The sequence below is a fragment of the Microchirus variegatus genome (assembly GCF_963457635.1).
Source record: "Microchirus variegatus genome assembly, chromosome: 9".
In the NCBI taxonomy this organism is placed as follows: Eukaryota; Metazoa; Chordata; class Actinopteri; order Pleuronectiformes; family Soleidae; genus Microchirus; species Microchirus variegatus.
Genome location: NC_139810.1, coordinates 17333760 through 17477938, shown reverse-complemented (window position 1 = coordinate 17477938; position 144179 = coordinate 17333760). Strand labels below are relative to the sequence as shown.

The 144179-nt window shown below is 39.3% G+C and overlaps 7 protein-coding genes across 7 annotated transcripts in view; 4 read left to right on the top strand and 3 right to left on the bottom strand.

Annotated features, from left to right (window-relative positions):
* LOC310931488 (serine/threonine-protein kinase Sgk2-like) overlaps positions 1-7514 on the top strand; it is a gene marked incomplete at both ends in the record, with an annotated part of 7716 nt that extends 202 nt beyond the window's left edge. Inside the window, 11 exon segments of the mRNA XM_083894655.1 lie at positions 1340-1398; positions 1924-1981; positions 2632-2715; positions 4192-4323; positions 5666-5778; positions 5870-5906; positions 5988-6074; positions 6229-6324; positions 6555-6710; positions 6867-6956; positions 7359-7514. Coding sequence (XP_083750781.1) covers positions 1340-1398; positions 1924-1981; positions 2632-2715; positions 4192-4323; positions 5666-5778; positions 5870-5906; positions 5988-6074; positions 6229-6324; positions 6555-6710; positions 6867-6956; positions 7359-7514 — 1068 coding nt within the window.
* Positions 7515-10757: 3243 nt separating this feature from the next.
* On the top strand, positions 10758-19565 carry mybl2a (v-myb avian myeloblastosis viral oncogene homolog-like 2a). Its single transcript, XM_083895449.1, has 12 exons — positions 10758-10808; positions 13440-13542; positions 13754-13825; positions 14347-14439; positions 14538-14758; positions 14857-14977; positions 15729-15782; positions 15915-16159; positions 16465-17158; positions 17559-17798; positions 18121-18321; positions 18494-19565. The coding sequence occupies exons 1-12, from the start codon at positions 10798-10800 to the stop codon at positions 19094-19096; spliced, it is 2658 nt and encodes an 885-aa protein (XP_083751575.1). The 5' UTR covers positions 10758-10797; the 3' UTR covers positions 19097-19565.
* Positions 19566-21292: 1727 nt separating this feature from the next.
* nsun5 (NOP2/Sun RNA methyltransferase 5) lies at positions 21293-26505 on the top strand (the record flags this gene model as incomplete). Its single annotated transcript, XM_083895448.1, has 7 exons — positions 21293-22446; positions 22750-22957; positions 23487-23651; positions 24910-25104; positions 25503-25590; positions 25769-25874; positions 26453-26505. Exons 1-7 carry the CDS (start codon positions 21522-21524, stop codon positions 26503-26505), a joined length of 1740 nt encoding a protein of 579 aa, XP_083751574.1. The 5' UTR covers positions 21293-21521.
* Positions 26506-32101: 5596 nt separating this feature from the next.
* LOC310932011 (transketolase-like) lies at positions 32102-44214 on the bottom strand (the record flags this gene model as incomplete). Its single annotated transcript, XM_083895269.1, has 15 exons — positions 32102-32235; positions 32658-32841; positions 33953-34075; positions 34177-34270; positions 34654-34737; positions 34850-34980; positions 35750-35906; positions 36544-36708; positions 36826-37022; positions 37903-38021; positions 38519-38710; positions 41576-41673; positions 42174-42287; positions 42915-43032; positions 44108-44214. The coding sequence occupies 15 exons, from the start codon at positions 44212-44214 to the stop codon at positions 32148-32150; spliced, it is 1971 nt and encodes a 656-aa protein (XP_083751395.1). The 3' UTR covers positions 32102-32147.
* A 4186-nt stretch (positions 44215-48400) lies between these two features.
* On the bottom strand, positions 48401-54787 carry dcp1a (decapping mRNA 1A). Its single transcript, XM_083895447.1, has 9 exons — positions 54617-54787; positions 54249-54289; positions 53754-53881; positions 51418-51484; positions 50867-51005; positions 50466-50558; positions 49639-50223; positions 49131-49364; positions 48401-48528 (listed from the first exon to the last, which is right to left on the bottom strand). Exons 1-9 carry the CDS (start codon positions 54746-54748, stop codon positions 48448-48450), a joined length of 1500 nt encoding a protein of 499 aa, XP_083751573.1. The 5' UTR covers positions 54749-54787; the 3' UTR covers positions 48401-48447.
* A 3300-nt stretch (positions 54788-58087) lies between these two features.
* On the top strand, positions 58088-121309 carry cacna1db (calcium channel, voltage-dependent, L type, alpha 1D subunit, b; the record flags this gene model as incomplete). Its single annotated transcript, XM_083895043.1, is given in 48 exon segments — positions 58088-58115; positions 59764-60232; positions 61105-61210; positions 80134-80273; positions 80796-80938; positions 82353-82505; positions 83498-83694; positions 85123-85226; positions 85495-85664; positions 89582-89656; positions 92355-92442; positions 92617-92643; positions 93058-93218; positions 93340-93565; positions 93827-94034; positions 94595-94715; positions 94917-95031; positions 95033-95058; positions 95696-95840; positions 96368-96497; positions 97818-97877; positions 99655-99761; positions 100224-100311; positions 100423-100530; positions 100696-100748; positions 100847-100993; positions 101907-102108; positions 102214-102372; positions 102673-102783; positions 104152-104235; positions 106503-106631; positions 107928-107993; positions 108138-108229; positions 108986-109145; positions 109392-109519; positions 111002-111098; positions 111210-111312; positions 112540-112641; positions 115874-116010; positions 116297-116413; positions 116824-117290; positions 117903-117929; positions 118361-118501; positions 118660-118817; positions 119155-119267; positions 119372-119506; positions 120719-120904; positions 121004-121309. Coding segments are annotated over 48 exon segments (6615 nt in total).
* Positions 121310-123902: 2593 nt separating this feature from the next.
* Positions 123903-132977, bottom strand: chdh (choline dehydrogenase). The gene is made up of 10 exons (XM_083895653.1): positions 132956-132977; positions 130159-130597; positions 129698-129928; positions 129244-129410; positions 128964-129115; positions 128650-128779; positions 128389-128523; positions 127488-127630; positions 126580-126682; positions 123903-125915 (listed from the first exon to the last, which is right to left on the bottom strand). The coding sequence occupies exons 2-10, from the start codon at positions 130566-130568 to the stop codon at positions 125497-125499; spliced, it is 1890 nt and encodes a 629-aa protein (XP_083751779.1). The 5' UTR covers positions 130569-130597; positions 132956-132977; the 3' UTR covers positions 123903-125496.
* Positions 132978-144179: the final 11202 nt, after the last annotated feature.

The following is a 144179-nucleotide window of genomic DNA, read 5'->3' as shown; positions in this document are numbered from 1 at the left end:
CAAACTTCTGAATTTCTGAAGTGGCTTAAAGTTGCAGTGCGTGACTTTTGTTGATGCTATTATTGTGCCTCTGTTTGGTCTTTGTGAGCACAAACAGTTACATTATTTATATGCCGTGTCCTTCATTTTAAACCGGGCTCTGTCAACCAATATTATCAGCACTTATGAATCAAAACTGAATTTTGAGCCGTAGAATTCACCTGAAAACTTTTAATGGCCTCTTATTTGTGTTTTCATTCATGCTCCAGCCTGTTTGCAGTCGTCTCACTTTACGAGCACTATGTGGCTGTTGCCACAGTCTGTCTTGAAATAAGACAAATCACTTCCTGTGCAGTGCAGTGCAGGGCAGTGCAGGGCAGCAGTGTCTTTGGGTGGCAAATGTTGTGGAAATTCTCTGCTGCTGGTGCAGAATGAAATAGAGAACTTCTGCCAAACAACAAGGTTTTATTTTCTTTGCAAGGAAAAGGTCAATCTTCACAGGAGTGATCCTAGCTGGAGAAAGTCCCAGAGCATAGTGAGCCCTCCACATTTATACCTGAGCAACTCCTCTTTAGCATTCCTCCAACAGACAAGGAGTCTGCCTTTCCAGGCTGTGTTTTCACACCTCTTTGTCTACTGTAGGTATCGGGGAGCTGACTCCCTGCAGATGTTGTAGGAAGGTGCAGGTTCAGTCTAGACATCCTAATTACACAATATGCAATACACAATACACAAAAGGACCTGGTATTCTGCGTTAGGGAAAGGCTCTAGCTCTGAGACACAGCAATTGAATTCGCCATTGCACACATGAAATCATATACATTTGAAAATGGTTCGAATGTAGCAGACATTTTTCTATATTTAAGTGACGCACTACACCTTCAAAATACTACACATTAAACAGATAATCTTGAGGTTTTGTACTGACACAGTGACCGTGCAGTGCACTGCAATGTTTGAATTTGAGCGCAGTCTGTCTCCACAGAAATACGTATTTGTTTAATATGCTCAGGTTTTTCTTTTCTTTCGTGAACTATATTTTGTTAGAGCCTTGTCACAACAGTGCCGTCATTTTTAAATAGAGTTAGACACATTTCAATTCAAAATCCTCCATATTTAAACATCTGAAAGTTTTTACACATTTACTGAGGAAAACATCTCCGTCTGCACATCTGTCTGACATCTGTCAGTTTTATTCTGAACGTGGACTTAATCACGTTCGGTGAAGCTACTGTTCAATGGTTCACCAGAAGAAGAAGAAAAAAGTTACAGCCACTATTAAGTGTTTCTGCTTCTGTATACGTGGTGTAGTTTTCCCTATGTTTTGTTGAATTGTGTCTGTTTTCTTTCTGTTCTTCAGCAGCGGTCACCATCCTCTCCTCTCGATGATGTCAACCTGGGACCTTCAGCAAACCCACAGTCAGTAACTCTGCTCTCACTGACCAGCATGTGTACCTCTCTATCTATATATATACTGTATGTAGAGCTGCAACTAATGATTATTTTCGTAATCGATTAATCTGTCGATTATTTCCTCGATTAATCGTTTGGTCCATAAAATATCAGAAAATGTAAAAAAAAAAGTGTTTGTCAAACCTGGAAATGATGACGTTCTTGAAAATGATTCAGTTTGAATGATTTTTTTATGTTATGTGGAGCAAAGAAATGAAAAATATACTCACATTTAAGAAGCTCAAACAATCATAAATCTTGTTTTAATAATGAAAAAAAGCTTCAAATCAATGAATCTATTAATTGTTTCTATATATGTGTATACATATTGTGTATTTTATGCATCAATACACAGGTTCTTAAGGAGCCTTTTTGGAGAGAATTGGCTGTTCTTTTTGCTGGTGATTTCACCGCCTTTGTAACCTGTTACGAACGCGTTATTGTTTAATCTTGTATGAAGCATTTAATAGCTCACTCTTTGTTTTGTTCCAGTGCCAGCCCCAATGACTTTGACTTCTTGGCTGTCATTGGCAAAGGGACCTTTGGAAAGGTAACACTGGAACAATTACTTATTTATATTCGTCTGTCTGTCTGTTCTGTTTTTCTCTGTCACCAATTTCCTTATTATCTCTCCTTTAGTTCATATATTCTCCTGCAGAGATTCAGGTTGTGGAGGATCATATAGATTAGGAGTTTCTCTCTGTGAATCCAGTGAGCAGCAGCCGTTTTATTGAACTGGCCTAAAACAGAAGAGAGACACACTCACCCACAGAAAATAGTGAGGTGCTGCTTATTCTGCTGCAGAGATAATCTACCTGCTTACTACTGTCTAATCAAAATGTGATGCTCGCTTCATGAATTATTAACTGCGCAGTACACTGACTTTACATCACACACCGTTAGTGGAACTCCAGAAATCATAAACAGAGTATTTCACAAGAATGATTTCTTTTCTTTCAACATATAAATAAGTATAATCCTGCGTCGGGAGGACGTTGTTGGTCCTTTTTTCCTCATTGTATCAAACCCTTCTCAGATTTCTCAGTATCATCTGTTTCCACAGATCACGTACTATCTGTGGTGTGTGTGCTGATCTTGCACACAGGATTGATGCAATGTCCCAACAGCAAATGTGCGGCGATGGTGGTGGTGCAGACTGTTTACCAAACAAGCCACTAAACAAACAAAACCTTCATGCAGGTCCTGCTCGCCAAGCATAAAGCTGACAACAAATTCTACGCCGTCAAAGTGCTGCAGAAGAAAGTCATCCTGAAGAAAAAAGAGGTGGGCTCTGTCATCCTGTGTCGAAGCTCTTTCAGAGCAACGTTTACCCTCTGAATTAATCATTTTATCTTCTTCAAAGTTAAAGCTGGAGTGTGTAACTTTTAATACAAACAAATGAGTTCCACTCCACTCAATTCTCTGTTTTTCTCAATATAGCAGTGCTCTGTGGAGACACTGAGTGTTTTGTTTTACTTCATGAGTGACTGAGGGACGGCAGGAGTATAACAGCTATGCTAAAAGTGAGAGGGCAGTGCAGTGTTAGGTTATTATTATTATTAATATTAATATTAATATGAACAATTACATTTCTATTATGTACAAAATGTCTGCCAATGTGCGCTAAGCGGCCCCTCCGACCACCACTATCATTCATACACACATATGTAGAGACATAGATTCATTCATTGCATGTTTTTTCAAACTGTGGGAGGAAACCGGAGAACCTGGAGAAAACCCACGCACACATAGGGAACATGCAAACTCCTTGCAGAAAGCTCCTTGTTCCAACCGGGGCTCAAAGTTGTCCCAACCGGGGCTTGAACCAGGGTAACTCAGGTCTTCTAGGTTAAAGAATTAACCCTGGTTCTCTGAAACATGAGTGAAGTAGTGAGTAATCAAAACAAATGTGGAAAGATAATAGTTGGAATATGGACTTAGTGGCGCCCTTGCCCACCACGGACACACACCAAATGACACGTTTGATCTTTGCCGTGATAAAGGAGTGTTTTGATTTTCAGTAACTCCTATTTCTGACTTTGAGATCAAGCAAAAAAAGTGACACAAATCGATTCTACAAACAACAAGACAAATAGATAGAAAACTGGAACTACACAGTGATCTGATGTACCAGGATAAAGTAGGTGAAGGTGGAAAGTATCTCGACTTGTGCCAAGAGGAAAATGTTTGTGTTATTAGTAAACAGCGTTTTGACCCAGCAACACAATCTGAATCTTATCTAATCTGCAGCGCGTTCTGTACAAAGGACATATTTTACGACTCCTCTGCATCATCAATCAAACACATTTGCTTTCCTTTTGTGTGGATTATTTCTGCTCCTGCTCTTTGTAAAGTGTTGTGTGGTTTACAGAACAGTACTGGCTTCATTCCTCAGTTTAGTCTTTCTAAAACCCAAATTAAAGCATCAGTTGTTTTTTTTAAACCCTCTCCTTGTCAGGCTGTGACCTTCTTTGGTCATGCATGATGCTTTTTGTAGATCTGCACCATAAACATTACAGGTATAGTGTTATATTTAAAATGATATATTGAGTATTATTACACACTAAAAGAAAAAACAATCTCTTAAAGTTTTATTATTTTGTGTGAAAGGGACAGGACAGAGAGTGCAAACTGACATAGGCCATGAGTCACGAAATACAGAATGATAATTCCTGCATATTTTCTCTCTCTCTCTTGTGGAGATGAGCTTGTCATACTGCACTCTAAGGTTTAACTGTATTTCTCTTGCTTGGTCTTTAGCAAAAGAACATTATGGCAGAGAGAAATGTGCTTCTGAAGAGTCTGAAACACCCGTTTCTGGTGCGACTTCACTACTCCTTCCAGACTTCAGAGAAACTCTACTTTGTCCTGGACTATGTCAATGGGGGAGAGGTATGTGCCTTAAACTGTATGAAAAATAATAATTAACCCTTTAAGGTACACACCAAAAAAAAAGCAAAGGTAAAATTATTTATTTGCATTTTTTATTATTTTATTTTTATTTACCTATGATAACAATAACAAAAATCAATATATATATATTTATATATTTTTCTTTTAATTAGACCCTACAATATTTCAGATACAGGCCTCTACCAAAAGATTGAGACATCTGTTCATAATAAACCTTGTTTGCATAATTCATAAACTACAACAAGACACATTAAGTGTTTGTGAGTTCAGCTTGATGCATTTTTCAATGAGATATAGTGACTTAAAGTGTGGTCGACCAAATGGTTGAGTAGTACCTTAAAGGGTTAAAAGAAAACATCAATATTAATAAATGGATAACTTTAAAAAAAAATAAAGATTTACGTGAATTCTGAAATTATGATGGTAGGAATAATTTATTTATCTCTTTAATGTAAGCTTTATTTTAGTAAACATTACACATAACATTGTGATTGAAATCTCTCTTACAAGTAAGACATGGTGAAGACGGACAGTTATACTGTTTACACTAATTGCAATGATTAAAAAATGATTACGTTATTTGTTGAATAAAAAGACCTGTCTAATGGCTTTTTGGTGTATTTTTCTCAGCTACAACACACTGCTCTGTAACAGTGTAGTAATACATTATTAACGTAGATTATTTGATTACATTTTTCTTTTACCTTACTTAGACCAGTAGTTCTCAAACTTTTTTATACCAAGTAACACCTGAGCAAATATTGAGCTTTCACAGTAACACCATTATCACCAAAGTAAAAATACTACTAAAAAAACTATTTCTATAACCATTTACAACAACAGGTGATAAAAGCATTACAGACACACATCATTAAAAACACAACAGTTAATATTTCAGTTAAATAGGCCGAGCTCAGTCAGCTACAGAATTCTCACAGGAGGCAGATTCATTCCCAATAAGATAATTTGCTCTCTCATCCTCCTCCTCACTGGTATAGTGAAATTATATTAAGATGGAGTGAGAGATAAGTTGACTCTAATTATTCTTATTTATTATTCTTATTATTTTATTTCTTTCATTTTTTGAGCACTCCTGTCAAACTTCCTCAGCTCCACTCCGATCACATACGATGGTTTATACAGTAGAACTGATTTTCCTCCAAGTACCACCAGAGGATGCTCGCCTTCCACTGGTGATACATGTACCACAGTTTGAGAACCATGGCCTTACTTATATGTGTGTGTTGTTGCTCACTAACTAAGTATGATTTATTTTCCTCCCTGTATCCTGCCGTGTCCATCCCTCTCTCTCTCTGTGCAGTTGTTCTTCCACCTGCAGAAAGAGAGATGTTTCTCTGAACCCAGGGCGAGGTTCTACACCGCAGAGGTGGCGAGCGCTATCGGCTACCTTCACTCTCTCAACATTGTTTACAGGTGTGACTCTGAGACACAGTCAAACATGAGGTGATTTTGCTCGTGATCCATTTTTGACACTAACGACCTGTTTATTCGCGTTCCCCCGCAGAGATCTGAAGCCAGAGAATATTCTTCTTGACTCTCAGGTAAGTCAATGCTGTGCATTTGCTTTGACAATGTAAACTCAGACTCAAAGTATTTGTCACTATTGTGAAATTGTTTTTCAGGGCCATGTGGTACTAACAGATTTTGGGCTGTGTAAAGAAGGTGTAGAGCCGGAGGGAACCACCTCGACTTTCTGTGGGACTCCAGAGGTGAGTCATAAATATGTCAGAACCATATAAAACTATATTTGTCTTGTCTTCAAACTTCATATTAATGAATCTTCACTAGTCCACTTAGTTTTGTCTGTATTCTCACTTCTTCTATTGCTTTTTTCTGTCCTTCTCTCTCTCTGTGTGTCTGCAGTACTTGGCTCCAGAGGTTCTTCGTAAGGAACCATATGACAGGACAGTGGACTGGTGGTGTTTGGGAGCAGTGCTCTATGAGATGATCTACAGTCTGGTGTGTGTGTGTGTGTGCATGATTTAGGAAAAATGCAACAAAAAATTAAACATTGACATGGTCAACAAATGGCTGTTGATGTAGAGTGTTGGTACAGGTGTATCAATGTATCACAATGCCTTTGTATGAAAATGAATGGTTCTCTCTTCGGCTCCGTGATATGCAGGTGATAAAAACATAACCTGTATGAAGGTGTGATCCTTTTTGCTTTCTCTCATGTCTCGCTGCAGCCTCCATTCTATAGCCGTGATGTAGGTGAAATGTATGATGGGATCCTCCACAAACCACTGTTGGTGCCTCCAGGAAAGTCTGCTGCCGTCAGCTCTCTGCTAGTGGGGCTTCTGCAGAAGGACCAGCACAGACGCCTCGGGGCCATCGCTGACTTTGTGAGTGTGATCACTTTTGAATTTCACTCTCACTTACTAAGGAAGTTGAATGCTACCTTGAACAAGCCTCACCTTGATAAGTGCTTTCTCTTTCTTCATATTTTACAAAGCATGTGACTTTTCATATTTTTTTTCTTTTTTAAATATAATTTATAGTTAGAAATAAAGAACCACATCTTCTTCTCTCCAATCAACTGGGACGACCTTTACAATAAGAGAATCACTCCTCCCTACAACCCTAATGTGGTGAGTTTTGTCTTTGTGAACTGCTTCATATGTCATGTTCATATTCATTTCTACAAGGTGTGTGTGTGTGACAGTCAGTTTCCTTCTCAAAAACCCAGCTCTGCAATCATTTACCATAACTGGAAAACACATTTTCCAACAACCCTCATCTCCTGTACTCTAGATCTTCATGACTTTACATTTTATCACTACCACAGTGAGTGGCTGACCGAGAGCCTTTCTGTGTGGAGTTTGCATGTTCTCCCCGTGTGCGTATGAGTTTTCTCCCACAGTCTAAGGTTAATTGGACACTCTAAATTGACCATAGGTGTGAATGTGAGAGTGAGTGGTTGTCATCCTGCTGTAAAAGATGAAAGACACGTCAGAAAAGACGTCACCCCATTCCTTTTTCTCATCTTTCAGCGAGGCCCGGCTGACATTCAGCATATTGATCCAGAGTTCACCACAGAAATGGTTCCTAACTCCGTGAGTCAGACCCCGGAGCTCAGCGCCAGCGCCAGCTGCACAAACGCCTTCAACGGTTTCTCCTACGTCTCCAGCGACGACAGCTTTCTGTGAGACGCATTTCTTAGGACTTTTCATCTCGTGGAAACGGCGGTAAACCATTGCAGATGCCATGTATCTATATCTCTTCAGGGTTTAGCAAAAGGAAGCAAGCTTTTATGAAACAAAACGTCTGCACATCAAATACAGACAGATAAATAATTACAGGAAAACATAGATGAATGGTCTTAATACACTGCCAGAATAACCTCACAGTATTGGCGAGATTTATTTTTGGTGACGATGGTTTCTGTTTAAAATCAGTCATATCTGTTTGATTGGGTTGAGATCTAGTGATTATCAAGGCCACATTACATGAGTCAAATCTTGTTCATACTCTCGTGTCCATTCAGTGGCTCGTGCTCTGTGGATCAGGGCAGTGCCGCTCGTATTTCCATTTTTCCCTTTAATTTATCACTTGTCTGTTTTTGCCCAGATGTTTCCCTGCAGAGGATGGTTGGGATCTTGCTAAATATGAAGCACTCTTGAGCCTCTTTACAGTCACATGTAAAGGAATGAAGAACATGTAATGGTGTGGTATAAATATTGTCTAAACCTCTGTGTAAAAAGGGGAGAAAACACAACTCTGCCTTTGTGTGTTCATCTAGACTTGCTGTGATCTGATCAGTTCCAATGTGAACACAAATGTGGGTGTGGCAGTGCTATTTCAGCGGAATCATTTCAAGTTTATCACATGAGTATCACATTAAATACCTACTGTGTGTATACATATGTTTCATTTCAATGGTTGTTCAAAGAAACAAAGGTGGTGAAAAAAACAGATACAATTACTTTACTCTTGCCACAGGGAAAATAACACTGAGTAAGTCAACTACACTGCATTGTGTACATTATGTGGTTCACTATGCAATTTTAGTTCTGTTTTAAACTGCTTTGAAACTGAGAAATATCCTCACGTGAGTTTGTCTGAACATTATTATCATAGCCTTTAGACAGCAGGCAGTGGTGTTAGTTTTATTTGTCTATCTGCATTAGTATAAAAATGAAAATACTGTATTTAACATCTGTAAATATACAGAAGCAGCTTTACAATAGGATTGTCGCTCTGGTGCACGGACACTTTGTGCTTTTTTTGTTTCCTTTTCTTTTTGTTAATCCTGCCCAGTACCCAGTGTTTATTTAATCTGGATATGTGGGCCCGTGTACACGTTTTGTATCCTCTTTTTTTTGCCGGTGTAAACCATGAAGTGCCTTAGAAATGAAGCTGGTGATGGATGGAGTTTGATATTGGCAATGTTGAAAATGTACATTTGATCTTTTGTAGTTTTTATTATATCTCATATATAATCTTGTTTTTGCATCCGATTTCAAAGAAGCACAAATTCCTATTTCTATTTGCCACCTCAAAACCATATCTTAGTTATGTTCAAAGTTTCATTCGTTCAAAATGATGTACGTAAATGCCAATTTGATTTTTGCCTTCTGAAACTTTAAGCATGTATGCAAAGTCATCGTTCTCTGACTGACAAAACAACCTGTAAACAGAGGCACTGATGTCACGCGGCATCTGTGTAATCTGTGTGTGTGTGTGTACGTGTGTGTGTGCGCGCGTGTAGATGATAAACGTGTTAATAAATCTAACAGTTGTCAAAACATCCATGTGTATTTCTGAAAGAAACATTACACATGATGTGTGTATAATAGAAACAATGTTTTCATCATTCCAGACAGGATAGAGAATATAAACTGGAGTTCTGATCAAATTGTGATTTTAAAAAACAACCTTTAGTTCAATTAAAGATGTTTCTGAAGTGAAGAAAAACCTGTCTGACAACCTTGGTGTGATGACACTACTTGAACTCAGTCGACTCAAAGGCTCCTCATCGCACCCTCAACAACGCTGTATTCGAACCATGACATAATGATGGTTTGTGTTTGTGTGTGGTTGTGTTTTAACCAAGGTTCATTAACCTGTGGTCATCTGTGAAACTGTGCCAACATGTAGTTCAGTGGGATTACTGAAGCCATAAAACCCTGAGCAAATAATGGTGTTTATTTAGTGTCATGTACAGGAAACCACAGTTCGACACAAATTAAAACCACACATCTCTTTTCCTTTGTGGGAAAGAATTTCTTTGTTCAATATTTCCTTGAGAAAACTGAACTGGCTTAATGGTGTTTAAGTTCAGCAAGATTACAGAAAATGTCACATTTCACAAAACAATGTTGCATTATTGTATGATGTCATGTCACTGAGTGTGTTGTGATGCTAAGGGCCGTTTGTGTCATTTTAATGTTTTTTTTATTTTGATATATTTTATCAAGTGCCTAAAGTTGTTCATTAAAATGGCTTATGAACCTTGTCACTCTGCATATATGACCAAATAAATTGGAATCACTAATAGATCTAAAGCCTATTAATTATGTGAATTGCTGTCTACCAACTTCTCAACATTCCATGTTCAGGTTATTTTTTAATACACTTATTTAACCAGGTGAGATTTTTTCCACTACATAATTAAAATACAATAATAAATGAAATGAATTAAATAATTAATAATAATTATTAATCCTAACCTAATATGATACTTGAAAAACAGATGTAGAACTGCCCCACCTAGTGGTAAAAAAGAGAAATTAAATTACTTGCTACTGTGCAGACACCAGGGCGATATGAAAAAAATAGTTTGATAAGTTGTACATATATAGTTTTCCCTGAATTTGTTTTACTGTTTCTGAAGAAGTTTCATGAACATTCCAGTTGTTATCTCTGGTCATCCTTGTGCAATATTCACCGTACTTCTTCAAATGCAACTTCAAGTTAGCAATTCAGTTTAGCTTTAAGCTAAAGCAGAAGCCGTACGTTCCAACACGATATTTAAAATCCCATAAAAGCTGAATTGCTGTTGTCCGTGCACGATAGTCCATTAATATTTGATCCATATATGTTATATATGGATCGAAAGATAGAAATATATAATTTCTATATTTAAGGGGTTATTTGTGATCATTTTAGTCAGTGAAGTCCTGGCGAAAGGGTTCACATCGACAACTTAGCCGTTAGCAGCAACTAGCCGTTAGTGGCTCATGCACGGTCCGAGTTTCTTTCCGGGGACTCGAGGAGGAGGTCGGTGTGTGTGTGTGATTGCCGCCCGTTCTTTAACAGACTTCAGGACCGGGTAAAAATATCTGCTCACACACTCGACATCACAGGTGCCCTGTGTGTATTCAAGCAGCATACCTTTCATTCAGCGTGTGTTGTTGAATTTCACTTATACGAGTGTTTTTACGCAGGTACATTTTCCCTGAGACGGAGGCTGGAAAAACAAGAGGAGTGATGTCACGTGGGTAAGTGAGAGAAACAAACTCGCTTGAGGTTATGTCTGGGATTTTTTTCTGTCGTCTGTCGAATAAATGTGGTGACGGAGTGTTGTTGTCGTATAACTCCAGTGCTGTGAATTACATATTTGTTACAGCTGTAAATACAGTGTTCGTTTCGCCCTGGGAGTTCGTTGTTCTGTTGTGTCATGCGAGTGAGCAGGGAAAGTAAATCTGAACATGGTTGTTTGTTTTCCAGAAGCATTTTCTCAGTCTGCAGTATAGTTGGGCATTTGCGTGTTCCCCCCTGTGTCTTCTTCATATGTTGTCGTCTCAAACGTGGAAATCATTACGAACTAATATTTACTAACACCTAGTTTTCGCTGACTGTAAGCGAATGTGCGTTCTTGTGCCACTAGAAGGCGCTACACTTTTTCTATGGTCTTTCAGCGCTATGGTCGTTCAGCCCTTCCGGTACATACTATTGACTCCTGAAGCATGTTGACGCGCTGCTAGCTATCACGAAGTTACACGAGTGTGCGTGTAAGTCATGGGTGTATTGGATATATTATCTATGGTGTAAGTCGTGTAATTTGTCTGTAACTTTAGTGAGCGTGACATCCGGTCAGGTGACGAGTGAGGAAGCGTCAGGACCGGGAAACATGTTTACGAAGTCAGACGGAACATGAAAAACGACGACTACATGCCTGGACTACTCTCGTTGGTGTTAAACCGTATGAGACACACTTACACATCGCGAAGAGTATCTAAATGAAAAGCTAAGTCGCTGTGTGCTCAAGCAACAATAAGTGCACGAAGTTCATATTTAGCCGAGCACCGTTCACAACGTTACCATGGCGCTAAATTTACCAGCGATAACTCCTTTTGCTGTTTTGAGCGACTCCACTGGTGTTGGCGTTCGCTGGAAAAAGTGGTTAAATAGTTTTAAACTCTATTTAGCCGCGACTGGAGTCAGCGATGACACTCAAAGAAGAGCTTTATTCTTACACCTGGCTGGGGCTGAGGTCCAGGATATTTTCGTCACGCTGGACGGCACCGAGGATGAAGCCGACTACGGTGGAGCGGTAACCAAGTTAAACGAATATTTCACAACTCAGAAAAACATCCCCTACGAGAGACATATGTTCAGACGAGCTGAACAAGCCCAAGGCGAATCTATGGACAGTTTTGTGAGCAGATTAAAGGAGCTAGCAGTTACATGTGAATTCGGGGACAACGAGGATGATTTCATTCGTGATCACGTGATTGACAAGTGCACGTCAGACTCTCTGCGTCGACGGCTGTTAGGTGAGAAGGACTTAAAACTCACAGAACTTCAAGAAATTGCAAGAGCAATGGAGACTGCAGATCATCAAGCTGCAGAGATGGAAAAAAACACAACCAACGCAGTGGAGAAAAGGCGAGTATAAGAACATGGAAAGACAGTAAAATTAAGATTCCCTGCTACTGAAGAAAAGTTCCGGTGTGGTCATTAATGTCATGTGAGTTCTGCTTTGTGGCAAGAGAATGCGATAAAAACACTTTGGCTAAAATGTGTAAAACGAAAAATACACAAAGTTAGATCCATGATCACAACCGCACATTAAGAAGCCAGTGACAGCGACACATATGCTGATACAGATGCTGAATTTGAATTCCAAATCACAGAAAGTGCTGAAAGTAAGAATTTTTTTTAAATTTGGCTCTAAGATGCCACTGCAGGTAAAAGGGATTTTCACAGCTAAAATCAAAGCAAGAGAAATCAGAAACTGTCAATGCAAAAATCTAAGTAATTAAAGGAGCACAGGTCATATTGCACAGGTCAACACAGTCCAAAACGCAGATGTTGTTCAGCCCACCACGTGTCACATGCCCAGGGCTGTGGCATTATAAGACATTGATGTTTGGAATCTGATCTGAGCCTGAAATTTATCAGCACATCATTGGACAAGTCTTACAATGCATTCCTGGTGCGCAACAACACCATGAGAGACTACACAACACAGTTTGTTTTCCGATGCATGGTCCCGTTGCTGTTTAACCACCAGATTCAAACTGAACTCCCTGAACTGTCAGTAGACCATCAGGTTTTGCCGACTGGACAGGATGCTGCTGTTCGCTTAACAAATGCTCCAGGGAAGGAGAAAGGGTGTGTGCATGCAGACAAACTCAAAAGCGCAAAAAACAGTAAGGTGAGGCAGGCAGACAAAGTCCTGCTTAGGCAGAACAAACTGAACAAACTTTCACCACCATTTGAACGAGACCCCTACACTGTAGTGAACTGAAAACGACTTCTGGAGAAGGATGGAAAGAAGATAATGCGTCGTGTCCTTTGTGAAGTCTTGGGTTCCTGGAGAGAGTATGAATTATAGTTGTATTTATCTGTGACATCATTCTGACTAGTCAAAACTACAGTTTCAGATATCTGCAATCCAATTTTTTTTTCCTTTGGTGTTGACTTTAATGTGTTTTTTTTGGATCTCTCTTAAATGTAATATACAACTATTATATTGTGAATAATCTGCAGTGTCTACAAGAGACTATGAGATGTGACATTTGATCTTTCTTTAGTGTGTCTTTTCATGCTTTGCAAATTCTGTATTATGAAATCCAGAAATGCACGTTTTAATGCATTTGATTTTTCTCTCAATGTGTTTGCAGCATGGAAGAGGAGAGTGATGGTAATCTGTGCATAGACACTGACTCAGACACAGCAGAGAAGATGGATGATACCAGGGGTAAAGCTGTGTGGACACCAGAAGAGGTGATGAAAAGAGATGTTATCTGGAGGCTAATATATTTTCAAATAGTTTACAACATTGTTGCTGGTGATGATGGTGTTATGCTGCATGTGGGAGGGAGCACTGTAATCCTAAAGTGATTTACTGCTGTTGCAAAGACTTCATGATCACCTATACATGGGAGGTGGTCATAAAGCTTAATTTATGTCTGAACTGATGTCTTCTTTTGTTTAGGATGAAAATCTCAAAATACTGATCAGCAACTTGGGGAAAGAAGATTGGAAAACGATTGCCTGTTTTTTTCCTGTAAGTAACACAACCAAACAAGACAGAAAACGTAATACTGTTGAATTATCTGAATGCCAATCAAAATGACTATGTGCTTAATTCATTTAAATATAATTTAACATCCTTTACATTTCAAACTTTTCACAAAATGCTGAGATTTTCAGCTTCACACAACTCTTGCTGTGTTTCTCAGAAAAGTGGTTTTTAGATCTGGTGTCAGTCACATTCCCCCAATTGATATTACATTTATAAATAAAGGCGCACTAAAGTCATAAGTCATAAGTTAGTAATACTCAAAGAACCTGGTTGTTTAGCGGTTTTTGTGATGCCCCTCAGTCAGGTCTAATGATATTGTATGGCAGCCTGTTTTCAGATGAAGGTTGCGGCTTACAAATGATGATGCATTGTTTCAGTTCACGAAGGTCAAACAAAGGCCAAAAACAGTGACACAGCAGCAGCAAAAGTCACCAAAAGCTTTGCACTGCAGTTTTAAAATTTTAAATATGTAACAAACATTACATTTTGTGATACTGTGACAGGGGCGGACAGGAATTGAGTGCATGAACCGCTGGAAAAAACACCTGGATCCTGAGTTAGTGAATGGCAATTGGACCAAAGAGGAAGATGAAAAGGTGGGGAAATGACACGGAGAGCCTTGCACTAAACACAGTTTAGTCTTTATTGTCCTTTCTCACTTAGACCTATTTTTTTTTGTATTTGTTTTGAACAGATAAAAGAGCTGGTGGCCAAGTATGGCACCAAACAATGGGCTCTTATTTCCAAGCACTTGAAAGGGCGGCTGGGGAGAAAATGTCGTGAGCGCTGGTACAACCACCTTGACCCACAGGTCAGTAAGAAACACTGGACAAATGAAGAAGACCTCATCATCTTCAAAGCCCATTCCATTCTGGGTAACCGCTGGGCAGAGATTGCCAGGCTGCTTCCTGGAAGGTAGGTCAAGATAGTGGTGAGGGAAACTAGAGTCATGAAAAGTAGTCCGATGATTACCCTGATATTTATAATGTACTTTTTTGGAATTCCCCTTGAAGGACAGACTACTCTGTGAAGAATCGCTGGAACTGCTCCCTCAAACAAAAAGCAGAATTGGGCTTGTTCAGAAGTGAGGCTGACAGCATTACCCTTGATATTCAGCAGTTTGTCAAAGGAGAGGTATGGAACTCGATTGAACTCTGCATATTCCACTGTTTTTACAGAGTTCTATCATTATTGTTGATCATTTGAATGACTTACTGCGAAGTAACTGATAACTGATTTTTCTTGGTAACAAAAACTCCCTGACATAGCACTTTATTTGGAACACCTGTTCACACTACGTCCACATTTGAGGGAGAGCAGGTATCAGATTTGAGGAAGATGCGTGTAAAAATTTAAAAGAAGGTGATAATGCAACTGCAACAGAACAACATTCAGCTTTGATGCAGATGGTATAAAAATGCAGGAAAACCTGGTATGATAAAATCTAGATTTGTCTTGAGGCTGCAGATGTAGGATCAAAGTTTTCTGGCTCGAGCAAAGAATCTTTGACCCAACCTGCCTATGGCCAACAGGCTGGTGGTGGTATGGTGTGGACAGCGTGTTCTTGACACAGTTTTGGCCCCTTTATAGAAGTTAATCATTAGATTTGTGGTTTTGTTTGACATGATTGACATTTTTTTATCTTCTACTGGCCAATTCCAACATGATACGCCCCATATCACCAAACAAAGGTGTTCAACTATGAAATAACTGTCGTATTTGGATGGTGTTCTTAATTAAGTGTTTGTTCAGTGTTTGACATTGCTGAATATCACAAGTGCTACTATTTTACTCATATCAGTTTGGGCTGCGGGAGGGACTGAAGATTGAATTATGATTATTACAGCAATTCTGGATTTATGTTGTATGTTCTGTTCTGTTACAGGTGGACTTCAAATGTGATGTTGTATTAGAAACGGCACCAATAACTCCTGAAGTGGCAAGTGATTTGTTTTTCCCACTTGTAAAGAGGTGGATTTGAATGCATGGCTTTCATGTTTTTATTATTTCCTCTACAATTTTCTCAGCTCAGAAGAATCATTTTACTCTCCTACTTATTTCTTTGCTGCAGGTCAGGCTAGACAAAGAGAAGAAACAGGAGTGTCAGAAATCCAAACAGAAGACCAATGTTCCACCTCCCCAGGCTTTAGCATCAGGGAGAGAGTTCTCTCCGAGTCCCTCCTTGCCTCGCAGTTCAATTTCCAGTCCCAGTCCAAGTCCCAGTTCCAGTTCAGGCACCCTGCCAGTAGCAGTGGACCAGAAAAAATTTGTTAATGCAGCACTGAGGATGATTGCAGAAGACATGCTACCACTCAGGTGATTAGAAGTGCTGGTTTTGTTATTGTGTTCTCGTGTGGTGGTAACCAAAAATTGCCAAAATACCCACGTGTTAATGCATGACAAGACAGGCCAGTTACCTGTATTGCTGTGGTCACACATACGTTGTCTACATCGTTTTGCGTCATATTTTTTGTGCTATTGATGTGTGCATTCGCCTCTCACAAATTCCCATCCTGTCCGTTTTGACTGCAGCAAGTCAAGATAAAACTGCAATCACATGTCCCATAAGCACCAACATCCCATGTAACAAATTTACAATTGTGTTTCTTTGTTTCCCACAGTTTCGTTGAAGGTGCAGGCTTCAGATCTTTCATGAGCATCATTAGCCCCGAATACGAAAAGCTCTCCCAGTGTTCTGTGGGCCTGCAGCTTTATGATGAAGTGGAGAGAACAATCAAGCCCCAGCTCATTCGTGACCTTAAAGCCAGTACCAAAATTAATGGGAATGCCATTCATGTCACCTTTGATCTCTGGGCTGGGGATGAATCGCAACCAGAGGAAGAGGCCATCATTGTCGTGCAGCTCCATTTTGTCAGTGAATCCTGGCAGATCCGCCGCCCCATTGTGGCTTTCAGACACCTAAGCCGCAAAGACCTCTGCAACGCTGTTGCCAGTGAGCTTGATGGTGTGCTGCTTAGCTACGGCATATTTCCTGACAGCATCGGCTACATCCTCACCAATCAGGCCAAGGAAACTCTCACTGAAAACAAGTTGTTCTGTGACTATAAGATCATGTGCTCGTCCAGCAGGGGAGAACCAGATGGAGATGATATAGTAGCATTTTTGTCTGACCTGATGCCAGAAACAGAGTCCCCCTTTTCAAAGCTGCAGTGTGGGACCAAGACCACATGCATAGCCAAAACACTACAGCTAGTGATCAAGGAGGCACTGAAGAACTCCAGGGTAGTGGAGAACCTGCTCTCACAGGTCCACAATGTCATATCTTTCTTTAGGAGCAACGCCTACTGGAGTGAGGTAAGAGAATCAGACAAATACATTTAAATGTGTCATGAAGTCTGCATTATTTTGTCACAGATTCATAGATTTTGCATCCAAAGAAGAGGCAGAAAACAATTGTTGATTGTTAAAATAGTTTTCAACCCTCCCGTAACAGATTAACATAGCATGTGTACAAGCACATAGGGGAGAAAACACTTGAAAAGCCTTATATGCTTAAGTCTCATTGAGGGTGTTATGTGTTTTGGATACATTATGGTTTCATGATTTTTGAGACTTTATTCTTATGTCTCATATTATATTGCATATTTCTGTATTTTGGCTAGTGCATTTGTTTTTATTGCACCATGGACTAAAAAAGGGTCAGAAATCTTGAATTGTTTTAACGTGACTCTTTTGTGTCATTTCATCTGATTAGGTTTTGCTGTCGGAGTTCAACGTCTCTCTGAACCCTTCCAGTCACTGTCGTTGGAACTCCATGATGCTGTCTTTACGGCGTATGGTGCAGGAGTCTGCCTGGAGTTCCATCGTGACACTCCTTGCTCAGGCTCGCATAGAGGCCAGTGACACAGCCAGCGCCCCACCGCTGGTCATCGTCAAGAGGGAACAAGTGATTGACATCCTCGGTCTCCTTGAGCCGTTCGAGGAGGCCTTGCAGGTAAAATAAGTTCATGAGAATAGAAAGTATTGATGTCAGAATTTTGTTGTTTTGAAGACATAAAAGGCTCATCCCAAGAATGAATGAACAACTCTTGGTTTTAGGTGAATATTCAATAACTAAAAATACAATTGCATTGAAATACAAAATATAATTGTATTATTTTCTATTTCTGCTGAAGTTTCAGGGTACAGTGATATATTTTCATATATGAAACCCTTGACAATGTTTCTCTCTTATGTACATACAGCATTTGTAGTATGGGTTTATTCTCTTGAAGAATGTGTCTGAACCTTTTCGGTTTCTGCTTGTTTTAACCCAGATTTTGCAAGGAAATGGTGTGACCATCTCTTTCATCATACCTTCTCTTATTGGCCTTGACAAGACCCTGGAGAGCTGTGTCACTAATTACACCCACTTCAACAAGTCTCTGCGCACAGGCCTCCATACACACTTCCAGTCTCTAATTCAACAGAAGGACATGATACTAGCTGCTTTGCTGGAACCCAGGATCAAATTGCAGGTACTGAAAAGGACAGAACTTTGGCCTTTGAATCCTGATTTAATATTTTGCATCTTGACAGCTGAAAAAATCTAAAAAAATTATATTTTTTGTATAGAGCTATGTGTGTATAGATATTTGGTGTTGTTAACTGCAGTGACCAATTTCTCATCGGGTCTTCCACATTTTACAGCCCTTTTCTGATGCCAAACTGGAGGACAATACTGGTTTCCTAACCCCCCCATCCAAATATGAAGCTCGCACCATCATGGAAGCCAAATTAGAGAGCACGACTGCATCGGTGTCGTTACCTGTGGATGCAGCCAAAACCCAGACGGACAAGGAATTACAAAATGAGCAAGGTGCCAAAGAGGAGAATCAAGCCAACACACTAATGGAGACATCTGGTACCAGTTCAGATGAAAGTGACTGTGATAGAAACAGTGGAAATAACCTCAAACGCAAGTCCATCTTTAACTTCCTACAACCACCTGCAAAAAACATGAAGAAGTCAGAGTTTGATGTGTACCTATCTGAACCACTGTCGGAGAGCATGTCCAGTGTGCTCTACTGGAAATCTGCTGCTCAGTTTCCCCTGCTACAGAGCATCGCCAGAAAGCTGCTGGCAGCACCAGCTACTGCGGGAGGCTTCGAGAGGCTCTGTCCAATGGCTGCATGTATCGTAAAAGCCAAGAGAAACCGCCTACCAGCTCACACCACAGAGAGGCTGCTTCTGTACAAAAACTCCATGAAGACAAAGGCTGTTAAAAAGCACAATGGAGTCACCAAACATTGATGGATAAAGTTACAGTTTTGCCTCTCCTTTCAATTACATGCTTTTGCTGCTGGTTCACAGGCAGAATAACGTGAATAGGGATTGATGTGTTGAATCTCAATTTTTGAGTCCAACCGTTAAAAATGCTTCAATCAACCGTATTGTTTTGATCTGCAATGATACACAACAGAGCACATCAGCTGGTTTCTCTTAATGCACACATTGGGATGACAGTTGGTTTCCTTTTTGGCTGACGGGTAAGATTGCGCACGCTAAGTTTTTTTTTTTTTATATATATATTTTGTATTCACTCATTGCAATTTATGTGGAGTGCTATAAGGCAAGTGCAGATGGACTGTGTTGGGTCATACAGTAAAGTTAATTAGAATGTACTTTTTGTGTAATAGTTTGTTTTATTGGTGTGTTACAGTTTGTTCCACTGTCATTTTCATCTGAGGTTCATTAATGAATGTGTTTCTCTCATGAGCCCTGATGCTGTTTTTCAAATGTGTCGCTCTGATTGTGAAGGTCATTAAGGTTAAAATTGCGTGACTGGTTTTTACCCAGATTGATTGAGTGAACATGTTATCTCACTACTTTGTCCATGTGGAAATAAACAGATAATGTTCTTGTGTTAAAAAACATTTTTTTCAACTGTGTCTTGTATCAATATTTGATTTTATCTTTTCATGTATGAGTCGATATCTGTTTTGTATAGGCATCATCAGAGTATCACTAGGGTTGTGACTCTGTGAAGGGTGGAGATAAATACAGTTTATTTGGGTTGAATTCATCCTGCGCATGTGAAGATTCAAATATAAACATTACACTGAAATGCACTGAATTGTTAAGGAGGTGACAGTCAGTGTTGTAATTCAAACTTTTATAAAATAAACATTTTTTTGTTTTAAATCGCTGTGTTTAAACATATTACACACAAACAAAATTAAAAAGTTTGTCTCAAGTTGTATAAAGGACAGAAAAATAATTTTGTCAAAAGTCTATACACCTACTTGAACTGAACATACTGTCATTTTATTTTAAGATTTAAAAATACTAAATACCTTTTTAAAAAAAATCATGTTCAATTGAGACAAGGAATGCAACATGACAAATTAAATTTTGAATAAAATAAAAAATGTAATACTTTTAGGGACTTTTGTCCTTTATATATTCTCACAGATTTTCCCCCTCCAAGGTATGACAGACAGTGGTATTTATTTCGAGGAGAATTTACATACAGGAAACCATAAAATAAATAACAAACTATAAAATGAAAAATAATCTTGTTATTAAAGGCATTAAAGCATGGCTTCTAATCAAAGGTTGCTGTTATGGTGATGACATTAATAATGTATACATTGGAATTTATGTACTTTTTTCCATGAGACCAAACAATACATTCCTCGTAAAAACAATTTAAGAACAATTTCACAAAAGGACAAGACCAAAATAAATGCACAACAGATTCAGGACATTTAAAGTAGAATGTACAGATTATATCAATGTCTATTTTACATTTTTTTAAAATACATTTTCATTCCTTTCTGTACAGCAAAATTTAAATAAAAGTCTTTTAAGTTTACAAATGTTATAAAGGTTTTGATCGCTTTTTTTATATATATGTATATATATATATTTGTCACAAATTGAAGAGATGATTGAATTAATTTTTTTCCTCAAAACTTTAGATTTGTGGATACAAAATTTGGTTAGCATAATTAATACATAAATGAAATAGATTAGTGAATTAACCAAACACTACATCTTTCCATAACATCGAGAACTGGGGGTAAATGTAATCGCAAAAGTTTACTCCAGAGTCTTTTTGTAAACTGGCAGGACCAAAATAAATGTACATGTGTTTCTCGAGCTTCTCCACTAAAGGTACATTAATTACATTAAGCTTTCATTAATGTCTATTTAAGCAGATAATCATTAGTTGGATGGAATCTGTGCAACATTTGAAAAGGACTTTGTTAGTCAAGAGAAACTTGTGAGGCAGTAACCAATCACACATTTTCAATAAATGCAGACCAGTATGATAAGGAGGAAGTGTACTTATAATGTAAATTGTAGAAAAAGCTGCCTTATTTTATTCTTTAATTGCCATGAGAAGGCTTAAAATCTCTGTACAGCCCTCGTCAGTGATTGGCTGGACGCTCCTACGTAGAATTTTGTGCGACGGCTTTCTTTCCCGGAAGTGACGACGGACGTATCCTCTACCATGTGCGTGTTACCAAAATCACCACGGTTGGAGCAGCGAATACAAAACTTTAAAAGACAATAAAATAAAAGCCACCGCTTGTTCTCTGTGTTGCGTTAACACTAAGAATAGAGGATGGAATCAGCGTGACTCAGGCAAGTGTTCAATTACAAACACCAGTAAGCGGAGAAAGTATCGTGTCAGTCCGGTCTCTGAGCTAGCTAAACGTTTGTTGTTGTCATGGCTCTGTACGTGAAAGCCGCAGAAATATTGGAGAAAGCTGAGAGGAAACAGGGCGCTTTGAAAACTCTGGTTTACGACAGTAAATTTGGCAACATTAAGCAGCTGTTCGCGCTGGTCTGTGAGACGCAGAAGTTTTCCTCCGTCCTGAAGGAGCTCATCGAGTCCACCAACCTGCTCAAGCAGACCAAGCTGAGTATGCATCAGGCCAAGGTGCTGGTGTACGACCTGCTGATTGGCCAGGGGCTGAAGTGCGGTGGCTCCTGGAAGGTCAGGATGATGAAACACCGCTCCAGGCTGCAGGCTGCACTGGCCCGAATGAAGGTGAAGCATAATGTCAGTAAGAATGAAGATCTCCTTCCAGCAGGCGTTCAGCGATCCGCCGGGGACCGTCTGCCCAGATATGTGCGGGTGAACACCATCCAGAACACCGTGGATGATGTTGTGGACTACTTCAAGAGGGACGGCTTGGTCTACCAGGGTCAGGCCTCCAGGCTGGAGGACTTCACATTGAGGGAGAAAGAATTTGTGAGGGACATGCACCTGCCGGAGCTGCTGGTCTTCTCTCCTAAGATTGCCTTCCATGACCACTTCCTCTACAAGGCTGGCCACATCATTCTGCAGGATAAAGCCAGCTGCCTCCCTGCCTTTCTCCTCAACCCCCAACCTGGCAGCCATGTCATCGATGCCTGTGCTGCCCCCGGCAACAAAACCAGCCACCTGGCAGCCATCATGAAGAACAAGGGCAAACTCTTTGCCTTCGACTTGGACCCCAAGCGCCTGGCGACCATGTCTACTCTCCTGCTGCGAGCTGGGCTCACTTGTCAGCAGCTTGCCAACCAGGACTTCCTGAAGGTGGATCCTGACGACGCGCGATATAAAGATGTTGAGTATATCCTGCTGGATCCCTCCTGCAGTGGATCAGGTGCAGTAACTAGTTTATATCATTGTCTATATTGAGTCATATCATGTCCAGAATGGTTTTGAGTCTGGCCAGCTTTGTAAGCTGTTATGGCACCTGTAATGACTGAGGTCTAAGAAGCTGATAAGTAAACTGATCAGAAACATGTCACAAACTCTTTTTTTTCATATTGTGTTTGTTAGAAATACAATGTACTGTTTTACTGGTTCAGATGTTTTTTTTTTATTGTTGGAAAGGATTTGTGTGTCTATAGACAAAAGACATAAAATTGAAGAATCATTTCCTTCAACTGTTTGTGGGATCCAGGAATGGTGTGCCTCCGGGACAACATCTCCGCTGACCAGGAGAAGGATCAGGCTCGCCTTGCGTCCTTGGCGGCCTTCCAACTGCGATGCCTGAACCACGGCCTCAGGTTTCCTCGCTTGAAGCGCCTGGTCTACTCCACCTGCTCTATCCACAGTCAGGAGAACGAGGAAGTCATAACAGCCTGTCTGCAGCAGAACCCCAGCTTCAGGTAGCAGTCGTCCACTTAAGTTACCATAAAAATGTGAATTTACTCTGTTCGCTTTTTCGAGCATTGTCCTCTTGGCATCCCTCATTCAGAATGAAGTTCCAGTTACAGAGAGTATTTCAGTGTTTTACATAAAGCTTTAATGACCTCTCTACATGGTCAAGAAGAGTAAATATCGCAGGAACTCTCTTGTACTGTTTGGCTCTGTACAGATGCACAGTGTTTTAACCTTTGGGTGGAATTTTGGCCTAGTATGTCGGTTGTTTTCTTTTACTGATGCAGTGTATCTTAATATTTGTAAGATGAATACACTTGGTTGGTATAATTGTCTAAAAAAAAAATAAGAGGTTTAGACTTCAGAGACCTTAGAAGTGTTTTTATTATTAAAAATTGAAATGTCTGCTGGCTATCTGTCAGTCACTGGAAGTCTGGTCAATGCTTGGGTTATGTAACAATGTGTATCATCTATTACACCCCGAGGTATATAATTATATAATTATTTACTTAAAAGATTTTACATTTTTTTCCCTAGGTTGGTTCCTGTTTTGGCTGAGTGGCCAGAACGAGGCCTGGACCCGCTCACTCAGTGTCTGAGAGCCAGCACCACCAAGACACGCACACATGGATTTTTTGTGGCTCTTCTGGAGAAATGCAATAAGTCCAAGAATATGCAACAGGGACAAGCTGTACAGATAAGGTAATGTGTTCCGTAACAGTATTTGATTCATTCATTGAATCTGCCATTTAATTTACACGCATATATCTTGAGTTATTGTTTATTTTTTTTACCTCCGCCAAGGAGGTTATGTTTTCGCCGGAGTTTGTTTGTCTGTTAGCAACATAACTCACGGACGGATTCGGATAACATTTTCAGGAAATGTCTGCAATGGGACCAGGAACAAATGATTAAGTGATCTGTAGATGCTATCACTGGTTTACAGCACTCGCTGCCTGACCCAGGCGTGCCGGCAGGGTGTATTTTGTAGGCGCTGATCGGCCTTGGGCGGAGGTATGCGTAGGCCTGTCACGATAACAAATTTTGCTGGATAATAAATTGTCTCAGAAATTATTGCGATAAGCGATAATATTGTTGTTCTGAGATAATGTTCATCTAATACAATGATAATGGTATAATAAGGCAGGTACACCTTTTCAAAGAGAAATAAACTTTTATTTTTAAAGAATATTTAACACTAGAACACAATAAATTAACAAACAACCAAAAGCAATAAATAAAATGGACTCTGTCTCTGTTAACAGAAAATGAACTGGAATAAAACTGCCAGGACCTTTGTAAACAAAGTTATGAAACAGATGCCTCAATAGGCCATATGCAAAAATCTTTTTAGAAATAATTTCTCAGAGAGAGACTTTATGGCAGATTCCGAGCAAGAAATACCAACATGTTGACTTTGTGTGGCTTAAGACAGGATTCTCTTTAGAGAACCTGAGGCGAGTGTGGTGCCAACTTCAGCGTCGAATGTGGTGCCAACTTCAGCGTCGTACCAGTGTGAGCAGCTCAGAAAACACTTTTGCGTTTTCAACCCTTTAGACGGGAACGCGACAGCGGAGCGTTTTTAAGATTTCCACTCTGGAGGGTGGGTTCATTTTTTTGCATTTTTAAGCCCCAGAAACGCCGTCGCCATCTAAATGAAAGGCACATCTGATAAAATATTTTGTTGGTTTCACCCGGGAGCGTTGCCGTGTAAAGCCAGCAGAGAGGGAGAGAGAGAGATGGGGAAAACAAAAAAGCATGCAAATGGCATTTATCGTGGCCAGAAAAATGATCGAGCTAATTTTAATTATCCTGCGATTAATTGATTTATTGAATATCGCGACAGGCCTAGGTATGCGCTCTCCAGGTTTGGGTTATGTTTTCAGCGGGTTGTGGTATTTAACACAATCATCAGAATCTGTAAGAATAAGGCTGTTTTTCTTGTTTTGTTCCGTAACAGTGTACCTGAGGAGACAGCCAAAGATCCAAGTGCCTGCAAGGAGACGACTGAAACCGTAGAGACTGAGGAAGAAGAGGAAGAACCGATATCCACAGCAGACCAGGACCAGGTGTGTTGCACACACACTGACAGTGCACCAGGGAAGAGGAAGAGGAAGAGAAAGAAGAAGAAGAAGACTAAAGAAGCAACAGCCGAGTGATGATCAGAAAATTTTACATGATATTGTCTTGTAGGAATTTTTTGTGAGCAATGTAACTAAAAAGTAAATATGATATTTTAATGAATCCCATCTCTGTGCCTCTTTATTGTTCGATACTCTAGAAACCCTGTGCTGTGGTTTTTCAGAATGAGTGTTGTTTTAAGACAAACACACAGAACCTTCATTGTTGAAACATTTGCTGCTTGAACACATTTAAATGTAATAAGAATGCTTTTTTTATTGTGATGTGGTTGCATTGGTTTGTTTGTTCTGCAGGTGTGTTGCAGATGTTTCAAACACAAATATACAATGCAAATTACTTCTGATTCATTTTATATGAATACGAACACTGATATTTTCCGTGTAATTATCACGGTTGATTGTTCTTGTGCAGCTCTGTTCAAACTCTCAAACTGCCCTTCTGCAGTTTCTCTCTATTCTGTGGAAGTCAGGTGTCCCCTGTACAGAATGACTGTCCTCCAGTGTGGAGATAGCATGTAGCAGGTGTTCAGGGTGAAGGAAGTGACGGATGATTTCAGAGCAGGTAAACATGAACCTCGAGATGTATAGAAATCTAGACAAGTGAACATGTTGTACTCATTGTAAGGTCCAAAGACGGCTATACATTCTATTTACATCTGTTTTCTTTTGTTTCTGCAGTTCAGAATACGGGACACTGATTCTGTTCTCTCCACATTTGATATCGTCCTGCAGAGGAGGGATTTGGACACTACAGCCAAGTATGCTGTCATGCACCCACTCATAGGTAGAGACCTCAATGAGGAAGTATTAGCCGTCTGTAGACACTAGACACAGTGAAGATGTGGCGATGCTTGCCTGTCATTGCTGCCTTAAACACAAGAGGGAGCTGCTGCGCTTTTGCAGCAAGTGCTCATTCACAAGAAAGCATGAGAAAATTCTCCTTTATATCACATGGTTTACATAAGAAAATGTTGCAGTGCCTGAATTTTGCTTGAAAATACCTTGGACATTAGTTCAAGGATCCCTTTTGGCAATAAAACAAAAAAAAAGGCATTGGCTTTTTTCCTCCCCTCTGTTTATCAGTAATGAAATAGGAATGTGCTGTGTTTTAATACACTTCTATATTTAATAGTACACATCAATTATTGCTAGTTGAGTCCTGTCCAGTGTCCACATATTGGTTTTGCTGAGGCTTGCAGATACTCGTCACACATCAAGAACAAGCTTTGACATAAGCTGTAGTTGTAGATTTTGCGCACACGCACGCACACACACACACACCCTCCCTCTGTGTGGCTCAGATGTGAGTTTTTGAGGCTGATTTGTTGTGACAGTCTAATGCAGCGCTTGCTCCTCCTTTAGGGAGCATCAAGATGCTGCAGGATGGCCAGATGAACAGAGAAAATATGGAGTGAAACCAAGATGAAAGACCACAATATGATTTCAGTTTAGAAAAAAGGTTTTCTGAAGGCATTATGTTGATCTTTAGGATCTTTTATTATTGATTGTGTTCAGAGGTTGAAGATGGTGACTTGGAATGTCAGAAAGATGTTATATCGACAATGGCCTCACCCAGTCACGTCGAGTATCGTGAAGAGGGAGAGCTCTTCTCACATCAACCAGGTTTTTTTTTCTGTCTCACGTTTATTTCACACGACTTCTAGACTGGCTCACTGCCATGATAAAATTACAAAACTGTTCAAAAGCTTTTGTTCAATGTCATTTGTCAGAGATTGGTCACAGTAGTTCATAATGTTGTATAATATAGATATTTATAATGTGAAATTGTAATATCTAACCATTTGTCTGATCTATAGATGATTCCACCTCTGCAGTGTGATTGAAGGTGGTTTGGACTTAAGGACTTTAACAGTAGGATTGGTTTTATCTTTATTTGTCTTTATAAAGAAGCAGGGCATCAAATCACCAAACAAAACAAAAGCTGCATTGAGAATGTGATTTTCTAGACTTCAGCTCTGTGATTTTGTAGACTCCTTACCTGTTCCTTGTTTCCGGTTGTCTTTTTTTTGGTATGATATTTCAGAGCCAAGGTCGTTTCAAAACCAATTCATCTGCTGAGGACGGCCGTGAGATGAAGTTTAAAGCCTCAGAAACAAGTAAGATGACTTCTGTTTGAATTTGCCATTTATATGCAGCATACATTGGAGTTTGTTTATTTATTACAAGTAATTATAATAAATCTGAAAGATGCCATAATGTAATATAAAATAGAATAGTGGTTCACTGTGTGATACAGGTGATCTGTATTTTTACTCCAAGAGGACATTAAGGTCCTCACTCTTCCTAACTGTGTCCTCTTGTTTCCTCAGGTGAGTTTGACGTCGCAGTTCTTGACCGAGTGGCTTGAGGAGATTCCCGACATCAGCAACCAGCAAACATGTCGCTCTTCATGTTGTGGTGAGTACATGATTTAACTAGTCTCCTGATTGTGTAAGCAGCATACGTTTCCTTTTAATGGCAACAAAATGTAAAATGGTGGGTTTCTACGTAAGATGGAGTCGGTTGACATGACGACACATCCTCTCTCCTCCGCCCTGCCCCTCTTACCTTCTACATCATTCTCCTGTGTTCCATCACTGACCTCTTTCAGCAGGCGGCCTGCTCTTGCAGCATTATCTGAGGAAGGCGGAGCCTAACCTAAAACACAATCCACACTTTGGGTAGCAGAACCATTTTTCAGGACAACTTTGTCACCTGAGATACCGTTGCCAAGAGACGAATGTTCTCCCTAACCTGTATAGCAACACGTTACATGACATGACACGACAGCCCTGTAGTGGACTGGGATCGTTGTGGGTTCTCGGTTAGGCATCGCAGGGGAGGGGCAGCATGTCACACATTGAGCTGAGGCTGGAGGAGGAAGATCTCTCTGCCACTGGTGCAGTTACTCTTTGCTCCAGGGACCTCATGGCTCTCATGTGGGACTGCAGGGACGAGTGCAGAGACTAAAGGGGGAGGAGGGTGGGAGAGTGAGTGGATGTGACAGACGAGGTGAAGAAGAGGAGAAATAAATAAGTCACATAGTGGAAAAGACTCAAATGCAACTACTGATGAAAATAGTCTTCTCTTTTATATTTTTATTGTTGCCACTTCTGAATTTTTCACCTTTTTGAATATTGTTTGCAGTTAAACAGACTGAATACTTCATTACTTCACTGCTTTTTCTTATTTGGTTGAAATTCAACATTGCTGTGGGCCTAATTGACATATTTTGTTGTTCAGATGCACTAAATCCTTTATATGATGTAACTGTACGTTGATATTCCTTTGTGTCTGGAACACTGGCCATGAGGTAGACCGTTAATGCGTATGTGCATGCATCAGCTCAGTGAAGTGGAAGGAGAGCGAAGCGAAGCCTGTAGCGTTGTTTGAACCTCTACATATTACGAGACAATGACACAGTGTGTAAACACAAAGATGATACGTAAACGCTTCCTTCAGTGTATAAACCCCTGAAGTGTGCTGCGAATGAGAAAGTCTGGATTATGGGTTTTTCCATCTGTGGGTGTATTATTATTATTTCCGTATTGTTTTACACTAATAATTTGTTATGTAAAAGCTGTGTGGAATTAATTCAGTTATGTGTGTGTGTGCTGGGGGCCATATTTTCATTCAGATTAACACATTTTATTACACGTGATGTGACAGGAGCTGCGTGAGCCGCTCCGCATGTGTTGATAATGTGCTTTGTGAGTGTGTGTGTGTGGTGTGTACATTAGTGGAGAATAATCCATACGACAGATTGACAGATACACACACACACACAGATGCTCTAACGCCCAGCATGTCCACACTCTCAGCAACTACAGTAGTGTGCAAACTGTGTGGTACTGAATGTGCACTCACACAATCTGTCAGTCCATTTTCCTTTCTTTCTGATCCTCACACATGCACAGCTGACACACACACGCACACACACCCCCCCCCCCCCCCCACACACACACACTGTCCTCCTCAAAGACTGAACCAACTCAAGCTGCGCTATAGGAGCAGGGTCAGGGGTCAGCCCAGATATCGCATCCAATCATCTGTGTTCCTCTCACCAGCTGGAGCTCAGACAGTGTAGTAGTGTACGCAAGACATCACGGTCAGGTAGAGAGAGACAAAGAGGATTTTACTGCTGTTGTGCACTTGGCTGTTCTCATTTAACGCTTCACGCTCATCTCAAAATGTGTACAGTACAACTTGTGCCGAGTGTGCCTGTGTTTATATTCAATACATGTGGATTCACTGTCCATACTGAACCGCTGTGGTTACAATCTTCATCCAAACGATCAGCAGCTTTTTCCTTAATCTTATCCCAGATTTCTGAGATCAATAAAACGATTGCAGAACTTAAACTGTTTGTTTGCCTATCAATAAACTCAAAGTTAAGAGTTTTATAACGCCAACAAACAAACAAAAAAATCTAAAATCACTTTGTAAAGGTTCAGTGTGTAACATTTAGGATGTTCATTGGCAGGAATTTAATATACTACCATACGTATATCTGTATGTATAATCACTTTGAGATAAAAAATTATTTATGGTTTTGTTGCCTTATAATAAGCCTTGTATATGCACTTTAGAAAAGGGCCTTGTTTTACGAAGGCTGCCGTCTTACACTGCCATTCCCATTCTCACCATTAGATGTCACTAATTCTTACACACACATTAAAGTATCCGAGCAGCAACTACTGCATTGGCAATAAGAAAATAATGGATAATTAAAGGTACAATATGTAGTATTTATGGGTTTATATAACCCAAACCCGCTTCGTCTGCTACGGCCGCGGTAGCTCGCCCTCTCCCTCGCCTCACGAACCTCATCTGCTGACACGGAGAAAGACGACGAGGACGACATTTGACCAGCTGCGGATACCGTAGCGCTCAGGGAAGGGAGGGGGTGAGCAGAGCAGCAGGTCTTTGTTGTAAATTTCAGCCTCTCCTCTAGATGGCACTATAAATTACTTATTTCCCCTTTAAGTACAGTTGTTTCTATATGTGCTTTACATCAAACCGTTTGCTGTGTTGATGGGGCCTTTGTAGAGCAGCCATGTTGACAGGAGTAAACAATCGGATAATCAGTTATGGCTGAGTTCCATTTAGCTTCTCCAGGTTCAGGGTGCATGATTGTTCTCTGTCCCACTGTCCTGACTTACTTGAACTGAACGATGCCATCATTAATGTGATCAGTAACATGTGTACTTGTCCAACATTTTTTTTTTTTTTTTTTTAATTATGGTACTGCCAAGTCATACATTATAGTTTGCCGTTCAGCCCTTCATATGAACTTACAAATTCATTTAATTGACCTGATTTTAAAGGTTAAAACTTTAATGTAGTTTAATGCAGTTCACCTCACACATTGTGGCATCTCATGTGCGCATGCACACATACACATGCTGCAGTCTGTGTAAATTTTTCAATGGGCTTTTTAATTATTAACATGCATTAAATATGCAGACCGCATCATGGCAGATGCAGGCTCATATACACCATCAGACCAACACACAGACTGCACAAAGTACTGAACTCTCTCTCTCTATGTATATACACACACAACTATATATTATTACATTATAGAATATTATATAATATAAGAGTAAAGACCAGCTCCTCTGACAGGTCAGCTCTCTGGTAAGAAAAGTTGCAGTACAATTAAAAATATTATTCTAATTTCAAGTATCTCCATACTCTGCATTAAAAAAAAAAAAAAATTGTTCCATAACAAAAACATTTTGGGTCATCAGGAAGAAATGAGATGAGACCCTTTAACTCATTGGCTGCCAGTCTTTCAGTGCATAGAGCCCCGTACTGCCAAGCCTTTTACAGCATTTTGACTGATTTTCCAAAACCCACAGAACAGTGTGTTCTACGACTCTATGTAAACATGAAAGCACTTGGCCCTTTGAAAAAAGCAATTGACGCCATTGGCAGTTTAAGGTTGTATTTAAATTGACGTCTATATACATCATTGGCAGCCAATGAGTTTTTAATAGTGATAACCTCATATTTCTGCAAACACACACACTGAAAAGTGATTTACTCTGTCATTCTTATGTTCAGTCATCTGTGAATAATGGCATGTAGCCTGGTTTCGGTCAGGTTGGTTTTGCCTGCTAACCTTTGAACATTAGTGTTCTGTGCTAAGACGACGTTTTTAAAACAAGTTAAACTCATCTTTATTTTGATGCGTCTCTTGATTCTTGAACAGGTTAAAATATTGATGTTGGTACTTCATGAAAATTATCACTTTGTAATTAATTTGGCAGACTGCGTCAATTTAACGGTTTCATTGTGATCTTAAGCAACAGTAATGTGTTTAATTGGCATTCAGTCCTGGGTTAAATAAATGCAGTACAAGCAGATTTATGTCAGCATTGGCTGTTATTAGCATTATTGGAAACACCAGACTCTGTAGAAACACACTATTTTCTTCTCCATCTGCTTCATTTTTGGCAGTTTGTGTGCGCGTCATTTCCAGTGCAATGCTACGACATGCATTCATCTTCTGGCTGTTAACCCTTTAAGGTACACACCAAGAAAAAAGCAAAGGAAAAATGATTTCTTTGCATTTTTTATTTTATTTACTTATGATAACAATAACGAAAATCAATTTATATATATATATATATTTTTTTTTTAATTAGACCCTACAATATTTCAGATACAGGCCTCTACCAGTTGAGACGTGACTGGTCGACCAAATGGTTGAGTAGTACCTTAAAGGGTTAACCTGCATATAACCTTAATTTGTACTACAGCGGCCATTATTTTATTGAAATTCTGGATCAAGAGGCTCTTAATTGTTTAAGCAATAATTCACACATGCGCTTATGTTGTCCACGGTGTGGCAGAGATAGAACAGTGTTTCCTTTGGTTGACTTACAGTATGTACTCCAAATCATTGTTTCCAAGGATGTGAGCGAATAGGATTGCGATGTATAACGGAGAAGATGAAAGATGTCTGACACAGGAAATGTGAAGAAATCATCTCTTTATTGGTGTGCATCACTTCCATCCATCTAAGTCGGGGTCAAAAAGGTAACAACAGTCAGTGCTCAAACAGTTTCTTCACACCTTCAGGGTGGGGTTCACAAAGTCGTACTGGGCGCAGATGTTTGTGACACGGCGCTGACGACCTGAGAGGGTTTCCACAGAAAATAGAAGATTTCACTTTACTCCGAAACCACGTTCACTGCTTTTACTCAAACACTACAGCAGTACCAGATCATTCTCTAGGAAGTAGGAGAGGGGTTAGAGTGGATATGTGTTTGTGTGAAGGGGGCGGAGCGGTGTTTACTGGACTCACAAACTGGTGGGGCAAAATCTGAGGTGGGGATGTTAAATCACATAGACGACATTTAAAGAGAAAAAAAAAAAGGAAAAATCTTTTTTTTTTTTTTTTTTTTTTTTTCAAATAAAGGCTTCAGATTGTTGTAGAGGAGGAGAGCGTGAGTGGGCCGCTGGTGCTTCTCCTCCTGTGTATGTTTGGTGCCTCCATGATAATCGCACGTTAACCACAGAGTCCTTTACCATGCTGTTGCAGCTGCAGCGTTCTTACTTAGCGTTGGTGGAGCTACTGAGCATCTTACGGGCCGCCTGAGCGATGGCATCGCGGTCGATTCCAAAGATCCGCATCAGCTCTTGGGGCTTACCACTGCGCGGCACCTGGGAAACTGCCAGGCGGTGGACAAAGAAGCCCGTTTCGTTTACGACCGCTGAGCACACCGCCTCACCCAGACCACCTGGGAAATCACGAGATGGAGCAGTTACAATTGTTGCCGAAGCTTCGCCCAGCAGAATTTATCCTAAAAATCACATTCAAATCAGTCATTTCTGTCCACTAGTCTTCAATGTTTCTTTTCGTCCATCCTGCTGTCAATTGAAATCATTCATGTCACTGCAGAGGAGGACGGCCCTCTCACTTTTATCTCATGTTCACTTCCACAAAAGTTGAAAAATCCTGTTTAAAAAATAACGGAATGCATATTTTAATGTCGAGATATTTATCTGATACTCCCCATTCCTTTTTCTGTCTGTGTGACATTGATGCCATCTTCCTTTTTTTTTTTTGGCTTGGATCTATTATGTCACGCATGGACTTAATCTAATGGACTGGAGGATGACGGAGACGACATTAGATGAACCCAGAAGGAGATGAGAGAAACGGGTGAGACGCAGTAGATTTTGGACACTTATTTTTGTTATGCATGCACTGTATGTAGGTCAATGAGAGCCCAAAGGCCACCACTGAAATAAAGAAGCCCTGACAGGCTCTCCCAGCTCCTCTACTACCACCCACCTTCCCCCTTTCACCCCTCCATATACTTTTTTTTTTTTAAACCTATTTCATCCTTTCTGTATCTTCCCTAGAGGTGGGCATGATGTAATCATCTAAATAATATCGTGATATGCAAATGATCATTCCAGAGTATTTAAATGACTTAGTAAAAACTGATGAAACACGCACTGAAAACTCTCCTCCTTTGTTAAAGCAGTGAGCAGGATTCAGTGTCACATGACCTCTCATTTGCACCCTCCCTGCCACACAGGTTAGCCGAGAAAACCTGGAGACACCAGCCCCTGCAACTAAGTCTTCGAATAATTGCATTATTTGCTCTTGCTTTGCTGCACAATTGACCTTACAGCAGAGCATGTGAATGTTCAATGTTTCTACACTGCAGTTCAGTAATAAATGATAAGTCGTTTGAACTTGGAGTTACTTGAATGAAAATAAGTTGTTGTTTTTCCTGAAACATTGTGTTAAGTGCTATAATCTGAAAAAAAAACTGAAAGGATATCGGCTAATTATCATTTTCAATTTTCAATTATCAATGTTGTCGTCTGACTCGTCACCTTCATAGTAATGGTCCTCCACTGTGATGATGCGTCCTCTGGTTGCCCTGGCGTTTTCAATGATGGTCTTAGAATCCAGGGGTTTGATGGTGAACGGGTCAATCACACGGATGTTGATTCTGTCTGAGGGGAAGAGAGAGAGAGAGACGGGTGGAACATGTCATTTTGCTTGTTTTGTATTTAGTTTTAAAATCATTTTCCATTCTCACTGTGTTTCTCCGTACCCTTTTTCAGCAGCTCAGCAGCAGCCAGAGCCTCGTGAAGGGTCACTCCTGCTCCAATCACAGTCACATGATCATCGTTGGTTTTATACACAACCTGAGTGCAAAGACACACGAGACATACTGTGTTCATCAGGGAACTGTGCACATCAGATTGTTGTTTTGTAAGACTCTTATTCGGAATTTGGTAACATTTTTTAATAAGTACACACTATTAGCATTAATAAATACTGAATTCATCATGTATAATGCATGAATACTCATTCGTATGTAGTTTATAAACAGTTATAAATGTCTGCACACACCTCTGTCTGTGTGTGTGTCCAGCAGTCGCTCTGTATATGCTAACACTTCAGCACATGAGTAAAACATTTATAATTGTGTTTACAAACTACAAACTAATGAGTATTCATGCATGATGAATTCAATATGTATTAATGCTTAACTAATGCTGATGGTGTGTACTTATTGAACACAAACCTTGGCCTGTCCCACATGGAAATCTTCGTTGCAGTTGTAGATGACATTGTTCTCTGGGCGACTTGTTCGGATGAAACACAAACCCTAAAACAAATCGGATATAATTGACATTTATTTTTTTGTGTTAACACAAACTTATGATTTGATACTTTGCCTTCCTTTCCCCCTTTAAAATACTATAGGTGACTACAAGAACCTTTGTGTTGGCAGCAAGCTCCACAGCCTTCTCAGTGGAGACCCCGTCGCTCGGGTAGAAGACAGTTGCAGTGGGAATGGCTCTGAACAAGGCTAGATCCTCCAGACCCATCTGAGAGGGCCCATCTTCACCTACATGCACACACACACACACACAGCAGCAGCAAATATACAGGTCAGTGACGGTGAGACTCGTATGTCAACTATAGGCTGCAGCACAAATTAAAGATTGGCATGCAATCGGTAAAGGTGCAATGCAATATACCTGAGGAAGTGGAGGAGGAGGATGGAAGGGAGGAGGAAGAGGAGGAGGATAAGGAGGAAGAAGTGAAAGGAATCAGGCCGCTCTGTCGTCACCGTCATGACACACAGAGATGGAGGGAGGGAAGGGCAGAGGGAGGACAGGAGGAGTGCTGATACCAGGAGAGGGAGGTGAACAAAAATGAACAGAGGAGGTCAGAAGATGAGGGGAAAAAAGTTTAGGATTCAGTGAAATTGAAGAGGCAGAGTGATCTCCCACAGACAGCTTTCATTGCAGATGTATTCTCCATGTTTTGGAGGATTTTTCTACCAAGCATTTCTCCGGGATAATATATAATTATAATTTTGACTTGTTTTTCAGTCGTTCACTGGACAGTCACAGTAAAAGCAGGAGTCATAATGATTCTTTTGAATCAGGTCACAACATGCTCACCAAATGTTGACTATCATACTTTGATATCAGTATATAAGTATGTATATATATGTATATGTATAAATGAATATATACATGTGTGTATGTATATATATATATATATATATATATACATGTATATATATGTGTATATACTGTATATGTATGTATGTGTAAAAGTATTTTTATATCATGAAACCTATGATTGGTAGAGAGGTGGGCACTGACCAATGGAGACGCCGCAGTGGGAGCCGCAGAGGTTGATGTTGCTCTCAGAGATGGAGGCCATGCGGAGCTGGTCGTAGGCTCGAGTGAAGAATGTGGCGAAGGTGCTGGCGAACACCACGTTGCGGTCGCGCACGGCACAACCTACTGCGACGCTCACCTGCGCGAGAGAGAAAAAAAAGAGATTGAAAATAATGAAGAAAGATGGTTTAAAACACGGCATTTAAAGCAAGATGAGATTAAGTTTTTAGTTAAACTGGCAAAACAGTTAAGGCAGGAAACTGGAGGCTAAAGAAGAAAACACCGGTAAGTATGGATGTAGAATATTATACATACATACAATACATATTGAACAATACATTGATTTTGACCTCGACTACTTTTGCTCGTAGCGCCACCATGAGGTTGACATTTTTTTGTTTTTAGTGAAAGGTCTCTACACCTGCTTCTTAAAACATTTCCTTCAGCCTCTGCTGTACTTAGTATTTGCACATGTAAACATGTCAGTCTGGTAATGTAAACATCAAACCTGCTTTGCCTCTACCAACACGCTGAAGCACAGTCATTAGTGTGCCTTTAACCTGCCGTTCTTGTTCAAATATCCACAAATAAAATGTGTTTTATATTATATCCATAAAACCATTTCTAATCGTCGACACCTTTTCTTTTAAGAAAGTTCACATACGGAGTAATAACTGTTACTGCACTAACCATTACTATTAAGATTTATAAATGTACATTTTCTCAGTCTGGGCTCTGGTCCAGAACATCTGCATCTAACTGCATCTGTTTCTTACCATGTTCTGCTCTGCAATGTAACACTCCACATAGCGGTTGGGGTGCTCATTCTTAAAGAGCTCGGCGAAGGTGGAGTTCTTGGTGTCTCCATCCAGAGCCACCACATGCTCATTGTACCGACCCAGCTTGGCCAGAGCCATGCCGTAAGCCTTCCTCGTAGCAATCTGTGTTTACCGGGACAAACGACACAACACAACAAATAACTACCACTGAGTATTTGCTACTTTATTGAGTACTGTATGACCTCTTTTTTTGTGGTTGTCGACCATCACCGATCGCACCTTGTCTCCAGGTTTGTAGCTGGGTGCGCTTGGCATGCGGATGTTGCGGAGGCTGACAGGAGATGTGTCCTCATTCGGCGGAGCAGGATAGAGGCGTTTATTGCAGCTGATGATGCGGCCCTGCAGCTCTTTGATCAAACTCTCAGCCATGTCTTTGGGCAGGGGTTTACCATGCCAGCCCATCTTATCCTCAGCCACTGAGAAACACAAACACACACACAGAGCGAGAGAGTTAATTGTCGCGAGTTTCATGTCTTCTTGTACCCTCTTAGAAATAAGGGTCTCCAAAAGTGTCCTTCTACAAGGGCTGGAACCATTTGCTTCTGAAAAACCCTTTCCCCGAAGAAAGGTTTTTTCAAGGGTTCTTGGTAACACTTAAGGTTCCCGTAAGAACCATTTTGATCCAGAGAACCCTTTAAAACCCCTTTCTGAATAAAGGGTTTTAAAAGGGTTTTTGGTGGACCCTTTATAAAAAGGTTCAACCTGGAGCCAAAAAGGATTCTCCTATGAGGACAAGCTGAAGAACCATATATGGTTCTACTTAGCACTTTTATTTCTAAGAGTGTAGAACATGATGTCACTTGTGTGTGTGTGTGTGTGTGTGTGTGTGTGTGTGTGTGTGTGTCACTTGCATAACAGTATTCCACTTCAGTGGGTCACTACAGGCTGCTTTAGAGGTCAAAGGTTAAAATCACAAGACACTAGGCTTATGACAACGACCATCGTGGAGGACCGAAGCTTTCTTATAAAAACAAAGACATATTCCCGTCTTAAACATACACACTTTGTCATGTTTCTTTGTGCCTGAGCAGCATGTGGTCATGCACACTCCTCGTTATTCTTATCACAACTCCTGCACAATGGACTGTCACTGCGAGTGTGTTCTACACATTCTGAGGGATTAGGAAGCTTCAGCAGCTAAATCACTAAGCGCTGCCAGGATTACAGGGAGTTTGTGCCTCTCTGCACCAAGGATGTGTCCCTACGGTCATCACAAAAACTATTATTTCATTATTTAGAAACCGTTTTTCACATCAGGTTAAAAACCAGCAATCACTATGTCACTCATTATTGTACCTGGTATGCCTTTCCCCTTGATAGTCTTGGCGATGATGGCTAGTGGCTGATGGCGATGCTGACTCAGCACCTTACACAGCTCCTCCACACTGTGTCCGTCCACAATGACAGCATGCCAGCTGGGAAAACACGAGAGGTAAACATTTAAATGCAGTCTGACTGATGAGATGCTCAAAATGATGTCTAGCTTGCTATAACATAAAGTCATAAAGAGTGTTTTTTTGTTGAGGTGCATGAACTGCATGTTGCGGTAATGTTCACATAATAATTGTGTATCTTCCGTAATAAGTTTATGTAGAAATTACAATGTTTTGTACATTTCTTTTGGCAACTTAAGTATTTTTTTTATTATTATTTAAGTTTCTGAAAGCAAGTATGGACAGATTTAAAAAAAATAGTACAGCACATTTTTTAGTGAATGCAATAATGGCAAGTAAATAGCCAAGTAGTGAATAAATCATCATAGTTTCTTGGATCAATAACATTTTTGATATTTATTTTAATGAATAACACATGATTTATTTTAAATTTGTGATGATTATTTGTCCTACTCAGCTTACAGTTTAAGGACAAACCACCAATCCTCCTGTGCATACACCCCCTAACGCTGACTCACCCAAAGGCCTCACAGCGTCGCTGGTACTTCTCCACGTGGTGCTGCAGTGGAGTTGGGTCACTTTGACCCAGGCGGTTGATGTCCAAGATGGCCACTAGGTTGTCAAGCTGGTAGTAGGAGGCAAAAGCCATGGCCTCCCACACTGAGCCCTCGGACATCTCTCCATCACCCAGCAGGCAAAACACACGGTAGCTACAGAGAGAGAGAGAGAGAGAGAGAGAGAGGTCTCATGTTTTGAAATACATCTGAGACTAAAACAGCCAAAAGTCAAAAATCATCAGCTCCATTTTCCTTACACATTTTCTCCTACTGCAATTCCTCCTATAGAGGTGGACGTGACAGCTGACCCCCACACCCACACCCACACCCACACCCACACACAAACACAAACACACACACACACACACACACACACACACACACACACACACACACACACACACACACACACACACACACACACACACACACACACACACACACACCCTTCACCTCCCTGCTGCACTCAGATCATCCTTGCTATATGCTCACATGGCCTAATGACTCCTGACAGCTTTCTAGTCAAATAGACACATTCTCATTAAAGCTGGAAGATAGGGCGAGACACTCCGCATTACACCACGCATTCCAACCCTGCGTGCAAAGAAAGAAGCACAGGTCGGAGAAAGAAAAGAGAGGAGGAGATGAGAGGAATTCGGTAGCGATGTAGAGAGGGAGAGAGAAAAGAGGTATTGAAGTGAACATAACAGAAGGTCCAACAGCTTCATCTTTAGGAAATTTTAAACTGCAGGGTCAGGACAATAAAGCTCCTCTGACCTCATGTACCGTAATCGATGAATCGTTTGGTCCATAAAATGTCAGAAAATGTTTAAAAAACGTTGATCAGCGTTTGTCAAACCTGGAAGTTACGATGTTCTCGAATGTCTTGTTTTGTCCACAAACCAAAATGAGTCAGTTTGAATGATTTCTTTGTTATGTGGAGCAAAGAAACCAAGACATTTAAGACGCTAAAACAATCAGAAATATTGTTTTAATCGTGAAAAAAGCTCCAAACCGATTAATTGATTATCAAAATAGTTGACGATTCATTTAGTAATCGATCAATAATCGATTACTTGTTTCAGCTCTAATGCTGATTGTCACCACCTTTGGCTTTATGATTTGTAATAATTCATATTTGTTCAAGTTCAAAATATAACAAAAGCAACTGTTGTCAAGATGTCAAGAAAGGAGTCAGAACTGACAGAGGCTCGATTTGAACTATCCCCTAGCTAACTATTGTGTTTACAAGCAGACAATAATGGCAGGGGGATATCCCATGATGCACTGCGTTCGTCTTCTTTATCTGTATGCACCAATAACACTCATAACTCATTAATACATGTTACTAACTCGGCTCCTCTGACATACTTCTGTGTTTTCTGGTTTCCCTTTGTTTATTGGGTGCACACACACGCTTTCTGATGGGAGTAATGATATCTTGTGTGTCTGTCTGTCTTCTTTCGTCTTTCCTTAAAAGCTTCATCAAGACGGCACATCGACACACTCACTGCCTTCCCCCCATTGGTGTCACCAACACTTCCACTCAAAACACTCATATTATCCCTTGGGTGTGGTGCAAAGCTCGACAGAGCATGAGGAGAAACCCTGCCTCTTTTTATCCAATCGGCTCATATTTAGAACAGCAGAATATCGAACTAGAGTCACACAAGCATGAAACAATGAGTGGTATTGAGTTTCATCTTACTGCTGTGGATAAGTGCATTTGACAGGTTCATTCGTGTATCACTGCTTTAATAACGTCAAGAGGTTTGTCTGCTAGTGTATGATTTCTTCTTACAATGACAAAATTGAAGTTTGCAGGTGTTTGAGTTTGCTGCCGTTCAGCAGTTCATGGTTAATGAAAGCAGCAGCGATGTCGTCCCCCAGGCGAGCGAGTCTGGAGCCGTTATGGAGCAGCAAATCTGAGGTGCTCCGATAATCGCAGTGGAAACGCACAAGCTTGTACAATCACACGCAACATCATGTCACGTATAGATGTGTATTCACTGAAATCCAAAATGGATTAAATTGTATTTTTCTTTTTAGGTAGAGAAAAATTGTATTTTTCTTTTTAGGTAGAGAAGACGAGGTGAGAGGGCGAGGCAGGGAGAAGAGGGAGGAACTGTGTTCTTGCATGTGTGATTATTAGAGCAGAAACAATCGAGTGCACACAGAATGCAGAGAGAGAGAGACGGCGCGCGCAAGAGAGAGAGAGATATCAAAGGCTGTCATCGCAGAATGCAAGTATGCCATTCTACAACCTCCTGTTTCACTGTGTCTGTTGCGTACAAACGTACAAATCTCCATACATGAACATTTCCTTCCTGTTCTGTCCATAATGACCAGTAGTCGACATTCACATTGGCTACTTTTGCATCAGATCCACCTTCTATGAGCAAGTGAGTGGAATGTATTGTGTTGCAGAACAGGCCACACCACTATCACTCTGTCTATAGTTGGACTAAAACCCATTTGGCTCTTTCTAGATCACACGACAACAAAGGAAACACATGAGGTCTGTTGACTAGTTGCTGAAAACTGATTTTTCTCTCTATCCCCAGGTTGAGAACCACCAACATTGCTGCTCTGTGTTTATAGTGTAAGTGGCCTTCACTAAGGATGTCCTGATCAGCTTTTTTTTGCCTTGAAATTGTCTATTTACTGTCAGACTCCAGTGTGGTTACATTCATGCAGATCTGAGGTCAGCGTCTGAGCAGCTGCTTAAATGTCATTCCAAACCAGGCCTGTCACTTACAGATTAACTAAAGGTCCAGGGTGAAATGTCACATGTCATTGTGGCCCATTGTTGTGAATATTATGCCATGCATACTTTCCTAATGTCTAGTTGTCTACCTTAATATGTGATGATGTGAGTTGGACCGCTGTGCTCCTGCATGCGTGTCTAAGCTGTGACTGTTCAGACTGAGAGAGTCTCTGCATGAGGTTGTTTTCTCTGCAAGGACAGTGTGTGTGTGCGTGCGTGCGTGCGTGTGTGTGTGTGTGTGTGTTTGTTACCTGGCCTTGTCAAAGTACTTCCCAGTGTAGGCCATTCCACATGCAGCTCCCAGCCCCTGACCCAGAGATCCAGTGGCCACATCCACAAACTGCTGCCTCTGTTAGTACAAAAACACACACACACACACACAAACATCTTATTCTACATCATGTAGAAGAAGATTGGCTTGTTAATTCAGTGGCTGGACTATTTATTTCATTAAAAAACCCCAGAACAGTTGGGAAAGCAGCAATAGTTGCTGTTAGAGTGTCATTAATGTTTGTTTGCGTTCATGTCTCTATAATGTACAGTTTTGGCACTAATCGGTTTAACAATCCAGTATTTTACGGAGGAAAGGCAAAAATGATGAGATTTATCTTGCAATCTTTTTGTCTCTATCTCCAGGTTGAGAACCACCAACATTGCTGCTCAGTGTTTATAGTGTAAGTATTATTAACACCAGGAATGAGACAATAGTCAACCCCAATGGAATTAAAGCGAGAATTCAAAAATCCTTTACTTTTTAATTTGATATAAATTCCCATTTAAATGTGAATATGGCTCCATGCAGTGACACACTGTCTATTTCCTTGGCTGCAGGTCTGAGCGTCACCTCACCGGCACAGGGTGTCCTTCCAGGATGGAGTCGATCTTGCGGAGGTTGAAAAGCTCATTCTCCTTCAGGTAGCCCGTCTCTGCCCACACGGCATACAACACAGGAGCTGCATGGCCCTAACAACACAGGTCAAAATAACCTCATCAATGGTGTTACAACATACGATACAGATCGTGCAATAATTAGAATAGTAATAAATTCTATTTTTTGGAACATTGTGTTCATACATTTTCCCTCCTCTGGTGCATCTGTCATGTTGACACGAGTTTCATGTGTTCAATTGAGTTCTTTAGGGGTTTTCACAAGTCAAAACTTTTAATAGCAATTATTGTGTGTGTTTGCACAGTGCATTAACATAACGATAATGAACCTTAGTTAGAAAATAAATTATGTCAATATGAAAACAAATGTTTCTGCTTTTGATAATATCTGAATGGAGATTCACACAAACAGGCATTAACCCACACACATCCCCCATCAGTGCACTGCTGCTTATCATAATATACGTCATATAAGTCATACAGTCAGGAGTGAAGCTAAGTGTGAAAATCTAATTTATCACATAATCCAGATAAATTGTAATAAACAAGAACTTTATTAGAATTCATTATTTGGACAATGGAAATAAACACTTTGATGTGCATATGCATTTGTATCCATACTACAACTAACAATTGATCAGTTGTTTTATTATATATTGAGTAAACATCAAATGAACAATATGTAGATTGCGCTCATTTTACCTTAGAGAGGACGAAGCGGTCATTGTTGGGGTTACGAGGGTCTTCAGGTCGGTACTTCATGGTATGAAAAAAGAGCACGGACATGATCTCTGCCACGCTGCAGCATGATGTGGGATGACTGTAAAAAATGTGGCGAGAAATAAAATCAGACGCATAATAATCACATGTTTAAGAACCGCCTCAATCTTCAGTTCAAGTCTGAAAGTGTGTTCTGTGAGTGATGATACCATTGTGAAGTTCTCCACTGTCTCTACATGACAGTGTCCTAAAGAGAAAGAAATGATATTCAGTGCTGTATAGAAAATGCCCATTTAAACATTTATTCAACAATAATGTGTGAAGGCTTTTGACTCCAGGTGTCATTTTGGACATGCCAAAGTGGCACCTGCACCTGTATTTTTGCCCACAAGCTCAAACTAGACTTTTATTTGTTCATGCAAGTCTAAAAAGACTGTTTTGCAGATGCTATGATCATATTTAACTCTTAAAAGTCTGTCACTGCAACAATTGATCAGATCTCAGATCACCTATTTATTTTTATTTTTCAACCAGTTATTTTCTTTAAAAAAAATATTGCAGTGTTTGCAAATTCGCGTTTTATTCTGAAATTGCACACCGGATATATGTTTGCCTGATTAACTCAGGTGTGAAAGCTTTACTGTCCCGGCTGATGCCCACTCCATCCCGGGTCCATTCTGCCGCTTCCACTCACCACGTCGCCCCGCAGCTGCGCGCACGAGCTCACGCACAGAGCCAGTCTCTCTGTCACAGAACAGACGCAGCCATCATGGCCGGACCTTATTTTAATCCCACTGCTCTAAAAAAAAAATAAAAAAAAATTAACGCACGCATCTAGATTAACCTTTGTGCCAAACGGGCTCTTCTTTCTGGAGCAGTGCGCGGATCGCGCCTGTTTTTACGCACAGAGAAACCAGAGACGATGTTTACGCTGTGGCACATTGTGCATGATAATAAACCCACTCGTCACTTTTGCACTGCTGCTTCTCTTGCAGCAAGTGCATCATGTCTTATGTAGTCTGCATTATCCAGCTTTCTAATCTGCGTTCACTCACTTAGCGCGCACGGGGGAAATATTAACATGCAAGTGTCCCCGGCACAGGGTCACTTTTGTTTTGTCCAACGACTTTACACGTGCAGTCGTGTGTGCACTCTCTCATCGCAACTCCTCTTACCCGCTGCCCGCCGCAGTTGTCGCCTTGATGGAGTTGATCCGGAGGCGGGTGGCGATGTTCCTGAGCGCCTGCACGGTCTGCTGGTCTGGTTTATGGTAGTCCTCCATCTGGCCGAAGAGCTCAAATCGGTGAAATAGAATTTAAAGAGTTAACTTCCCCGGGGTTTCTGTCACGAGAATGGAGGCGATGACTTGTAATAGCAGGGGTTAAAAAGAGAAGTGCTGTTGAACCTGAGAGAGACGCAGAGAGGAGGAGGAGGAGGAGGATGAGGAGGAGGAGAGGGGGCGTGTTTGAACGCAAAGCCTATGAATATGGCTAATCTAGGGCTACAAAGAGCAGAGAGTTCTACTCCTAACTGTCACGCAGGACAGCAGCCAATGGGAGAACAGCACCGGGCAGAGACCAAGGCCACGAGAGCGCGTCCGTGCACGTTCACGCACAGTCAGCTTCATGTGTCTACATAATATATTACATTACACACATGGGACATTTCAAACATAGATTAACAAGTAAGATAAACACAATAAGATTAATATTGATAATACATAACAGTATGCTGTAGATGAGTGTGAGTAGATACATTTATTACTATTAGACCACCACGTATCCAATGTAAGGCTAATGCCACAGCTGCCCTACAGTAACAGCATGTTTCTGTAATGCAGAAATACACCAGTATGTAGAAGCTCTTTTAAATGATAAATTATATTTGTATTGCTAAAATACAATTATTATTGCTACCCACGAATTTTCAAATTTACTCTTTTGCAAAAAACAACAAAAATAAAACAGTGAAACCCATTATTTCTTGATTAAGATATCAAATTTACAAGCCCAGTGAGCCGGAGTTATTTTCCAAATTAACAATTACATTTTTAGTTTTAAACACGTGTTTTGAAAGATTTCTAACATATTTATGTTTTTATGACAGATGGTCTAATACATTTGTGAAACACACACACACACACACACACACACACACACACACACTATATACAGTATATATATATAGGGTGCCATGCTCTCACCTTTCAGTAATGGATTTTTCTTGTTCTTGCTGTTGCACCGTGGAGTAACATGGATGTCAATTTTTTTTTGTCATATCTGCACCAGTGTGATGAAAAAAGGCGCACGCTTCTGTACTTTAAATCTGGTATTTAAATGTAAAAATGTATTCGAATTTTAATATGAAAAAAAAGACTTGTAAACCCTTCACAACAATCTATAATATGTTTGAAATGTCTGATAGTTGATTGAAATGTACAGTGTGTATAGAGTAACATGGCATCACAGATGGTCTGAAACATCACAAACAATAGTAATCTTACATCAAAGACCTTTCCCAAACGTGCCATCAAGTAATTTAAAAAAAACTTTTTAATGTTAATTTTTAGCAGACTAACTTATTTTTGTTGATCTTGAGACATCCATAGCCAGGTCATCTTTCCACTGGTTGAGATTAACTTTTTAGCAGCATGTGTCAAGAGGATGAAAAAGGGGACATGACACATTATCTTACGAGAAGGACATTCATGTAGTCACTTGGTCTTACACTTGTGTGGGCCTGGTACTGACTGATAACTGTTTAATGCTGGCAAGAGAACACATACAGCATACAGTATGTTGTGGGCTTCAACAGATTAACAGTGAGCAGCTAGTGACATCTGGTGGTCAAACAGAGAAACTGCAACAGTTTGGACAAACAAATGGAGAAAATTGTCCGGGAAATACTAAACCAATGGAGAAGAAAACCCATAAAGCAACAAAATAAACAAAGGCAGGCAACTGTATTTTCAAAACTTTAATATCACAAAATAATTATCATAAACCAAATCAACCACAGTGACGACAATATTCAGAAATTGATGTAATTTGCAGACACTTCTCCCAAACTTATACCTCTGGCCAATTAAGATAAATTATACCATGTAAAACAACCTTAAAATGTTAAACATTTGACCGTCATTAAAAACAATCTGTACATTTCGATTATTCTTCCGACGTGCGTTTATTCAACCAACACATGCCAGAAGTGTTGGCAAAGTTACCTCTGAAACTAAAATAACAACAGGTCAAAGACAAACAATCTGATTTCCTCTGTATTTGTGGACACATAATACATTTTAAATTTAAAACTGGCCAAACGACGACTCAAAGACAGATTGTGTTGAAAACACAGCTCTGATCTGAATTTAGAAAAAAAACAAAGACTGGCACATATAAACTGCAACTGAACACCAAATACATTCCAACAGCAGGATCAAATTTAACATGGAGGTGATGCTTAATGCGGAAATTCACTTCACCTAATTCAGAGGTTTCCAAATGCAAATGAGAAAAATTGAACTAAGGAGAAGAATAAACTTGACTCATAACATTGTTAACAAAACCATCATAAACATGAATCATATCTGGAATACTGCATGGTTTGGTAAGCTAGGATTTAAGTTTAAACGACCACGTACTGATGCGACTTAATATAACTGAACTATTTCATGAGCTTTTCAAAAGTGTTGTGAGCTTGTTAACTACAACACATCAAATGAAACGGAATCTTTGAAAGCTGATTTTCAGTTGTAGATCAGCTTTCTTTACTCAAACAGCACTCAGAGTTGCTCACATGGAGGAGACAGGTGGGCTTCCTCCTGCTCCGGCTGTGGTTTGCAGAAATGATGGTTTTGTGCTTGCAGTAGCATTTCACTGCAATAAAAAAGAAGCCATATCACCACAAATTACTTTTATTTAAGTCTTTGTGACTTAATTGTGGCTTGGGCGAAATAAACAGAAGTTGGAGTGGAGGTAGCATATGTTATTCATCATTAGTTTGGATTACTGGTATAAACTCAACCTGGTGGGAAACAGACTGAAGCTATAAAAACACCAGCCGCCCCCAAATTTAATTTTGTGATACTCAAATTGCAGAACTCAAATGTTTAGCGATATTTAGTGAGACATTCAATCCTAAGATATCCCCAAAATGCTGGTATCCTTTAAGACATTGCGATAGTGGTCTATTGCACATTCTTCCCCAACAACATCAAGTACTCAAATTCAGCTGGAAAAGACATTCAATCATTCACTGTCTACCACTTTATCCCACGCAGGAGCGCCGCGGGGTCGCTGGAGCCAATCACAACGGACACAGGGCGAAAGGCAGGGGGTTCACCCTGGACAGGTCGTCAGTCCATCGCAGGGGCCAACATACAGAGGTGAACAAACACTCACACTTGCATTCACAACTTCTGTCAATTTAAAGTGTCCAATTAACCCCTGCATGTTTTTGACTGTGCGAGGAAACTGTAGAGCCCAGAGTAAACCCATACGCAGACAGAGAGAACATGCAAACTCCATGCAGAGTTGTGTGACCAACTCAAAACGAGATGAACAACACAAATGAGAAGAAAACCTCTGAAGGAAAAGGAAGGATAGGGAACTGTGTAGGAACGTAAAATGTAGATAGTGTGTGTGTTCATCTGTGCCTTTATCAACATGTCACAGTCTGTAAAGTTGTAATAAAACAAATAAAACGTGGAGAGGACTAGGCTGCAAGTGCTGCTTTAAACATACTGTATGGTAGGTCTATCTTCTCTCAACAACGGCTGAAAGAAAAAAGGAGATGATGCCAAAAAAGCCACAGAAACTCTTAAAGGCTGAACAGTGTCTCTGTGGTGAAACAAAAAACATGGTAATAAGTTCAGTCAGTGACAGATAAGATCTTTTTAAAGTCACTAAACAGACTTTTTGTCTGCGAGGACTCTCAAAAAACAATTGTGAGGTTCCAACACAGAAGTCTTTGCCTCAATATGTAGTCAGAGCTTAGGTGTGTATATTATACGCTCGCACTGCGAGAGTATGGTGCGAAGATGGGAGTTGAGTGAGAAAAGCAGCGACTGTAGTAGTGATCAGCAAATTCATTATAAGTGAGGTCACTGAAGCTTCACTGTGGTCCCCTCTTAAACCAGCAACAGCTGACCTTTACCAGTATGTGGCTGAACGTTCATCACGTTTTCCAAAATAAAAAAAAAATTAAAAAACTCAAGGCCACAGTGGGGAGTTTTATTTAATTCCTCACTTCCACAGCAGCTCTGGACAAAAATGTGATCCAAGTTGACGCGAGTAGCCAAAAAAACATGCCAGCGTTCAGGTAAAACCCAAAAAAAGGTCTGAGTGAGAAACAGAGGAGTGAAGAGCGGAGTTCCTGCTGTAATAACAGACTGATGGTGAAGAGTCGCAGAGTCAAAAACCTTTTCACTGCACTTCTTTAACTCTCATTAACTTCTGGTCATCTCACAGGTCGTTAAGGGGCTGCAGCGCTGAAAGTGGTGACGGTTGAAGTCGGACTATAGCTTCATGCTGCTGAAGTCCTTGGACAGAGTTTGCAGGTAAGCATCATGAATGGCACTAAGGAAGTCTGGGTCATTCTAGACAAGAGAGAAAGCAAGAAGGAGAATGAACAACTGCAATTCAAACCTTCGTTTACCAATTATAGCATGTTCCTGTATTACATTCTCAAAATGGTCATTAGAAGAACTATACAGGACATTTTATACAGTTCAATATTAACAAATAAGGTGAACGTTAATGTTGGCTGAGTTGCAATAGAAATAACATACATATTGCGTAAAGGGTGTCTCGTCTAATTTAAACTGACCATCATCGACTGATCGACAACCAAGAGCATTTTACTCTCAACACTCAACCACAGCTACTTTCCAAAGTGAAGCTGTGTTTAACAGCAAGCCTTTGATCCTCACCAGCATTCCAGAACTGATTATGCCTGATTTTTACCTGCAGAGTTTCACTAATCTCTTGATACACCCTGACTGACTAGATTGTTTAGTTATAATCAAGCTACAAAACAATTCTGCTTCAATTACTTTCCTATGTAGGCTGTAGACATCTTACAAAATCTTTAAAATTGAATTCCCTAAAACCGGTTCTGTTTTACAGTGCAACAACTGGTTTTTCAGAAATATTGTTTTTGACAAGATATGCTGCTTTAAACAATGACAATTTGCCTTACCATTATGAGGTGGATCAGTGTCTCCTGTAGCTGTGTTTTGCTGCATGGGGCTGGTGGAGGCTCGACACCCCCTACAACAGTAGAGGAGGGCTCAGGTGGAGCTGGAAGGACCACTGATGATGCTGCAGTTGCTGCTGTTGTTGTCTTAGTACTTGACTGCTGAAAGGCGCTGGGAGAAAGAAGCACTGATAATTCAGGTCCTGGAACAGAAAGACCTGGACTCATGGGGACAGCCTGAGAAGGAAAATGACAAACAAAAGAGGAGATATTATAAAACAAGAAATAACATGCAGGATTACCATTTTTTCTGCTTTGGTATAAAAACAAATGTGAGAGACCGTCTGCAGGTAACCTCAGCAAACATCCATACATCCATCTTTTATCACTTTATCCTCCCAATGAGGGTCATGGGGGGGTGCTGTGTCCAATCCATTGCAGGGCCACATATAGAGACAAACAACCATCCACTCAAACGATAGCAAATTGCAAAAAAAGACTGCCAACTCACAGACATTGGTTTGATCAGGTTTTGAGACTGAGAGAAAACATCCACCTCTTTGCTTTGCTGGAGAATAGGTTTTCCCATGGGCTCTTGGAAGCTGTGGGGAGGGACCAGAGTGCTAGGCAGGAAACTGGGTGCAAGGATGGGTTTGTGAATGTCTGAATTCACAGATGCCACTGCTGGTTTGAGTTTGTTGAGTATTTCCTGCCCCAAATAAGCTCCAGAAGGTGCTGCTGGTGCTGCAGGACCAGGGGGAGCAGCACGAGGCTCCGAGCCAGGTGGAGGTACCATGAAAGGTGAAACTGAGCACCGAGGCTGGGGGTCTGACATTGGGACAACCGATTGGAAAACAGGGCTGGGATGCAGTGCATAAGGAGCTGGGAGCAGGCTGGGGACTTGGTGTTGCTGGTTGGAGATGGAGTTTTGATGGGCTGAAGTGGTATAAGACTGGTTCTGAGTGAAGGCAGCAGAGAAGTCACTGGAAGCACTGGTGGCGTGGTGTGCAGGCATGGCAGGTAGAGAGGGATCTTTAGGGAGGGATGAGCCAAAGAGCTCCTCGACTGTGATCTGCTTCACCACTGTGTGAGAGTTCTGGTGGGTAAAAAAACCATATCTATGAGCCGGGAGCAGTGACATGGGATGAATCAGTGTATTTAGCGGTTTGTAATATGTCCAAGATTATCAGATTTCTGCAACCAAACACTAAAATAGTGACATCTAGAATAAAAAGAAGCACTTTCTCTTTGTTCAGTGTCTGTACACAGGAGAGAAAGCAACAAGCAACAGGGATGACTGTGTTATTCTTTGCATGCACGCTTTTGCAACGTCTGTACCTTTTCTAGTTGTGGTGTTCTGTGGGTTCTTTCTGTATCACTCATAGCTGTCACATGTGACTCTGTAGAACCATCCGTTTCACATGTTTGAGTCTACACACACACGGAGAGAGAGATAGACAGACAAATCATTGAAATTTTAATGCCCTCAAAACCTAAAATAATCCCAGATTTAGTATTACTGTAATCTCTGATATGCATGCATCTTTCCCGTAAGTTTATTTATCCATGGATCAGTGAGTGGAGGTATATAAATAGAACAAAAAATACTTATCAGATTGAATAATTCCTTATCTGTAAATAAATATATGTTATAGATAAATAATTAAAGATGATGCTAAAATAAAAAATAATGGGGAGGCCAAAAATATTTATAACAGCACATGACTTTGCTTCCTCACTCTCTGGTATTCTTCCTTGGCTTTACTGAGTAGTTCCAGGATGTCAATGGGTCGTGGCTCTGCGATGCCATTGGTTCTCCCCAGCTCTGTCCTCTCAGGTGAATCTCTCTGGGCATGGTCTGCTTCTTGCTTTACAATCCTGAGGGAGAGTGAAAACTTCACACATTGTCTGAACACCTACAAGTGACCCGTCCTGTCAAATTTGTATTCAAATACTACTTAACGAATATTGAAAAGCACACATGTATCTATATATAACTAACCCCTAATGAATGAAGTCTCATCAAACTAGGGCTGCAAATACTCATTTGTTTCATCATCAATTAATCTGTCAATTATTTTAGAAACTAATTGAGTAATTGTTTGATCCATAAAATATCAGATAATGTTGATTGGTTTTAATAATGTCTTTGTTATATGGAGCAAAGAAACAACACAATATTGAAGCTGAAAAATCAATTCTCAAAATAGTTGACTACAACAATTAATTACTAATGGTTGCAGCCCTACATCCATTTACAGACACACACTTGACCTGTTTGGCTACTTACTTGACCATCAGCTGAGCAATACGTTGACAGTCGCTCTTGTCATAGAACCAAATACTGTAGATACCCACTGCAAGAAAAAACACAAATACTTTGTAAAACACATTGTATTCACCGGTCAGATAGCAGAAGCAGTGATACAATGACTGTCTGGGCTTATGTCTCTACATGTAAGATTGGGCATATTTCTACCTACCATTTCCATGCTAATTAGCTAGCAAATAGTCTAAGGGCTGACTAAGTCAACATTAACCCAAATATTAAAAGCATTGATAAATCAAATTGTAGACACGAGCTTCTGTGAAGGCCCCAGAAACCTTGACCTTTGATAATTTTTTAATTGGTCCAAGTGAACATTTCTGTGTGATATGAAAAAAAAATTCTCAAAATAATAAGTTACACACTGGAATGACAGACAACCTGAAACATGGCGGTGGCTGTTAACAGCGACAAAAAAACAAAGATGCATCAAAAATTAACGAGGCAGAATTAAGTTTAGCCTGATCCCTCAACAGTCATGTTAATGTCATCAACGGTGTCAAAGCAAGACACTGCTAATGACTAAACAATCACACACTGAATATCAAGTTCATCATCATCCAAAAGAAACCCGTTATTACACAAAATAAATCGTAAGACAAAACTCAAAACTAAATGTCAGCAGTTACACTTGTTATATGTTCATATTGTATTGCTTGTGTGTGATTTGTGTGTGTGATGAAACAGTGGCGTATTCAAGGTCCCCCAAGAGGCTATGGTAACCTAGCAACCTGCATGTTTGCCTCCCTGCAGCATCTACTGCTACTAAGGGGAATATGGAGAGGTGTAAACAGGTGTGTGTGTTTGTGTAAGTACACTAGTATCTCTAAACAGTATTCCCTGACTTTAAGTCACTTGTCAGCCTCAGTGAGTACACCAGTGCTCGGAAAGACTTGTAGCAAGAAGAGCTTATTTATCATCATCTTCCTGAAGAATCCATTTTCAATGAGCTATTTCTTTTTTTTTTTTTACAGAAACATGGACAGCAAACAAACAGACTAGAGTATGTCTGACCAATTATTGCCGGAGAAGAACCAGAGGATCCACAACCAATAACTTTTATTACTGACTCTTGGGAGGGAGACCTACACAAGCAACAAAACCTGACCAGTGGAGTAAAACTCAGGAGACAACAATCCCAGAAAGAATTTACTCTGACCAGTCTTTCTGAGGTGACTGTCAGCTACAAGGGGTTAAAGCATCTTCAACGCAAACTGAGGATCATTGTCAACCAAAGTTTTTCCTTAACGCCTGTATCCACTTTCAACAATCCATCTGTTAAAACTTCTCTGAAGAATGAAAATGCTACCAGCAGCCCTTGGCCTCAAGTAAAGATATTGGAGATGCTTCTCTGGTCTGAGTACTAAAACGAAACTCCGTCATGTCATCGATACCAGCCAAGCTGATGGGCAAAACAAGTCCAAAGGGGGAACAGTCCACTCTGACGTTGACTCTGGCCATGTTATTTTTTCTGATAAGCAAACAAATGGGAAAACAATCAAATTCCTTATTTGTTGCCTTGATGAAAGTCCTGTTCAGACTTATGATAGATTATCTTGGTGGCAGTGCTGTCAGCTACTTTCTTAAGCTCTGATGGATTTCTTTTAGCTTCCATAGATAAAGTCATCAACACAAGTACCATTTTATTATTAAAATATAGATGCAAAATAGTCACATTTTTAATTTAACCTGCTGGTCATTTTGTCTGCTTTTGCCCTAATGCTAACTAACATTAGCCACAGTGGTCAAAGCAAGCTAAAACTGTTGGAGTCCAGTAGGCTTTTGTGTGGTCATGAGTCGAGAAGTCACCTCAGAAGAAGTTTTCTTGCTAGATGAAACTCCAAGACATGAAGATGGCTTCAAGCACAAGGGAAAAGAGAGGTTCCAGAGAACGCTGAGGAGGTGTCTGTCTGGCATTTTCAGAGGTACCTTTTTACTCTTTTTCACTCGGTGTGTGTGATAGTAAATATCACCAACACAGCTGTTTACTTAACACTTTCATAATGTTCAAATTTCTGTGACAAAATGTTGAGTGACAAAACAGTGTTTCTTAGCATTTGACAAGAACAACATAAGGGCTATTGGAGAGAAGGCAATAAACAAAACATTTTTCTGATATTTTGAACTGTATTTAATATGACCCATCAACAAGGTTTTGATACCCATTTGATAATCAAAATACTAAAAATGCTCATCGCCGACAGTGAATAATACAGTATTCTCTTCAGTAAATGTAATATCAGCCCACACCTATTCAGATGTAGGTTTGATATGTGAATAAAATTCGACTAAATACTCACAGTTGCCATTCCTGTAGAGCAGAAAGGGATCCTGTAGTTGGAACTCCAGATCTTTGTTGATGGGCTCCACCAGGTTCTCTGTGCTCAATCGATTCATGATGGTGAAGCCATGATGAGGGGAGGCAGACCTAAAAAAAAAAAGGAAAATCACTGTTAAACACTACATTGCCATATCCAAACATAACATCACTCTTTGATCATACATTACTCATAAGTTCAGTATGAGCCTCAAATCTATAATTTTATGTTTAACTATGATACATTTTACATGTGAGTATAAGACTGCATGAGTAGTACAAACAAGTAAATAAAATAATAAGTAAATAAGAGTGTTTACTATGCGTGCGGCCTACACACGTGCACAGACTACGTCAAATGACGTCAAGTGCGCAGATAATATTAAACGAAACTTAAGAGCAACATTTTCATATTCTCTTGCCACACTATTATAAATAAATATATGAAAGAAAAAAAATATATAAATTGACCACTTGCCTGGAATACACAAACAATGTGCCCTCGATGTCGGTCTTCTCCTGAAATTAAAAGTTTCACAATTACTATGCGTCAAAACAACAATCGTCAACCGGAACCGTGCTAAATAATAGCTGCGGACGATGACTGATAGCATTGCCCGCTAACTTGTGTTAACGCATGTAACTTCGGGCTAAGTGTCAAATGGAGTAAGATAATCAAATTAGTATAACACACTGCATAATTGAAAAAATATTTTAGATACGTTTCAATTTGACACACACTGTTATCATATTCTCAGTTGTTGTTTTAAAGTGTTTTGTCGAAGAGCTAGCATTAGCATGTGGAGTGAATGCACAACAATGTTCTGGGTCTTTTGACAAACCTACCCATTCGTTCGCTTTTGAGTTAAAGTTGTAGAGAGCCACTTGACCAGTGACATCGAGTAGCTTGTTTATATATGGGTCCTGTCTCTGTAGGGCTGCTAAGCTCATCATATGTCCAGCATTTACGTTCTCCATCTTGGATGTGATTGTTGCTCCCGCACGGTCGGATTTCTGCAGACACTTGAAACTTCCGCTGTGCCCGGAAATTATTATTGTTCACTCCATCCATCCATGGTTCACTGTGTTTAACTGAAATGTAGCGTTATAGCTTGTATAAATTAAATTTCAGGTCGGTCCTGTGAACTTATCTTACGCAAAATGCTTTCGAAAATTAATCGCTCCAATTCTTCTCCTGTCAGCTTCTCCCTCAATAGAGTAAAAAAAAAAAACTTAATAAAAAAGTAAGCTGTGTTGGTTCAGTCAACTTCAGCAACACTGCACAGTGATTTTGTAAAAATAATTAGCTTACTCATGTTCAAAAGAAATTATATAACATGTATTGAAATTAAATTACAAAAAAATAGATTTGCACCAAGGAAACAGCTGTTAGTTCCCCTTTAAGAAAACAATAAGTTAAACAACAACAAAAAAACAAAAGATAGACTCGCAGCAATCATTGTTAAAAGGACAATCAATTAGTCAAATGTAAAGTGCAACACACAGAATAATGTACTTTTATAAGATTGAGAAGAGAAATGAAGGACAACAACCCACAAACTAATGAGCGAACATCAAGATTCAGGGACCAGTTGCACTAAACATGGTGTGATTACACAGGGAATAGATAGATAGATAGATAGATAGATAGATAGATAGATAGATAGATAGATAGATAGAAAGATAGATAGATAGATAGATAGATAGATAGATAGATAGATAGATAGATAGATAGATAGATAGACAGACAGACAGACAGACAGACAGACAGACAGACAGACAGACAGCATTTACCCATGACCCTTTTCCAAAACCACTAACTGTGGGAACACATCTGAATGTCACTTAAACTAAAGACCTAAATTTTGAGGACAAGTATCTGTTATGCAGACACAGTTAGATTACATGGTTGCATAACACCACAGTTCTGTGCTACTGCACTCATTTTGAATCCACTCTGACATGTGGTCTGTAATCTGAGAACCTCGACAGATGGAGAGCTATTCAAATATTAAGTGAATTTATAGAGTTCTACAGGCTTATGTCAAATCCTGATTTTTTCTTTAATTTGAAGATATAACCATACAATTACATAAACAAAAGGAAAAAGCCACTTCTAACACTTGGATGGGTCCAGATTATGTTGTGTAACACTAATACTATACACTACAGATTTAGAATATATTTAAATCAATCGTATATAAATTTCTGGGGAAAACATAGATAGATATTTGGCCCTGTTGAGCTAAAGCTGCCTCCTTGCTTCACCTACCTCTGTTGAGGGAACATTGGGATTATAATCTGAGGATTACACACGACTGTGAAACTGTTATCCTCCATGCAGGCACAGGTAATCCTATCACTGGTAACCTTAGCACAGCCCTGACAACTCATTTTCTCTCAAAGTCTTGCGGTATGAGGAGAGAAAGTGGCGCAATGATGAGGCCCCAGAGAGGAGCCAGGTGACAGAATGCCATTCATCACTAGGGGAAGACCCCTGAGGGGTAAGTTCACAGACCTCAGTCTCTTTAGGAGCTTAACCAGAGAGATTGGATGAGGTCACAATGGTGATCATCCCGTCAAGAAATGTTCCTGACAGGAGAAAGTTTCATCAGCTGGGTTTAGTTTTGCTTTGCATTGTGAATTGTGTCATGACTGTAGAAGTGAAATAAAAATAGATGCTATATCCCGCTTGTTGCTGGTATTAACAGTATGGCCATTGGCTATGTTGTCTCGTAGATGTGGGGCTCAACAGTGCACTGCCTCAAACCTAACTCTGGGAGTTGCATGCAGATTACAGTAACATTTCTTTACATGCTTCCTAATGCAAACACTGTTAATACAATTTAAACAGTTAGATCTAATTACTAACATATGACTCACTGCTGCTTCACTGGCTGTAATTTCTCCAGTATTCTAATATGGTTTTCTTATAACCTGCAGCCCAGGCCTGGCACCAGGATGAAGTGATCTTGTTGTTTTTTGTTTTTTTTGCAAGACTGCAAATGTCTTCATAAAATAACATTAACTGATTTGAGAAGGTTAAATGAAAACATTCAATTACTTTTTCAAAGCTACATTAATTGAAAACACTCAAAACTGATCAGTGTGAGATGCACCAAAACACCTGTTGTATCTGTCTTGTCTTACTCTCATCTGCTCAGTTTCAATAGCATGGACATAATGGGCCTTTAGTCACATGTGTCTTGTCTAATTGTGTTGTTCTCAATAGATCATTGACAGTTTGTTGGTTTGAACAGTTTGATGGTGAGTCCACATCAGAGAGTGGACTTGCATACTCGTACTGTAGCATGACACTGAGATACGACAAGACAGTTTTTTCCCCTGGGCCATAATAACGCTGAAATGCTGCGATCTTTACTGAATTAATGACCGTATTACTTACTACCTATTCTATGTATATGCATTCTCTCCATTATCATTGTTTATGTTTTCATCCCATCTTATTTTTTTTGCTCATGTTCTTTTATTAAGACCACCAGGGGGCGACTTGGCTGGTTGCAAAAAGAAATGATTTACATCAGCAAACATTTACCTGAGTAGCTAATGCTCCCAATCAGTAGTTTCAGATCCTCTTTCTTAAATAGTGCATGATGTCATTTGTTTTAAATATATTGTTCTGATTTAGAGGAAAATAGATGATAAAGCATGGCACATGTGAGTGGACACCAGTGTGATTGACATTTTCAGATAGGAGCCTGGTTGCAGGTGATGTCTGTGAATCATGACTCTCAAAGCTTCAGAATTCTGATGACATCACGACCAGTTGCCACTTGCAATAGATTCATAACGTTTAAACAGAGAGGGGGTAAATACAACTGATTGGGGACTAAGTCCCTGTGAAGCCCCCAGTGGTGCCGCACCTGCTATACTTGGATGTATTCATATTTGCAAAAGCAACAAATCAGGATATTTGTCAGTTTGAGTTGATGTGTATTTAGAAGCTTTTATTTGTCAGCAGGTGTATTTCCACATTCTAACACTTCATATATGCCATGTGTGATTGGCGCAACTTGTTCGAGTCCATCCTCAGCGGGACTGAGTAGTGACAGCAGTGGGATTGACTGCTGGTGTCAGCGCGTCCTCTCGGTTCCGCCGTGAATCTGCAGAAGGCAGACAGACACCCGGATGTGGCGAAAATGTTTGGCGCTCCTGTCAGGGTTCGCGCTGTGAAAACATTTTATAATTCGGGTTAAAGGGTCGGTTCGGGGCTTCGCGCGTCGACATCTCTGGATGTTTTTATTTTTTCAACGATGAATTGGATGTAAAGCGGCTCTTTTCAATGTGGATTCGAGGATGCAAGAAGCAGATGAACAGTCTGAAGGTAAAATCTGTGCGCGGAGCGCAGGAGGAGAGTTGGAGAGATGCGAGGGAGACGTGTGTGTGTGTGTGTGTGTGTGTGATAGAGCGCGCTCCCTGTCTGGATTGTCTGGATGTCCACCTCTTATATTATATAGAATTATTTCTTATTGTTTACAAGGTCTTGTGAGATGTTTTCCAAGTTATTGTAGTGAAGAAATTAAATGTTGACTGATTATAATCATGGATGTGAGCAGTGGTCATATCAGCGACTTCTCCCACCAAAAATGCCAGTTTATTTGCCTTTATATATATAAATATAGTATAGTAGTAGTAATATAGTTTTATATTTGATATTTGAGAAACATGTTAGTCACGTCATGATTTTGGGATCATGAGACAACTTGTAGAGAATGGATCTGTGCGCCCTCCAGGAGGAACCGAGAGGCGCTAAAAGAACTTTTCAATGAAATCCTGTTAGTTGTTTTGTTTTGTTTCATCGTTCACAGTGTAAACAGAGTCCAAACAAACACTGATTTGGTTAAACCAATACATGTAATTGATAGTTTTAAGTGCTGGTCGGCAGCAGAGAGTCGGCTGAGCGTGTTATTAAACGTCGCGTGACAGATGTGCGACATTCATCGAACAGAACTGCGGGGATAATATCAGACACACTGTGGTCGACACGTCCTTCACCATCATTGTCTTCCTCAGTCATTTTAAAAGTCGTCTTAAAACATGTGCTTCAGTCACGTTTGTTGACGTCAGTCATTTTCAATCAGCGACTCCTCAGTGTTTGAGTACATCTGTGATGAATGAGTGATGTGCTGTGGTCATCTCAGTGTGAGAGCTGTTGGATTACATGTAGTGTTGGTTATAGCTGTGACAGTTTCCCCTGATGTAGTTACTGTGAAACAGAGTGACTGTGTCAAGGACACTGACTTTTTCACTCCAGCTCTGTATTGATTTGAATTACCCTCTGTTGCTCTCATTCATGTGGACTGTCCTGACCATTTGTTACTCTACACAATCATCCATTCAAACCAGCTTCTTCTTCTCCTTTATATGTATACATGTATATATATATATATATATATATATGAATATGTGTGTTTTAGCAAAATAAAGACAACAGTAAATAAATCAACAATGAAGTATCACTTACCCTTTGTCTGAAGGGACAGTGTCCCTTCAGACAAGCACTGACCAGCTTATTAAGAGTAACATGTTCCCCTCATTTTTAAAAACAGTCTAAAAACTGACTAAATGCCACATATGATTAACAATAAATACATTAGGACAATAAGTCAGCTCAGCCTAAGTGATGTGAACGTTTGATTTCATAAAGGAGCCACATCCAAACCTCCTGTTCTTCTGCTCTTCACCTGTTCATCCACCATGACTTCTTCACTGTACAGAGTGACTTTGTTTCTGTTCATACAGCCTCACCCGACTTTAAAAAAAGTCTTTGTACACATGGTATATCATAAATAACCTGTCAACTGTCATAAATTACACGACTGTCTTGTACACGGTGCTGAAAACACACCTGGAGCCAGGGGTCTGTGTGTTTGAGTCATCGAATAGCAGCTTCATTCATATGCCTCAGTTTTGTTTATTTTCACACTTCCATCTTTAAAACAATAATCATCTTCCCAATCTTTTCCCTGCAGGGGCTCAGAATGCCAGCAATAGAAGGACCACTCCCTCCATTGACGCCTCGGCCCTCTGCTCAGAAAGTCGCACCCATCTGCACCAGCTCCATCCACCAGACCAACTCCAGGCTCCTGCCAGCACTGGGAAGCCAGTTGGCTCCTGCCATGGCCTCCTTGGGGCCAGTAGTGACATTCAGGTTGCTGGTGGCACTGCCCCCGGTGTCAGCCCGGTCCTCGCTTGGCACGCCGCCATTAGTGCTGCTCGCCAAGCACAAGGCGATGCTGCAAAGCAGGACACGAGTTCACAGCCTTCGGTTTGCACCACTGGACCAGCTCCTGTAGGATCACTGGCACAGAGGAAGAGGCAGCAGTACGCCAAAAGCAAAAAGCAGGGAGGATCTACCAACAGCAGGCCACCCAGAGCTCTGTTCTGCCTCACACTCAACAACCCGATCCGCAGGGCCTGCATCAGCCTGGTGGAGTGGAAGTATCCTTTAGTCTAAAGACCGAGGCACTGGTTCAATAGATGTATGACACATAATGTGAATGTCTGTATAGATTGTGTTTCTATGAATAGATTGTTTGAGATTATGGATGAAACGTTATGGTTACACCTCTAGCGTTGCTCCCAAGTACAAATACATTTTAAAAAGAAAGACACATCGGAGTTCAATATCCAGGCAATTGAATTTTATAATTTATCTCTTTAACAGTTTAATTGCACTTGGTACAAAGGACTTGTTGTAGACATTTTATTGTGGAGGCCGGTAGTGTAAGCAAGTAGCAGTTCAAATTAGGAGGGCAATGGATGACACAGATCTCTTATTTATGTCTGGAGTTTTCTTTTTGATACTCAGCATAGACTTGTTGTCACTCCCTATTCTGCTCTCCAGTGAAATAATAAATCCCATTTGCTTTGAGCTCAACAAGGCTAGACCGGTTAGCATACAACACCAGAAGACGTACAAGGAACACAAATAAAAGACGATTTTTACCGCAACGCACTGCAGAGAAGAATTATAGACTCTCTCCATTATGTTTGACATGATGATTATTTGTTAAAATAGGTTTCTCTTTGAGACTGATGTCAGGACTAGTCCTGTTGTATATTTGCAAATTACCTTTTTTTTTTTCACTTTTCACACCCAAACCATGTCCATGCACCAGGAGTTGCTGCTCTTTTAGGTTATGAGCTCCTCGTTATGTCCTGGTTAATCAGAGGACTTTGGAATTCCCCAGATTTGTGTCACACTTACTGTTACAAAACTTTAGAAAGATAATCAGTTAAATCAGATACAAACACCCATCCTGGTATTTTCCATTTTCAGACAGCAACGTTCCTTAACGGTGTGTTTCCAGACCATTTGATGTCTTTATACTGCTCTCTATTTTTGCCAACTGTGTGGCCTTAGCCATCTACATCCCCTTCCCTGGAGACGACTCCAATTCTACCAACCAAGAACTGGTGAGTGACGCGACACAAACTTTTCGCTGAAATACATTGTAGTGGATATTCCTGTAATATTATGTTGTAAAAATGCACATGAGAGCATCATATGCTGTGTGATGGTACACATCAGAGGTGAGAAGTGATGATGCTCGACAAACACATTTTCTTACCTGACTTGCGTGATCTCTGAATATACAGACCCAGAATTTCTTTTTTGCTCCAGTTTTGAGATATCGTATCCAACCATACATTTATCAAACCAATAGAGCTAAATAGAAAGTGGTATATGAGCACAAAGCACAACAATTATAATAGGCAATAGATAATTAGATTAACTTCTATTCGGACTCTCTCTTTTACTGAAAAAGTCCATACTTTTTTTACCATACTTGATGGAAATACCAAAAACCTTTAGTGATTACAGTTTTCATTTGTACCATATAGAGCCGCAACTATTTCCGTAATCGATAAATCTGTCGATTATTTTCTCGATTAATTGACTAATTGTTTGGTCCAGAAAATGTTGATAATGATGATCAATAACGCTGATCTGTGTTTGTCAAACCTGGAAATTATGATGTTCTCGAATATCTTGTTTTGTCCACAAACCTATGATTCAGTTTTAATGAATTCTTTGTTATGTGGAGCAAAGAAATTAAGAAACTATTCACATTTAAGAAGCTGAAACTATCAGAAACTAATAAGGAAATACACAAAAAAGCTTCAAACTGATTGATCGATTATCAAAATGGTTGACGATTCATTTAGTTCCATATTGTTCCAGCTCTAGTTCCATACAATTCATACAATTATCACTTTAGTTAACATAGATCTCTGCATTTGCATCATTAGGACATGAACATTCTCTCTGTTGCCACTGCCCTCAGCGATTGAATTGTATGTTAAATCATTTGCACATTGCTCAGCTTGTGCTCTTACAGATGTTACAGATGCTGCTTTGTTCTGAGCAAATATAAATAATATTTCCCCTCACATGCGCTGTGCTGCTGTCTGTGCCACCATTTGTCATCAGCCAGTCTTCACGCACAATGGCCAGACACAACACCTTTGCACAAGTGTGACTGTTGCGTCAGAGGGATTTCCTGGCAATAATTGGACGGATGTGTCAGGTTTCATTATTTGTTGACACGTGCAAACAGTAGCACATACACACACATATGCGCGACCACACATTTATTTGGTGCCTCCCGACAGTGTAACGTGTCAAATTACAATGTAATTAATTTATTTGACCCAAAGTTGATTATGTAAAATATTCTGCTGTATTCTTGCTGACATTTGAAATATTTTCTTAGACAAAGACAAAATAGTACTTTCTCTTTGGGTCCCAAAATACTGGAAACTAAGTCATTTGTTTAACTGCACAAGTATGGAAGTGATCTCTTGTGTGTGTGTAAATTTGACTTTTTTCTCTTAGGCGTGTGTGTGTGTGTGTGTGTGTATTTCTTACCTTTCCTGGCATAGACACTGACCTTGTCAGTACCAGTAGTTGTCATGGAGACCAAATCCTGGTCCTAACGAGGCAGAACCTAATTTCTGACGAACTAGTTAAGTTAAGGGTTAGGGTTATGTGAGTGTGTGTCAGAAAGTGAGTGTTACATGTTACAGATAAAGAATTATCCATGCAGTCCAAGTCTATTATTACCTCTGCACCATGTACGTTTGTGTGTTTGAGGAAAACCTTACAAATATTTTATTTATTTTTTTTGTCAGAGAGAGAATATAAGCATATGACACTGCTTTTATTCTGGTTCCAATGAGAGACATCCAGTCACTAATCTTCTCATTCTGAAGAAAGAAATGTGCCAATTTTTCTTTCATTTTTCTTTTACATTTTGATAATTCAGTTTTAAAAAAAATACATTTCCATGGTTACTGGAAATAACCATTCTCTGTGCGGTGTTTGCAGTGCTATAAAATGTGTTTTATCTGGTCGATGGAACATGATGTCGACCTTGCTGACCTTGGCTAAGCACAAATTCTGTCTCCATTTTACAGAAAAAAATGTCCAGCCCATTCATACAAGCAGAACATTTTACAAAAGGCTGTTGTTGATTTCCAAGTGTATTCAGTGAAGAAATGTCACTGCTCATAATGAGTTTGTCAGATGTGCGCGTGTTTGTTTGTTTGTTTGTGTGTGTGTGTATGTGTGTGTGTGTGTGTTGTGTGTGTATGTGTAAGAGAGAGAGAGAGAGAAGGTTTAGGGATTACGCATGGCAGTGGATTAGAGAAGGTTACGGAGAGAGGATTGGTGGAGAGATGCAGGAGTTTACAAGTGGGAAGTTTCAGTGGCAGTGACATACTGTCTGTCTGTCTGTCTCTATCCATCTATAAGCCTATGGTTTTTCTGTACTCTCTCCTCCACATCTCATTACAGTGAGGAACGGAGAATGATAAATATCCTATTACGCTGGTTTAGCAGACTTATGACGGCCCCTTTGGCCGCAAACTGACTAGCATACACTGCTGATTATCTTATAATCCCATAAGATCCCTCACTCATATGAATCTGATGCATGTGTGTGTGTGTGTGTGTGTGTGTGTGTGTGTGTGTGTGTGTGTGTGTGTGTGTGTGTGTGTGTGTGTGTGTGTGTGTGTGTGTGTGTGTGTGTGTGTGTGTGTGTGTGTGTGTGTGTGTGTGTGTGTGTGTGTGTGTGTGTGTGTGTGTGTGTGTGTGTGGGCATGGTCAGTCAAAAATGCAAAGTGAAAAGTGGTTCAACAAATCTAGAGATGTGGTTGAGGTTTGACATAAAAAGGATACGAGGTAGTCTTGCAATGCTAACGATCGGGTGGCATGTCACATGTATGAATGATAATTAGTTTAATCTAGTTTATTTAATCTGGACATAAAGAAGAACAAATGTTCAGTTCACATGCAGACATGCAAAACATTCACATTCATTAGTTTCTTCTTATGGAGTGGACATGGAGTGAGAAGAAGTTTAAAACTTATTTACAGTTTTTCCTCAGTCGCTTTGGTGCTTTTCTCACATCAGTATGTGCTTTTCTCACATCAGTGTTAATTTGCAATTAACATTTGCACAGCAGTTAGTGCATTTCTCAAAACAATTAGTGCAAACTGCAAAACCCTAGTGGATAACCTGCAAAAGCATGTCACTTGATTCAAAATGGATAGTCCATTCCTCAAAAGCAAGTATTCATGTCAATGAAACTGCCAGTGTCATCAAAATGAGAAGTCTTGACACCATCGTTTATGAACATGATAGTCAAATGGCTTGGTCATGTTTTCATTATGACAGTTTATTCTCTCAGTGTTTTCCAATGCAAAAAAAAGGTCTGAACTCAGTAAAACTACCTGAAAGTGCTCATGACAGCACTATACACTAATTGTACAGCCATTTGAGAACTACAGTAAAGTTACACATTGCTGTAGTTAGGGGAGTAAGTGAGATATTATGAGATGTTGGATTACTGTCCTATACTATACATACCTGTTCTCCCTACGAAACATTTGAATGATTGAATTCACAGTGGTTCTTCCAACATTTGGTTGCTCCCTCCGACCAGCCTCAGCCATTGTGAGGCTGTGATTGACAACATGGTCCACAACTGTAGCACTAATTTCATTAGGAATCTGCCTATGTGTTTGGTCTCTTCTCTCTCTTCCCCTGTTCTGTCCCCTTCCCCTTCCTCCCCCCCATCCTCATCCCTCTTCCATGATGCTGACCTTCCATTTCTGTGTCACAGAATTGTAAAAATGGTACACACTATGTCCTGCTTGGTTCATATATGCTTGCCAAGTGAGGGTTCATGAGATTCATCCCATGAGTAACAGTTCATGGGATGAATTGTTGATAAATTGTTGATAAATTGTTATTATTATTTGTCACTGGCTTATTGAAAACCACTCAATATCAATTTTTAAAATACACCAACTTCAGAAAAAAATCTGTATGTGTTTTCTCTTCTCATTAATGAATTCCATTTTAACTGCATGTGTCTTCACATGAAAGGCATGAGTCGGAGCTCATAAAAAAGTAAATAATCTTTTGGCTAGGGTTGTATATTGGTGTTAAAACATTCAGCCACATCATTTCCTGATTAAAATCATAGTCATAGTCTGGCAAATCACATGATAGGCTGTTTTCTGAGTTAAATTATGACCTGAGGCACTCAGCTGAAATCACCCAAAAAATTAAAGTGATTATTTTATCTGCACATGATCTACACATGGCTCCTCACTGTGATTCACAAGGATATCTGAGTCGGTTGTGTAACAGCAATCATAAGACCCGAATGCTATTAGGTGGGCAGACTCATCCAAAACACCAACACAGGAGTGAGTTCATTCAGTCTGTTGTGTGTGCGTGTGCATGTGTGTCTCTGTGTGTGTTGTTTATCAGATTGTGAGAGCAGGCTGTATTTGTGTGACTTTAGTGAATGAAAACATGATGTATCTGCCTAAACTATGCATATGTGTTTTTATACACTTTTGCACATTGCCATAACTTTAACACATGGTCGGAATACACTGTATGTGTGAGTGCGCGCGCAAATTTTTTTTATTTTTATCTTTGTGTGTGTGTGTGAGAGAGATTCTGAGAACAGAATGTCAGGTTGCGTCATTTTTCTCTGTCAGGGATTAAAGGTTTAGTGTGGAAGGCAAATGAGAGTCGCACTAAACAACACACAACTCCATCAAGCACCTGATTGTGTGTGGGCGTGGCTTTCTCTTTTCGTGTGTTTGTGTGTGTGTGTGTGTGCGTACGTACGTCGTGTGTCATCTGTACTCGGAGGCTTTTTATAGATGTTATGAATTGAGGGCCTGAGCTGTAAAACATTTGACTTCAGTGACTGAAATAGTATTTGAATGTATTTGCTCAGAACAGTTTGTTGTTAAGGTATATTATTTCAAAATGGATAAACATTTTATTGTTTGTTGTATTGCTGTAAGAGAAAATAATACGGCCGTCATTTTTGATAAATTACCACCCACGCTCATTCTAGAATAACAATTCGCCTCACTATTTCCTAAAGAGCCTCAGGTGTAATTGTTAAATAGCTTGTCTGGTCTTATCAACAATCCAAACCTCCCCAAATTCTTATACTGTTGAAGCTGTAGTGCAAACAAATTCATGACTATCATTGACATAAAATACATTATTTGATGCGTAAACTGATATGAACAATATATACAACAGTGGAACACAATTAACTGCATTGAAAAACAGATTTATTTACACAATCTTCATAATCATCACTCCACAACCATTACCAAAACATAAATCCTGAAAGGTGAGGAAACACTACGTGTCAGAGAATGTACTAAGCATTATACTGAAAACACAAGGTTAAAAAATGTAAAATAAATTAACACCTAAAAATACATAATAAAAACTGCCCAGGATAAAAAGACAGTGATAAAGCCCATCTGTGTATTGCACATGTAACCCTCAACTACAACCCTTTTAAATGATGTATTAAACATGTTCGTATTTAAATGAGGAAGCCGATGATACACTGATACACACACACACACACACACACACACACACACACACACACACACACACACACACACACACACACACACACACACACACACACACACACACACACAGTGTGACTCATCGTCATGTCATTTCCACAGCTGAGAGCAACAGAGACAGGATGTTAGAGAACGAGAGAGATCAATTAAATGTATCGGTGATCAGACTATAGGCAGCATGTGACTGGTGGTTGACCTGGCATGTTGTCAGCCTTCAGGGCAGTGTTTTCATACAAACATACATGGTGAAACTACTGTATATATGCCTCCTCACACACTCGCTGCACTTCCAGCTGACATTCTGTCAAGACGTGTGCGTGTGTGTGTGCGCACGCACGGAGGTACTGTGTGTCTGTGTAGGTGTTTGCAAGGAAGGATGAAGATGTGTGATGTAAGTGGGCAGCATGTGAGGTGAAGCTCTCATTATCAGCCAGGCACAGAAAACAGGGATGGTGTGTGTGTGTGTGTCACAACTGACAGTTTATCCCATCCATCCATCTTTTACCACTTTATCCTCCACATGAGGGTCCCATGTCAATCCCAGTTGACATGGGGCCACAAAGAGACCAACAATCATCCACTCTCACACTCACACCTACGGTCACTTTAGAGTGTCCAATTTCCTCATCCTGTATTTCGTAATCCTTCCAGAATAAAGTCATAATATTATGAGAATAGTCGTAATTAGTATTCAAGCAAAGTCTCAGATGATCAGCTGCAACGTGCATCAAGAGGAGAAATGCATTGTGCAAGAAACTGAGTGTGTTTGGACGAAAGAATCCCACAGACTTGCTTGGAGAAAATCATCTATTTTGTGGAGGCTGCAGGCTGTCGCTGGTTACATCTGCGTTTTGTTGCTATTTAATAACAATACATCAGATAACAATGAAAGACTTTATTCTCATAATATTACATGTTTTTCTCATAATATTACTTTTATCTTGTAATATTACAACTTTTATCTCATAAAATTATGACTTTTTCTAATATTAGAACTTTACCTTCAGTTTTGGCCCTAATACTGCTGCTAACCTCCTTTGTCTATGCTAGCTCCCCCTACAGCTTTTTGTTTTCATGTTTATTTATTTTGCACAATTAAAGGGACTTGGAGTGGTTTGGACACACACTAGTGTTACTACACAGAGGTGATGTTCTTAAAGCTTCATTTACCTTGTAGGTTCACTCACTGTTTACATGTTAAGTTTGTGTGTGTGTGCCATGGTTTTTGTGTGAGCATCATATGAAATGTCAACAGCGGTTTAACATGCTTCAGTGTGTTTGTGTGTGTGTGTGTGTGTGTGTGTGTGCCAGAAAAGGTCCTCGTAAAGTTTACTCAGAATGGCGTCTGCTTAATTTCATTTTGGACAAACAGCGAAAGACAGCAAGTGTTTTGGTAGTTACTCAGGACTGGTGGCAGAGGTTCTGCACTGGCGGTTTTAAACATTAATGTCTTCTATGTTTTTGCTCTTTCAGTATGCTCTTTGTGACAGACACAGTAGATGTTACGGGAAATGTATGGAAAACAGTTACATTTTAGTTATTAGGTACAATGGAGTATTGTGAATGGACACAGGACATGGTAAAAGTCAGAAATAATCTATTTTATTTTGTGCTTTTAACCCCCTAAGACCTGAGCTTTTATTTTGCGAGCATTTCGATTTTTCAAGTAGATTTAGCAGGACCAATAATTAAGTATTGTGGGTTTACTTTTATTATACAACACATGTTACATTGTATAAAACAGTTACATTTAAATTAGCTTCTCTACTATACTATACTTGATATAATAATAATAATAATACTGGTGTATTCATAGTTCTGCTATGCACAGAGACAAACAAAATAAAACAACCAATATATAGAGGATGTAGGTTTTACCTATAACCTGCCTACATACAGTGTGTGTATCCAGGTGCAGCAGGTCAACTTGACCATGAAATGGTCAAAGATGGACTGGTATGGTGCAGATCACTGCTGCACACCTGCGTCCAAATGAACAGCACCCGCATGGACACAGTGCTGTTTTCCGTTTCCTCCTGATCGCTATCATTGTTATTTGATGTGATCGACAATTTTATATAATTGTCAACTACCCTGAAAAGACAAAAAACTATCAAATGAACCCCTCATAAATACTGTCTTTGACGCTAGGCTAGCTCATTTGTTTATGCTAAAGAGCGCCGTTGTTAAACTGTTACAATCAAACGTGTGCAGCGCTGTTACAATGGCATTTAAAACACATCTGTTGCGACTACAAACCATACAGTGGGCATTTTTAGTATTTTTATTCAATGCGTGTTGCTCCTCCACCTTGTTTTACATACAGCACAGCCTGCTGCCGTGACAACTGTGGCCATGGAGACTTGTGGAGTATCCGAAGAGCAGGCTCTCAACAGGAGAGAGAGAAAGAACAGAAAAAGGACAGGCAGACTAAGAGGAGGAAGGGGAGAACAGGAAAACGAGGGGAGGGCAGAAAAGAAGGTGGCAGGGGGGTAGCAAGGGGGAGATTTTAGGAACAGGGAAAAATATGTAAGAAGAGGGGAGGGGGGTCTGAGGACAGGATGAGGAGGAATGAGAGCAGGAAGAGAGGAAGGACGAAGAGGAGACAGAAGTGGACAGAGGAGGAGACAATGTTTTTCATGTTTTGAATAACTAATATACTGTTTATCTGGTAAAAGTATAACTCAATCAGCTTTCATTTAGCATGCAGTTGTTTTGCATGTGTTTTAGTTTCATCAACTTCTGGCTGTAGACTGAGGTCATATACATGTTATTCTATACTGCATAGGCACATCTCTGAGGATCTCTGAGGCGGCCGTGGTTTATGATTTTAATACCAACTGTGGATTAGTAAGCTTTTGGTGGTCAGCCAATAGCAATGTTGGCTGAAATTTTTTTTGGCCATAACCGCTCTTTTGACTGCGGATTATGGATCCATGACTAAAAATAAATGAAAGCTAGAATGAAAAAGAAGAGAAACGTACAGAGGCCAAACTCATCTGCTGAATCATAAGCACACACTGGTGACTTTTTACTCATTGTTTCAAATGAATTAATAACAAAGCTGCGTCTTGATATCTGGTTTAGTCTGTGAAAACAAAATGGCTGCCAATAGTTTAATAATCATAGTGGTAACTTATGAAGCTGTTTATTTGTGATGTAGGAAGGAAGTGCAGAGGTCTCATCATTATTGTTATCTGAGAAATGTTTTTCTCCTTGGAATTTTATAAGAAATAGTTATACATTTTTGTATAATCTTTGCCTCTTTGAATGAGTCTTTAATCTACTGTAAAGCTCAACTTATTGCCACCTGCACTCACTTACCTGGCATTTTCCTCTGGTCTAACTGGATTTCACTTGGCCCAAGTGTCTGTATACTTGCGACCTTTTAGTTTGGACATTTCTGTTGAATCATACGTGATGCATAAACTGATTAGAGTTGACATCTATCTATAAAGCAAGTTGCGTCTGTGTGTCTGTGTGTGTGTTTGTGACGGGCATATCTCGCTGTTTGTCAGATTGCCCCAAGACTTTGGATAGGGGTGCGTATGGCCCGATGGTGTGCATCCTTGATTTTCATATTTTTTGGAGGAATTGTAATTTTCGCTGATTTATCATGCTGCATTTTTGCTGATTTATCACGCTACACCAGGCAGGCAGCGGCTCATCAGCAGCAGCTGCGCTGTCTGGAGCGGGGAGGTGGCAGTGAAGGGGCTGTCCTCACGGTGGGTGAGACATTTTCACACGGTTCAACGCAGAACATGGTGTTACTGAAACAACCAGGTGTCATTCACCAATATGCGAGCACATATATATTTTTTTGCATTTGCATGCTACTACTTTGCGGCTAACTTGGCGAAGGTAAGCTAGCAAGGCTACGATTAGCATTAGCGTAGGGCTAACATAATACAAGCATGCTACTACTTTGCGGTGAACCTGTTTCCATAATACAAACCACTTGCGTGGCTGACGGTCACGACAGCTAGCTATGCTAATGCTAATCAAAAATTAAAACATTTGCGTTGTGCCTAATGGGTTTGCACAGTGCTTGTATTATGTTAGCCTTTACGTTCCTTGTCATGCATTACCATAACTGAAAAATCTTCTTCAGCTCCCACTATAGGAATACATACTTCCTACGGGCACTGCACTAGTCATCAGTAAAACAGAGACTCTAAAAATATGAAGTATCTGTCATTTAAAATAACGCACTGACCATGTTTTACAGTACACGGTCTCTGTCGTGTAATTGTGCTCGTTAAGTGAGTGAATGAGGAAAGACTAATTGGTTTGATGATTAGTAAGAAGCAATTACAGTCTTCTCCTCTGGACTGGTTTCATGCATATCTAACACAACATCAGAGGACAGACCTCGGCCTCTGTGTAGATGACTGAGATAGAGAACGAGAGGAAAAGAAAATCAGTACAGAGAGCGAGAGAGCGAGAGAGAGAGAGAGACACAGAGACACAGAGAGAGAGAGATGTCAAAAGGGAGAGAATCATGTAGGATGCAACAGCGAGACGAGATGGGATGCTGCCAATATAAATCACATCTTTGTTTCTCCACTCAGCTGTCCCTTGTTTGTCCCTTGTTTCCAGTCTGTGCTACAAGACAAAGTAGGACGATCAACATGCTTCCTTTCCTCCTCCCTTAATTCCTTTATAATAGCAACTTTTCTCAAGTTTAGATGTAGGTTCAACGTCAACACAAACATTTCACTTTTATCAGAGAGGTCAGGACAGAGGATTGAATATATGTAAACCCCCCACAGAAGGTTTTTGAATAGTTATATAACCTAAATGGTTAATGTATCCTCCCCTATTACTTAATGTATACAGTATGTACACTTACATATACTATATTTCAGTTGTTTGTGTTTGTAAATGTGCAAAATGCTCCTGCAGGTAAAGACAGATCTACTGAAGCATCCATACAATAAAAACTTCAGATTTTGAATATAATGAGTATAATATGTAGAGAGAGATGGACAGTTGTGCAACACATAATCAACCTCTCATTAAAAAGGGTGCACTCTGTATGCATGTGACAATAGTCCTGTGTTTTCTTTTTTTTAATATAATATACATTTAAATGGGTGATCAAAGGGCTTTAGCATCACTCATTGACACGACAAGGTTGTGGTGACATCAGTGGCTCCTTTGTTCAGCCTGTGCTCATGTTCTAAAGCAGCCAGCGGCACATCCTCCACCTTTCAGGCTCTCATTAATCTCATTAAGTCCAGTGGGGACACAAGCTAATAGGAGCTGATTGGCCTGCTTCTGACCGCCTGGCTGCTGATTCATCATACACACACACACACACACACATGCACAACAGTGCAGGAGAGTTGATCGGTAGCAAAAATTATAAACTTTGTTTTCTCTAAAATATGACCTAAGGCTTATTTTCATAATCGACTAATCGCTCAATTATTTTCTCCATTCATTGAGTAAACGTAATAAAATGTCAGAAAATGTTGAAACATGTTGATCAAACCTGGAAATGATGATGTTCTCGAATGTCTTGTTTTGTCCACAAACCAAAATGATTCACTTTTAATGATTTATTTGTTAAGAAGCTGAGAAAATCAGAAAGCTTGTTTAAATCGTTGAAAGAAACACTCCACAATTGATTAAGCGAGTATCAAAATAGTTGACGATTACTTTTGTAATCACTTATTTATCAAATAATCGCTGCAGCCCTACTCATGAAGCCATGGCAAATATCTACATGAGGTAATAATTACAACTGCTTGACTTTACAAGAGAGGGAATGAGCACAGCATGGCTCCAGGTGTTCTTTAGTGAGGCAGGTAAAAACATTATGATTATATTATATACCATGAATCAGTATAAGGAGTACAGTAGAATACAGTATAACAATAGTGTGTATATACAGCCTTTATGAGTAGGTTTTGTTTTAAGTCAATTGTTAAATAAAATACCCAATTCAGGGCAAATATGTTAATAACTTCCTGTTTACATCATGTGACTCAGGCTGCATCATCACAGCTTTCAGTCAGACAGAGCATTATGGGATGGTGATGAGTACCTGTTGTGTGGGAGAATGATTTGACTGAACAAACACACTGATCTGAGCCACATTGCATTGGGGCTAACGTCAGCTTGTGTTATCATCACTGAGGGTAGTGACATAGAGTAAACCTGTTTTTAACCCTCTGGGGGTGTGTGTGTGTATCTGTGATTCTCCCAGATGATGAGAAACCTCTGCCAAATTATCTTCAGCATCAGAAGATTTTGAACTTTTTTAGTTTTAGTGTGTTTTAAAGAATGTCCAATGCGCTTACACAATGCTGATTAATATCACTCTGTATAGCAGTTTTGTTTTTTATTTCTTGTCCCATGCCGCACACAGAGGGACAAATTTATAATCATGACAGAGCAGGTGAGGCGAAAGAAGCGCAGCACAAGTGAAGCAAGACAGAGTCACCCTGCTAAAAATAAACCTGGACATTCAGTAGGACTTTGGAATCTTACGTTTATTATGAACATCATTTTTTTTTTTTTAGTTTCTTATGAATGTGATCATCTAATCTTGCAAATGCATGCTGTGCCAACAGTGCTCCCCTAAGAACTGCCTCACTATGTGCCTGCGTGTGCAGATCTGCCACCTCACAGCTCCACACAGTTGTCCAGACTGCATCCAGTCTGGACAAATAACGCTATGGTAAAAAAAAAACACAGAAAAAAGATAAACAACACATAACTTAATGAAGTACTGTAGAAAAATGTATCACGACTTGTAAAGCACACGGCTCCATTTCCTGTGGACTGTGTGTGTGTGTGTGTGTGTGTGTGTGTGTGTGTGTGTGTGTGTGTGCGCGAGGGGAACGACAGGAGAGAAAAATGCATCATCTATTATCATTATACTCAGAAGTCAATAGGGAGAAATAGACTGGAGCTTTAAAATGGAGATATTTACTCTTTTGTATTTGTGTCCCTGTCATGCCACATTAAAATGATTGTGCCACTGGGTTTAGGGTTAGGGCCTGACTGATGTGTCCTCTGCGTGTTAACTTGCTTGCCTAAAATGACAAGTATGTATATTGAAGTACACAAACTGAGACACAGCATCAGCTGCTTGATGTTTGCAGAGGTGAGGATTGTATTAAAGGTTTTTAGTTCCAAATGTTGATCCATTCCCTTTAAAAAATAAAAAATTAACTTAACCCAAAAATCTGTCTATAATGATATTTGACTTTAAAAGCACATTTCAACAATTCAGGAAAAATACTTATTTGCTTCCAGAATGAGCATATATATGAAATATGTATATTATTACCACATTCATATGTGCCTGTAAAATCTGAACCTACTACCGGCAGCATAACCAAAATACATGCCCTAAAGCTAAAAAAAATTCTAAAGCTCTCAGCATCAACAGCTTATGTGGCTATTTTTTATTACTTTTTGTTTGCACTTTTGTGTGTTTGTGCCAGAGAGCTGTGTGAAGATGACAGCAGTGGAAATCTCTACCGAGATATTTATTTTACCTGTGAGGGGGAGGAGCCTCTGCCTTAAAGGCTTCAGTCTCTGAAGCTCATGAAACACCACAGATCATTTTATTGCAGTCTGCAGAATAAAATTACTTTAAAAACTTAAAAAATAAATAAATAAAATACTTAAAAAAAAATACTTTGTGCCAGTGACAGACACAGACAATATACCTTTACACATACACACACCCACACACACCACTACAGCTCCTGTATATTACATCTGACATAGAGAAGCCTTATATGAATCACATGGGTGCAATGAGATACGTCTTGTGTAGGTGTCTCCAAACACATTGCATCATAACGTGTAAATCAGCTGTTTAAAACATTGCAAAACCTGTACTGAATGTTCCAAAAATGATAGTTTAATCTTAAAACATTCCTTTTATTTATCTATTTATTTAAGTTTAAAACATTGTGTTTCTATGATTGAGTGAGTGGTTTCAAAGGGACACAAACCGTCTAAGTCATGTGTTTAAAGTCACATTCAGAAAATTAATTAGGCGGTCATGTGAAGTGGGACAGTGCAGAAAAATTGAACTTGTTAATATAACTGCAAAGATTCACACACCATAATGTGGCACTTACAGAGTACAGCCAACTCTCCAGTCCTGAGACCAGTTTTGCTTACTGGGGAACAAACCAGTGAGTTCTTACCATAAGAGTGTGAGGACACAGTGTACAATAAAGCAGCCTCACATAAAAACTACAATGTAATTCAATCTGATTTATTCATTATTCATTATTACCTTTGTGAAGCCTCTAATTTATAATATCAATACTGATTTTTTTTTTTTTTTTAATTAATTTGGCCTAAAACGTGACTCAAGATTCTGGATGGATTCTGTGTTTTTTATTGAGTGCTCACAAACAGATTGACACTTGTTGTCCTTCCTTGTTTGTCTCACTTCTGTGTTTTCTTTCACTCTCCTGTCCTTGGATCTCTTTACTTCTCTCTCTGGCAGTTTCAGTCATTTCATTTTCATCTCTGTCGCGCTGTGCCCACTCTAAAACTTTCATTTCAACTTGTCTGTTCATTTAGCACTTTTGTTCATAAAACAAGCCAAGTGAACTTTGAACTGTGATTTCCAAATTTCACCAATTTAAATCTGAACCTTGTGAGTGTTTTTTTGCTCAGATGTGTTTATATAGTTGGTGAAAATGAAAGAAATGTTTTATCAGATTGCAGAGGATGTGCTGAAAAAAAGGACATAAGACACTATATATAGCTTCTGTACGTTTAAACATAGTAATGGGAAAAAGTAGCCAAAACGCTCTGTGTTCTAAGGGTTAAGCACAAATCTAAGCTATTTAAACTGTGCAGATAGTTCTCTACTGAAAACACACATCACAGTCTGCCAGAACAAAACATTGTCTAGGACATTTTGTTCGTCCTCTGCATGAGACAAAGCGAGCTCTCTTGGCTTCAGCTCCAGCTGCAAAAGTTTGGACGCCATTTGGGAGCTTACAGGATGCACTTAAATCAATTAAGCTGCCTTTCCTTCTCCCTGCCTTGAATGCTTGAGTCTGTGTTGTTCTTTGTTTATTAAAAAAAATGTTCCACAATCTTCAGTGGATTACCACACACTATTTTTTTTTTTTACTCAAGAAGGATAGTTGTACTTAGTGGTTTCTTTTTTAAATTTTTTTATTAGTGCCTGCATGTTCAATCGCAGCTGCTGCTGTTCCTGAACCATGCAGCTCCAAGTTTCCAGAATGCAATCTGGACAAGTAATGCTACATTAAAAGATATATATACAACACATAACTTACTGAATCACCTCGGAAATAAATTCTAATATCTTTGTTCTCTCTCTCTCTCTCTCTCTCTCTCTCTCTCTCTCTCTCTCTCTCTCTCTCTCTCTCTCTCTCTCTCTCTCTCTCTCTCTCTCTCTCTCTCTCTCTCTGTGTGTGTGTGTGTGTTTGTGTGAGAGAAACTTGTGTAGCATTGTGTTATGCTCATGTAGAGTTGCTGTTTTGGAAATAAGCATGTACCTGCTAAGCTTCTACTGCGAAACAGTATAAATATACTGTGTGTATATGTATATATGTATATATATATGTGTGTATATATATATGTATATATATACATATATATGTATATATATATGTATATATATATATATATATATATATATATATATATATATATATATATATATATATATATATATATATATATATATATATACATATATATATATATATATATATATATATATGTATATATATATATATATATACATATATATATATATATATATATATATATATATGTATATATATATATATATATACAGTATATATATATATATATATATATATATATATGTATATATATATATATATATACAGTATATATATATATACAGTATATATGTATATATATATATATATATATATATATACATGCATGTGCCTGTCCTCTGAAAACTGACATCTGCTGGTGAATATGTGACTCAGGCCCTTAGGAGGTGTGGGGTCCACTAATTAAAAATGATTGTCTATTTTTAATAGTACTCGCGTCCACCTGCCACAGTGGCTTTTTACCAGCCAAATTGTTTTGTGCCTTAAATAAAGACGGCTTTTTGAGGGCTCGTGGTCCCTAATTGCCTCTCACTTTAAGTTTTTTGTCCTGATTACAAATGGATTTGACTTCGCTTTTTCTGAGCCATGCGTACGACGGTCACGACAGCACATTTCTCCTGTACTAACGCCACAAACAAGCGAAAGTCACAAATCTCGTCATCTGCGCCAACTGACCACTGTGTGTTAAAATGTCTTCTTTTACTTTTACATGTCTCCTTTTGTTGGTCCGTTGTTACAACCGGCTTCTTCACGTCAGCAATATGCCGCCACATTTTGGCCTTGAAAAGTGAGTTGATCGAGACCAATGAGTTACTCTCATAAGTTAAAAAACAACACAACAGTTGATTGACAGTTTCACCCGCCAGTATGAGAGGCCGTTTGAGAAAAAATTCAGTCTAGCGGTCACATGCTACATCATACTCTCTCACAAACAGTACTAGTCACGCACACATATTACTATAGTCACGCACATTTATTATAATACTTTCTTACAAACACTACTATAGTCACGCACACTTACTATCATACTCTCTCACAAACACTACTATAGTCACGCGCACTTACTATCATACTCTCTTACACGCTATTATGGATGCAACAACATGATGGGCTTGAGAGGATCCACTCCGGCCTGATACACCTGTTGCTCCTGGTCTGAAGATCTGCCGCATTTCCTCATCGACCGCGCTTACGTGGGGGCTGTTGATTACTCTTTGAAATTTCCGACATTGTGGTTGTCACATCGGAAGAGGTTAAAATTGTATTTAAAAGTCCAATTGCCTCATTGACATGTAACATGTGAGTGCAAGACGCAAACGGCCTCCCATACGCAAGTCATAAAGTTTACACACACATTTGGCGTGTGGTCCTCACTTTTGAAAGACCAACACACTACTAACCAACAAGTGTTTGTGTCCTTGCTTACTCCTCCACTTGGGTGTCTATGATTTGTTCATAATCACTTCACACCACGGAGCGGGAGTGAAGTATTGTTTTTGGTGGCTCTGTTTGTTTGTTTGTGCTTCCACACCTGCACTTGCACTCGCCATGACCAACAGAGGTCTGCATCGGATTGCCTTGTTCAAAAAGTAAAGGATGGATTCAATTTAATATTTTGGTTATGGTGCAAGGAAGAAATTATCAGATTTTGGTGGTGGTCAGGATATTCTAAACAACTGTTTACCTTTGAAAGATGAGCAAGTGTATTCATTCTGTGCGAACCAGGTGGCCACGGGCGGAGGTTTGGAGTCTCTGATTGTTCTTTCTAGTTCATGCATGCATGCATTTGTGTGCTATTTACCGTCACGTGACCACTCCGTTTGTTGTCACCATTATCCTGCAGTAATCTTTATTCTTTAGGCACAGCCTTACTCCCGCATCACAACCTGAATGCGGCTGATTTAGACTCGCATTGAAAGATACACACACCCGGATAACACGCGCTGTCATCTGTTCAAGCAGAAGGGCGGACATTTCAGACCTATGCAAACAACAGTAGGAGGGAGCAAGAATTTTAAATTGGATGGAGGCAGGTGTGTTCATGCATGCTTCAAAGGCCCTTATCAGTGTGAAACAGCTCTGAGTCATGGCGCTTGTTGACCTTAACAGGTCATCACACAGCTACTGTAATGGCACACAGCTCAGCTTACACCTGTTAACAATTAGGAACACAAAGACATATATCCATTGCAGGAAAATCAATATTTACATGAGTGGAAGCATCTGGACCGTTCTATGGCATCAATAGAGCATGGCAGTGATTCTCCATGTTTTTGGTCCATTTAATAAGAACTGAGTCGATTTTATATCAGTGCAGAACAATGTCTCAGTGAAAGGGAAATCAGGTTATCCAATTCATCTTTTGTCATATTATTTTTGTTTTGTGGTAAAACTATAGGCTCACACAACATTACCACAACACTAAAGGGGTTTGTTTGTTTGTCATAAAAAGATAATGTCATGACTGCCTTCAAACATTTACTTTTACATCCAAGTGAGGTAAAAGTATGCAAAACATCTTTCTGAAGAAAGAGGTGACTTTAATAAAAGGCAGTGGCTGCCCTAAAACAAAGCACATTACACAATTTAAAGAAGAGAGTCTTGAGCAACAGTTCATCTTTAAAAATAATTTACACACACACAGTTATTCTTCACCATATCCAGAGGCTTCTATGATCCCTTTGTCAAACTGTATGTCTGGTTGGCTTGGGAGTGTGTACTGCTGTAGGTCTCTCTGTCCATGTGTGTAGGTGTGAAGTCTGAGCGAGCAGTGTTGTCTCCAGTGTCTCTCTGTGAGCACGAACGTGTCTGCGTGACTCGGAATCTTTGCGCACGCTGTCCGTGTGTGCTTTGTGTGTTTATGTCCTTTGAATCAACACGAAAAGAGCTTTAGTTAATGGGCCTTAAAACCTGCCAACTCACTAACCTTTCACATTGAGGGAGCCATAGAAAGATAGAGCGAGAGAGGCAGGGAGGTAGAGAGCGAGAGTGATTGTTTGTGTGTGGGAGAGACAGAGAGAATTGAGATATGTAGGAGAGTGAAAGATTTTTGTGAGATAGAGAAAGAAACTGGAGGTGAGACAGTGAGACAATTGGTTTTCACATTTTACAATAAATAGACGTGTGTGTAGATGTCCTAATTCAAATACTTGTGTTCATCACATGGTAACACATTGTTGCTATGGAAACATGCTGTTGATGCAACAGGACATACAGTATGGCTGAAAATGCACATATCTTTGGTGTTTCTGCACCACTTTCCCAGGAGGTCATCTGTCAAAAGGCGATACAGACGATAATGTGATGCCTTTTCCTTGAATTCTATTCTGAAGACTTTGTATGTTTGTTTATTTCACCCTCACTCTTCATTGTTCTTTTATTCCTTCCGTATACTGAATTAAACAAAGTATCCCTTGCTGTGCTGTGTTTATGATTTTATCATCTGAATATACAGACACAGATGTTTTTGCCACATCTCTCTCTTGACAGCCAGTGTTTCTTTGTGCTGTTGCTTGATGGGTTTTTACCCCTGCAGCCTTTTAATTGAACCGTGGCACTTCTTTCAAAAAATAAAGAATTAATTAACATGCCTCTGTATGTACATATAAAATACTTATTCTGAGGCTATGAAAACCATGAAAGTGATTATACAATTATATGGGCACACCTCTGGGGAATATATTAAATGTGTGCCAATAAACCCCTTGCAAAGTTACACACTAAACCTTTGATTGTCTGTATGTTGTTTCTTGTAAACTTCATGACTAAACGTTTTGTTTCTTGCTCTCTCCATCACACAGGAAACGGTAGAATATGCCTTCCTCATCATTTTCACTGTAGAGACATTTCTGAAGATTATTGCCTACGGCCTGGTCATGCACCAAAACTCCTACGTTAGAAATGGTTGGAACCTGCTGGACTTTGTCATTGTCATTGTTGGGTGAGTTCATATGTAGATAAATAAACACGGTATGACCAAACGCACAATATTAAAGATGTAACTAAATACCCAGACAAACAATAATATCCCTTTAGCTCAATTATGCTTAAACCATACATACACATACTTGCTTACACTGCCGCTTCCTTACATAGACACACATCGAGTTGCAGCCTCGACATTGAGTCAAGCGCACACGCACACACAAGCCTTGTTTAGTAGGTTTATCAGTTGACCACCTGGCTCCTGTGGGACATAAATTGTGACGAGTTGTGAAAGATAAAGGCAAATATGCACAGACATAAAATACAAACATACTTAAACCATATAATATATTATATAACTACACACACAGGAGCATGTACACAGAGACAAGTACATAGCAGACATGTGGCTTTGCTCTTTGTGTTTTGATGGCATTTCCATCTCTGCTCTCTTTTCTCTGTTTTTTTTTTTTTCCCTTCTGCCTCCCACTCCAAAATTTCCTCCATCTCACCTCCCAATACGCCTTTTCTTCTCCAGGTTGTTCAGTGTTGTTCTGGAGATGATAACCAAAGATGCTGACTCTGGTGGACAGTCTGGTGGCAAACCGGGGGGGTTTGATGTCAAGGCCCTACGAGCCTTTCGAGTCCTACGACCCCTTCGCCTTGTTTCTGGAGTTCCCAGTGAGTAAAACATGAAGCTGTTTTTCATTTAACACTCAAGTAACTCAAGTTAAATTTCCAAATTTGTTCTTCTGTACCTTATTTGATACTTTAAAGCTCTGCACACTCGTTCTTGAAATTATGCTGATTCACTGGTTACAGTATAAGTTGTAGCGCTTGAATTCAATTAGAAAATTAGAAAATTGTAATCCCTAACAGGAGCAATTAAGCTAAAGGAAGCAGTTGAACACACATGTACACATGGCTAGTTGTTTATTTCCACTAAAGTAAGCATTCGTTTAGTGGCAAAAGTAAATTCATTCAGGAAAATGGCCTGAAGATTTGCCTTCATCACATGTACACTGGCATATTTAGCCACTTTATTTACTCTATTTAAAGGCAGACAAATAGCCAAGAGAGAGCCTTAGTGTCCCACATAACTAAGCCTGGGTTTTAGTTTCAAAATCAGCTGTTATACAAACTGCAGGATGCTCCTGCATTACAGGAACAGTGTGATCCTGTAGCCACGCTGCCGCCGCCGCCTCCATGTTTTGCCACTGGAAAGAACTGTTTACGGCTCCACCCGTAATCACTTCTCCAGCAGTGTGTCCAGGAATAAGGTGGTTAGATAATGAAGATATGACTTCATGATGTAGACATTGTCAATAGTTACAAGCCAAAATGTCTCCTTTATCAGTGAGTCGGTCATTTCTTTCTCTCATGTAACTCATGTTTTGCCAACCGCAACAAGAAGAGATTCCTGATATAAAACTTTCAACATTTCTTATACTCTGTCACTGTTATATCCATGTGTATATATATTGACACAAATATGGATCCCCCCCCGTCCTAAAGCATCTATGGTGTACCTCACTGTTCCAATCACTCCCTTTATTATCCAGGAGGTGCTGCTTCATGCACTGCTTCTGTTTCACTTCACATCTGGCTGTACCTGAAGTTGACCTGTGTGTGCGTGTGCGTGTTGCCATAGCAACGACTCACACTAAGAAATCAAAGTACGAGACGGTACCTTTTGCTGTCGCTCCAGTTTTACCCTATCAGGGTACAAGTGCTGTACCTTTCTCAGTGTGTACAGGTAAATGTTTGTCACTGGGGTGCAGAAATGTTTCTTTAGAGGTATAAACAAGCAGGTAGTCATTTTAAAGGTACAGTGCTTGTACCCTGATAGGGTACAACTGCAGCGACAAAGCGTTTGTACCTTTTTAGGCACAGTCTCATACTTTTTGATTTCTGATTGTGTGAGTAGATAAAATTGTGATTGAGGAACAATTGAGTGATTATAACAGACATCACAATGGGGCAGTAGTAAATTATGATGTCCTGTTTTAATGTGACTGTGATTGTTCATCATTCGTCTGTGACAAAGCAAAACATTGGACACTCATACTCGTCAATACACTGTGTGTGTTTGCAGGTTTACAGGTGGTTTTAAACTCCATTATTAAAGCCATGGTTCCCCTGCTTCACATCGCTCTGCTCGTCCTCTTCGTCATCATCATCTACGCCATCATTGGCCTGGAACTCTTCATTGGCAAAATGCATGCCACCTGCTATGTGAAACAAACAGGTAATTATACTGTACTTTCATTGAGAGGGACCCACAGCTAACATACAGCAGATAATGTGCTACATCACAGTTTTAGGATTAAATCTCTGAGAATGAATGGACACATGCGTGTGAATGGTGACAAGCTGCTGAAAACAGCACAGACCAACAGATGGTGATTTAAACTCAGTGATTAAATGACTAATATCTGGCTATTATGTAAACATGTTTGACCTTTACCCCAGCGTTGCTTCTAACATCACAGCAAAATGACCCAAGGAGTCAAGGAAAGTTGGACAGTCACGCTATAATATGACAGCAGTTTTCCCTCTTGTACTTTACTTTAAATATAGTCTCTTCTCCTCATTCTTGCTGTGATCTGTATATGGAGAGACACTGTAGAATTACGTCTTTGTCATGTCAAGACAAAGTGAAATGAAAGCTCTTTCTGTATCAGCAGAAGTAAGAAACGTGTGAGACAAGAGAAGCAACATGGTTACAACAGATGTATTATGAATTCTACACTAGAATTCACAGTATAACAAAATATTCACTTTTCAAGGCTGAACCTTGGTATAGTAAAATGAAATCATGAAGGGTTTTGAGGTTAGATTTAATGAATTGCAAAGCAGAGGCATCAGTACAGTAGACACACACACAGCCCCGGACAAAGACCTAAACTGGGTGATAGAGTCTCTGAAGAGAGTTGGGGAAAGATTTTAACTGTAGACAGAACATTTTGTCCGATAAGTACAAATATACAGGGGTGGACATTTTTAAAAGAACTGGACATATATTGACTATACACAGCACTCTAAGTCAATCAAGTACTTTTATAAAAAACAATCTTCACAGTATGAGATGTAAGTGGGTGAAGAATGCGTGTGGAAATGTAGTCATTTGCAAAACTAAAGAACAAGTTGTGTGCTTGTGGAGACGACAAGAGCAAATAATAATGAAAAAGAAAATGCAGCCATTTGAATAATACATTAATTTGTCTCTGTGCCTCTCAGGTGCCCTTGCAGAAGAAGAGCCCAAACCATGTGCTGTATCAGGACACGGTCGCCATTGTCTGCTCAATGGCACAGACTGCAGAGAGGGATGGCAAGGCCCCAACAATGGCATCACCAACTTTGACAATTTTCTGTTTGCCATGCTCACTGTGTTCCAGTGCATCACCATGGAGGGCTGGACTGACGTTCTCTACTGGGTAATCTGCCTGTCTGCATCAAAATCGCACTGATCGAGCCCAAACCCGGCACCACGTTTTTAGAATGTTAAGCTACATAATGTGTACACTTGTATTTTTAAAATACAGTGTTATTTTCTCTGAGGTATTTTTTAGATTACAGATAAACATCCACAAAAAAAAAAACAATAAGATGGCGTACAAAATGAATATGTTCCATACACGACACAATATAATACTGATGTCTGAAAAGAATTAGAATGTACATTTACTGAAAACCTGTAGGCTACAAGAAACATAATGTCATTCATGTATAACATGCGATATGACATTCTGTTTCTCTCTCTCTGCCATTAATTCAAACTAAACATTATTATTATTATTACTTTCATCATTTAGCCAAGCCTGAACCACTGCCCTCACTTCAAAACCCTCAGTGCCTCATTTTCAAAAACCAGGCGGTGATTTTTATGAATAAAAAGCACTTTAAAGGCAGTGGAGCTAAACTCACAATCACAATTTTATTTGATTTTGTCGACAGACATCTCTGAATGAGCGAATGTCTCTCCTTCCTTCTCTTTTGCATTTGTCCTTGTTCCCTCTCCCCCCACACACTCTCTACTTTTCTAAGGCATGTATGCGTTACCATGGCAATTCAGTGATCATAGTGTTGTTAAAGTGGCGAAAGAAGAAGACTTAAAAACCTAAAAGAGGGAAAAGTGGTAGATAAACGGAGGCCTACAATAAATAATTAAATAATTAAATAAATAAATAAACAAACGGAACATTCCTGGAGAAATTAGATGGCTGGATCGATTTATATCCACCCAGCTGTGTGGATATAAATGTAGAACATATTAACTCTTTGTGTCTTCATTACCAAAGAGATCTATTCAAAGTCACACACGCTCTCTGCAGCATAGTTATTTGCCACATTAGTTAAAGATAATCTCTTCATGTAGTACTTCATCTCTGTCATTTATATCTCACATGCTGCCCTCCAGTGGCCACAGTGGCCACAATTCTTACCCCTCTTGAAGAATGGCTTTGAGCGAATTTATATACTATATATATAGTATATATATACAGTGGTGGACAGTAACAAAATACATTTACTCAAGTAACTGTATTTAATATTTTTTTTGTGTATTTTGTATTTTTTAAGTACAATTTAAAATCAGGATTTTGTATTTTACTTGAGTATAAATTGACTCAAGTATTGTACTGAGTTACTTTATAAATCCTATCCGTTACTGAGTAAAAATAAAAATTCAGCACAATGAAGACCTACAGGGGGAAAATATACAGCAGAACCAGACAGAGTACAACACACAAAAAAAAAGATTGGAACTTACTGTACTGTAGATCATACACGTAGAGTTTGTACTGGAACACTTATGTAATGTGTGTAATGTAATCACTGATTATGCTGGTTGTGTTTCCATGTAGATGAATGATGCGATGGGCTTTGAGCTGCCTTGGGTTTACTTTGTCAGTTTGGTCATCTTTGGATCCTTCTTTGTCCTCAACTTGGTCCTGGGTGTGTTGAGCGGGTAGGTTTGAGTGCCTCCTTTGTGTGTTTTTTTTGGTGTTGTGCTGTGCGGTGTTTCTCGACATTTATGCCTGCCAACACCAGTTTATTACTCACTCAGAATATTGTCTAACATTTTTCATTATAAGTGATAATTCTTGAGTTTTGTGAACCTTGACATGATTAACATTTGTGGATGGATATTTTGTTTGCTGGGGGGCTTGTTCTGTCTGCTCGGATCCTGTACACTGTTGCAGTACTTGACTGTCACTGTGCTCTGCCATGACCAGAGAGTTCTCCAAAGAGCGAGAAAAGGCCAAGGCTCGGGGAGATTTTCAAAAGCTACGTGAGAAGCAACAGCTGGAAGAAGATCTGAAGGGCTACCTGGACTGGATCACCCAGGCTGAGGACATTGACCCCGAGAATGAGGAGGAAGGAGACGAGGAGGGCAAGCGGAACCGTAAGTTTCCTGGATTTAATGCATTTTGTGCTATTGTATATTTGTCTAAAAGAGGAAAATGAAGAATACAAACAGAACTGAGATGCTGAGCCTCAACCTTAAAGCTTTGCCTGTCCTCTTTTTTTTTTTTACAAAAAGCACAATAATATATATATGTTGTTTACTGATTGTATTCAGTCACACAAGGAGTTTATATCCTTATAACACATTACAAACATTCATATATTGTTGATAAACATTCACCTATGATATAGTGAATAGTTTCACCTAATAAAGACACATACAGTAAAATGTTTCTTTCTTTAAGCTTTTTTCTTGTACAGGTTGGTACCACAGGTCATTTTAATTTAAAGGTGAACCCAAGTGGGATATTTATTTCAAAATCACTTTTGAATGACAAAATGAAACAAATTTTCACAGAACTAGACAAAAACAATATTTTACACACATATTTTTTTTTGTCATGGCTATTCTCTTTCTTTGATATGTTTGTGTGTGTTTAGCCTTGGTTTCAGCTGATACATACTTGACAAGCGATATCACAAAAAGATGGTCACTGTGTGTGTGCATGCATGTTTATGTGCAGGCATGCATGTGTGTTCTTGTATTTCTTGCTTTGTGAGGACCGACATTCGTATTAACCATACAGAGTGAGGACATTTTGGGAAAGTGAGGACATTTTTGGCTGGTCCTCACATCTTTCAAGGCCTTTTTCAGGGTTAAGACCTGGTTTTAGGGTTAGAGTTAGAATTGAGTTTAGGTTCGGGTTAGGGTAAGAGCAAGGCTAGGGAATGCATTATGTCGTCACTATGAATACTGTGCAAACGTGTGTGTGTGGATTTTCTGGCATAAACACTGACTCTGTCAGGACCAGTAGGTCCTCATGGAGACTATAAACTGGTCCTTATGAGGCAGAACCTCAATTCTGAGGAATTGGTTAATTTCACGGCTAAGATTTGAATTATTGCGGTACAGGTTAGAGTTAGGCATTATATGGTTACGGTTAAGGTTAAAGGTGCATTATGTAATAAATCTAAAGCAAATGGCCATAAAATCCTCCCAATATGTCACAGAGACCCAGGAATAATATTCATATCACATACTGAACTCACCAACAACAACAGTACAGCCAAAATATTTGCATTAAAAAACATATTTTGCGGACCGCAAATCATGTTTATGTTTTGAAATCATGTTTCGGCATGTGGCGCCACCTACTGCCGTCGACCATCATTGCAGTCAGTAGAGTCTCAGCTGCCGAGCAACCACAGGTTACCAGTTACGTCTGAGCTACAATGGTGGAGAAAACAAAACCTAAAAGACCTCTGTATTTTGAATTTGAGTGTAGTAACTGTTTTTGGCCACATTCTTACATATGGCACATATACTTTGTCTTGGTTATCCAAATGAATAGAAGTCAGTGTATAGTCCTTAAAAGAGTAGCTGCATGAACTGCGTGTGTGTGTGAAGTGCATGTTTTCATCTGAGTGCAACAGAATCTATACAGCAGCAGTCCGCGCGCTCAAAAGAGCACTGAGTAACATTGGTGAGGAGGGCGACCTGACAACGCCAGAGTTCCAAGCCCTTCCCTACATAGCAGCCAGTCTACCCAACAAGAGGCCTATCGGTGCCAGGGCCCAGGTACGAGATGAGTCGGTAGGAGTTATCACTCCCAGCACGCTTCTGCTAGGTCGTGTTGGGCCCAGCGGGGACACTCAAGGATCTAAATATCCAACCTACCCCGTCTTGAGACTGAGAGCAATTCAAATTGAAGTCAATGAGTTCTGGAAACGGTGGAACCAACCGGAGGGCCCGAGCCTTTTCGCCCGGCGGAAGTGGCATACACTTACTAGAAATGGCAATTGGAGGCTTGGTGTGGTTGGCCGACCAGAACGCATTGAGGGACCAATTCAGGCTAGAGCGAGTCGTAGAAGTATATCCCGAAGCAAAAGGCGTGGTACGAGACTCGAAAGTAAGAACTTGCTAAAGTTGTCCAGTCTCTGGCGGGCATTGCGAGAGAGACCAGGGGGTGGAAAGTTGCCCCTTTGCCATCCTCCACAGGGATGTCAGGCCGCCGGTAGTCCTACTACCAGTGGAGGAGCAGGAGTAAACCATCGCTGCAGAATACCCGACCTACCCCTCCACCAATCGGTGGAGTGTTTCGGTTGTGGATCAAGACCCCCCCTCCTACTGTCCGTGGGGTGTTTCGGTTAAGGATCAAGACCCCCCCCCCCCCCCCCAGGATACCGTGAGGACACTTATTCATTCTGGACTGATTGACATGTAATCAATGTACTTTGTTTAGGGAACAAACCTTTAATTAAGCACATCGTGTGAAATGTGTAATGCGTTGACGTAGGTAGCGCGTTCCTGTTTAAGGACGTGACTTTATGTGCTTTAGGTAAATGTTACATCTGCTTAAGTCTTAATTATTATCATTGATGGATTAACTGTAATCTGTAATCTCTAAAACTGTTTGGATTGTTGTTGTGGCTTACTTGGGTTCAAGAACCAGGAAGCCAAGTGGGAGGTGTAGAACTTTCTAGCAGTTATTCAGCACATTCTGTACGGAATCAGAGTGGGATTGTCATCAAAGCAATCGCAATCAAAGCCTTAACATCCAAGGCGCTTCTCATATATAACCAACCCCTTATTCGTGTGTTTTCATCTGTAACTGATCATCAGAACCTGTATGCTTTGCCGGTTTACAACCTATTAAGTAGTGTATTGAGTTGTGTTTAGAATAAAACCTCTTAAAGACACTCGAGTTGTCCGCCATACTTGTTCTGGTCGCCCTTTCCAGAGGGTAGTTTATTGAGCTGTAAGAAGCAGCCGATAAAAATCTGGACAAATAATGTTGATATCCTGGATAAGAAACATGGATGCCAATCACTTGAAAGTCCTCTACTGCATTTTACTGCATGTGTGAATTTGGCAGTGATGTTTGATGGGAGTCTTGTGTCTCCTCAAAACACAGCACCTCAGTGTGGTCAGTCGGTGTGTATGCACCTCAGTTTGTATCACTTCTGCCCTGCTTTTGATTTGTGCTTTTGACGACACACCCAGGACACCAGTCTAACTTTCTTCCCTTGATTCCTGCAGTATCTGTGTGCCTTGTATAAAAGTCTGTAGACTGCTGCTAACATTGTTTCCCACCCCCCTCCTCCATCTTGTTTGCTTGTATTTTCTCTTGTCACCAACAGTTGTTCTCTTCTCTGCCGGTGAAGTTACTCTGTCCAGAAATCAGAGACCCAAAGTCAATATTGTCTGAGCAACACAGACATTTGTACAGGACACCCTTGTACACAGTGTGTTAATGGCACTGTTTTAAATCTACCTTAATTTTCCTGCTGCACTTTTTTTTTATTACATAGTTGTGTCTTCTGACATAAAAACAATACTGCTGTGTCTGAGGTAAGCTATTATACAGTATATGGGCCTGGTAGACATCCTGTAAAACTGTTATCTAATACGCCATAGTGTAATAGCAAACCTCTCTTGTGTCTGGTCTAAAATGTCAGTTCTCATGTAAGCATGTAAATATAAATGTACAAATTCCATTTTTCTTGACCGACTGACTTTGTTTTGAATGTAAACATTACTGTGAATGCTATAAAGCTAATGTTTAATGTCTCAAGGCCTATTTAACACGTCTTTCTCCTTTTATGTTACGCTTGAAACAAACAGCAGGTGAATTTTACTGAAGCGAGACGAGCAAGCAGTCACTCACAGAAAGATAACGTGACTGTCTTGCACACGTGTTTAATAACTCTGCTGGACATGGTAACTGTGTCAGTAGTTCATAGTGCAGCTGTGTCTTGTTGTACATTCCTCTCTTTTTCTCTTGTTATACTGTGTATTGACTCACTGCTTCCTCTGCTGTCTGGCTGTGTGAACTGCATGTTGGTAACACCAAGGGGTCACGCTGGCTGACCTCACTGAGAAGAAGAAAGGAAAGTTTGGCTGGTTCACTCAGTCCACAGAGACACAGGGTAAATGTGTGTGAGTGTGCTTGAGGGCCTGGGTGTGTTTTCTTGCACATGTTTGAAGACATCTTTGTCTTGGATGGTGTCTCCGCATGTGCTTTGCTGATGCTTTTGTTTGTGCTCTTGGACTTGCACATCCTTGCCATCCAACTCATAAGAAAATTAATCTCATGATGTTGCATTGTTCTCACTCAGCTGCTAGTGGAGGGAATCAACACTTTTATTCTGCACAACAGATTCAGTGGAAAGCAAACTTTAGTTAAAAAGTTTAAAAAAAAGTTAAAAATCCTGAAAACTTGGGTTAATCTCCGGAAATGTCTAAAATCTCTTAATTTAACAGAAGACTCTGGTGTGCAGAGGCGATTCTAGAGTCTGTAGGGGCCCTAAGCAAAAATTCCTAGGGGGCCCTTCCAACCAGTGTTCATCTCCATTATGTTATAAATAATCTGACACCAAAGAAAAATGTTCAAAATATATATTTTTTTCGAAATGAATGAAATAACATGGAAAAACCTTGTTATTAAAAAGTATGAGACTATAAATGTAAAGAACAATAAAATACTGTAAATAGCTTTTTTTTAAAACTATATAAACTTAGTAAATACATTACACTGTAAAGAACCCATATTATAAAACAATATAAATATATAGAACAATAAAATACTGTAAATAACTGAAAAAACATATATAAACTGAGTAAAAAAGATATGCATTACACTGTAAATAATCCTCTTCATTTTCCAGCTTGCAGAACGATAACTTCACACAGGTCAACGTGAGGTGGGGCCCCTTTAGGGAGGTTTCCTACTGAGATGTCATTGCAAATCGCCCATTGTTTTTTAAGGGGGACGGGGAGGTGGCTGGTCACTGCACATTTCAGTAAGAAAACTCCGAGTGTCGGGGGCCCCAAGCAGTTGCCTGCCTTGCCCGTTCACAAGCTGCGCCTCTGCTGGTGTGTTTAGTGTTAGTGTTTAGTGGAGTCTGTGCTCCAGTCATGGAGGAAGTACTGTTCAAATCTTTTTAATTAACTGATTCTAATGATTCAGTTACACTGAAAACAACTGCTTTACAAGCCACTAGTCACTAGTTTTGTGTGTCGCATGTAAAACAAAGTCACGGCAGTATCATGCTGCCGTGCAGTTATGACCCCGCCCACGTTGAGAAGGTATTATATTGTAATGGAAAACCAACCAAACCACGAAGAGGCGAAGCGAGGTGGTAAAACACCATTAATATTACACCTCGACAAAGCCTGTAATGTATAAAAAGCAAAACTAATATTATTGTTAGTTACAATTTAGACAATATAGACAACATTCTTAGTGCAGAAGAAACAAATATACATTCCAAAAACAAGACTATAAAGTAACAGTGTTGTATAAATGCTAAGCAGTGCAGTAGAGAGAGAGCAACTCGTAGTGTTTCACCATTGTATGGCGCCATCAAAGCACGTGTCAAACTCGAGGCCCGGGGGCCAGATGTGGCCCGCCACTTCATTTTATGTGGCCGTGAGTGATTAATTGGTCTTAAAAATCTGTGTTAAAATAGGTCTATGCTGCTTTAAGGCATGCGTTGACCATAAACTACATTTCCCACAATGCATGGCGATTGCGTTGCCCGCAAAGTGACGGCACTGCCACTAGATCGCAGTGTATCATTGTATATGCATCATGCGACGAGTGAAATAAGTAATAAATACAGAAAGTTATTTAGCAATATGTAATGGAGTAGTTACCTTTATTTTACTATTATATTTGGTTACATTTAGTTACATTTATTCTGTATGGCAGTTACATCTGGCCCTTTGAGGGTAGCCATTATGCTGATGTGGCCCTCAGTGAAAATGAGTTTGACACCCCTGTATTAAAGTATATTTATAGTCAACACAGTCGGATCTGTATTCACTCATTTACTCATGATCATTCAAAAAAATGTTTCATTTGTGACAATATTTAATGCATGTATGGTATATGTGATCTCCAGTATTTTGTATGCTGTAGTCCTGACTGTATGTAAGTCATTTCTGTTGCACCATACACACTGGATCAAACAGTTTGTTCAAATATTTCAACCACGCATTCAGTTCTGAGAGATTTGACAACCACTTGGACAATTGGAATATTTCCTCAGTGTAACTGTATCTATATTTTGAAAAGAGTCTACTCTTTCTTTTGGTAGTTTCGTTGTTTACATAGTCATAGAACACACTGTTTTGTGGGTCTTGGAAAATCAGTCAAAATGCTGAACCCTGAACGCTTGGCAGTTCTGCACTGAAAATGGCTGGCAACCAATGAGTTAAATGACAATAATTATGAACACAATCCAATTTGACTCAGGTCTGGCAGCCTGTGATCACACTGACCTGTATTCAGGAACCTTGTGTTTCTATCTTTGAAAACAAAAAATATTTTTGGAATTATGGAAAAAGCAAATGTCAAACTTTGAGAAGAAGTTTTTGTTTTTCTTCCTAGTGGTTTGGCTTGTTTTTTTTTTTTTGTCATTGGAGGTTAATTCAATCTAAGATTTTAACACGTTTTTCTTTAATAACCACACAGTTTCACCCCCCTAGAACCAAGCCAAACCATAAATGCATGTGTGTCAGTAGAAAAATCAGTCATCATGCAACTTAATGCTGAATGTTTGTCCTATATTTCTTTGTCAACCTCCTTTGTGTGTGTGTGTGTCTGTGTGTGCGTCACCATAGCGAGCATGCCCACTAGTGAGACAGAGTCGGTGAACACCGAGAATCAAAATGGAGAGGAAGACAAATCAAAGTGCTGTGGACCACTGTGGTGAGTGTGACGTAGTACAACTTTCATATATTTCATTGTATACTGATATTCGCCGAGCTTTTCCAGATAATCCACAACCAAGACACAATTTTTGTTTGTCCATATGTAAATTACACCCAAAGTGCACATTTTTGCTCTTTATTAAAAGGTGATTCATGTTTTTATTCTCCTCAGTCAAAAAATATCTAAGTCAAAGTGCAGGTTAGTACGTTGGTATAAAACTACCTGTTGTTTGTGTTCTTCATGCATGGCTGGTTTTTGCCTCACGTGTGACTCACTCAGATCCATAATGCTTTTTTTTGTACAGTCAGTCCACTGTTTGTCACGTTTTAATGATGACGAATTACTGTCTTCAATCCTCGTCTCACCACATTGTGTTTGTCTCTTGCACTTAAAATCTGTCTTTTGTGCTTTTTTTTCCCCAATCCATATCATTTTATGTCACCATGTTAAACTGCATAATGTGAAAATAATAAATTAAAACAGAATAATAACTTACATAGGTCTACTATGTGTTTACTACTTTTACTAATATTATTTATTTTCTAAATGTGTATTTTTCTGAACATGGCTGTGTATCCAGACTGTATATCTGTATAACTCCTTATCTGTCAGTCGTCAGTGGCGGCGGTGGAACCGGTTTTGCCGAAGAAAGTGTCGTGCCGCTGTGAAATCAGTGACGTTTTATTGGCTGGTGATCATCTTGGTGTTCCTCAACACTCTAACCATCGCCTCTGAACATTACAACCAGCCAGACTGGCTGACCGAAGTCCAGGGTATTTGTTTATTTCTGTTCTGTTCAGTGGTTGTAAAATGGGTTTACAGTTAGGTTTCCACGAGTTCACCTATGAGATGTTTGATGACTTTTTTCTCTCCACTCTTTCTCTCCTCCTCCAGATGTCGCCAACAAAGTTCTCCTGGCACTGTTCACTATGGAGATGCTGGTGAAGATGTACAGTTTGGGGCTGCAGGCCTACTTTGTCTCCTTGTTTAACCGCTTTGACTGTTTTGTCGTGTGTGGAGGCATCATAGAGACCATCCTGGTGGAGCTGGCCATCATGTCTCCTTTGGGCATCTCTGTTTTCCGATGTGTTCGCCTCCTTAGAATCTTTAAAGTCACACGGTGAGCAACACAAAACGTATTCCGAACGTCCTGACTGACTTTTGAGTATTACAGCCAGTGGCTTTAGTCTTGGGGCAATTAGAGCCATGTACGGAACCAGATGGCCTGACTTCCAAGATGTCACTCCTGGTGCAGGATATAGTGAAATTTAATGTGGTTTCTGTTTTTATGGTACGCTTTGCCTGCCATTGAAACAATTTCCATATTTGTTCCCCATGTGTTTGTTCCTTTGTTAAGTTGTTGAATTATTTTCCTCTTCAGTCATTGGGCGTCTCTCAGTAACCTGGTGGCCTCACTGCTCAACTCCATGAAGTCTATCGCCTCCCTGCTGCTGCTGCTCTTCCTCTTCATCATTATTTTCTCCCTGCTTGGCATGCAGCTCTTTGGGGGCAAATTCAACTTTGATGAGACTGTGACCAAGAGGAGCACGTTTGATAATTTCCCCCAGGCTCTGCTCACTGTTTTTCAGGTTGGTGTTTTCATTTTATTTAGGATGTATGACATACACTCATAACAAGAGGCTTGAACTAACAGTCAGAGAGCTTCAGCAGAAGTATAATTTCAATTTCAGGAGAGATTATTTTAATTTGACAGAAAGAAAAAAAAATATATGCATACAATAACCTGATTGTGTCAGTTGTTATATTGATATTAGAAGCTGTGTCAGCTCTATGGTAGCCATTCTGGACTACCATGTTTCTACAACATCTTTTGAGTTTTGATGCTAAATGAATCCCATACAAGTTATCCAACACACTTGGAAGGATTGGTTGAGGTGAAGGATATATTACTTTACCAATAAATGCTGCAACAGTGTGCACACTGCTCCTTTAAAGTGGATATGTAGTCATATTAACAGTCAGAGAAATGTAGCAAATTAAATTCTAATTCTTCAGGAAATCACATCATGAAGTGCAATAGAAATTAATCATTTAGAAACATATTTCTACTCTAACTTGTGCTGTTAAAAGCCTGGTAAATGTTATTTTCTCTCATTGGAGATAAGATTGTGATGTCATCTATTGCCAGATCTTGACAGGAGAAGACTGGAATACAGTGATGTATGATGGTATCATGGCGTATGGTGGGCCGGCCTCCTCCGGAATGGTGGTCTGCATTTACTTCATCATCCTCTTCATCTGTGGAAACTGTATCCTGCTGACCTCTAACACACAAAAAAAAAACCTATTATAAACAAAATCCACATCTTCTCTCTCACACGTAGGAAGACTGTGTTTTGCCATTGAAACAGTCCATGTTCTACCATATCCACAAAGTCCACGGAGTCTTTTTCACGATTAGGTCTCGTCATGTTCGTCAGTGTTGTTCAGTCCCTGAGTCACATGATCAGACATCCTGCTAAATGTCTTCTTGGCCATCGCCGTTGACAACCTGGCAGACGCAGAGAGCCTCAACACAGCACAGAAGGAGGAGGAGGAGGCCAAGAAGAGGAAGAACAGCGCCAAGTACGTCCGAGGACACCTTTATATTTCGTGTTCACGCTTTCAGTTTAATCGTTTTTGTGCACATTTGTCACTTGCACTTGCATTTGGCAGAGAAATTGTCCTTCTGCCTTGTTAGGTGCTTCCTCTTTGTCTCAAACAGGGAAATTAGTTTGGATAAGAAGAGAGCTGAAGTAACAGAAGCCAGTGATGGAGAGTCCAAGGTAAAACAACAAAACAAAAACAAAGGAGCTCTGGTTCTCTTCATAAATCAATTATTTGTGCACAATTGTGTTTTCGTCTCAGCAATATTTTCAAAATTCTAAACCTGATCACTATGTTTAGATGCCAGCAGGTGTCACGTCAGAAGAAGTCGAGTTGTATCCTGCCGTTGATTCTCCAGGTAAAAGAAGCATCTTGAGAAAGTGAAGCTTTAATTCACTTTCGCTAAAATGCTAAAAGAAAGCTAATAAATGTGATTTTACAATTCTTTTTGGTCAGAAAATTATTCAAGCACAGAAATATTTCACACCACTGAGTTAGACATTTAATAGCAATTTATGGTCCGGAAAGTTATACTAATATACAGTACAGTATATTATTCTTGGATTATTGCCCAGGGCTAAATCTTCTTCTTTTTATATACGACATCAGGCTGTTGACTGAACTCACCCTGTTTCTGTCCCAGTGTGTGACAATGTCAATGATACCGTCAACCTCCCAGAAGTGCCACCTGGACCGCGCCCCCAAAGGCTCTCTGAGCTCACTATCAAAGAGAAGACTCCGCCCATCCCTGACGGAAGCGCCTTCTTCATCTTCAGCAGCACCAACCCGTGAGTCTCACTCACGTTTGCATGGTAGATCTGAAGCTGTGTCACTACTTAAGCCAAGGCAGTTTCATTTAAAGGGAACAAAGGTAGATTCAAAGTTCTAGACAAAAATCTTTAAATAAATAATAAATAAAATAATAATAATAAATTATCTAAATTATAGAAATTTCAATATTTGTTATTTTATTTTGTAAAAAAAATCATGTAACATGTCAAACATCTTAAATAAGTTAAAGTTAAGTTAAAAAAAATATGTAAATAAATGTTAAAGAAAAAATACATTCCCTTAATAACAGGATAATTAAAAGGAAAATCCCAAAAGTTATATAAAAAATTGTAAAATATTAAAAAATATAAGACATTTTTAAAAAGATTAATAAAAAAGTACCTCAGATTAAACTGCAATAAACGGCCCATTTCTGAAACCATCAGGCACTTGGTTCACGGAGGTATTTTACTTGTGTAACACAAGTTGTGTTACAGCCTCTGTGTCTTCATCCGTCTGCTCACTTATCTCTCTTTTTCTCTAGGTTTCGTGTTTTCTGCCATAAGCTGATCAACCATCAGATCTTCACCAACCTCATCCTGGTCTTCATCATGCTCAGCTCCGTCTCTCTGGCTGCTGAGGACCCCATACGCAACTTCTCTGCTCGCAATATTGTATGTACACATCCACGAGAACTGCAGGCCTCAAAGTGTCCTGACAGTGTGCTCCACGTCGTAGGGGTGGGGTAGGGGTGGAGGTCACTGTAACTGACAAGTGGCAGCAAAGAGATATTGACAGTTCTCTGTAGGAGAAGCTCAGCATTCATAAATATCTTAGGCTCCTGGTTGTGTGTGCGTGGTTGTCATGGAGTATCAGTACATTTGGATCTTGTCTGCCTTGACCTTTGCCTTGACTTTTTAAAATGAAACAGGCAGAAAGGTGAGAAAAAGGTCAAACAACAAAAACCCCAACAATTTTACTGATGGTAAACAGTGATATTAATCCCTACGACCAACAGTAGTTGGTTTGTTTGATTTTTCTCGCGTTCATTAAATGATGTCACAGCCACACGTTGTCATGTAGAGCTGCATCATCACAACGCTGAGTCTGCAAATGCTCGAAACCCACGTTTCTATCTCAGTTACAATGGGTTTCGTATTGTAATGATAATAATGATATAATTTATACATTATGGTGTAACATTATTATGTGTACTTACATTGCCTTTACATCAAAGCAAGCTGCACTAGGCAATTTCAGTGTTAGTATCTGCTCATTTTAAATCTCAAGCATTCCTCACCCTGACATTATGCAATGTGTTGACAACAAACTGCTTCTAACAGACATGGCACGACATGAGCTTTAGCAATGCTGTGCCAAGCCAAGCCAAGCCGTGATGACATGTGTTTCCACTACAGCTTCACAGCAGGGGAAAGCTGCTGCTGTGGTTATGTGTGGTAGGAAGGACTTCCACAGCCAGCCTGTGACGTCTCCTCCTCCTCTCTGTGTCCTCAGCAGCTAAAGCTCCTGTGTGTCTCTACTGGAGATTAGAGAGAAATCTATTAGTATTGGTCCTTTCGTTGGATCGCTTTGGTTTAGTTTAGTTTCTCTCGTGTTTTCCAAACACTTTCATTACAACAATGCACGGTAAAATACTGCAGTACTAACAGCCAACAAAAGTCCAGAATAGGACTTTTTCAACACATGATCACCATCATGCAGTGGAAGACACTTGCACAATAACAGCATTTGTTGACAACATGGCTTGGCTTGAATTCCTACTCTGCTTCAGAAAACCATCACAATCCCCAAAATGAAACTTTGGCTAGTTTAAAATGAAAGAAATTACCTAGTGCAGTCTTTTTTGCGATTTACTTGTTACCTGTGTATTTAATTGTATAACTGTATTTTTTTTTTACAGCCAATCTATTTAATAGTTCATTCACATCACTGTTATCCTGGAATGACATGAACTTGTGCATTACCTCTTGCAGATACTTGGTTATTTTGACTATGCTTTCACCGCAATCTTTACTGTTGAGATCCTGTTGAAGGTAAATGTCGTTTGCGTGCTGTGTTGTGCTGTGCTGGGTAGAGCTTCAGTAACCCTGCGTGCTTATGTCACTCTTATTGCTTCCTCAGATCCTAGGCTATGCAGACTATGTCTTCACTAGTATGTTTACATTTGAGATCCTTATTAAGGTAAACAATAACAAACTGTTATGCTGCTTCAGGCAACAAACCACCTCCGAGCTTGCTGAACACATCCTCCTTCCCCTCACGTTTGTCTCGACAGTTTTGGATTAAAATGGCCGCCTGCTTGTCTTGTTGTTATGGCGCCAAACCATCAACATTGGAGCTCTTATGTATTTGTCAGATATCTTTTTGTTGTCAGTCTCTATTCCATCACTGTCCACTACCATTCTTTGTCCTCAACCTTTTTTACAGACCAGAGTGCAGACACTTATATACTCACGTATACCCCTCCTGTTATCCTTGGAGTCAATTTGACCCTTTTTAATGTTTAATATCTCTAAAAAAATTATTTCCATCATTTTTTCCCCTTCATATTCCCAATGGGGACAACTGGGTGAACATAAAATTAATACAATGATATGTTTTCAGTGTCCCGTACACATGATGTATACATCTGTGTTCCTTGTGGTCAAATTGACCACAGGCTGATTTAGCTGTATAAAACATATATGAAATATCAATATATATATATTAGGATATTGAGGTGGTTATAAAATGCAATTTTGTCTTCAAAAGATGACCTTCTGTGACCCTAAACCAAACATAACCATAACCATATTTTTCCCATGCTTTGGGGGCGGGGACATTGATACTTCACATAACATAGGGGAGGAGCTAACATTTTAATGGTTGCACAGCAACCTTCTAAACCATTGCTCTATTAAAATAAATAAATAATAATAATAAAAATAAAAATTTCATGTGTTATGTCTTAAGATCAAAAAGAGTACATTACAAGTTTTGTTTCAGTACACTTTCTGGCCTAGTCTCCCTTTTTTTATAATCTGTGTATTTGTGTGTGTGTGTCAAAGAATGTATTGTGCATGTGTGTGTACATGTCTTTATTAGGTTGTGAGGACACTTTTAGGCAGAAAACCATAATTGTGAGGACACATTAATGCTGTAAGGACATTTTGGCTGGTCCTCACAGCTTCAAAGGGTTTTGAAGGGGGTCAGACGAGGTTTTACGGATTTATTTGACATATGGTAACATGGAGGCAATGCATTATGTCCATGAGTGTCCTCATGACCATAGAGAGACTTCAAATTGTTTCAAAGTAATGTTTGTGAGTGTAAATCCAACCTTTCCCTGACACTTTGTGTTTTGAAAGAAAATAATGTCGCTTTGCTTGCACCGCAGTAGAATAGTGGAATAAGATCGCGTTGATTGTTTTGTCACTGCTTTTCAGAAAATGTGAATCAATATAGATTAGTGTCATGTAATGTGACTGCAGGTTACTGAAATGTCTGTTTATACTGTAGAGGAGGAAAAAAAAACTCAATTTATCTCTTTAGATTTTAGTACATTTAAGGTTCTCATGAAAATGAATAGTGTAAATAATGATCTATATTTGTAATCAGTCCCTGGTGGCTGGAGAATTTCCCAAATATTCAATGAATCACTGTTCTTATGAACATAAATATTGCAAATCATCTTTTTCAACAGATGATGAAAAGGTGTATACCACTGAATATCAAATTTTAGTCTGACTTAAGACTGTCTCTGTACGTGTTTTAAAGCAGATCTGTTGTCTTTAGTCCTGACTTTAGTCTTTTCTCTGTCCATCTGTTCAGATGACTGCATTTGGTGCATTCCTTCATAAAGGGGCATTCTGTAGAAACTACTTCAACCTATTAGACCTGCTGGTTGTTGGCGTGTCTCTCTTGTCCTTTGGTATTCAGTAAGTATCAACATAACACTTTCTATTACACAGTATATATATTGATATATATATATTCAATATAAATATATATATTTATATTGAATATATTGATCACTTGTGAGTTGCTTTCGATCAAACCATCTGCCAAAATCTTATGTTTCAATGAATTACCATGCACATGACTTTGAACTTTAAATATAAAACTGCAGCTCGTTAGCTTAGCTTAAGCTTAAGGTAAGATCTTGTCTGTGTGTTGCTCGATAATATACTCCACCATATGCAAAGAAAGTGTGACTTTAATGTATCTTGCTACTTTAAAACAAAGATTTTGCACAGTACAAAAATGCAACAACATTCCAACAAATACCATTGTTTTTTTTCTTGATACCAAAATTTGGATTGAATGACAAGAACTCTGCATTTAGTTTATTTAACAAAAATGGGAAATGGTGTTTTTTTTTGGTTTGTTTGTTTCTATAGGTCTTCTGCCATCTCTGTCGTGAAGATTCTGCGTGTTTTGAGAGTCCTCCGTCCACTCAGGGCCATCAACAGAGCCAAGGGACTCAAGGTCACTAACACAACATGGTGCTGTTTCTGTGTGCACGCGCGTGTGTGTGTGTGTGTGCCCGCATGTGTGCATGTGTATCAACACCAAATAACCTTAAAACTTCTTTTTCAGCATGTGGTCCAGTGTGTGTTTGTGGCGATCAGGACCATTGGCAACATCATGATCGTCACCACTCTGCTGCAGTTCATGTTCGCTTGTATCGGCGTGCAGCTCTTTAAGGTACGTTATAGAAACTGAAAGAGGGAAATGCTGACAGTGACTGGCCTAACTGTTCTTCTGGCTCATCAAATCCACTTGTTCTTCCGATGTAAATCATGAAATGTTTGTATAGATGTATAGTAGAATAAGTGAAACCATTGTCTGTGTTTTTTCTTTTCAATAAAGGGGAAATTTTATCAATGCACGGATGATGCAAAGACCAGCCCAGAGGAGTGCAAGTGAGTTTGTTTTATTCTCCCAGCTCTGAACATTAAGTCTGGGTGTCTGAGTGTAAATTGTGCATGCATAAGTTAAACATTTCATCTTTAAATCACAGGGGTACATACATTTTCTACAACAACGGGGACAACGCCCCGCCCATGGTGAGGGAGAGGATCTGGTACAACAGTGACTTCAACTTTGACAATGTCCTCATGGCCATGATGGCTCTCTTTACCGTCTCCACCTTTGAAGGCTGGCCCACGTAAGTACAGATGTGTGTCTGAGGTAAAAACTTGTGATGAAAAAAGATGTGATTATCACTGTGGAGAATAAGAGTGAGACTCTGATAATGATAAAGAGTTTTATCTCAATTTGAATGAAAATGCTCCATTGTTCTTTTTCAATAACGGGAAGTTAAGAGATGCTGCCATCTTAAGACTGTGATTAGATCTTTGTGTGTGTATGAATGTGCAATGTAAACATGCGTTTGTGTGATTATAAGACTTTAAATACAGCGTTAGTCCCTGTAAAGTGAAAAAAATATATATTTTCAGACTTTGTCATCCCATAGAAAAATGTGTTATTAATCACATTGCCATATTTATTATAGTATAGCTTTTCTGTGTGTTTGTGGTTAGAGTTAAGACAAACAAACCAAAGGCATTGTTGTAGGAGCAGTTACTCACAAGTTAACAGGTAAACTGCTGATGAAGCTCACTGAGGGTTTCCATATCACTGCATATACAATGATGCACTGCAATCGAGTGGCGGTGCCGTCACTTTGTGGGTAACACAATCACCATGCATTGTGGGAAATGTAGTTTATGGTCAACGCACACCTTAAAGCAGGGTAGACCTATTTTAACACAGATTTATAAGACAAATTAATCACTCGCGGGCCACATAAAATGAGGTGGCGGGCCACATCTGGCCCCCGGGCCTTGAGTTTGACACATCATTGTACAACCGGAAGTCAACATGTACATGTCGTCACACGTCGTTTTCCAGTCAGTCGTCATGGAAACGTGTCATGCGCTAACGTGCCCAGCACTAGTTATAATTAATTTGTTCTCAGACACTATTTTCTAACCTATATTCAGTAATGTGCGAAGAGCAGAAACTCTGCATTTACTTTACACACACTTGAAACTGTGTGTGTGTGTGCATTCCTGCAGGCTTTTGTACAAGGCCATCGACTCCAACAGAGAGAACATGGGACCCATCTACAACTACCGCGTCGAGATCTCCATCTTCTTCATCATCTACATCATCATCATCGCCTTCTTCATGATGAACATCTTTGTTGGTTTCGTCATTGTCACCTTCCAGGAGCAGGGTGAGAAGGAGTACAAAAACTGTGAGCTGGACAAGAATCAGGTAGCGTGTGACGGCATTTGTCTGTGTAATATTACAATTGCAAAGAAGAAGAGATATGAACTAACAGTGTCTAACTGTCTGTTTGTTTCTCCATAACCACCACAGCGTCAGTGTGTGGAATATGCTCTTAAAGCTCGTCCACTGCGACGCTACATCCCCAAAAACCCCTACCAGTACAAGTTCTGGTATGTGGTCAACTCCACTGGCTTTGAGTACATCATGTTTGTCCTAATCATCCTCAACACCTTGTGTCTCGCCATACAGGTAAATGCTCTGTATTTGGTCCTTTGGCTAAAATGTACATGTATTAGGTGGTGCACTTTCATTTAATTGTGCATACGTATATAATGACAATTAAGGATTCATATGTTTGGGAATGTAAAAGATGAGTTTCCTTAATTTACGTAAGAATTACAAATTGAATTTTTTTCAAAGATCGAATTATCCATGTAATTTATATAATTGTGTTTGCAGCAACAGGTGAATTTTCTTTTATCAGAGAGATTTTTGACTGGAATCAGTTAATAAAAAATAATGCTTGAAGAACACTGTGTGTCTTTGCAGCACCACGGTCAGTCTCATCTGTTTAACTATGCCATGGACATCCTCAACATGGTCTTCACTGGGGTTTTCACTGTGGAGATGATTCTCAAGCTCGTCGCCTTCAAACCCAGAGTAAGTCTCCTCTGCGTGGTAGAGCGTCCATTCCCAAACTTAGAAGTAATTACAACACTTTTCAATACACACATTTGCTTTTTGCCAATTGTTGTTCCATCCAATATGACCCCCCCACCAAATATGAGAGCTATGTTCCAGAATGAATTTGAGGGATCAGCAAATCCAGTGACACCTGTTACAGTTAAGTCCACTGTTAATTAAAAAACAATAAAAAATAATAATTCAAATCCCATGGCTCTGCCTTCATGATTCCGATTCTTAAAATCGATTTGACATAATATTATGTTTTCATGATGTTTAATTACCAAACTTTAAGCAAATTATTTTTAATTTATATTCTAATTACGACCCACCTGATGAACCTTCCCAGCTCATATTTTGCACAGCAGCCATTTTGTTATGTTATGTTAAGACAGTGTTACAGAGAACCAGCAGCAAAAGTCAGCCGTCATTAATGTGACGAAATTAGTCACACCTGTGACTTTCCTTCCGTGACCTGTCAAAAATGGCTGCAGTGCAAAGGGCCTGACACTCAAACTACATGCATTGACATGTAAAACTCAGACTTTTTTTTATTTTTTATTTTCAAGACACCACCTTTTCCTTGTATCCCAGCACCTCACACTCGTCCTGTCCCTCTTCTCTCCCCCTCTGTTTCCCTTTAATGGTGCTTACTGGGACTTTGCTATTTCCTCCTCATACTGAACCTTCATTCCTCCTGTCACTATACAACCCCCTCACCCTTGTATACCTTTTCCTGCCCCCATACTCCCCCCTGCTGGCTGTGCATATTGTCATATTCAGGGTTATGTCGGGGATGCCTGGAACGTCTTCGACGCTCTGGTGGTGATTGGCAGTGTAATCGACATCATACTCAGCCAGGTAGAAAGACATCAGTATGTAAAAAAAAACCCCCTGTAATTTCCTCTTCCTGCTCTCACACTGCTGCTGCCACCTCCCTTCACATCTTTCCTCCTTTCCTGCCTCCCTCCCTCCCTCCCTTCCTTTCTGTCTTACGTTTGATTTCTATTTTTCAGTCACAAAGTCTGCTGATTCCGGACTTGATTGATGATTGATGAGCACCACAGACCACATATGCACATAATTATTTCAAAATGTGTTATGGCATGGCTACATATATAAATCACATATGTACATATGTGTGTAATACCCTGTCGATTGGATCTTGTTGAATTGTTTAGAGTTTGGAGTCTGTGGTGGCCATTTTTTTTTTTTCAGTCGCAACTTTTTCAATGTTGTCTTCTTTCTATCTTTCATAATTCATTTTCTTTCTTTTTGCTTCCTTGCTCTGCTGTTTCTCTTTCTTTTCTCTTTTCTGTGTGGCTTTGTTGCTTGTGCTCGCAGAACTATTTTGCTGATGCATGGAACACGTTTGATGCCTTAATTGTTGTGGGTAGCGTGGTTGACATTGCCATCACTGAGATTAATGTAAGTAGTCATTTGTCGCACACATATACAGTACAGTATGACACTTAAAGGGACTCTCCCGGCAGTGGGGCCTTGCTGTGGTATCAGAGTTGCATTCAAAATTACAATATTTTCATTTGATCTGCCATTCAACTACTATAAATGTGATTTTATAGCTTTTGAATGTATGTTTTGAGTATAGTGAGACATTAAATAATGAATATAACTGAATAAAGAGAAGGAAATGGTGGCAGGAGGCTTTCACACTTGTTGTGATGTTTGTTGTGCTGTAATTTATTAGAAGTCACTGTAGACTTTCACTCATCAGACTCTAGGATACCTACAAATGTACAAAATAAATATTACACACAGAAAGATGAAGTACATTATGAGTCATATTTACTTAAAGGATAAATTCTGTAAATCCTGCCTAGCCCGTCAGCACCAAATGTACAAGTAGCAAAATGCACTGGTCACTTTTTGTTATTAACGTTTGCTATTGAAATATGATATGAGTTTGAAATGAATACTTAAAATGTATAGAATGATCTATAAATATGTAGTTACAGTCATTAGTCAAACAACAGATTAACTAAAAACAAAAAAACTAAACTTTTTTTTAATTCCACGCTTGCATCTCATGTGGGGTGTTAATTGCTGAAAATATGCTGAAAGGCTTTGTTATGATTGGCTTTACGCTTTACAATGATGATGTGCTTGTTTGAAATGGTGGCGTAAGTGAAGGTGACGTGTTGTTTATGTGATTACGTGCGCAGTGTAAGGTGTAAGGTATGGATGATATGATGATATTTGCAGCAGCATTGACTGGTGAATGTGTAACTCGGATTAACCATAGGCTTTTGGTTTCAAGTCGGCAGCCCTTCCTGTCGTCAAGGTGATAGTGGAGCCAGGGGTAAGAAGAACCCCCCTCCTCCTCCATCAAAGTCCCTCACCCTCTCCTTTTGTGTTATTGGAAAACGTTTTCAGTGTCAAGATCTTTTTGTTGTCACTCTCTGTCAGTCACATACCGATGAAAACACTGAGATGCATTTTTCTTCCAGAACGTCTGGTTTCATATATTGTGTAAAACGTGAGGGTTTGTGACTGAACTGTGTTTGTCAAAGTCTTGTTTTCAATTCACCTGGTTTGTTGCATTTTGGCTCCTCTTTCATTCAGCCGGCCATTTTTGTCCTGTCTGGGTGCATGGCATGACGCAGGGAGACAGTACTGCTGAATGGTTATTTGGTCATTTCCTCATTTCATCATAGCTTAGCAAGTGCCATCAGATGACCAACACTGGGTCATCACTCTGTTTTGAGTTTACATTTCTTCTTATAGGTCTTTAAGTGATACTTTTAATTCTGTATGTTGCTCATTTTTTAATCAGACGAGTTAAATGTACTCTGTGTGTATGTGCGTGCGTGTGTACTTGTATTTGTTTTATCTTTAGGACCTTTTCTGGCACAAACACTGAACTTGTCAGGACCAGTCGTCCCTATGGAGACCTCCTAATGAGGCAGAATCTCATTTAGGGCTAAGATTCAAATTCTGGCTAGGGTGACCTTAAGGTCAAGGTATGGATAAGGTACACAGTGAACATTTAATTGAACCTTGTCTTTCAAAAAAAATGCAACCAGATGCTGCAATCTCTGTCAGACTGTCAGAAAAATCAGAATTAGCTATTGTGCCCAAATCATTCAGCCCTGGTGTCTGTGCACTCTCACATGCATGTGTGTGTGTGTGTGTGTGTTTGTAGAGTTAGTCCTACAGGTCTGTTAGTACAGTTAAAGTGGAGGGAGTCCACATTATGGGATATTTTAATAACATATAGTTTGTTGACTAATATTACCCATACGTGATGATTTAACTGTGCTGTTGCCTGGCAGCAAAAACATTCATTTACAAGGAAACAAAGGCCTTTTGCATGTTCTCCCTGTGTGTGTGTGTGTGGGTTTTCTCCGGTCTCCGCCCACAGTCTAAACACATATAAATAATAAATGAACACTGAATAAATGCCCATAGGTGTGAATCTGAGGGTGAATGTTTATGTCTCTATATGTTGGCCCTGTGATGGAATGGCGACCCGTCCAGGGTGTGCCTCGCCTTTTGCCATGTGACAGCTGGAATTGGCTCCAGTGACCCGCTACCCTCGTGTGGAGGATAAAGTGGTAGACGATGAGTGAATGGATTGATGACTGCATGCGTGAATGTATAATCGTCACAGAGGTTTGACTTTGGTTCGTACGGCGTCTGTTTTTCGTGATCATTTTTCCCCTTGTTCACTCCAGAACACAGAAGACAGCGCTCGCATCTCCATCACCTTCTTCCGCCTGTTCAGAGTAATGCGATTGGTCAAACTGCTGAGCAGGGGGGAGGGCATTAGGACTCTGCTGTGGACCTTCATCAAGTCCTTCCAGGTGAGACCACAAGATAAGCAGCCATCTTGAATTTGCAGTTACATTTGGCAAAGGTTTTATGTTTAGGCCACACGGTCAAACTTCAGAACACTACCAGGCAATGCCATGAGAAGGACATGACTACAAAAAAGAAAATTAAGACATGATAAAACTTTGTAAATCCAGTTTGCATAACATTTCCATGAGTTTCACTGTGTAACTTTCACAGATTCAAAAGGGCGTGGCCACGGCAGCCATCAGAATTTGGGTGAATTTTGATTGGCTCGAAACTTGATATGTGAGAGCAAGGGCCCGCCCTGAACACATCTGATGAAAAATTACTTGCACGCAGGAAGTTGATTGTCCAAAACAGGAAGTACCCTTTAAATCGCACATCCATTGACCGATCAGCTAGAAACTTGATATGTGAGACCAAGGGCCAGCCCTGAACTTGTCTTCAAGAAATTACAAGTTGGTAACTGGGAACTGGAAGTGCCCTGTAACTCTTCATAATAAGTACTGCGTCAAAGAAACCCAACAAAAGATGCCACAAACAGTTTATTAGGACAGATGAAAATGCAGAATGTGCATAATTACTGCTGCAGTTAGTGTAAAAGGTAAAAATCAGCAGACTAAAGACTCACATGAACATAACACAAATAACCAAAATGAGACTGAGATTATATTGTTTGTGAAGGAGTCTCAGCAGCTCAATCTGAGGAAAAACATGAGCAAAATTAAAAACCCAATGAACCCCCAGACGAGATGTTTGATTCCCGTAGATCAACCAACTCAACAAATATTATATCTAACATAGCCTTATGTCCCACATTGTAAAAAAAACCCACATTTTATTATGTATGAATAATCAAATACAACCTTTCAAAATTGTCAGCAGAGAAAAATAAGTACACTGCATATGAACCCAAAATGATTATGTATGATATTAATTTACAAAGACGAAAACTAAGCACATTTTCGCTACAATTTTAATTCATTTTAGTTAGTTTTATAAACACAATTAAGTTTCAGTTACTTATCTGGGTTTTTTTAAACTCTAGTTTTCAATTTTAGTTTTCCTTATTTCATGAACTAATAACCTTGCATGTGATAATAAGCCTGTGTATGTTCTGTTACCATCACAGTGAATTACTGTATTCTGTGGCTCTTTTTTGTGTCAGAGTCTGTGTTGTACTAATGCAGCAGTCTTCTGTGAAACATGAGATGGGATGTGTTCTGTGAAAGAAGATGTGTGGTTTGATAACGTGCATCACTCAAATGACAGACTCTGACTCTCTCTCTTGTTTTCCCGCCCAGGCTCTTCCCTATGTTGCACTCCTGATCGCCATGCTGTTCTTTATATATGCTGTCATAGGAATGCAGGTGAATTGTAGTCAATTTAATAAACAGAAAACTTCATTAAAAACTACAATATACGTTGTAGCATATGTGTTGCATTCAGCGTTTAATGGAGGCTGACAGACGGAGCAAGTCTTTTGTCTGACATTTCTCGTTTTTTGTTTTCAGGTGTTTGGAAAAATAGCCATGGTGGATGGAACGCAAATAAACCGCAACAACAACTTTCAAACCTTTCCACAGGCTGTCCTGATGCTGTTCAGGTATTTGTGTGTGTTTCACTTAAAGGGGAAATATTATGCAAAATCAACTTTTTAATCATTTAAATCCTTATATATTTGGGACTCTGGAGGCACTCATGTCTTTGTGGTCCTCCTCAGTCTAGGTACAGGAGACACAATGTTGACTTCCGCGCTCACTGGGACGTCACATTGCACTAAATTCCTGGAATTGTTGTCTCGCAGAGCTCCGCTTTGTCCGTAAAACACGCGAGAGTGCTGGCGAGGGCAACGGTATTCGACAAACCGGAAGTCTGTGAAGTCCACAAAAAGTTCTATTCTTGTCTCCACAGTGCAGCACAGAGTTCTACACAAACTTCCAGCCTCAGATGATTTATCTGTCCGGTGGATACATGTTATATATGACGGCAATGTGCCAGCTAGAGCCTGCAAATGATCACTTTTCCCAGTAGCCTCTGTGGCTGATGTCATTTCCTGTCCCTTAAGTTTGGTTTTACTTTTTTTAAGGCGGACCTTTAAGGTGGACCTAAAGAGATACTACAAAACCGAGCGTTCTGAACATAACAGGGCTGTTTTGGCAGGGTGGTTGAACTGCTGTGGTCCTTCATCCTTATGGTATTTTGACCAAAGCATGTCACAGACATGTTCATTAGGACACCAGGGAACTAGGTTAACTTGGAGAAATAGGGTATAATATGTCCCCCTTAAAATGTTGACTACATACTGTTTCCTAAGTGACCATCATAGTAAATGTGATCTGCTGTTTCTGCTCTCTGTCAGGTGTGCTACAGGTGAGGCCTGGCAGGAGATCATGCTGGCCTGTCTGCCAGGGAAGCTGTGTGACTCAGAGTCTGACTACAACCCCGGAGAAGAAAGAACCTGTGGCAGTGGTTTTGCCATTATCTACTTCATCAGCTTCTACATGCTCTGTGCATTTCTGGTAACCCTCACCGTGTTTCAGTGTGTCAGCGATGTCTGCTTCTATGGAATAAGTTTTGTGTCAATATAATGTAACACTTTTTAAGAAGCAAATAAAATATCGATTTAATCATTAAAAAAATACTGTACTTTATTGTTTGAAAATACACTTGTTCTTTGCACAATTGACACAAAATCTAATTCCATATGTTACATGCTGTATACAATAAAATGCTGAAATCCTATGTTATGCATGTTCTGGTTTCAGATCATCAATTTGTTCGTAGCTGTCATCATGGACAACTTTGACTATCTAACTCGTGATTGGTCCATTCTGGGGCCACATCATCTGGATGAGTTCAAAAGGATCTGGTCTGAATATGATCCTGAAGCCAAGTGAGTATCTGGGTCTCATTATTAGCCAGTATAATACACTGGTGTCATCCTGATACTGGTTTTAGATCATGGGTTCAGTTACAAGAAAAATATAAAATATGATGCAATCCAGAAACCATGAATATCACATAAGGCAAGGCAAGTTTAACAAGATCAAATCAACATTAAAGTTAAATTAGTCATCAAAATCATTAGAGATAAAAGTTTGATTTGCCAATACAAAGTGCAAGACAAGAATGAATCGACAGCTAAGATAAAGAATTTAAGAAAAAGCTGCAGTAAATAATCAGGCCTGATTTAAATGTGCTGACAGACCTCAGGTGTTCAGGAAGTTTGTTCCACAGGTGAGGAGCAGAATAACTGAATGCTGCTTCACTTTGTTTGATTCTGCATGTGGGAAACACACAGTGACATGAACCTAAATACTCTATTGGACTGATATTGGTAATGGTTGATACTCAGGATTATAATATTGATAATGGATTGGACACAAAAATTATTATAATGATTGCCTTTGAATTTGACGACCCTCCGGGTCAGTGGAGAGATCCTGCCTCAGGTGGAGGAGTTTAAGTATCTTGGGGTCTTGTTCACGAGTGAGGGAAGGATGGAGCGTGAGATTGACAGGCGGATCGGGGCAGCGGCCGCAGTAATGCTGTCGTTGTATCGGTCCGTTGTGGTGAAGAAGGAGCTGAGCAGAAAGGCAAAGCTCTCGATGTACCGGTCAATCTACGTTCCTACCCTCACCTATGGTCATGAACTTTGGGTTATGACCGAAAGAACAAGATCCCGGATACAAGCGGCTGAAATTAGTTTTCTCCGCAGGGTGGCAGAGCGCTCCCTTAGAGATATGGTGAGGAGCTCTGTCACCCGGGAGGAGCTCGGAGTAGAGCCGCTGCTCCTCCACATTGAAAGGAGCCAGATGAGGTGGCTCGTGCATCTGTATCGGATGCCCCCTGGACGCCTCCCTCGGGAGGTGTTCCGGGCATGTCCCACCGGGAGGAGACCCAGAGGAAGACCCAGGACACGCTGGAGTGACTATGTCACTCGGCTGGCCTGGGAACGCCTTGGGGTCCCCCCGGAAGAGCTGGAGGAAGTGTCCTGCGAGAGGGAGGTCTGGGAATCCCTTCTCAGACTGCTGCCCCCGCGACCCGGCCCCGGATAAGCTGAAGAAGATGGATGGATGGAAGGATGAATTTGATCAATTCTGAATCTAATTCTTCTTCTACTGATCAAAAAACTGCATATCATCCTTTAATGGGCCAATATGCAGAATAAAAATTTCAAATCCAATTCTCACTGTGCCAATTCTCTTAATACCTGCCCATAATGGAGAAAACTATATATATAGTATACTATATATATACTGCTGCTAAGAACTTACTTCCTTGAATACTCTTAATACATGATGAGTCATCAGGACCTATGAGGGGAGTGATAGTCGCTCCTTAGTGATACAGCGATGTGTGTTGTTGTTTTCAGGGGGAGGATAAAACATCTTGACGTGGTGACTCTGCTGAGGAGGATCCAGCCTCCTTTGGGCTTTGGCAAGCTCTGCCCACACAGAGTGGCCTGTAAGGTGGGAACATGATGGCTTCTGAACATCTCTGACACACACAGTAGATTATGTAACTTTCCAGTGACTAATTTGGTCCCTCGTTGTTTATCTGTACTTTGACTTCTGTTGCAGCGTCTGGTTGCGATGAACATGCCACTGAACAGTGATGGGACTGTCATGTTCAACGCCACTCTGTTTGCTCTGGTTCGCACTGCGCTCAAGATTAAGACGGAGGGTGAGTCACGCAGTGGTGCAGTCCGGTGTGAAGTTGTTGTTGATGTATACCACGGCTTCCAGCCATAAAAATTATTTAAGATGAACCTGTACACTTATGATCAGTTACCGTTTGTTGTTCATTCAGTTATTTTACTGTGATCTACTATGAGGTTATAATCAGACTGGCTTTACTGGATTAACATTCAAGAAAAAAACACTACACTGCAAAAAAGAGAAAGATTCAGAGAAGATTGACCAAAAATGAGTTGACATTTACTTTATTAAAGATAAAAGCAGGAATCACATGAAACCGTACACATCAAATCTATGAGATGCACCTTAATTATTTATCCCTTGGTGCTCACAAATGGCTGCTGGAATAATACAGAACTCCTTATATGGACATCCTCGGGTGTGTGTTTATAGGTCACATCTTCAGGCTTCACAAAATGCATTTTTTGTGTTGTTGAGTCAAAGTTATGATTCATTTTATATCACATTTATTTTTGTTGTTTTTAAAAACTGTGAGTAGCAATGATTATGCCGAAGTCACAAAAAAGGACAGTTTTTATTTTATTTTTGTTCATAAAAAAGAGCCAAGCGAACTTTGAACTGTGACATATTTCCAAATTTCACAAATTCAAGTACTTTTTGTTCAGGTGTGTTTATACAGGCTATATGACTATAGGTTATGCTGAAAACCTTCCTAGATTGCACATTTTTGTATATATGTTTTACCATAGTAATTGAAAAAAAAATAAAGCTGCCGAAATGAGCGAACAATAAATGTCACATCATGTTACCTAGACATTTAAATGAATGCAATATGGTTAGTTAGGACCTTTGTTTGGTCCATATATTAAATTCATATTTTGCCACCAGAGGGAGCTCTAGATATCCACTGTTGCAACACGAATAAGTGAAATGTGACTGTCATGCTCTTAATCCTATTATATACATTCCGTTTTAACTGTAAAGTAGGCTGGATAACTTAAAACATAGTTCAAACCTATTACAGTACTTGTGCTTTAGGATCACAGCTCTGTCATGATATCCTCTCTCCAGACAAGTATAGACACATAACCCAAGACAATCTGTTTGTCTCTGAAACTCTGCCATATGTTTCATTATGTTTCTTTTTCTGAACGGTTTTCAGACTCTTTTCTTTGTTTAGAGTTCTTAATGCACAGGTCATCATTCGTCACATGTCACAAAATGAACCTAAAACCATTCACACTTATCGTAGGTAACCTGGAACAAGCCAATGAAGAGCTTCGAGCTGTGATCAAGAAGATCTGGAAGAGAACAAGCATGAAGTTGCTGGACCAAGTGGTGCCCCCTGCAGGCGGTTAGTAGTGGTCATTACACCCCCCCCCCCCCCCCCCCACAACTCTCACTCACTCGATTTGAATATAAACTGCTTCACATTAGCATTTTATCAAGAACCTGTGATGATGTGTGACATCAAACAAACGTATTCTTAATATTACGACCCACTCATGAACACCTGGTGTGTGTTTCATTCAGATAAGTCACTACCAACAATTTGTGCTTGTGTGCATGAATAGAAAGAGGAAGTGTCAAATGATGGATTTGCATTGCAATGCAAATTCTTTCCCAGTTTAGGATCTAGTCTTATTTACTTCACACACACATTTAAATTCATAGAACAACAACCATGACTAGTTGACCCATAGATTTAAAAAACAACAACAAAAAAAAACGTGCAGAGTTTGTCAATCCATCAGAAGCCTTCATTGTACTGATTTTGCATTTCCTGAGTCAGCGAGGTTTTGACAGACGCTGACCACAAGCAGCAAGCACAAGTTCGGCTGCTACCATTTCCTTTCACTTCAGCTTACAGAAACTCTCCTTATCTTTGTCAGGCAGTCACATTTGCACTGCTCTATCTCTCTCATAATCACACAGTTGTCTGCGGTTTTTTTTTTCTAACTGTTGAATTTATGCAAAATCTTACTTAGAAACAACGATAATATCAAATATAGAAACCCACAAAACGTTTTCCTGGCTGGTTTTCTATGATTTTCTGAAACCTTTTATTGTGAGATTCAACAATGAAGCAGAAAGCCTTTCAAAATAAAAGCCAAGCTGGGATATATATATATATATATATGGGATGAATATTCTAATTCTCACTGTTTGGAGCAGTTGCTGGAGGAAATAATTAGGATGTATCAACAATCAATGAAATGCTCTTTGTTTGACCAGTTTATGTGAGGGAATATCCCAGGGTCAACGGTCATGACAGCATTGAGCATTTTGTCACAGTATATTGGGAATATTGAGACAGATGTGACAGTGTGTGATTCTCTCGCACGTCAAACCTTCCTAATGTCATTATGATGTCCATTTATACTTCTCCTTTTTTTTCTACAGCCCAATGTAGTCAATGTCGATGGTTTCTCGTTACACAACCAGGAGACAGTAGCAAAGCGTTAGAATGACATTACGTAAATCCATTACAACATAGTCTTTGTGTCCTTGTGTTTTTCCAGTGTCCTCCCATGTGTCCACTGTTCTTAGACTTTAATACAACTGTCTGCATGTCTTTGTGTGCATTTGTTTGCTAATGGCTCTTTAATTTCTCTTTCTGTCTTTTCTGCCAAGTCTCTCTCTTCCACAGCGACCTCTGCTTACAGTAGCGCGCTTATTCAGTCTGTGGTCTTCTGCTCTTGTCTTTCTGCCGTCCTGAGCTCTTTGGAGCAGTTCTGTTTTAGTCTGGTGGCATGAATCGACTGATACCTCCTTAAAAAAACTTCATCTGTCTCTGTTCAGAAAAAAGAAGCTACTGTTACTATTATTGTTATGAAAATGTAAATATCTCTCTCTAAAAATCACCTGCTCACTTTGTTCGATATATACATAATGAAAGAATAAAGTTATCAGATAAATGGAGGTGGTAAAACGGCCTTAATAACACCTTTGGTCCCTTGTTATTTTTCTGAACAGAGCCTTTCGTAGTTTCTCTCTGGCTGTGTCGGGTGTTGAATTAGAAATATGTTAGGTACTCGAAGATGGACCAACATTGATAAGATAAGATAAGATAAAATAGTCCTTTATTCGTCCCGCAGTGGGGAAATTTAAAGTGTTACAGCAGCAAGACAATAAAGAAGGATAATAAATAATAAACATGCATTACCAAAAAGAGATAGAATATATAAAGTACAATATATAAAGATATTAACACTGACTATAAAAATAGGTTTAAAAATAGAATGTACATTATAACCAGTCTGCAGAATATACACAGAATATGCAGAATATACACAGTATGCACATGGTATTTATAGTATTTATAGTGTGCATTAAGCTTGTTGCTTTATTAGAGATACTGGAGGAAAAAAAAAGCCTTTTCCATCTGAAAGAGGTTGTCACCGTCTTATGCCATTTTGTCTCGATTCCAATTTGGCTAAAAGGAGTCAAGGAAAGGTGGCAATGAAAGAAAAACAAAAAACACTTTCCATTCACACCCTGATCCAGCCTCCTCTTGTTTGTAAGTCTCTCTCCCCAGTGCTTCAGAAACCGCTCAGTCTGAGTGATTCAGACCTATGCTTGATCAGCCTCCCTGCATGGCAGATAGTGTGTAATCACAGTGTTGTCTCTGGCTAAATTTGGATTCTGTCCTTAACCCTATGAGTGAAACTATAGTTGTTAGTACACGCTGCTTCTCCTACTTCCTGTGCTCTGCTGCATTCTTGCATGTGCTTCTCATTGCAGATCATGTTATTTTCCTTGGACACATGCACCTCGACACTCATTTCTCTCTGACATTACATGTAGTATTTCCTGTAGTTAACATACACTGTTGGAATTGATCTTATTTAAACTAACATTCGATGCATGGCTTTATGGTGCCGTCAATGATCACAGTGTTTGAGGTCAACATGGTTCATGCGTTGCTTGGATGAGCAGCAGTCTGCTTCTGTTTTGTTTTGTGTGTAGGAGGAATGTTTCATAATCACATGCAATTTTTTTTAGAGATTAAGCAGTTGACAACATAGACATTATCTACTGTTGGTTTAAACAAAAACCTGGCACACATGTTTGCATAATGTGTCCGTGTGCAGCGATGACATTTGCTGGTTTGAGTGTCGGAGTTTTTCATTGGGGTTTGATATTTAAACACTAACAAAAATATAATTTCCTCTATGTGTGTCAGTAGATAAAGTCACATGATACAGTGCAGTGGGTGACGAATATTCCAGATAAGTCATAAAACACTTAAAATATTCCAGTGAATTCTAGTCACTAACGGCTCAGAAAAGTGTTTTTCTGAACAGGACATTTATGATCATACTTTAGTGAGGGTTTATGGCATTTTGCCTGCTTGATATTCCTGCTTGATATTCTTGATATTATTTTGATTATTAATGACTTACTTCTTTTCATTGGAATGGTTCTGTTTTCTCCAGCGGTGGCGCCTCATTATTGATGTTAATGGACGTAGATGTGTTTGTTGTCGTAGGTGTTGTGACAGATTTAGTTGAACCAAAACGTTGGTGTTGGGTTATTGTGGTGTTGATCTGGGAGGCCTCAGTGTGTCTGGTCTGTTCACTCAGATGACGAGGTAACAGTGGGGAAGTTCTATGCCACCTTCCTGATACAGGACTACTTCAGGAAGTTCAAGAGGCGCAAAGAGCAAGGACTTGTGGGAAAGCGCTCATGGGAAAAGTTCAACACCACTATGGCTCTACAAGTAAGTAAAGTGCAGTTTTTCAGTCCAATAGATTCATTATGTGAATTAACATTGCCTCTTCCTAATAAGATAGCTGAGATAGCTTTAGTCATAGTTTATATATCATTTGACTAAAAACAAGTGAAACTGATGGGAGAGGCAGTCTTTTGCGATCACCGGAAAAGCTACGATCTTTGCCAACTTTATCATTCCATTTCCTCTTGACCAGAAATGGGTATAGATAAAAAAAAAAAGAAGAAGCCAGTAATGAGTGATTGATTTGGAATGACAGCAGCTCTCTTTGTAGGCCGGCCTGCGCACGCTGCATGACATTGGACCAGAGATACGTCGAGCCATATCATGTGACCTGCAGGAGGAGGGGCTAGTAGATGCAAATGGAGAGGTGGAGGAAGAAATTTACCGGGTAAACATCTGTATAGCTCTCCCTGAGACATGTTTTGTCTGATTGTATATGATTTGATGTGATTTAGATTTTTTTTTTATAAATGTATAAACAAATTGCTCTGTTTTTTTCTGTTTTTTAATTAGTATCTTCACTAATAACTGTAACACTGTTAAATTACTTATATGGAAACATTTGTGCCAATAAGTCTGCTGTTGGTCCAGCCACAGAGACTCAATAATAGATAGTTTTTTAAATCAAGAAGCATTACTGGCTTCATATGGTCTCAGTGTGCCCTTGATTATGATTATTCCTGTTTAATCACGTTTTCTTCTTATACATTTAAAGTGTCAGTAATGGAAGAAGATATTTTTATCTACTAGTTTTTATTACTTTAAATGTGTAAACGTCCTTTGATTCTCTTTCCGTAGCGTAATGGCGGTTTGTTTGGAAACCACGTCAACCACGTCAGTGGCGGTCAACAAAGCTCCTCCCACCTGACCACCGTCACCCAACGCCCACTACAGATCCTGACCTTCTCCAGTAGTTCCTCAGTTGAACATGCTGAGACTTGCAGGAGCACCAATGACAGGGAGGGAGAGACAGACATGAACTCTTCACCCATCCAGTATAATTATCATTATCATCCCACTCATCTCAATAATTACCCTCACTCTAATTCCACTTGCAATCAATCGCCAATACCCTCCAATGCCAACCTCAACAATGCCAACGTGCCCTCGCTTCTCTCCGTGACCAGTGGGAGGCAGCACAAATGTGTGTTAAGGCGAGATCGCCCGTCCTCCACCAAAAATGGATCGTCAGCGTCCACTTACAGCAAAGGAGCACACAACAAGCCTTGGAAGTCGCACTCCACGAGGTCAGTGGATCGGCTCTCGTTTTCAATGACATACAGACTGAAACAAGGGCGTTCATTTTATAGTCAAAGGCAAGGAAAAAGCAAATGGTTTTTCACAGATTCACATGAAAAAAAAATTGATTTGGGAACAATGATAAACCAAAGAGACTCTTCCTCAGGCTTCCTGTTCAGCATGAGCAGATTTAATTGCTCCATGTCAAACCTTGTTCACCCCTAACTGATGAACACTGTCCATTTTAAATGAATTAGTCCTTGTGCCAGCTCAACTGCCCACATAGATAACTGCAGAAGAGCACAGTCTTTCATTTGTTATTTAGAGTCTGTCTAATAATAGAATGTTTGCACTGTTTTACCTCTACCTTCCTGAGATTTGTTCCCTATTTCCCTACAAAAAACATTGTCCCTCCCAGTCACTTCTGTTCATTCACAGACATTATTCTTCCTGGGGGGAAACTGTTAGAATGAGACCACTAACACCTGTCATCATACAAATCATTCTTTGGTGTGTTTGCTTAATTGCATTATTGCAAAAAAAGTGCAACCTCTCATCCCCCTTCCTTCCTTTCTTCCTCTCCCTTCTTCCAACTAATCTGGTCTGTGTGACTGAACACTTCCTGTCCGTGGGAGCAGAGCACGCTACTATGAGGCCTACATCAGGTATGTGCATGTTACTGTTAGTTACTTTTTCCAATCTGCAACTCATGACGTTTCACTTCTCTACTCACCCCTCACTTTCCCAAATGTGTCAGGAAATGTGACCTTTGCGCGAGGATATCATTCTTTTGTAGTTTGTGTAATTAGTAAATGCAAACTACATGGAATACATGCATTGGCTGGTTAGGATGGCGCCATTTTGGCATCTTGACATTACATATAAAAGGCTGATTCTATGAATACCAAACATACACATATGTATGGGTAGTGTCTTTAGTTTCTGCCAATAAACTTTCTGTTTAAATTTTTACACACTTTACACACTCTTTTTAGGGACTTTGGTAATGAATCTATATACAAATCCCCAAAGATGGGGACGTCATGTTCTTACAAAGGTGAAACATTCTAATCATCTCTTGATGCTTTGATGCCAGGTCAGATAGTGGTGGTGGACTTTACCCCACCATTCGTCGAGAGGAGCCGGCAGGTGCAGACAGCGATGATGAGCGAGGCTCAGGAGAGTACTTCAGCGGAGAGGAGTTTCACGAGGATGACATCGTGCTCACGAGGGACAAGTACGGCTGTTGGTCTAAAATGATCTAAGAACGCAAAACAGTCTGAACAATTCTTCTCATTATTATTTGTGTAGGATTCATAGTGTTGTTTTCATTTAATGCCTTTGAAAGAAAAAAGCTCTTGAAAAAGCTTTTCATTTTTTTTTTTTACTTCTCAGACTGCTCAACCAGGAGCAAAAAGATGTAGAGGGAGATTGTGATGTAGAGGTTTCCAGGGGCAACCACCAGCCCGAAAGTTACTATGACGACGATCAACAGCTGATCTCCCAGGACAGCAGGCGGTCGACGAGGAGGTGGTTTTTACCCTCACCTCAGCGTAAGATGCTACATTAACCTACACTAACCCTAACCCTTCAGTCAGTGATTGACTGACAGATTTGAAGTTTATGAATTATTAAGATTACATTTTTTTTAATGTTTGAATCTTTTGTTGTGATTGTTAATGTTAATGTCTAAAACATTTGTTGAATATTTTTTTAAATCTGGCTGCTTCAAGGTGAATACAAAGCAAATTAAACCGGTATTGTCATTTACACTCTATTAAATTATATTAGTAGGTGTATTTTTTTTTTTTTTTTTTTTTAATAATATAACAATAATGTTTATTCAGTAAGTCTTCAGAATTGAAAGGTGAAAGTTGTATTTTCTCTCAGTCTCCAACAGACCAACATTTAGATTCGAGTGTCTTCGCAGAAGAAGTAATCAGGATGATGCTCCTCCCTCTCCGTCCTGCACAACTCTTCCACTACACCTGGTGCAGCAACAGGTACCTTCTTCTGTTTATTAATGTTGTCATTAATCACTAAGTGATTTTGTTTTCACCCTCATTAATTCCTCTTTGCCCTGATTTTTTTTAACTCCATCTACCAGGTGATGGCAGTGGCCGGTCTGGATGCCAACAGAATTCACCGCCTGTCTCCGACGAGGTCGCTGCGCTCCTGGGCCACACCTCCTGCCTCTCCCATCAGCAATGACTGCTCGCCAAGCTACACGCCGCTCATACAGGTCTGATCACTGAAACAAAGGAGCTGTCTGTTTAAATGGATTCTGACTAAACTGGCACAGTAGTTTAGTCTAAGTTTAAAACTGGAATAGTAAGATAAAATAAAAAAAAGCAGAGAAAATATCAGAGGAAGACATTCTTTTTCAATATTTCCCTCCAAAATATTAGAGCGTTAAAACGCCCCTAGTCCTATCGCACATATATATGAGTGATGGAGGTCTACTTACATACAGTACATTGACTTGTTGTTATGGTCAAAAACCTCCTATTTGCTGCAAACCAGTCAATCGAAATCTCTTCTCACTGAAGCTCTTGTCAGCCACGTTGTTTCAGACCGAAATCTCACCCCCAGAAGACAGAAGTGTTTCTGATCTCCACAACGGACGTTGTTCTTCTTCTGCGGTTCAATGTACACATCCGGATGTGCCTGGACTAGTGCCAGGAGCAGGAGGATCTGCTGTTCAGGAGAAATGCTGGCTACGTTACGAGAACGTTTTTTTTTCCAGACATCTTGCAGAGCCCAAGAATACAATAAAACCCAGCGTTCTCAGGAGTGGAAAAAACAGCGTTAATTGGAACTTCCGGTCTATGGACGCTTTAAGGTTTCCCTTTCCCTTTAGATAAGTTAGTTAATAACTATTAATGCTCCAGACACGTTTTGACATCATCAATCTAATACCAGGAATTGATTAATATCTACTAATATCCCTCTTGTGGCAGCCAGTCATGACGTCACCAATAATATAATGAACTCCTGTTCTGTCCTGCTATTGGACAAAATGAGCTCACTTTAAACGGGGACATAATTTACAAAATTGACACCCTGCGTTATTGACTCATGTTTCCATAGACGATTCAAGCGGAACCAGCGGAGTTGCCCCCTGGTGGCTTTTTAAGATATATTCTTTCTTCCTGATTGACTTCAACAATGAAAACCCGAGACTCCATCTATTTTATATGGTTTGTGTTGTGAATGTGAGAATGAATGGTTGTTCGTCTCTGTGTGTATGAACTGGCAACTTGTCCTGCCTTTCATCATGTCCGCTGGGATTGTCTCCCCCGTTTCCCCCGTGCCGCCCGTAAGACGATAAAGCAGTAGAAGATGAATAAATGGTGAATTCACTGTCCTGTGCCAAAATCTAGGTTGATCACAGTTTAAAGTTTGTCTCTTTGTAAGTTTGTTTAAAAAAGTATTTGTATGTGTTTGTACGCAGGTGGATTGGCGCAGTTCCGGCAGTGTCAGCAGCCTCCCTGGAGCAGTCAAGAGGAGTTCATGGTATACAGACGGCACAGAAGGCCCTCCGACCCGCAGCCACTCTCCATCACGTCTGCATTTACCTGCAGAGAGCTGCTCACACGTCCTGCAGAAGAGAGGCAGTGCCAATAGTCTGGTGGAAGCTGTGAGTACTGTGTTTTATTCTCAGCTTTGATCCTCGGCAAAGACAAAAAAGAGACTGTGATTATTTCCCCCTTATTGTTGTTGTTGTTGTTGTTGTCAGGTGTTGATCTCTGAGGGTCTGGGGAAATATGCCAGAGACCCCAAATTTGTCTCGGTGACCAAACACGAGATCGCGGACGCGTGCGAGATGACCATCGATGAGATGGAGAGTGCTGCCAGTAATCTCCTGAATGGGAGTATGAGTAATGACACCAATGGGGGAACAGGGAACATCAGCTTGGACCCACAAGTCACTACGCATCTTAGAGACCGTAGTATCCGTGACTACAGTGACGAGGAGCCGTACGTGGCAGCGAAATGTGACGAGGATTTAACAGATGAGATGATATGCATCACATCACTATAGCACCAGATCACACGGGATCATTTACGTTTTTTGAAGTGAACTGTTCTACATTGAGAGCATCCTTGGATAGATAGGAAAAAAAGTAAAACATGGATTGATGACAAGAGAACAAAGTGCCTTGTTTTCTCTTATAGGGAGTGAGAGAGGAGCTGGAAAATCTGAGATTCATTAAGGAAATTGGAATTGCCCCATCTGCTAGGCTTCCATAACAACTTCAATGTTTCTTTGAAGTTGTTGTGGATACAGCAGAATAACCAGGCAGTTTGTGAAGTTAATTCCACCAAGGATATTCACTGAGAATTAGCCTGACTGTGTCCAAAACTATGGTCGAGTTGAGGTAAAACAAACATTTCACACAAACACTTCCAGACTAGCTTGTGTGAAATGTTTCCATCATTGAGTTTAATCAGAAACACATTTAACAGGAGAAAAAGGGATTTTTTTTTTTGTTCACAACAATCACTCCAGTCTGTCTCGACACAGAGGAAAATGTGTGAGCTGTCTTTGTATAGCTGCGTTTATTCTGCTCCAAAAGTCTTTGTCAGTTCAATGATCCTTTGTCGTTTCTAGTCATGTATACTGTACGGTATATTATATGTCATTCTAATCTTTTTCTGCTCATGAGGACAGAAAACATCAAAAGAGGTTAAGTTGAAGTTGAATAGTTTTCTTAGTTTATTTCAACTCATCTCAGCGCAAGTGAATTTCACGGGCTGCACTGGGTTCACAGTTTTCAGGGTTTCAGGGTTCATCGTTACTCATTTCGACTTGAATAGGAAATCACATATCACTCTGTCCTCAGGCATATCCTCATGTTTCACTGTTTCTGCTCTTATGACACAGAGAAACATAATGCAAGTACTTTTTGCCCTTTACACCAAAAACTAAATTAGCTGCTTACACACTTTGAATTAGTTTGACACTTTCAAGTATCACATGACAGCAAAGATACGTGAAGATGTTTCCATGTTTTAAACTTCACTTTTTAACCTTTATGAAGCCCCATATTAAGGTGGGACTCACTCAGAATATGCAGTGATTCAGTTTACTCACACCTGCCTCAGTTCATTTGAAAGGTCATGCAAAAAAAAAAAAAAAGGAGGATGCAGAGATTCCTCCCTCATAGCTGAAGCACAACATGATTGTCCTCAGTCACGGTTCACTGCCTTCACAGCTGGAAATATTTGCTTTGCTTTGCGTACTTCATTTGACTGGTTTTCGACTGCTAAGGTGATATTTCTCTCAGGAACATGAGGGTTTGTTTCAGAGTCAAACGAAGTAAAACCCACAAGAGTAAAACATTAGATTTGTTTGTGTCCCCATCAAATATAAATGCAGGGAATTGTTGTTGGTTGTACATAGATTAACTTTAGAGGGAAATAATTGATGGTGGTAGCTGTCACCTTTTTTTGTAGGATATATACTTTGGTTCCAAAACTAGGTTGAGTGCACACGGTGTCTGAAACAGCTGATGGCGCACTACACAAGCTGCTTATAGATAGAAACACTGAAGAGAGGTAACATTTTGCACCTACTGTTGTGCACATCAGCTCCATCACTAACCAGTGTTTGCCTATCACTGCCAACTACAACAATGTCTTCAGGTCAACATTGAAAAGACAAATAACACTGGGTTTGTGGCTGAATAATCGTGCTTTTCTTTTCTGTCGTTTTTCTTCAGTCTAAATGCTGTTGTCAGGACAACACGGTCAGTCTGTGCAAACAAAGGGCTTCTTCTAATATGAAACCAAACCAGGGGAATATTGAGCACCTCACTATTCATATGCTACACTTGTTACAGAGGTGTAAAATGGTCTGAACGTGGTTTATCGATTTCATCGGCCAACATAGGTGATAAATATGACATCATATGAAATATGATGCTTAATTCATAAACAAATTAATTAATTCATATACAGATGTGTCGCTTAATGTGTCAGAGAATCAATTTGACAATGGCTGAATTTGCATGAAATTAAAGAAACGTTAAACTGGAGTGACAATCTAAAACATTTCACCTGCGCCGTTTTCTGTTGTTTAAAGATCATCTGACTCTAGACCTTCAAAGAGTGACTGGATTGTGTTATAATAATATATAATATGACCAGCACCAGGAAAGTGTCACACGATTGACACACAAAATCCTATGTCCGCATCATATAAATGTCTTCATTTTGTGAAAATACAGCCTACAATTATGTTAAATTGACTCGACTATTAAATATATAGTAATTAAACCTTTAAAAGCCATAGATTGTACTTGCTGTGAGCAGAATTTTGTGAGCACAGACACTAATTACTGGATCAATGCCATATGTTTTGTTAAAAAAAAAACAATATACACTTTTAATGCCATTGCTAGTTGGTTTTACAACCATTACTCTTTTAACAAAGTCAGAATTACTAGGCTAATAGTGTGTTAACTGTGCTAGTTTATTGTGCGCTCATTAGTGAATTAAAATAAAACCTGACGGCTCACAACATGTCAGCACAGACACCAGAGAAGAATCTGCCGTTTAATCACAGGACAATTATTTCAATGTTTTATCAAAGTGTCAAAAAAAATACAAACTTTGTTGTGCAACTGACAGCTTTATTTTTTTGAAATGACGTATACAAATGTGTACAGTGTTTGTAAAAAGTGATTCACTTGAAAAAAAAAATTCTGCTTTCTACCCATTTGTTGTATGAAAAGGAAAATAAAAACACAGCTCCGTCTACTCTGTAGCACAAGTACTAGAACCTTAGACATTTTGTATCGACTAAAACAGAAACCAGGTTTTGTATGTTTGAATCTCGCCGAACGAAGAACCTGTTCAGGATTTTTGTAAGAACCAAAAATAAAGTTGCGAGACAAAGTCAGGACGGTTTCAAGTGTTTGTTTACAAAAAAAAGGTTCACATTTTTACACTTTAAGATTTTCCCTTTATGATCCATGTGTGCATTCATTAAGGCACTAATGTTTTAAACACTGAAGTCATGTACAACACTGATACATATAATGTGAACAATACATGTTGATAATAGTGCAAAGCTAACTAAGACTCAAGCAGGCTGTTCCCATTCTGTTTATACTGTGATTCACATTTCCTGTAGTTTCAGTTAAAAGCATTTTAAAGTATTTTTTTTTTCTAGTTTTTAGTGTAGTTTAGTTATTTTGAGTTTAGTGGAGCAATATACTGTGCATTTATTGTTACATAAAATAAACAGTAAGTAGAACTGAGTTGAAATAAACATATATAATATAGTAATGTGTAATTGTAGTGTAATTGTAAACAGGCCTGTATTTGCTGAGTGAGGGTCAATATATATATACTATATTAAAGCTCTTTCGGAACATTCTCAGCAATGTCACAAAAAGTTTACCACGAAACTTTGAAAGCACAATTTTGTCCATCTGTCAAATCTACAGGTTCTCAGGAAGGAAGAGGCATGTTACCATGGTGACAACCGATCGAACAGATAAAAAAAAAAGTAGCTGGGACTGTGTGTAAAGAGTAGGCATGAAAGACACATCGCAGATCATCAAAGATGTTATTAAAATAGAATTTAGTCAAATCTATAAGTCACATTTAAAACAGTTCATATTTAAATCTCACTGTGGGTTACCTGACGATAACCAAGTATCTTCAGGAATTAATCTCAGCATTGTTTAGAGGTATTTTTGTCACAAATTTGCTTAAAAATCACACACATTGAGAAGCAAGCGTCCAAACACCAACACGTGTGAATCTGTACATTGTTCGTTTTTAAGAAGGTACAAGTGCAAATGCTCAGCAGAACCAAGCTGACTATTAATGTCAGTATTTGTAAACTTCAGTTAAAATACAAATAGTCTGTAAATTATATCTATATTTAAGGACAATACTACGATTTGGCCACTATTCTTCATCATAGAAGAAATGTAGAATTTCAGATGTAAACAGCTTCATAGGGCTTTTTTCCTTTTTTTTTAAATTATTGAATGTATCGATAACGTCAATTATCGTCGTAGATTTCAATAACGATACATTTTCGATATATAGCCCAGCCCTACAGCTTAATATCAACTGTAGTCAAAATAATATCATTAATATTATGGCACCATTAAGACAAAAAGCTCACATGATTATTTTAAAATATCAAATCCATAAACTAAAGGCTGTTGTTTCCCGAGGACTGTGCTGTCAACACTTTACCATCTGTTTTCATCTCTGTGTGTCGAGTGTCGCCGGTTGGTACACAGGAACCCCTCGGTCGACGAGAGCAGGGCGACCTCTGATGACGTCAGCAGCCTTCTCTGCCATCATGACGGTCGGGGCGTTCAGGTTGCCACTGACGATGCTGGGCATGATCGAGGCATCGACCACACGCAGGCGCTCCAGACCCAAAACCTGTGTGTTTGAGTCGATAACAGCCATCGGGTCTGAGGGAGAGCCCATCTTACAGGTGCAGGACGGGTGGTAGGCGCTGTCGGCCTTTCTGCGGACAAAAGCGTCAATGTCGGCGTCCGATTGAACCTCAAGGCCAGGCTGAGCTTCAGGACCACGGAACGGTTCGAAGGCCTTCTGGGCAAAGATCTCTCTAGAGAGTTTAATGCACTCTCTGAACTCCCACACATCGACATCTATGTAGAGCAGATGATGGAGAGGATACAATTAGAAATTGGACTTTAGAAATCAGTTGCAGCTTAATTAACAACACACCTTGTGATATTACATAAAACACCCAAATTAAACAGGTCGGTTCAAAACTAACTATTAAGTCAAAATCTAGAATGGCACAACTTGTTAAGACTGCCATGACAATAAAAGAGGAGGAACATCAACCCCTCCAGACATTTAAGAGAAGTCTGTCCTCAGAGGAGCACAGAGGATCCCAGACGACCCATCCCATGTCCTTCACTCAAAAGGTTACTGAAGCATTTTAAAAACTCATTTGTGCCATTTCTGGTCAGTATTTTAAATATGATTTTACAAAAGACATCAAGATGCGTGCGTGCAATATGCTGTTCATTTATGTGCAATATGTGATTGCCCTGCAATATTAGGTTTTTATTTATTTTCTTATTCTAGTAATTTAATTATTAACTGTAATGTATGCAGCAACACTGAGTCAGTTAATGTAATAACAAAAATAGTTAAAATATAAATGAAGACACCAAGTTAACGTTCCTATCATCCTGCCAAATGGGAGTGCAGCTGTGAGAAAGACTTATCTCTGGATGAACCGGAATCGTGAAAAAACCCTTGACATATTATGTTCTTGTGAGTTCAGTGACTGAATCTTACCAGTGGAGAGATAGTTTGGTTGGATCTCCGGATGATCCAGAGGGTTCGTGCTCTTCAGCTTTAGCCAGCCGATACTGGTGCTTCTCATTGGTCCAACATGAACCTATAACTCAAACAATAAACCAGTGAGCCAGTGATTTTAAAAGACCATGGTCTGTTGTTCTGGATGTATCTAATGAATGAAGGGGACAGAATAATCTCTCATGCAGAAGAGGCTTCCCAGAGTCTGAAGAAATACAATGTGCACACACTCCAAAAATATTCTGCAACACATCATTTCAGTGGAACAGGATCCAGTAATTCCACCAGGACTCATTTTTCATGTTTGGTGATTCACAAACTGGGGAAAGTGTAGAATTTAAATGTTTTAGTACAGACTTTGTGCAATGGAAGGTTTCGTCAGCTGGGAAAATCCATTACTCAAGTCATTAGTTTACCAAGTGTCAAAGGTAAGTGAATCCATCTCTGAATTTGGCTACATTCACAACATTAGTGGTCATGCATGCCAAAACAGTTGGTTTCTTTGTTTCATCATCCACTAAAATCATTTGCAAAACACCAACAATACGCATAATTATTCTACGAATGTTTGACTTGATCCTTTTCTGTGTTCTGGTGAGTGTGTGTTCACTTCTCTGGAAAAGAAGCTACAGTATAGCTAGGAATATGTGTGGTTTTCCACTGAACAGCATGTGACATTCCTTTGTATCCTGTATGCCGCTAAACGCAAATGTGAATAAGATAACCATGAGTAATAATGGAGCGATTTACTTACGGTAGCAAACTACATAAATACACACCCTAATAACTGCCACACACACACACACACACACACACACACACATGCAAATATTATGTTCATTGACATTTCATCACGTTTTTCCACCTGCAGCCACTGTTTCCTGTACCTGATAAGCCTCTATCTTAGAGGCAACTCTTCCATGGTCGATGACCTGCGAGGGCAGAAAGTGAAACTGGATGTCAGGGTGTGTGACGTGTGGCCGGCTGCGGATGAACCCTCCACTCTCCAAGTGGGCTGTTGCTCCATAACCTATAGGAAATGATGTCATCGTAAGTGAGACACGACACTGTCATCAGAAAAGCGACATCTGTCTGATGTAAGACAGTGATTGCATTTGTGATCACCGGAAAGTATGACACTTGGTGTACGACACATTATTTCCATCCATAATTAATCAAAGTCTGTTTTTGTGACAGTTCACATAATTTCCTCAGATCTCTGAAGCTTAGGCCTGGACTAGTTATTTAGTGTTTTATAGCTTTTATATTACTTTTATTTCTTTCATTATATTATATTTAATCTAATCAAATCAATTTTATAGCCAAACATGTACATGTTTCAACATTCTCTGGTGGAACAACTTGGTCAAATAGCTGGTGCTCCAGCCAAGCTCTTGACTGTCTATATCATAATCTGCAAAACTCACCGCCTGCTGTTTCCTGTGTGATGTTTGAGGACTTTTCAATCTTTCAATTTGTTATGTGAAACCTCCATGCTGGTTTTCTCACTTATATACAGTGCTGTGACTGCAAGTGATGATTATTTTCATTATCGATTAATCTGCAGATTTTTTCCCTTGATTAATCGAGTACTTGTTCAGTCCGTTAGATGTCTGAAATGATGTTCTCGAACGCCTTGTTTTATCCACAAACCAAAATGATTCTGTTTTAATGATTTCTATTGATCACATAATTTGACAGACATAACAACATCAAGGAGAATGTGTGTGTGTGTGTGTGTGTGTGTGTGTGTGTGTGTGTGTGTGTGTGTTGGGTGCCTTTGGTTACCAGTGAACATGGTGAGCCACTCTAGGCCTATCTTGACCATGTGGAAAGGTTTCTGGGCCTTGTAAAGGGTGATAGGCTGAGTGCAGTGCTGCTGGACATACAGCTCCAAATGATCCTGCAGATTACAGCCAACACCTGACAAACGAGAAACATGCATGAAGTGGTATTCCAATTCTGGTCTATCTCTAAAGCACGAATGCAGGAGAAATATGTAGTTTAAGCCATTTTCTCCCATTTCCGTTTAAGTTCATGAAAATGTACCTGGTAGGTGCTGAACCACAGGAATGCTGAGTTGTTTCAGGTCGTCAGCATTTCCCACTCCTGACAGCATGAGAAGCTGCGGGGAGTTGATTGCTCCTCCACTCAATATCACCTCTTTATCTGCAAACACCTGAGGACAGAACAGAACACCTGCTGAGAGAGCCGTTTTACATACTCTACAGCCGTGCAAGTGGCTCTGCAATTAGGAAATGATGTCCGCACACTTACAGCTTACAACGGATACAGTCACTTTAATATACTGTCCAGGATCTATGAAGTATTTGTGTACATTTCTTAGCCAATGTCCACCTTACCGTTTTCTTCTGTCCCTTCTGTATGTATTCTACTCCCACAGCACGATTCCCATCGAACAGGATCTTGGTGGTTAGGCAGCGAACCTCCGTCTTCAGGTTGGGACGATCCAGTACAGGTCTCAGGTAAGCACTCGCTGTGCTCCACCTCTTCCCTGAACACAGTTGGGCAGTAAAATGCAGACATTATAAAAGAATGTGACATAAAATGGAAACTGTATGTTTATATTTAAATAAATAAATAAATAAATAATTATATTTATAGAGCTACTATTTCCCAAACCTTTATGAACGGTCATGTCCATCCAGCCCAAACCTTCCTGTTGGCAACCATTCATGTCATCAGTGAAGGGGTATCCTGCCTGCTGCCCCGCCTCAATAAAAGCCTTATGAAGTGGATGGTTGGTCTTTCCTCTGGACACATGAAGAGGTCCACTGCCACCCCTATACCTACAATTCACACGGAAACACCGGGGTGAGTGTTGTACTGTTTCCACACCCCTAAGGTCATAACACTGCTATTTAAACAGATATTTTAATTCCACAACTGCATTCTTCACCTTTCATTTGAATGGACTTCCTGATTTACTGTGGTTTCTTAAGCTGAAATGAAATTGGTGATGAAGCATGTTTAACCTTTGATGCTCATGTGTTCCAGTTCTGCCTGATTGGGTTGTTACACTGTTCCTTCATTCATAAGCACTCTTATAGATTTCTTTGTTATTTTTGTTAGGTACCTATTTTCTCCAAGCTCATGGCACTGAGCTTTCCTGAAGTAAGGCAGACAGTGTTCATAATCCCAACCCTCGGCCCCTTCACTCTGCCAGCGATTGTAGTCTTCAGCGTGTCCTCGGATGTACACCATGGCATTGAGTGAAGAGGACCCGCCCCAGACGCGGCCCCTCGGCCAGTACATCACTCGGTTGTCCATGTGGGCCTGAGGTAAAGTGTGGTAGTACCAGTTGTACCTGAAAATCATATGTTTGGAATTATACCAAAACACTGCACCGATATATTGCACTGAATGGTAAAAGATTAAATATTTTTGTAACCATATAAACCTGTTATTTTTTACTTCATGTGACTTTCACAACGTGTTTTCTATTCAATGATTTCACATTTTGATATTGAATTAGCATTTGCACACACACACACAGTTTCAAGAACAGTGAAAGATAAGTGATATAATCTACTGTACTTGTCGTTACAGAGGTTATAGGTCAGCGCAGCCGGCATGTGCGTCTTCCATGACAATCGTGTGCTGCCGAACCACTTGTCCTTTGGTCCAGCCTCCAGCAGCAGCACTGACTCATGGGCATCTTCTGTGAGGCGGTTGGCGAGGACACAGCCTGCTGACCCCGCACCAACAACGATATAACTGTAAGATGCCGTTTGCTGATGTGATGATGATGACAAAGAGTTGCAATGAGCAGCTGAGGCGCTAAAATATCTGGAGGAGGAAGAAGGTCCCATGTTTCTGGTCTTTGGGACAGCGAGACATTCTCGCGCACTGGCAAACAAGCATCTGCTGTCCCTCATAAATCTTCCCCGACTCATGTTCACAACTCGCCCGGCTCCAGTTTGGCTTAGAGTGACGAAAAACAACATCCTGCTTCTGGGAAGGCTCTCTCCATTCACTAGAAATCAATGACATACACTCAATGACATTTAAAGAAATGACACACACTCACTCACACATTGTGTCCTTCTAATATACAAATTGTGTTGGTATTTTGGATCCCATGAAGGTTAATTATTACTCGTGACACACCCTGGCCTGGCTTAAGTCAGAGCTATACAATTGCCAGCAGCTAAATGAATAACTAGGAATGTCTGTCTTTATTTGCCATGGTTTACTCACTGCTGATGAAAATAGAAAAGTAGGTTTCGCTCTTAAATTTCCATCCATCCAAACTATTATACACACAATTTCATTAAAGATAGAGGTTAGATGTTGTGGTTTGTGTAGTTGTCCTTTGGTAACTCTTACACTCACACAGAGCTGGGAAATCCTCCAAAAGTCATAGTCATTAAAGTCATTAAAATGCTTTCCTTTCATCTCCGCACACTCTACACACAGGTCAAACTGAGTTTCACCACCGACTTCCTGAACTGAAGAAACCTCTTGGATGAGAAATGAAAAATGTCCTCAAGAACTCAAACACCAACTGACTTTTGAGGTTATATACACAGTGCATAATGCACTGTTTTATACTAATCAATAGTATTATTTATGCAAGGTGCACAAAGATTTACATAGCACATACAATTAATATTTTAGAATGTCTGACACCAGATGAGTAAAATATTTCTCTCCTTGAATGTTTATTGTTTAATGGGATCCCCAGTAGTGTCCTCAATGATGATTGCTAGTCTTAAAATGCAAATATAACTGAAATTTACTATCGAAGTCGCCTTTAATCCAGAGGTCTCAAACTTGTGGCCCATGAGTCACATGGAGTCCTCCAGTTGATTTAATATCACATCATAATGGGTTAGGGTTCTGTATGTTTTAAAAAATTCAATATAATAATAATAATATACAGAACTGTGCAAAAGTTTCAGGCACCACCAGCTCTGTTGTTTTTTTCTGTCTGTCAAATTCTGTGATCACTGGAATTTGGAATGAAGTGATGCGACTTAAAGCTGGTCTTATATGTTAGCGAGCTGTCAATGAGTTTATTAACTCATGCAACATGTGTATGTAATGCTCAAGCATGTCTTGAATAAACTTGGCGTCACAGACGTTTTTTTTTTTACATGAACTATTAGGACAAACACAGGATTTACCAGTAATATTAATTAAGGTTCCACTCGAGTATTAACAGAGCTTTGTTATTGTTCATGTGTAAGGGTGGAGCACGCTAAATACTTGACACCTGTAGAGGATTTTTTTTTTTTTTAAACAACAAAAAACTGCACACAGATTTTCTGGATGTGTTCCAGTAAAGTGAAATAGAAATAATTATCCTCTATTGTCGTTATAGCATTGCTAAAACAACAAATCTAATGGTGGCCTAAGACTTCTGCACAGTAGTGTATATCCCGTATCAACACACATGCTTTTATTTTGAAATTCTGTTAAAAAATATAATTCAAAAACATTGACATGCTATATCATGATGGAAAAAAAATCATGACTTTTAAATCACATATTGCCCAGCCCTACTGAACAGACGATTGGCCCCCACCTGACCAGACTAGATGGTCAGTGGGCCCCAGGTCATTTGAGTTTGAGAGACCTCTGCTGTAAATCCATATTGGACTGTCAACAATTCCACACGACAAATGCACAACTTTGCTTTACTGTTCACGGGTGTTTTCTTGAATGAATATATATGTAAAAGATAATGATTGTATCAAGTTAAAGTATAGTATGTGTGTGTGTGAAAACATACATTGATGATTATGTGTCTGTCAACAATCCTTGATATTGTGATGTGTCCCAGGTCTTGACAAACACCTTTATCTGGAGTTTGTGCCATATTGCTAGTATATAGGTCAAGAGTCTTATCAGTAAAGCAGCAGTTTCACTGTCAACCTCAACTCAATGAAACTGAGTACTAAACGTTCAGCTAACACGTTCAAGTGCAATCACACACACACACATATTTGGTCGTTGTTCAAGGTGTATTTTTTACGTCAGCCTAACTGCAGCAGTAAACACACACACGCAGAGATTAACACTTCTTCACAAAACGCATAAGAAGAGAATGCACACGTATGTTTTCTATTAACCAGCCCTGTTTTTGTTGTTGTTGTTGTTGTTGTTTTTTCTAAATGTCATTTTGTTGTTTTGATCGTACTCGTGTGTCGTTGACTCTGCTGCACACTTTCAGGACTTGGGAAATCACCGAATGCAACTTTACACAAACTACGTTTAAAGTTAAAGAAATCGTCTTTTTACTGTCAACACGGGCTGGAAGACTCGTCTATAAAGTACAAAAAATAAATAAATAAGAAAGAATCGAGCAGTAGGTAAATGAAGCGCTTACCCGACTCAACAGTGGACTGACCCGAGCACAGCTGAGAGGACAGTGTGTGACTCAGGGGGGGCGGGGCTTATCTGCCTGTATTTATAAACTAACGGAACCGAGAAGATGACAGAGCCTTCATTCACCAAGTGAGCTGCCTGCAGGTAGGACTTTATTACACTATATTACGTTTGTTACGAGCTGAATTCAAACTTTCCAAATGCTTCTCACGTTTATTTTTCATCGTTTCATGGTACAGTATGTTTGGAAGAGTGTATATAGCCCAGAAATAACAGCCCATACATCATGTGCAGTAAGAAATTGGAGCATTATTGTGTGTGGATTTACTTTTCTGGTCAGAGAATATGTAAATCATTTCATTACTGGGCTTCAGTTGTACACATGTTTTATTCTGCTTTTTCCATGTAACTACATTATATATGAATGCTCTTTGTTCAGCAATGTTATGTTTTTGATAGATGGAGTGATCTTCTGGTTTCCTGTAAAGTCAGTCAGTGAGTGAATGTACTGTATAAGATACAGTATTATATGATAGTATATTCCATATTATGGAATAGAATGGAGGTCTATGGGAAAATATGTGACTTCCCCCACTTGATTTATAACACCAGTAATAATTTTCCAGAGGAGTTAATGGTCTCAGTCACTAGTTTTGGGTCTTCCTAAAGGCAAGTCGAGGTATGGCAAGTGTATTTGTATAGCACTATTCATACACAAGTGGTTTGCAAGGGCATAGGAATGCATTAAGAATATCATAGAATAAAAGCAAGACATTAAAATGACATGAATCAAAATAAAAGGTAGACATTCAAAATCATGAGAGATATAAGTGTGATTTGCCAATACAAAGAGCATTTAAAAGACAATAATTAATTGATAACTAATATGATTAATTAAGGATTTAAGAAGATATTGCAGTAAATAATAATGTTTTCAGGCCTGATCTAAATGAGACTTCTGGTATTCAGGAAGTAGCAGCAGGAGTGGAATAACTGAATGGTGCTTCAATTTGTTTGGTTCTGCATGTGGGAAAAACAAAGTAAACCTGTTCCTGATTATCTTAGAACCCTGGATGCTTCATAGGGAACTAATTAGTCTAGGTTATGTTTTGTAGACAAATCGTACGATTTTGAAATCTATCCTTTGACTCATTGGAAGTGAAGTCTGTAGTGATCGGTGATCACAGTCGGGTCCAGTTTCCTGGTATTCGTCAGGGCTCTAGTCTGTTGAAAATGAAAGCATGAACACATTTTTCTATGTCTTGTTTAGATCCTTGCAATATTCTTTAGGTGGTAATAGCCAGACTTAGTGATAGCTTTTAGGTGGTTGTTAAAATTCAGGTTTGAGTCAATAATTACACCAGGATTTCTGGTTTGATTTGTAGCTTTCAATGACATGGAGTCAAGGAGAGCACTGACTTTTGACCTTTTTATTTTTGGGGCCAAAAACAATCACTTCAGTCTTGTTTGCGTTGAGCTGCAGAAATGTCTGGCACATCCACTCATTGATTTGATGAATACACGTACACAGTGAAAGTAAGGCACTGTAATGTGATGACACTGAAATATAAAGTTGTGCGTCATCTGCATAGGTGTGATAAGAGATGTAATATGTAATATATAAGCTCAGCTAGAGGCAGCGTGTAGAGGTTGAATAGAAGTGGTCTGAGAATGGACCCTTGAGGGACCCTGGATGTCATGTTGTTTACAAATCTTCAAAATGACATTTGCCAAATCCAGAATCTCGAGGCTTCAAACTGGGAGGTCGGACTCTTGTGGGTGAAATCATGACCAGTAATAACGAAGATGCTCTACCCAGCAAGTTAGAGGTAATCCTATAAAAAAAAGTCAGGATTACAGTATTTTTGCACTTAATTACTGCAAACATAAAAACATTTTAAAGTTTGTATATGTGCTTTTTAGGCAAAGGACAAAAGGTCCCTGTCAAATGTCATGTTCCAGTTCCACTGACATCTTTTCCCTGTATACTTCCAAAATAATCTGAATTATCCCTTTAACACAAAATAGTCAGTTTTAAAGTATAGACTTCATTTAACATTGTTTTTTTTTTTTTTTTGTCAGGTCAGTCATTGCTTCATGATGTGGGGTGTCGCGTTGATTTTTCTTTCCTGTGGCCAGGCTGAAGTGATGTCACATGAAATTGTACGTTTCTCACTCTCTGCCTCTTTTTGTTTTGTTGTGCACTGTCCATCTTTAACATTGCTTATTTGTCAGTTTTGTTTGCAGACTGTGGAGTGTCGTGAAGTTCATAGTAAGTTGTGATATTTTTTCTCATCTAATAATGTCCAAAAATATCGATTTAAAGCCGCCGAAAAACAGTGTGGAAGAAGAACGGGTCCTTTGAACAACATCCATTTTGACATGTTTTAGCAGGAACATCACAGGGGTTACTGATTACACTAATAATAGCTCTGTTCAGTTCATATCAGTTGAAGTCACGACCTGACTGTTGCTTGTCAAAATGGCTGCTGTTCAAAGGGCTTGTTGTTTTGCCTGTTCCGACACTGAGATCTGTATTGTAAAGACTGTAATTAACAATGGATGAACTCATCCAGGAAGAAAGAATTTCCTTCCTTCATGTAAATATAATTTACCACTTACCACCCCAAGTGAAGACAAAGATAGCACATTGGCAGAAGTGTTGTAGGACTGGCAAAATGTGTTTCGCCAAACCCACAAATTTCAGCCTCTCCTCTAGATGGCACTATAAACTACTTATTTCCCCTTTAAGTCAAATGTAATCAAAATAGTGGTACTTTTACTTGAGTAAAATATTTCAGTACTCTTTCCACCTCTGCTCATATGAACCAGCCGCATAATTGGACAAGGAGGAATTAATTCTCCAAAGCTACATTTTTAATTCTTAAAAGCCTGAATACCTTTAAATGTATCCAATCATAACAAACTGCATGAAATAAAATAACATTAATTTCATGAATAGGACATTGGTGATCAACAGTAGTCTAGTCGTTCTTGTTGATATTGATGGTTTTAGATTTTAAGTGTTGACTACATTTAAAATAAACATACATATTAATGTCACTCAGTTGAATTATCAGCGAACATCTGCTCTAAAATCAGTGGTTGATGATGGCAACAATTACATCCACTGTCTCTGTTTTTTTTCTCCCCAGATCGCCCATACATCAATGAAACCACTCCATCTGTCCTTGCAGACTTAAAATTGAAGCTGGTGACAGAGGAAGGGAAAGAGAAGCTAAACATCAGCTGGGCAGTCAATATTGATGGTGGGTAAAATAATGTGTATTTTCATACTGTTTTAGCAGTGTATGCGACTGAATACCTCATCAGATCTCTCTGAAATAGCATCTTATCTATTTATTTTTAAGCAATTACCTGCTGTCATATTTACCAAGTATTTCTAATAAGATAAGAGGTCTTAAGTGTTGTTGGGGGTGACATTACACAAGATGCAACATAGGAAGATCTGTCTAATTTTAAAGATACTTTAAGACGGTCACATCCATGTTCAACAGGAGAATTGTACAGTTGCTGGTATGAAAAGGCAGCATGACACTAACAGTGACTATGTTTCCTGTTTCAGAGATAGCACATAAATGTCACTGAGCAGAGTCGGACTATGACTCATGTTTACATTAAGGTCAAAATAGGCGACTATGTTTGGAATATATTACATATCTTATTCCAATTATTGCTTTTAAGTGTGACCTTATTCTGGTAAGAAAAATAAGTGTCTTATTCTATCATTATGGTTTTGGGGATAGCGAGCAGATTGATCATATTGATGACAGAAAGCAATGAAAGAATTGTGACAGTGTGGGAGAGAAGAAGTGAGTAAGAATGAAACATACTTCATTAGCAGGAATTCAAAGACCCTCCTTATTAATCTTTATCTTACATTTCATTGAAACTTGTCATTTCTATCTCTACAGCTAGTGTTAAATATCTGAAGGGCACTTATTTCCTAATTGACAATGATGAATCATACCTATGTGAATACAACCCACATCTGAGTGAGGACATCACTGAGTCAAATCAGGTATATTGTGTTGATCATACATTTTTTTCAATACATTCTTTTGGACTGATATTACATTTCTTTGCTATAACTTTGTTTTATTTTCCATCTTTTCAAATCTAGAGATGGTTTCATTTTTTAACAGAGGCAAGCAATGGTGTCACCCACATCCAAGCCACCAATCTCCCTATGCCTCTTCTTGGGAGTGGCTCTTCTTATAAGCATGAAATACTAACTATAAACACCATAAAGTGTAAGTTTTTTTTAAAACACCAATTCCTTGATCTTCACTGATATATTAAACCTATAAAAAGAATATATAAAATGTTATAATTTTCCATCTGATGCTTTGCTTTGATAGAGTGGGAATACCACATTTCTTTTTTGGAAATATTATATATATGCAATATATTTAACGAAATAATTTTTAAATATTTTTTAAATGCTAACAATTTCATTCTGACTCTTTGTTTCTCAGCAAGTGTTACGGCAATGTCTACTCAAGTCTCTACAGGTGGGAAAACCACATTTTATCCTGTCAATATTATATATATCCAATATCCATACATCCATCCATCCATTATCTACCACTTTATCCTCCACCAGAGGGTCGCGGGGGGTGCTGTGCCCATCTCAGCTGACATTGGGCGATAGGCGGGGTACACCCTGGACAGTTCCCCAGTCCATCGCAGGGCCACATATAGAGACAAACAACCATTCACTCTCACTCTCACACCTATGGTCAATTTAGAGTGACCAACTCACCTAATCCCCATATCGCATGTTTTTGGACTGTGGGAGAAGCCGGAGAACCCGGAGAAAACCCACGCACACACAGGGAGAACATGCAACCTCCTTGCAGAAAGGCCCTTGTTCCGAAGTTGTTATATCCTATATATTTTATGAAATAAGTTTAAAATATATTTTATTGTGTCTCAAAATGTTAACATTTTCATTCTCTTTGTTTCTCAGCAAGTCATACGTCAAAGTCTACTCAAGTCTCTACAGGTGGGAAAACCACATTTTATTTTGTGAATATTATCTATATATATATGTAATATATCATATTTTACAAAATGTGTTTTATTTTTTGTGTCTCAAATGACTTTCTAAATGACAACACAACAGTTGAGACCACTGCTTCAGGTAGGTCTACATTTAGTTAACTGCCGATACATAAAGTATATGAAACTTTATTAGTCTGCAAAGTAACGTGTTTCATGCCTGTGTTTGTTTGTGCAGCCGTGTGGGGAGAACGTCTCACTACCACCATTGTAGGAGAACTGGCCTTTTTCATGATCCTGGCCATGTGCTACATAATCTGTAAATCCCACATTTTTTAAATGCACATTTAGTGATAAATGGACAAAGGCAGCAAAACTGCGAAAACAACCTTATGGGCAGTATGTCGAATTTCACACACACAGATAGACATACACTGGCCCTTAAAATGTTCCCTTCTAAATTGTATAACATGTCAACAGTCCTTTCTAATGTTCGTGTTACTCTCCAGATAAATGCTGTGGAGCCAACATTGCCACGTCATTGGGTTTCAAACGTTTACCCCAATCTCCCATGGTTCCTGTGGATGTTCTGGTGGTATACCCTGCTGAGAATGCAGCCTTTCAGCAGGTTGTGGTGGCCCTGGCAGAATTCCTGCAGCGGCACGGTGGCTGCTGCGTGGCTATCGACATGTGGCAGCAACAGAAGATCGCAGAGCTGGGTCCAATGCGCTGGCTGGCACAACAGACTAAAGCTGCAGATCAAATTCTTATCATCTGCCCACAGGTAGAACGTTTGCATTGTATGTATTTAATGTCATTTACATCAAATTAATGAATTCATTTTGATATGTTTAACATACAGTGATCAACTTTAAGTAATACTCGAGAATGATTTCCTCATCTCTTAGGCCTCTTCACAGCCCAGCTGCTCTCCATCCAACCACAATTTCCCAGAACCATCCATTCCAGCAGCAGCTTATGACCTTTTTCCTCTGATCCTCAACATGGTGGCCAGTCATGCAAAGTACGCCAGTGACCTGGCTAAGTTCTGGCTGGTGCAGTTTGACAAACAACAGAACAAAATGCCGAGCACCATCCCACTGGAACTGAGGGCCTGCAAGTCCTTCTGCTTGATGAAAGATTTGAAGAAACTGTGCAAGAGTCTTCATACTCAAAGACAGAATAACAAGCTATCACAAGTGACCCTCAGTGAAAAGAGTACATCAACATTAAGAGACGCTGAGCCACTGAGAAATGTGGTGACCTCTGTTTGAACATCTGTAATGAGAATATGTACAGTGATAATGGTGAGCAAACAGGGTGGCCTGACTTATTTTGAAAATTAAATAAATATATATAACATACTTTACTATGTTGTCCAATATATGACAAAAAACTACATGCTATACTATGTCGTCCAACATATTTTGAAAAAAAGAATTTTGTTCCAAAACTTACAAAAACGACATTCTATACTGTCGTCCAAAATTTTTAGAAAACATTTTTTTGTTCCAAAATTTTACACAAACAACATACCATACTATGTTGTCCAATATATCCAAGCCCAAAATGTGACAAAACTTCCTACTATACTATGCCTTCGACCTCAATGTCATACTACACTTTTTGTCCAAAATCTTTTTTGAAAAAAAAGAGTTTTGGTCCAAAATTGGACAAAAACGTCATACTACACTATTTCGTCCAAAATTTGACAATTTTTTTAGAATTTTTTTTTTAAGCCCAAAATGTGACCGAAACGTCATACTATACTATGCCTTTGACCTCAATGTCATTCTACACTATTAAGTCCTTAAGTCCAAAATCTGACTATTTTTTTGAAAAAAACATTTAGGTCCAAAATTTGACAAAAACATCATACTATACTATGTCGTCCAAAATCTGATAATTTTTTGAATTTAGTTTTTTAGCCTAAAATGTCACCAAAACGTCATACTATACTATGCCTTTGACCTCAATGTCATTCTACACTATTTAGTCCCAAATCTGACCATTTTTTTGAAAAAAACCTTTTGGTCCAAAATTTGACAAAAACATCATACTATACTATGTCGTCCAAAATCTGATAATTTTTTGAATTTAGTTTTTTAGCCCAAAATGTGACCAAAACGTCATACTATACTATGCCTTTGACCTCAATGTCATTCTACACTATTTAGTCCAAAATCTGACAATTTTTTTGAAAAAAACCTTTTGGTCCAAAATTTGACAAAAACATCATACTATACTATGTCGTCCAAAATCGGATAATTTTTTTGAATTTTTTTTTAAGCCCAAAATGTGACAAAACGTCATACTATACTATGCCTTTGACCTCATTGTCATTCTACACTATTTAGTCCAAAATCTGACAATTTTTTTGAAAAAAACATTTAGGTCCAAAATTTGACAAAAACATCATACTATACTATGTCGTCCAAAATCGGATAATTTTTTTGAAATCTTTTTTTTAAGCCCAAAATGTGACAAAACGTCATACTATAGTATGTCGTCGACCTCAATGTCATTCTACACTATTTAGTCCAAAATCTGACCATTTTTTTGAAAAAAACCTTTTGGTCATACTGTCGTCAAAAATCTGATAATCTTTTTGAATTTAGTTTTTTACCCCAAAATGTGACCAGAAAATCATGGGAGAGCTGAGGCCTAGTGGTTAGGGCTTGAGCTTGAGACCGCAGGGTAGCTGGTTCGATCCTGACCAGTCCGCGGCTGAAGTGCCCCTGAGCAAGGCACCCAACCCCCTCACTGTCTGCTATACTATGTTGTCAAGAATCTGATAAAGTTTTTGCAAAAACATTTTTAAGCCCAAAATGTGACTATAATATGCCGTCGACCTCATTGTCATTTTACACTATTTAGTCCAAAATCTGACCATTTTTTTGAAAAAAACCTTTTGGTCCAAAATTTGACAAAAACATCATGCTATATACTATGTCGTCCAAAATCTGATAATTTTTTTAGAATTTTTATTTTAAGTCCAAAATGTGAAAAAACGTCATACTATACTATGCCTTTGACCTCATTGTCATTTTACACTATTTAGTCCAAAATCTGACCATTTTTTTGAAAAAAACCTCTTGGTCCAAAATTTGACAAAAACATCATACTATACTATGTCGTCAAAAATCTGAGTATCTTTTTGAATTTAGTTTCTATTCACCAAAATGTGACCAGAACATCATGGGACAGCTGTGGCCTAGTGGTTAGGGCCTCAAGCTTGAGACTGCAGAGTAGCCGGTTCGATCCTGACCAGTCTGCAGCTGAAGTGCTCCTGAGCAAGGTACCCAACCCCTTCACTGTCTGCTATACTATCTTGTCAAGAATCTGATAACAGTTTTGAAAAAAGAAATTTTAAGCCCAAAATGTGACAAAACATCATACTATAATATGCCGTCGACCTCATTGTCATTTTACACTAATGACAATGAAAAAAACCTTTTGGTCCAAAATTTGACAAAAACATCATACTATACTATGTCGCCCAAAATCTGATAATTTTTTTGAATTTTTTTTAAAGCCCAAAATGTGACAAAACGTCATACTATACTATGTCGTCGACCTCAATGTCATTCTACACTATTTCGTCCAAAATCTGACCATTTTTCTGAAAAAAACCTTTTGGTCCAAAATTTGACAAAAACATCATACTATACTATGTCGTCCAAAATCTGATAATTTTTTTAAAATTTTTATTTTAAGCCCAAAATGTGACAAAACGTCATACTATACTATGTCGTTGACCTCAATGTCATTCTACACTATTTAGTCCAAAATCTGACCATTTTTTTGAAAAAAACATTTAGGTCCAAAATTTGACAAAAACATCATACTATTCTATGTCGTCCAAAATCGGATAATTTCTTTGAATTTTTTTTTTTAAGTCCAAAATGTGAAAAAACATCATACTATACTATGCCTTTGACCTCATTGTCATTTTACACTATTTCGTCCAAAATTTGACAATTTTTTTAGAATTTTTTTTTTAAGCCCAAAATGTGACCGAAACGTCATACTATACTATGCCTTTGACCTCAATGTCATTCTACACTATTAAGTCCAAAATCTGACTATTTTTTTGAAAAAAACATTTAGGTCCAAAATTTGACAAAAACATCATACTATACTATGTCGTCCAAAATCTGATAATTTTTAGAATTTAGTTTTTTAGCCTAAAATGTCACCAAAACGTCATACTATACTATGCCTTTGACCTCAATGTCATTCTACACTATTTCGTCCCAAATCTAACCATTTTTTTGAAAAAAACCTTTTGGTCCAAAATTTGACAAAAACATCATACTATTCTATGTCGTCCAAAATCGGATAATTTCTTTGAATTTTTTTTTTTAAGTCCAAAATGTGAAAAAACATCATACTATACTATGCCTTTGACCTCATTGTCATTTTACACTATTTAGTCCAAAATCTGACCATTTTTTTGAAAAAAAACCTTTTGGTCCAAAATTTGACAAAAACATCATACTATACTATGTCGTCCAAAATCTGATAATTTCTTTGAATTTTTTTTTTAAGTCCAAAATGTGAAAAAACGTCATAGTATACTATGCCATAGACCTCTATGTCATTCTCCACTATTTAGTCCAAAATCTGACCATTTTTTTGAAAAAAACCTTTTGGTCCAAAATTTGACAAAAACATCATACTATACTATGTCGTCCAAAATCTGATAATTTTTTTAGAATTTTTATTTTAAGCCCAAAATGTGACAAAACGTCATACTATACTATTTCGTCGACCTCAATGTCATTCTACACTATTTAGTCCAAAATCTGACCATTTTTTTGAAAAAAAGCTTTTGGTCCAAAATTTGACAAAAACATCATACTATATACTATGTCGTCCAAAATCTGATAATTTTTTTAGAATTTTTATTTTAAGTCCAAAATGTGAAAAAACGTCATACTATACTATGCCTATGACCTCATTGTCATTTTACACTATTTAGTCCAAAATCTGACCATTTTTTTGAAAAAAACCTCTTGGTCCAAAATTTGACAAAAACATCATACTATACTATGTCGTCAAAAATCTGAGTATCTTTTTGAATTTAGTTTCAATTCACCAAAATGTGACCAGAAAATCATGGGACAGCTGTGGCCTAGTGGTTAGGGCCTCAAGCTTGAGACTGCAGGGTAGCCGGTTCGATCCTGACAAGTCTGCGGCTGAAGTGCTCCTGAGCAAGGCACCCAACCCCTTCACTGTCTGCTATACTATCTTGTCAAGAATCTGATAACAGTTTTGAAAAAAGAAATTTTAAGCCCAAAATGTGAAAAAACGTCATACTATAATATGCCGTCGACCTCATTGTCATTTTACACTATTTAGTCCAAAATCTGACCATTTTTTTGAAAAAAACCTTTTGGTCCAAAATTTGACAAAAACATCATACTATACTATGTCGCCCAAAATCTGATAATTTTTTTGAATTTTTTTTAAAGCCCATAATGTGACAAAACGTCATACTATACTATGTCGTCGACCTCAATGTCATTCTACACTATTTCGTCCAAAATCTGACCATTTTTTTGAAAAAACCCTTTTGGTCCAAAATTTGACAAAAACATCATACTATATACTATGTCGTCCAAAATCTGATAATTTTTTTAGAATTTTTATTTTAAGTCCAAAATGTGAAAAAACGTCATACTATACTATGCCTTTGACCTCATTGTCATTTTACACTATTTAGTCCAAAATCTGACCATTTTTTTGAAAAAAACCTCTTGGTCCAAAATTTGACAAAAACATCATACTATACTATGTCGTCCAAAATCTGATAATTTTTTGAATTTAGTTTTTTAGCCCAAAATGTGACCAAAACGTCATACTATACTATGCCTTTGACCTCAATGTCATTCTACACTATTTAGTCCAAAATCTGACAATTTTTTTGAAAAAAACATTTAGGTCCAAAATTTGACAAAAACATCATACTATACTATGTCGTCCAAAATCGGATAATTTTTTTGAAATCTTTTTTTTAAGCCCAAAATGTGACAAAACGTCATACTATAGTATGTCGTCGACCTCAATGTCATTCTACACTATTTAGTCCAAAATCTGACCATTTTTTTGAAAAAAACCTTTTGGTCATACTGTCGTCAAAAATCTGATAATCTTTTTGAATTTAGTTTTTTACCCCAAAATGTGACCAGAAAATC

Bases quoted from the DNA above. Each gene is read 5' to 3' on its own strand.
- mybl2a (XM_083895449.1), top strand. The intron at 17,799-18,120 runs GTAAAATAAGTT...GTTTTAACCCAG, and splicing joins CGTTCGAGGAGGCCTTGCAG to ATTTTGCAAGGAAATGGTGT. The intron at 18,322-18,493 runs GTACTGAAAAGG...CACATTTTACAG, and splicing joins AACCCAGGATCAAATTGCAG to CCCTTTTCTGATGCCAAACT.
- dcp1a (XM_083895447.1), bottom strand. From the start codon at position 54,748: ATGGAGAACGTAAATGCTGGACATATGATGAGCTTAGCAGCCCTACAG. The intron at 50,559-50,866 runs GTGAGGAAGCAA...GTGTGTGTGTAG, and splicing joins CCAAGGAAGAATACCAGAGA to ACTCAAACATGTGAAACGGA. The intron at 48,529-49,130 runs GTAAGGCAAATT...TCTCTTGTCTAG, and splicing joins CACTGATCCACCTCATAATG to AATGACCCAGACTTCCTTAG.
- chdh (XM_083895653.1), bottom strand. From the start codon at position 130,568: ATGTTGTTTTTCGTCACTCTAAGCCAAACTGGAGCCGGGCGAGTTGTG. The intron at 128,524-128,649 runs GTACATTTTCAT...CTCGTTTGTCAG, and splicing joins TGTGGTTCAGCACCTACCAG to GTGTTGGCTGTAATCTGCAG. The intron at 126,683-127,487 runs GTACAGGAAACA...TTTGAGTTATAG, and splicing joins CTAAGATAGAGGCTTATCAG to GTTCATGTTGGACCAATGAG.